The sequence below is a fragment of the Tachypleus tridentatus genome, chromosome 11 (assembly GCF_004210375.1).
Source record: "Tachypleus tridentatus isolate NWPU-2018 chromosome 11, ASM421037v1, whole genome shotgun sequence".
NCBI classification, from domain to species: domain Eukaryota; kingdom Metazoa; phylum Arthropoda; class Merostomata; order Xiphosura; family Limulidae; genus Tachypleus; species Tachypleus tridentatus.
In genome coordinates this window covers 86,258,999-86,403,177 of record NC_134835.1, presented here as the reverse complement: position 1 = coordinate 86,403,177, position 144,179 = coordinate 86,258,999, and the positions used below count along the sequence as shown (strand labels likewise).

General features: G+C 33.3%; 3 protein-coding genes and 2 long non-coding RNA genes across 11 annotated transcripts; 1 reads left to right on the top strand and 4 right to left on the bottom strand.

Moving 5' to 3' along the window:
* Positions 1-29,182: 29,182 nt before the first annotated feature.
* On the bottom strand, positions 29,183-68,088 carry LOC143232678 (phosphoserine aminotransferase). 3 transcript variants are annotated; one of them, XM_076468398.1, is made up of 10 exons: positions 67,903-68,087; positions 46,373-46,433; positions 41,882-41,951; positions 40,049-40,251; positions 36,892-36,969; positions 34,781-34,875; positions 33,962-34,131; positions 31,766-31,891; positions 31,271-31,408; positions 29,183-29,475 (listed from the first exon to the last, which is right to left on the bottom strand). In XM_076468398.1, the coding sequence occupies exons 1-10, from the start codon at positions 67,963-67,965 to the stop codon at positions 29,370-29,372; spliced, it is 1,110 nt and encodes a 369-aa protein (XP_076324513.1). In that variant the 5' UTR covers positions 67,966-68,087; the 3' UTR covers positions 29,183-29,369. The 3 variants fall into 3 exon arrangements, with proteins under 3 accessions (XP_076324513.1, XP_076324514.1, XP_076324515.1); XM_076468399.1 differs by lacking the exon at positions 36,892-36,969 and having other exon boundaries at positions 67,903-68,088; XM_076468400.1 differs by lacking the exons at positions 41,882-41,951; positions 46,373-46,433; positions 67,903-68,087 and adding an exon at positions 41,119-41,266.
* LOC143232679 (uncharacterized) lies at positions 64,576-67,884 on the bottom strand. The gene is made up of 2 exons (XR_013017658.1): positions 67,714-67,884; positions 64,576-66,616 (listed from the first exon to the last, which is right to left on the bottom strand). It is a non-coding gene; the product is annotated as an uncharacterized LOC143232679 (long non-coding RNA).
* Positions 68,089-83,325: 15,237 nt separating the features above from the next.
* LOC143232677 (uncharacterized) lies at positions 83,326-91,637 on the bottom strand. The gene is made up of 2 exons (XR_013017657.1): positions 91,365-91,637; positions 83,326-88,900 (listed from the first exon to the last, which is right to left on the bottom strand). It is a non-coding gene; the product is annotated as an uncharacterized LOC143232677 (long non-coding RNA).
* LOC143232675 (uncharacterized) lies at positions 91,546-143,864 on the top strand. Of its 5 annotated transcripts, none has more exons than XM_076468394.1 (11): positions 91,546-91,985; positions 93,580-93,617; positions 122,139-122,355; positions 126,072-126,347; positions 127,430-130,653; positions 131,303-131,488; positions 134,360-134,436; positions 135,080-135,203; positions 135,584-135,689; positions 136,274-137,802; positions 141,622-143,864. In XM_076468394.1, exons 2-10 carry the CDS (start codon positions 93,590-93,592, stop codon positions 137,793-137,795), a joined length of 5,760 nt encoding a protein of 1,919 aa, XP_076324509.1. In that variant the 5' UTR covers positions 91,546-91,985; positions 93,580-93,589; the 3' UTR covers positions 137,796-137,802; positions 141,622-143,864. The 5 variants fall into 5 exon arrangements, with proteins under 5 accessions (XP_076324509.1, XP_076324510.1, XP_076324505.1 ...); XM_076468395.1 differs by having other exon boundaries at positions 136,274-137,818; XM_076468390.1 differs by lacking the exon at positions 93,580-93,617.
* On the bottom strand, positions 137,972-139,601 carry LOC143231388 (E3 SUMO-protein ligase KIAA1586-like). Its single transcript, XM_076465934.1, has 3 exons — positions 139,283-139,601; positions 138,290-139,194; positions 137,972-138,040 (listed from the first exon to the last, which is right to left on the bottom strand). Exons 1-3 carry the CDS (start codon positions 139,599-139,601, stop codon positions 137,972-137,974), a joined length of 1,293 nt encoding a protein of 430 aa, XP_076322049.1.
* Positions 143,865-144,179: the final 315 nt, after the last annotated feature.

Below are 144,179 nucleotides of genomic sequence, written 5' to 3'. Positions count from 1 at the left end.
AATATTAGTGCAGGAATTTCAGAAAGCCATGTTGTTTCCTATCTTGATATTTTGGGTTGCGATAATACAATCTATTGGCTAAGCGGTGACCATGAAAATTTATACTGCTAAAAATGGCTTTCAATACCTATGGTAGGTACAACACAAATAGCCCATTGTATATATTTTTTCTTAATTAAAAACAAATAAACAAACCAAACTTAGACAACCTTAGGCTAGTTTTTTTCTTTTACTTCATTTTTTTCAGTAAAATTATTTTAACAAACGTGTAAATTATTTACAAGATAAATAATGAGTTGTTATAGCTTTTTCACTAATCATCTTATGCGTGTGAGTAAAAATCGAATGCATCTTACTAACTACTTCGGAAATCAGTTATTATTGTTTTTATTTGTAAAATTATCCAGCAAATAATTGTTCAGTTACTAGTGACACAAATAACATTTGATTCGAGATGTTAAACGCTGGGAGAAAAACCGATGTAAAAGCACCAAATTAAATTTTGAGATGAAATAAAAAAGTGTTCTGTTTTCAGATAATCTGTGTTAGGCGTTCCTAATTTGGAACTAACAGACCAGAAGGAAAGCAGCTAGTCAACAGCAGCTCGCCAATTCTTAGACTACCTAAGTCTGACCAATAGTGTGAGTTTACCATCACCCTGATAATACCCTCTAGACTCTATATTGCGGAATATGTTTTATCTTTTCTTTTTTATTTTAGCGATGATGGATAGGTAACGGTCTGGAACCCTAACCAAGCAGTAGCCACGCCGAAACTATCAAACGCGTGAACCGAATAAAAACTTATGGTTTATGAAAAATGTTTTTCTCTATATTCTCTTTCACCTAGCGTCGATGATTCTGACTTGATTTGATAAAATTAGTCGATTAATTGTCTTTTTTGTTTACCTTTTCCAATTTATTTTTCTTGTTGATGACATAGAATGTATCGGTGACTTAAGTGTTGCTGTTGTAATTAGAGCAGAATTGTTTCTCACAAAACATTATTCAAGATCTTGAATTAATATTTAGCTTTCAAATAAATGAATTCATGTTTCATACTCGTTTACCATCACACAAACTTTCGTGCATCGTTTCCTGTGTTTACATAAATTATTTCGACAACAAAAACGTGTTGATATTATTATAACATTCAACATATATTCTGTATTTGTTGCGATTTTACCCAATATGCGTTATACTTACCCAAGATACTTTACTAACTTGAAGAACATATGTGAATACAACTATAATCTCGTGACAAATTTTTCAAACGTCAGTTTACTGGAGTGCTTTAAAATGATTTTAATTAACTAATAATGAGTCAGTTGTCCTGTGTTTAAAACTTTTCATAATTGCGAGATAGGAAATATTCGCGCGTCCTTTTGGTAGTAATAACAATAAACTGTGAGTGTACGGTTATAACAAGCGTGTACTTCTATATGTATTTCACTTCAAAGCATGAAAAATGCTGTATTTAAAAACGAAGGACAGAGGCCAAATTTCCATTGAAAAGATAAAATCAAAACATTTAAAAATCTAACGTCAAGAAAGATAGAATAAAGCGCTTTCAAACCATATAAAGTTTGCTTGAGATATTCTACAATCATGAATTATTTAACACGTTAAAATAGTGATATTAAAAATTACACGTACAATACAACATAAGCAAACTATTGGATTTTAATAAGATGCATGTTTGTCACAAAAAGAAATTCTAATGAAATCACGATTTGTTTTATTATTTAACAGTATAACCGTGTTCAACATAAATATATCTTCACATCCTTGTATTATTTTCTGTGTTGTTTGATAACTGTGATTATTTATAATAAGTTAGGTACAATAATTTACCCATAGCCAAAATAATTTACACTGTCTGTAGAGTAATGAGACCAGATGAAGTCATCATATAGAGGGCCGTACAAGAACCGGTCTTGAATAAATACTTAACCTTAAAAGTTGAAACCTCCGTAGATAAATTCATTCTCATACATCATTACACACGCCTACACGGAAAAAATCAATAAGGTATTCTATACAATATCGATAAGAATATTAAGTTAATGTACTAACTAAGATTGGGCTAAACTACAGACCGGTTTCAAGGGGGGTAGTGATGATCACCACCCACTTTACTTAAGACGCACTAACAACAAATGGAGTGACAGGTACATACAAATGAAACTCATACCTACGAGCTTTCTTTTATATTTTCGTGTTTTTCTTCAATCAAGAAACTTGGAAAAAGTTCGTATAAAAGTACAATACACATACTATTGCAGAAATTATTAAAATAATTTTTATCTTCTGCACAACTAAGCTTTTTTTTTAAACAGAAAGTGTTGAGGAGTTAATGGCATTTTATAAGAGCGACTCGTGTGTAGCCCTTTAAAAATACGTGGGCAAATACTACAGTCCCCACCCCATAGTATACCCTAACCTCACGTTTTATAGCTAACTGAAATAAATACATTTTATGAAATCAAATTTGAACAACATAGAGGCAGAAACATGCAGTTGATACAGCCAAACATCAGTAAATTCCTTTGTGAGCCAATCACAATTAAAATCATTCATGAGATGAATTCGTGGAATATTCATAAAATAATTATTGGTAAAAATCAGTTAGATTAACAACTTATAATATATAGAAGAGCCAGGGGTTTTTGGTAAACCTACGTTCCAACAGCGTTTAGCAACAAAAGAATAATCTACTATAGTTTTTAATATATCTGCCGAAAGTACAAAATGAAATGTATAGACAATAAAAAGGAAAAATATGTGTTGATTTTTTAATTTAGAGTATCCGTTGATTAAAAAGATTGTTTTTATTTAAAACGATGGTGATATAGCAGAAAATCGTTTGATTCAAAAATGATTTAAGTTAAAACTGAATCCATATTTTTACTTTAATGATAAATTTTATGCACTTATCTCTAGGCTAGGTGATCCCACACTACGTATTCACTTTAGAGTTATTATATCAATACTCACTACACTTATAAGGTATCATGACATCCCACTCACGCCTCCTTGGTCCTTCATCATTAAAATCATAATGGACAAATAGTAATCAAACTATTATTTTTGGATAAATACATTTTGGATTTTACGACTTCTATTTCGATAAATCAAGCGTGGCATGGCGTGACGTGAAACACATTGGATTTTATATAGGTTAAATATTCCAGGTTCCACAATTCCATTGGAATTATTTCCTCCATCGTCGATCGCTTAGTTTGATGGCCATGATTTTATATAATATTGTTGGACATTGCAATTTCAATTGTAACAAGCTTGTTTAAAAGATGGCATTGCTAGTGTTGGTCATACATCTGTATAAACATTTCTTTCTCAGTTTATCATAAAATTTCATTAAGCCCTATAGTAACCTGTTAAATTCAAGTTAACAAGATATAATTAACCTTTGTATGCAACATGTTAAATTCAAGGTAATAAGATCCAATTAATCGCCGTATGTAACCTGTTAAATTCAATGTGCCCATTTCTAACATAACAAAGAGTGGGGCCTCGTTAAATGAATCTCTTTTGCTTAAAAAAGTGGCTAACTATGCAGAGAAGAATGTAAGTTTTATAAAGATGAATAAAAACTGATTTCTATAAAACCGTGCTATTAGGTGAAGTTATCTTGTTTCCTAACGCCAAATAACTGTTGTTATAAACTAAACTGTGTTACTCGTTATTTCCTTGAGAGCGAGAGGTGATACTCATATTATTAGGACCTCTTCAGTAAAAAAAAAAATGTAATGAATAATTTCAAGCAGGATACTATATCAAGATTAACTGTGAACCAACTAGTTGCATTCCTATATCCGTATACTAACTGGTTGCACTCGAGTGACTCAGAAATTTACCAACTGTATTTGCACTCGAGTGTATCGTACGTTAAATAGTCAGTCGAACACAAGTGATTCTGACATGAAATAATGAGATATACTCACTGGAATTTGACGGAAAATTCTGTTTGGTACTAGCATATTCGAAAGAGGTTGCAGTATTAATAGGTGGTCTGTGTATATAGATGACTCAACAAACTGTACGCGACGTGGCTCATTACCCTCAGATTCATTCATGTCAGAGTCTATGTATGGGTTCCAGACTAAACTCAATCCGTATGTTTAAATGGTTGTGGAACCTAAGGATCCTTCAGCAATTTTTAGGTCAGGGATGATCAAGCAACTTTGGAACGTAAGCGGAAGGTGAACTTTTCAAATCAATGATGAAGAAAGATTTCGAAATCTCGTTTTCAATTTCAAGCCTTTGAGATAGCAGTTTAGGATAAATGATTCGCACAAGGGTATCAAAGGTATGATCAGTGCAGTAGTGCTGTCTCTCAAATTAGCATCACAAGAACTAACGGTAAATGTCTTTGTTGAAAGTTGAAAAGAGGACCAAAGAGGACGTCGCTTTTTTTTTTATAATACCACAAACTTGAGTTGGTCTTATAACACAGGGAAAAACAAGTTGCAAGTAATATTCGTAAAAAAATATGTTTTTTTATTTAATTCTACTCTACAGTTTGTGTAGTTTGATTTAAGTTGTTTTAAAACTTAATAACACAAGTAACTAACCTAAGAAGATGGCAGGCCACATTTAAATTAAATTCCAGTAGGGTGAAATGTTCTCTTCTTTCCTATACAATTTGCCTCCCAGTGGCTCAGCGGTATGTCTGTGGATTTATAAGGCTAAAATCTGGATTTTGATACCCATGGTGGGCAGAAAACAGATAGCCCATTGTGTAGCTTTGTACTTAATTCAAAACAACAACAGCCTATACAATTTCCTTTCTGTGCACCAAACAAATCCATTTAATTTACAAAATGCTACTAAAACCTAAGGAGCACTATCCATCTGATAAAATAAATGCGTGTTTTTATGTCATTCAAACACGATATATGCATTAATTCATAAAAAATTAAACATGTGGTTAGACCTTCGTTTAGGTCAACTAATGCAGCTACATACTTATTCATGAAAAGACCACTGAAGAATATATATAAAATATCATGAAGGATGAAAGTAAACACTTCGTGACTGTAAAAAATTTACAGACATTAGCTTCACAAACAATGCTGAAAAGTACACATTAGACCTACGTGACGCTTACACGTAGAATGTTTTTGTTTGTTTTCCTCTCCTCTATGCTCATTGCTATGGTTTTTCCGCATGCCGTGGAATGTGTCAGAAAATAGGAGACACTCAGCTATCTGTGATCCCATCTTACCGCGTGTAATTCGAGATCAGTCATAATACAAGCACAAACATGCATTTCTTACGATTTAAAACAGCAGATATGTGAGTTCAACCTATGCGATACCATGGCCTGCAAATACACACAGTTCGTATTAAAGCTAATGTAACATAACTATTGTAAAACAGATCATAAAACACATGTTTCTATTTTCTTCGCAAAGCTACCCACAATGAACTATCTGCATACATTCTGTTCACCAAGGGACTGATAAAATCTTTATTTGTACATGTTTTAAAATAATTATAAATCAGTATGATAAGCAATAAACTAAAGGAAAAAAACTGAAACCAAACGTTCTTCCAAACATACTACAAACAAGCTGAATTTCAAAAAGCGCTGGAACCTTAAATTCCTAAAATAACACACACATTACTGAAATAACATTTTATTTTATAAGAAAATATCCTTAAAAATTAACATTGTTTTTTTCGTGTTAGAATATAAAATCAAATCATCCAACAGTAAATCTTACTGTATTAAAAATGAATGTCTATATCTAGTTAGATCTAAATATGCAATAAACAAAATGGTTTCCAACTGTATTTTAAATTATATATATATACACACACACACACACACACACACACATAAAAAACATACACAGAAAGCATTACTTAAATCAAGGATTCTCAGACTGTGGTATGTGTAGTTAATGTTGAGTGTACCTGACATAATTAGTGTAAAAATTACTAGCTTTGTAAGAAACTTAATTTGAACTTCCTGCATACGTAAACACATCACTCGTCTCTGCTTGAAAATTAAAACAATTACATCAGATACTCTGGTGTCAGAAAAAATAATCACTCCCTTCCCATTAATTGGTAAATAATGAAAGTATTAATTTTCGCTACGAGTTTTTTCTTTCTTTCTCATATTTTAAATAGGTCAGGACGATAATTGAAAACAAAATTAAACAAAAAAATGGAATGCGAACTTGAAAAAATTGAAAGACACTGATCTATATTGTTCTGGGCCCGTCGCCAGGTGGTTAGGGACTCTCGATTCGTAAGCTGGTGGTTGCGAGTTCGAATCCCCGTCGCACCAAACATGCTCGCCCTTTCAACCGTGGGGGCGTTATAAGTTTCGGTCAATCCCAATATTTGTTGGTAAAAGAGTAGCCCAGGAGTTGGTGGTGATGACTAGCTATCTTCCCCCTAGTCTTACACTGCTAAATTAGGGACGGCTAGCGCACATAACTTTCGTGTAACTTTGCGCGAAAGTTTAAAAACAAACACGCAGATTGTTCTGAGCATATGCTAAACTGTTAACACATAAACGCACATAATGTCCCTTTCTACTTTTCTAACGGATATATCGGTTTACTTTCAGAGACTCATTCATGAAAATTTCATAAGCCATTCTCAGATTAGCATCGTGATTTAAACGTTTAGGCGATTTTGTTCCCCAGTGTGTACGATTACTTGAATTCAGCGTCAGTGGCAACGTACTTAATCAAACTTACCGTAAGTTTTAACACTGCAGTATATTAAAAAAAATCCGTATTATTATTCGTACGTGGACCGATATACAATTTATATAAAACATTTTCATTTAACAACTGTGTCAAGTATTTTCATAATTAAATCGTTTTTACTTATTTGATTTGAATTTCACGCAAAACTACACAAAGGCTATCTGTACTCGCTAATTTAGCAATAAAAAACTAGAGGGAAGGCAGCTCTTCACCCACCGTTATTCGTTGATAAAAGGCTCGAATCCCTATCCCGCGACCCTCAAAATGCGAGTCAAGCTTCCTTACCAACCGCCCATGCCGGGACCGACGTATCATGGATCTGAGAAATAAGATAGTACGTACATTTACATCACCTTCGTAATTCGGCTCTAAACTTGAAATGAAAATAATTTGTCATTTAAATACATTTTGAACTGATAAAAGAAATATATCTTACTATCTTGGATGAAACGTCACGAATTCAGACTAACTGGTTACAAAAGATACACTTCCTCAAAATTTATGCATAGTTGTGCAAATATACAAACTATCTCTGATGAACTCCTACATAAGTCGCTAAATTATTTCGCGAACAATTGACGAAAAAAACCAATGAAGACCTACTATATGAATTAGATAACTACTGCATACACGAGACCCTCCCGGTAGCACAGCCGTAAGTCTTACGGATTAATATTACTAAAAATAATATTACTAAAAAACATTTTACTGTAAGCAAAAAGTACTTCATCGCTCCGTAAACTCAGTCAATAAATACAAAGTATTTCAGACTTCTTTGTTCAGTTACAACATTATCGTGAATCTGTATAACACATAAATGCTACGAGTGTTATACCTTTTATGCAGAAGTGTAATGATCGGAAAAGAGAACTAACCTGTATCTATGTGTCACATAATTATCAAATGGATCAACATTTATCTAATAATAGACTGAACTATTAGTAAAAACCTACCTATCTGTATATCTATGTTTTTGGTGATCAATCAGAAAATGGAAACACTTCAAATATTTCGAGCATGGAGAGGAGGGAAATATAATAGAACGCCTGACCTTAAAAAAAAACACCGAGAAAAATATATTGAGGAAAACTGGATCTTCACTTGTTTTCTGGAAGAAGAAATTAATCATCAGGTCCTCCTCCTCTTCTTGACGTTTACAACACGATTGTCGTGTAGTTCTTAACCGTCTGTCAGAAAGCGTTGTAGGTAACTCGGCTGCCCCAACTACTAATTATGATAATTAATAGTGCTAGAGATTAAAGTGAGCATGCTAAGCAAGAGTTTGTATTAGTATAGTCAATTTCACGTTGCTACATATACTATAAACATAGCTTTATACATCTGTTTGGTTGTATAGTCATACAAACATGACTGTTTGCGCCTGAACTTAAAAATCATGGATATGAAAAGTTACCCGGGAAAACATTTACTTTTAAACACTTACTCCAGTGGATACGTGTTACAGATCTGCCCAACCATGACCATATATAATAATAGTCAAATAAACAGAACAAATAAAATACAAGTAAGGGTTTATAAAAGAAATAGTAGAGAGATAAGGGTCGAGCCATACATGTTGTATTTTATTTTCATCTTCCATCTCAAAATGTTTAGGAACAAAGTCATCTTTGCTGTTAAATTTTGCAGAATTATTAAAACTTTCAAATATACTCTAATAACCTCGAATTCTTTCTTCGTTTTAATGCCGTCATGCCTTGAAAATAACTATATTTAAGGAAATTGTTGCTTCATCTAGTTGAAAACTATAGGCTTAACGCAGCAGTCAGAGGTTTTGAGCTTAACCATTAAAACTTGTTGTATAATATTAGCTGTGTGAACTTAGCATCAACTGCTCAGAAAAATGTCCAAAATAAAATAAAAAACACCTATAAGCAGGCATACACATACAGACATAAAAATTATTTCATATTTATGTAAGACATATCAACAATACAACAACAAACAATGAGAAAAAAATGTTAAGCAGGCATACACAAACAGACATAAAAATAAATTCATATTTATGTAATATATATTAACAATACAACAACAAATAATGAGAAAAAAATGTTAAGTTTTATTGTTTTAGTTTCCAGCTTCACAATTGATCTCAACTCGCTCTTTCAGATTTTGTAAACACTAGCAGCTCACAAGTGGCATTGTAATTTGGAATATATGTTTATACTTCTTATACATTCAGTGCCAACCATTGAAATAAAATACTCTATGTAATTATTGGTGGTCCCGTCCTTTCAGCCATAGGGGGTGCTTTATAATGCCACAGTCAATCCCACTATTCTTTAGTAAAAGAGTAGCCCAAGAGTTACCGATGATTGATAATGACTAGCAGTCTTCCTTCCAGTCTTTCACTGCTAAATTAAGGACGGCCTAAGCAGAAAGCCCTTATGTAGTTTTGCGCAATATTCAAACAAATGAACTAAATACGTGATCACTGCATATCGGGTTTTCATTTTCATTGAAAAAAGAAATCATATGTTGGCCGATATTCTTTCTACGTATACATTCACGGTTGATTTCTAAATCTTGCGATTATAATATTAACGCTTACTGAAGCTTTACTATGGTTATGCAGTCGAAGAGTGTATATATTTTTAACGTGGGGACTAATGGACATGTATGACTATTCTGTATACATATATATTTATATGAATATAAGTAATGAAACAGTTTTTCCTAGGTTACTCTAGATTGTTTATAAATGTGTGCCTCAACGTTAATATATATATATATATACATATGTATCGATTTAATTTATTCAAACTTATTTATCTGTAACAGAATCTGAAATAGTAATTAAAGCAATACTTTCATTAAACCATATATTCGTTCAGTAGAATTACTTTGTTGAGTTTTTAAGTGTGAAATACAATAGAACTTTCAAATAATCATAATTATACTAATAAATTCATCTTTTTATATTTATAACCAATTTAAGATCGTGTGCAAGATATGGTAAACAAAACATTATATATTTCTGTAGTTGTAAAGAGCCAATGATTATCAAAACATGTTTCTGATATACGTAATGAGGGTATCAGGAAACTGTTAATTCTATTAGAATTTGAAATTAGTAATAAACAAGCATATTTTTTGTGGTACTTCAAGATGGTTTAAATATTTTTTTTAATATTCAAATATTACTTTAACTGAGATTTCGGACTGCTGGTCATTAGACAGACATACACAAGTCATTAAACAGCGGTCTCATATTACAAGCAGAGAACAAAAGCTTGTACGACTTGGTTAACTACAGTATTACAAGTTTTGCTACAAGCTGATGGCAATTAAAGTGTTATAAACATAGGTACAAACGGGTATCATAATCTTGTACGACTTAGTTAACTACAGTGTTACAAGTTTAGCTAGAAGCAAGGATTAACTTGTTACAAGTTGAGTGTGAAGAAAGTAACAGTTTTTCTTGATTACATCATTAAATGAAAGAACTGTAAATGTTGTCACTGCTATGAATATGAAAATATTTACACGCAGTGTTTGAAACTTTACAAAAATAATTAGCTTTGAATTTTACTTAAAAATAGGGTTGATAGATATTATGGTGTAAACAGCAGGAAAAGGAACTGATTGGTTTTATCTACCAACTCATTTATTACAAACAACTAGTACAAGTTTCTACAAAACATTTTCCCCATCTTATCCAAATGAGGTGGGGAGCCGTGAGGCGGTTCCCTACACTTCGATGGCGGCGACTGAAGCTGATGTGGTTGTTGCTGACAACCGGCTTTTGAGGCAGTGATGGATTCGTTCGAGGAGTTCGAACAGCTCTTGTTAATTATAGGCCAACCATACACAATCCTTTTATATGACAGCCTCCCACCCTCTAGTGGGTATTCAGGATAAACACAAAAACCATGGTTTTCGTTTTCATTCATTCTCAGAATGGCGTTTGCTCTAATTCACTGCACATGTTTGTCTAGTAAAACGTTTCTTGTTTTATCAATATTTATTGAATGTGTGTAATATAATACATTTATATAATTTTGCAATTGTATATATTCATATATATATATATACATATATCAAAATAATGCAATATCCATTGCTATTCGAAGATTGTTTCCAGAATGAGTTAATATTTAAGGCTTTGACTAGCGTCAGGCTATGATGCTTTTGTTTTATTATGGGAATTAATAAAAGTAGCTTTAAAACACTCGCTCAATACCGTTTTAAACTGTTGTATATTACATACAGTCTCCTGATAAAAGTGTAAAAAATAATTTAACGTTACCCCAAAGAGATTAATGAAACTTGTTATTCCCGCTAAGATAAAGCCTACTTAAGACTATATGTAGCTTAATTAATAGCACACAAATAATACATCAACGGTTTTCTCACCAAGTGATGAATGTGTAAGATATTAGAAAGTTAATTTGAATAATGTGCTGTGTTTTATTTTCGTTCGAAAAACAAGAAAGAACTTTCGTGATGTCACGATTATTTTTCAACTCGCTTTTTAAATAGCGTTTACATAAAAACACATAATTATTTTATAGCTTTATCTAACAAAGCATGAAAAATGTGTTTCTTACTTTTAATGTGATCATAATTTTTATATGAATACGCATGACATGTAAAAATTTGGGCATGGTTCATGTGAAACTATCAACTCATACAACAGTTTAGAAATAGCTATTTTTGCAAGAAAAAAAAGGTTAAATATGGTCAAAGTATATAATATACTGATGTTGGGTAAGATAAATTTACAAAAGTTTTATCGCATGGTTATAATAAAAGATCAACAATCTAACGGAAAATGCAGTGTACAAAATACTCAATAAAATGTCAAAAGTATATTTAATCTATGAAGAGAAATGCAAGGTATCTGTATTTATTACAGTGAAATACTTATTTTCACTAACCAAATATGTCTCTAAAACAACTAAAAGATATTTCTGTATTGGTTACCGGAAGAAGATCCGTAACAATATCTTTCTAATAGTCCAGTAACATAAAGAACAAGACTATTAATTATGTTCTGAGGTTATTGTCTAAGCTGTAACGCAACACTAGTTTAAAAATACTAAACACAGGCTTTAAGCATGCGAACTATATGATAAATGTATAATAGAAGGATAGTGAAAATAAAACGCTATTTAATTAAACTTATAATTTGAAAAAAAGAGTTTTTTTCTGTTTCATGAAAATTTATAAAATCGTATAACATAAAAATAACATATTTTTTAAGGATAGACATCAGATTAGAATAAACTGTTGTGGCAAGAAACATTTATCCATTGATAAAATAACTATATTTTCCACAAATCTATCTTTACGTATAAACTCAAATTCATGAAAGTTTTAACTAGGTGTTGCAGAATACTAAAAATCGAGAAGGTTATGTGATGTTTTTCCATGTACCTTATCTTAGTTACGTGAGGAAGTTAATATATATATATCAGTATATCATTATTCTTTACTTATAATAAGCAAGACTTACGCCTAAAAATGAAAACCTGGTTTTGATGAAAAGTTTGTCGTCTCGAGAGAGAAAGAGGCTAAAAGGATGGAAAAGCGGAGATAGCTGAAGTGATATACGATACATAAAATCCATAACTTGATTTTCAAATAAAAACATCAACATGTGTCATATCCACTTTGTTCTATGTTCAATCCTTTGATGTTCTTTGTTTTTGCTCGGCTCTGACGTAGTTTTTCCTACAGAAAATTTCAACAAACCAATTATTGTCATTCTTAAGTATGTTACATTGAAAGTATACATAATTTGTTTGAGTAACGCCTAACAAACTTTTAGTATCATCTCTTCAATGCTAGTTTGTTTGCCAGCATTGGTATGTATTACTAAGCACTTTTTATTTCTTTGTTTATTTGGAAGGAGATGTGCTATAGAACATAGGTTCTATATATATGTATTTTTATGAGCACAACCAGTTGGTATATGGAACTAAATCAATGCGCTAATTTATTCAAACCAACTAGAAGGTCACACATCGCTATTATATTGGCCACAGACACACTAAATCAATCATGAGATACGTTTTTCAAATCACAACTTTGGCCTAGAAGATAACTGGACTTTGTTTTTTCACAATTTATTAAAGTAATTTATTGAATCTGTTTTCAACTTCCTTATTAGACATTCTGCAACCCAAAAATCAAGTGTGCTTCTCTCTTTTTATTTTCTTTATGCTTATGTTTATCTGTATTGAAATATGAATGTGTGTAATAGAAATTGAAGAGTAAATATGGAAAACAATAGTTTGGAAACTAAACATATCATTGTAAATATTGTACTTCAGTGTGCTTTAACTTTGTTTGTAAAATTAAAAATATAGATTTATAGGACGTTTGTTACTGATACAATCAATCTTCATAACACATATTAAAACAGTCAAATTTATAAAACTTATGAAAACAATGATCCTACAAATAATTGATTCTAAAATGATATATAGTTTTTCACTAGTTAGAACTAAAATAATGTCATATCTCAGCTTTCCTGTTGTACTCAACAGTATACATATTCATATATGTTACTGTTTACATTATCCACTAAAAACACTAACGTGTCTAAATAACATACTTTGGTTCAATCTTAATTTGCTATCTCTTATGCAAACACTTAAAAAAAAAGCGGTACTTGATTGGTTGTCAAGTCATATCGAGACTAACCAGTCAGAGCAAAGAGATCTCTGGAACGAAAGCGTTTCAATCTATTCATACGCGCGATAAGCAGTCAATACACCTAGTTGTATTTAGATATGTTCATCTGACGTCATCTCCCATTGGTTTGAAAACATGGTTAACAGCATTGTTAATCTATGGGCGGAACATTGAACTGTCACTCAATCAAAACTTAACTAGCTTAGGTAGACCTACATATAGATTATGCCGTGAGAGGGTGTTCCTTGGTTACCGCGTCCTACGTGTATAGCGTCGTTAGGTACCTAGCTATATAACACAGGTTTGCTACAAGTACTTCATACATTTAGCATTTGTTTTTAATCCAAAAAAATTATACGTAACTTCAATTAACGAAAAATCTGTGAAAGATCGTACTTTAAATCAACTATATAGGGCTCTTTATTTTCTTTGCAACATTTATTTAGTCACAGGGTCTTATTATTTAAGTAGTTATATTCAGTTAATACTGATTATGGTTGGTTTTATACAGCAACCCACGGTTATCTTCTTGTTTTTATTATTTATTCATTTATTTCAAAAGGAGAAAGAGTTAAAACTATCCTAGAATTTGGTATTTGAAAAATATAAGACGATCCCCTGAAAGTTGTGTTTTTATGCTGTATACTGCTAATTACATAATTGTTAAGTTTCGAAATTATGGATTATGTGGTACTAAATTACAAGTATGCATACGTATGTCTGTCCACTTAGGAGAATAGCAAGGTTTTCACGAGAGGTATCGTAATGTTCTTGTAAAAAAGGCAAACAAAAAGGTTTAATTCTACATCTCTAATATTTGTCTATATTATTATTACTTTGGCAGTTAGAAAATGTACACAAAAAACGAGTTTTAGTTACAAGATTTAAAGATGTTGCCCCTAGTTCCTCAGCGGTAGATCTTGAGGCTTATACCTTTAAAAATATGTTTCGTTTAATAACAAGCACGAAAGAGAGATGTCTTACGTATTTCAGTTTTCTTCAAGTAATAACTCATTGTGTTAATTGCTTTTGTGCAAAAAAAAAGCAATACCAAACTCAATAAAAAATATGAGAAAAACAAACGTTCCTATCATTTGGATCAACAACTCGCACTGACATTATTTCATTGTGAACTTTACAACTTGAAATGAGTAATAATTTGTTGACACACACACATACTAGAAATGTAACGAGCAATTGTTAATTAATAATGCAAACATATTTTCAAAACTCTTGCTTTGTGGCCTCAAGAATCAATGTAAAATTTGTAAGTTCCGTAGCATTATAGCTAATAGTTTAATGTTATTTGAGAACTCACTAACGAAAAATGCTTGCTTGACAGTCTAAAACGGATTGGTGTATCACTTCACTGGCTAATTAAAGCTTATTGTAAACATTAATTGGCAAAGAATAGTAATAGTACTGATAAACAGGAAGATTTTGCAGTTGAATGTAAGGTGTGTATCACATTTTCGAAAACGACTAATTAAAATATTATAAGAGTATTCCAAAAATCAACTTTCCTAAAAACTACAGCAGTAAAATATAAGTAAAACCATGGAAAATAAAATAGCTCCATATCTATACACGTATCTACTTAAGCACTTCAGTAAAACTTCCACGTTTATTTAGCGATAACTTCAAAAGTTTCGAATAAATTTAACACTCAATGGAACTTCAAACAACAACAACAAAATAACTGGTTTGGTTTCTTTTGAATTGACCCCCGCTAGTACAGTGGTATGTCTCCGAATTTACAACGCTAAAATCAGGGGTTCGATTCCCGTCGGTGGGCTGAGCAGAGAGCCCGATGTGGCTTTGCTATAAGAAAAATACAAACACATTGTTTTGAATTTCGCGCAAAGCTACATGAGGGCAATCTACGGTAGCCGTCTCTAATTTAGCAGTGTAAGACTAGAGGGAAGGCAGCTAGTCATCACTATCCACTGTCAACTCTTTGGCTACTCTTTTTCCAACGAATAGTGGGATTGGTCATATCATTATAACGCCCCCCATGTTTGGTATAACGGGGAAGTTTTAAATAACTGCTATTAAACGAGCCCCACATTGCAATTCAAGTCTACAGTATATATTACCAAGAATTATTGTACGAATCATAAAGTGAGTTAGATCTTTGAAAAATTATTATAAGTGCAACAAAGCGGTGTACCTCATAAAAATGAGCAGAACTAACAAAAGAAAGAATCAAAGACAAACCTTTCTTGCCCAATTTTGAGTGATGAAGTTCTTGATTCAAGTTCAAAATTGCTTTCGTTTACTTATTGAATAAGTGGTAGATTTCTGATTTTAGCTCCTTTCTTTTCCATACTTATCACATATAAACATTCTATAAATGTGTCAGATTTTAAAAAGAGACTGTATCACGAAAAGAGATGTTTTGTGGTGGAAAAGTAAAACTGAATTAGAATTTGTTTACACAATCTTGCATTTCACAACAGAAATGAAAAAAAATATTTTAAAGAACTGAGGCTATAATGGACTTTGTAGCACAGTACGTTAATCGAGGTTTACTATTTTTATTAAGAGTGTTTTGCTACACAGCTATGAAACAACTGGAAAGTTGTTAGACGGTCCCTATAAACATCTGTGTCGCTTATCTACAGAAGATAACCCTATAGTATCTAATGCATGCTAACAACTTAACATGATATATGATTCAAGGGGTGGGGTGAGCAGATTTAGGTTTCTCTGTATATCGTTTTCTTCGCGTGAGTAAAATAACAATCTGACAGGATTCTACGTGCATTTCTGTTTCGTCGCAAGTTAACAATACTTTTGGACAATTTAGTAGAAACGAAAGTGTAAATACCTTAATAAATATCACAAATATTTGTATTACTTGAAAGTTTTAGCAGTTTAGACACAGTTTTAGAAAGCATATGGCTAAAATAAAGTTAGATGCTCACACGAATTCTAGTAATATTTTATGTTTTTAATCTAAAGTTGCCTCGAAGGTTACTGAACACTTAACCTGATTCGTGTTATAACCTAAGAACAATTAACCCCAAAAGTTATAGCTTTATTACATTTAAGATAGCCCCCGGGTGACTGCAGTGCGTCTAAGTGTTTACAACACTAAAAATCAGGTTTCAATACCCGGGACTGACACAGCACAAATAGCCCATTGTTTAGCCTTGTGGATAAAAACAACAAGGTAAAATATTAAAAACAGAATAACTAAATATTTTTTCTTGAATCGTGATGAAAACAGATCTATATATTACCTAAAGAAACCCGTTTCCATTACAATTATTACTGTATATATGCCACGTTTATATAATATTCTTGTAAAAAAATAACAAATATAAAGAGAAAGTATTATAATTCAACGCCCAAACCACAACTTATTGTAGTTACGTGAAGGTTCAGTGTACCTTAAATATTTAAACTTGTCTACAGACATGGCAATAAATTACCCTTTTACTTGAATAACTACAGAGTGCGCCATAGTCTATTCATAAATCAGCTTTAGATATAAAATAGACTAGCAAAAGTTGAGAAAGCTAATTACTGTAATAACCGCGCATTTTGTTGTTCCAGCGATAAAGCAAATAAATTATAAAATTTTAGATAACGAAAACGAAGAAAACATAAATGATCCGTGCGAACACCTATTAGTAGCTTAATCAAAATGTATGGCGAATGTTGTGTTTTAAATTATGTTTTATACAAGTTAAAACAAAATACAAAATAATTCCTTGTGTGTCTCTCAACATGGTATATTTGTCTTTAGTATTTAAATCTGACACACGTTTACTCACTTTCGTGAACAGTAACAGCAAATTCCAATAGAATGTATAGTTGAATTTATTTATAGGTCAAAGCCTAGTATGGCCAGGTGGTTTGAGTGTTCGACTTGTAAGCTGAGGATCGTGGATTCAAATCCCCGTCATGTCAACATGTTCGCCATTTCAGCCATGAAGCCTTATAATGTGATGGTCAGTCCCGTTAATCGTTGATAAAAGAGTAGTCCAAGAAGTGGAGGTGATGACTAGCTGTCTTCTTTGTAGTCTTACATTGCTAAATTAGGGACGGCTAGCGCAGATAGCCATCGTGTAGCTTTGCACGAATTAAAAAAACAAACCGAACAAAGTAACAATCTAAAGCTTTCTTCCTGTAGCAAAAATTGAATTTTGAGCTAATTTTAATATAATTTATTGAAATTATCAATCATTTGTAAGCACTTCATATGTATAAGCAAATACAAACGTGTATACTTGCAGATTACACACGTAATTTATTATGCATTGCTATACTGATTCATACATACTACTATACGTCCACCTGTTTGCTTAAAAACATATTAAAGTTCAAAAGTTTTACAGTTACTTTGACAAAATTTTGATCCGGCTGCACCCCATTAAAATTATCTTATAAAAACAAACAAACAAAAACTGTTAATCAGCAATTATTATTAATTCAGGATAAAATGTGTTTTAAATTTCAGCGTTCATTTTTCCGCTCACATGCTGTAAGGAAAAGCGTCATCTAACGGTCTGAATGAAAAACGTTATATGTTTTTCTGTTTACTATGTGGATTGCTACCCAGGTGGATCAGCTGTAGGTTTATGGATTTACAACATAAAAATACACGATTCAGTTCTCATTGTGTAACAGAGTGCAAATAGCCCATTGCGTAGTTTTGCACTAAGAAAAAGAATTATGTGGATATTACGGATAATTCATGTTTAATATGGCAAATTAATTATTTGATACTTTTTTTAAAAAACCTATTGGTGTTTATCACACTACATTTTTTGCAATAAACATAAAATTTCATAAATTAAACTGAGACCTTGCTCTGACTTATTTTATTGATCATCTAATATTTGTTTATTACCTACTATTTTATCAATGATATTTTATTACGGATATATATATATATGAGAAAAAACTACAAATATGTTATTAATGTTGTTGTTTCTTTCTACTCTACCATATAAGAAGTTGTATTAATATTCAACCAAAATTAGTCTTGTGTAGCAGTAGTATATATACTCCGTGAGACACACGTTACGATGACAAAAAATACAAAAAAGCCACTTTATATCTTTATAATTTCAAGAGACCTGAAAATAAATATGTAAACATAATACATAAATATTAATATACTTGTATTTCACGAGTTACCATAAGTGTTTAATTCAGTAACTTTCTTTATTAACCCTTTTATCTCTTGAACAATTCCACATTTAAAATGCGCAATTCTATTTTGAGATATATAACAATTAAAGATATATCATTAATCTCAAAAGTCTATCATGTGAAGGCGAAATATAAAAGTGCATAATGGATCAAATTATAATTCCTCTTAATTCTACGAATTCGTGAATGAAAATTAAGAAAGATGTATAACAACAAGTCAACCACCCTATAACTACAATATCGAATAACGAAGACGTTCTTCGCCCGATACCATGGCTTATCACGATAGCTGGATAGAACAGCAAGTGTACTGTTTGAGATGTTAATTATAAAATAGCATGAACAGCAACCGCAAGGGTGTGAACTGTATTAAGTTGATGAAGCATAATTATTGTGAAATTTATATTAGTCGTTCACTAATCAGAATTATGGTTACGATTAGTATCACTATATTTTGTTTTAATACCAATTATTTATCATTAATATAGTTTTTATTTGACTTCACTTTATTCGTAATGAAGAAGAACTGAAGAACCATTAATATCTCATTGTTGTCAAAGCAAGTTATGCAACCATATTGTTAAAGGGAGAAAACATCATTAATAATTCTCAGTGTCTATGAGTGAAAGTATAGACGAATGTGTAACATGCCAGCCACACTATATATGCTATAACAATTGCCCACGATGTCTTTCATTTAATACCAGGATTCAAAAAGCTATTATGCACAAACACCCTGTGTAAATTTACTCTTGTAATTTCAATACAGGTGAAAGTATTAAATACGAGATTTTCCACTAGAAAAATACTACAACACAAAATACGTAATCTAGTGTCATATTCATAATTTTAACAATAAGCCTTCTTTACCATAATACATGAGTTTCATTGCTTGAAGTATCTGTTGAAAATTTAATTTTGAATGATAAATACACGTGTAATTGTAATTAAGCATATTAAAGTTAACTAACATTCAGTGTTACTCTTGTAGATCAGGAATGAGAAAGATAATTCATATGTAAAGTTAATTAACATTAAGTTTTTGCTTTTTAATTGGAGAGCTACACAATGTTACAAGTTTTACAGTCAACAAAAAAGTACAGTATAAATGACAATCTATAAATTCATTTAGACAAACGGGTTTCCTTTATTTTTAGGATTTTAATAGAAACTAACAGTTTGACATTACCAAGGTTAATGAAATTAATTAATGTCAGATTATTTCTATTACTTAAAAAATTTTGTATATCTAAGACTGATGTGTATATGCGATCATACTACTTAACAAATTACACTGGTCTTAGTACATCATGTAACGCCCAGAATGATGGAACTGTACCTCACAATGCAATCAAATTATTTTAAATGAAATATACTCCAAGTCGCTGTTTTTCTCCAACAAGTGGAAGTATTTCTGTCATTAATTCTGATGAAAATTTCTAATAGTTTGAAGGGCGTTAGTGTGAAATTATGAGTACTTTGAAGTCACAACTAATGTAAAGCTTAAAATCAGTTAAAATAATTCAACACAGAAATGTAGGCACTAAGGCAAAACAAAAAATAACTGAAATGGTAAATAAATCACAAGTCAAGCATGAAAATACATTTATACAGTTTAATAAATATGTGTTTTAATTGTATTTGCAATTACTATTATTTTACATTAAGTTATTTAATTTAACTTCATGTAGGATGGTGTTTCATATATAATGCATAGCAAGTAATCAGTGATGTCGAGAAACCCACTTGTTGAGAAATTTATATGCAAAAACGGCTCGTTTGGGTTGAGAAAATATTTTACATAGAAGAGCGAACAACGTTTCGACCTTCAGGTTGTGAACCTGACGATGACCGATGATAGCAAGGCTTAGAAAGTAAGGTAGTTTTAGTCATATCAGACTTTATCATTCATTTTAAACCTGAATAAGAATTCAATATGAAACTTGAAACAGTCTCAAAACCAGCAGAGGATACAGAAAAAGTCCATACATAATAATTTTTTTCCATATGCAAGTTAGATTAAACCTATATACTTAAATGTCACCTATTTACCTGAAGTATTGGAACTTTACAGTAATAAATAGTATTTAGAATTTAATCTTTAAAAAAACAATACCGAAATATTCCTCCTATCTTTTACTTTTCTAATACTTTTTCTAATAAATCTGGCATATTTTGGCCAGGTTATATTTATTAATGCATACCTAGTTTACAATTTTGAAATACTGCTATTTTTTGTTTGCATAATGTGTATATTTTTAACTATATCAACCTAATACTTGAAAGATCTGAATGATGTTTGTGTACATGTTCAGCATCAGAAATAATAAATGTTATAAGTTGTATAATATAAATGTATTCCTACATATTCCATGTAAAAAATGAGGGAGGACAGGCTGTAGGAACCTTCAGTCTGTTACTATCAATTCAACAGTCATAGGTATAAAACTTTACACTGATGTAAAATAACTTAAGACGCATGAATGTGAAATTTCTAATACTTAAGATTTGAGTAAATCTACTGGATTTACTTTTTTGAATAGCACTAACATTTTTGGTAGGTTTCAAAATGATAATATATTTTGTCAGTACTTCAAGCAAAAATGTTATTGTAACACAGTAACAATTTGCACAAACAATTTGAGCATATTAATATCAGAAATCTTATAAATAAGCAGAGGAAGTTGTAGATATCATTTTGATCGTTTAAAGCATATTTTAGTAATAGTAACCACAGAAATACAGTTAAAACTGCAATTCAAACCATACTTTGATATAATATATACACATATCATTTTGTAGTTTTATTTGTTCTGAAAAACATGTCTTGCAACTTACTTAAGAGCTCCTGATGAAAAGATTAGTTTTTGAGAATATCACAAGTTTCAATGAATTGTTTTTTAAAAGTTTGCTATACACTCTGATAAAATTTAATTGCATATTAAGATCTGAATATATTATCAAATATTACACAGATATCTTTATTTTCACTGACATAATAAATACATTAAAATTAATATAAAATTTTTCTTTAATCAAACTCATAACTTCAGTCATATGCAACTCTACTTGTTTTACTAAATCCCAAAATCATGTTTTTTTCTCTTCTTTAGGTCTTTCTTGAAGCTGTTTAAATATTTTAAATCTTATTAATCCATACACTAATTTTAAATTATTAATTTTTACTTAGTTCTGCAGTGCTAAGGTACATTACACACAAGTAGATAAGTTACACTAATTGATAGGCTTGGAGAAGTAAAGTGTTCATTGCTACCAAAGTCATAGAATTTCAACATTTTTTTTTTCAAAAAGTACTAAACATTTGAACACCTTATAATTTAAGATATAATATTTCTACAGGATGTTAAGATTTAAACGTTAGAAGCCTGAAACTTTGGCTGCTTGCTGGGTTTAATTGAAAAGAGTAGCAACAACAAAAATAGGAAAATGTAAGAGATGCATCAAACTAAATACTAAATACTAGGAATTTTAGATGTCTAGAATTCTGATAAAGTAATTAAAGAAAATCATAAGAAAACAGATCTGATTTGTTTTCTTATTGATGATTTTATAATTAATACTGTTAAACCCTCTCTATCCAGTCATTGTTAAAAATAGAAAATCATTATTTTTCTCAATGTGTTTCAGAGGCAAGTTAAAAAAACAACTGCTGATAAACATTTATATTAAGATCATTAAATAACCACAAAGTAGCATTACAAAATTTAAAAAAATGGTATAAAAGCACAATTTTTTTCAACATCATGACACTTGAGAAAAATGCTAAATAATCAAGAGTAAAAAAATGTACTGCTCTACATGTATATTAAATTATTTACCACATGCAAACAGTGAAAACTAAATTTATAACTCATTCAACAACAATCCATTTAAAAAAGTATAAAATATAACTTAAAAACTATTTTCTCATCATGCTAACAGATGCAAGTAAAACACCATTTGAATATTCTTACTAATTAATTAATTTTTTTACAGATTAATTTTTTGGCTCTTGTTAAGTGCAGATTACACAATGAACAATCTGTGTAGTGGCCATCATGGGTACGTAGACAAGGTTTTTATTATTATAGCCTTCAGACTTATTACAGAATTGAGGATAAACAAAACAATTGTACATTTCACAAATACACCATTTATACCTGACCATAATTTCACCAGTAAATAGTGGTCAGGAATAAATGATGTATTTAAGAAATGTACAACTGTCTTTTTTTTGTGTGCTTAATTCCATAATTATGAAGTTTCAACAACTACCAAGAGTTTCAAGTATCAGTTATATTTCAGACCTATTGTTCAACCACTGCGGGGCTTCTTAAATGAAAAAGATAAACATACAAATTACCTTATCAGGTGACTGCTACGAGTGATTAATGTCTAAACTTTCCCAAAATCTGGACTTTAAGTAATTTGCCAACCTGTATAAAACTTTAAACAAAAACAGAAAACATACAAACAAAGCTTTTTAGTGAATCAATTACTGTAGCTTAATTATTTTCTACCATTCAGTCCTTTGTTGCATTAATATCAGGAGATATGTTTTTAAAGTTTAAACAAAATTAAATGTAGTCTAACAGTATAATTGTACTGCATTAGTGAGTAAAGGTTTAATTACATACACAGTAACCTCTATTGATACATTTACACTGAATTGCATATGCAAGCATGTTTTCTTCTTACTAGAGATTACAGATTACTAGTTTTTGTGTGTTCAGTAAAACAAATTAAAACTTTAAAATTTATGTATTTTCACAATTTTATTTGCACAGTCAAATTTTTCTTTCAGAACTATTATACCATTGATAAATTAAAGCATAATGGTTGAAGACTCATCACATACCACCACACTGCCAATAAACCAATCCAGTATGTTCCATTGTTGTGACTGATTAGTCAATGATTTATTGATGAATGAGAGCAATCCATTATATATCATAAACAACAAACTGTTTTTTTTTGTTGGTTTTGAATTTCACACAAAGCTTCATGGGGGCTATTTGTGCTAGCCTTCTACAATTTAGTAGTGAAGGGCTAGAGAGAAGGCAGCTAGTCATCACCACCCATTACTTTTGGGCTATTCTTTTACCAACAAATATAACACTGGAAATAAATAAAAGTATGAAATTATAGGATAAACTAATTGCATTTCTATAATAATAATAATAAATATAATTAAATTCTGATTTTGAAAGTATATTGAATAATTTTATTTATTTTTGAATATGTGTAATGTGTTTAATTTATATATGTACCATATTATGTTTGTACACTTGAAAAGTATATGTATTTAACTTAAATTATTTATGTTTAGTTGAAAACAGTATTTGAATATTTTTTGTTACAGATAATCAGTAAAACCGGTTCCTGAAGAGTGACCTTTGAAGTAATGAAACTGTTAGAAGAAATTAATAAAAGAAAAGGGAAAAAAGTATGATATTCCAGTATTTTCTTATTCATATCAACAGGTAAATCTTATTGATGTCTTGGATACATATACACACACACACGTTGCTAATACAATTTGAATTAACAAATATTTACACAGGTATTTCTAGGAAGGAATAATTTGTAACACTGCATGAAAACTTACTTAGATTACCTTGCACAGCTTAAAAGGCAGTATGGTTTTAAAACTTTAATGTTTTCAAGACTTCTATTTCATCACAATCTTTATTCAAGTGAAGCATATATAACAGCAACTTCTAAAAGACATTTAAATGTTACTGTTTGAAAGTGTTTCATAATTCTGATAATTTTTAAGCTAGCAAGTACATATAAAACAGAATCAGTAAGTGACCATCCAAAGGAAATTAAATAGAAATCTAGTGCACTATATGACTCTGCAAGTAGTAAAAAAATGGGAACTATGATAAATAATTGGTTACATTTTGTGTGTCTTCCAGTGTATTAGCAATTAACAGATTTACAATGCTGAAATATATGGTTCAATTACCTACTGTTTACAGAATACAGATAGCGTATTATTTAGCTTTGCACTTAATAACAACCAATCAAACTTTCACACTAGCCAGCTTAATATCAAAGGTAAGCCCCAAGAACTTTGCCTCATGGATCACATGAAGAACATCATCACTGAAACATAGCTTAGGATAAGGGTGTATAACACGTTGCTGGCAAAAGTGCATGCAAACAGTTTTGGAGAAAGAAAGGTAAAGCCATTTGTTGTGATCAAATTCAACAAGTAACTGAGGGCAGTCTGAAGCTGCTGCTCAAGAAACTGCATGTACGACAACTGAAACTAGATGTGGAAGTTGCCAACATAGAGCTAGTTTCCAACAGTAGAAGGAAGTTGTTAGTGATATCATTTATTATGATACTGAAACGTGTAACACTCAAGACACGGCTTTGAGGAACTCAAAGTTCCTGTGGAAAAGAATAAAAAAGTGTTGAACCCACGCTGACTTGAAATCACTTGTCCAGTAAAAGTTCTGGATGGAAATGGGTAAATGGGCATGTAACCTATAGTAACTGAAGTCCCACAAAATGTCATATCACCACAAAGAGTTGTACGCCTTCTCAAAGTCAAAGACACAGAAACAAGATATTTCTTCTTGAGAAAGGCTTCACTGGGCAATGTTTCAAGTCAAATCAGATGGTCCATGATGGAGCATTGTCAATGGAATCTACACTGGGTGGGCAAGAGGAGGTTGTTTGTCCAGGGGATGGTGTCATCACATAACCACACTTCCTTCCTTATTAGTTGGCTTAGCTGTCAGCATCAATAAATATTGCAATCTGAAAGCAAAGGATATTTAAGGGCTAACCTGTTCCACCTGTATTTTACCTACAATAATAAAATATCCTTACTGGTAGAGGACATGTTCTCTGCTACAGAACAAAGAGTAAAGTGACCGGAAAATGTAACATTAGCAGCTCTGTACTTCGTTTTGCCATGATGACAATTTGGTAACTAAACAATGCAATAATATGGAATCTTCTATATTGTCATAGAAGGTAGGAAATCAATGATATGCCTACATATTACACATTCATATTAAGTCATTGTTAAATAGCTTGAATAAATCGTATGAAAAAAAAAAGTTACAGCTTTAGTAAGTCTTAAATTAGGTCTGTAATGAATGCCAGCCAAACAAACTTGACTTCATGGTTGTAAAATTAATGAGTGAAAGACAATGCCAAATAAAATTATGTTAATTGAGGTATTTGTTGCTGTCCTTGCTTCACATTTTCGTTTTTATACTTTGTATGAATTTCCCCAGAAAAAAATGACCATTCACTGTATTGATATCATAAGATAGTCATGATTGCAAATACAATACATGACAAAAATTGGCAAAAATAATCTGAATAAAAAAAGGAGGGTAGAGTAATAATCAACCCATTTGTGTACCTCAAATTAATTATAAGCATCCCTATTTTGTTACTTTCAGAAAAATATAAGTTCACAAACATGTTTTATCAAATAATTGTTTCTTGGGATTTTAAAATATTAGCTTTACTTTTTTTCATTACAGAAATCACTAAATATTTTGATATAATGTCAGAATATATTTTGAAACTGTATGAACACAAAAGAAATTTTTTTCATGGAACAGCTCTACCAGAATGTCATTAACAACATTGTTAAATTGAATTGCATAATTTTCTTGCATTTTCTTTTCCTACTGATAGAAGAGTTGTGTAACTAATTATGTACTTTAAATTTTCCATGGCTGGTAACTTCATTTTAAAGATTATCTTGTAATAAAAATCAGCTTCAGTAAGGTTGTAATTTCTTTCCCAGAAAACTGCCTTCTAATGAAACATTTCACAGTTAAAGTGATCATAACTCACTGCTAACAAGGGGATTATACTAGGTGATCATAACTCACTGCTAACAAGGGGATTATACTACGTGATCATAACTCACTGCTAACAAGGGGATTATACTACGTGATCATAACTCACTGCTAACAAGGGGATTATACTACTTAAGCTCAAAGTTTGTTTTTTCTTTTTTAATTTTACACACGCACACACATACATACATACATACATACATACAAGACCAATAAAATAACAAAATTAACTGGTTCTTTCCCCAACAAGAACATATTTTCTGGTACAAAATATATAAAAATATGGTGATGAAAATGTTCTCCAAAAGTGCTATTTTAAAACTTACTTTTAAATACACTTGTTTCACCTCATAACATTGTGAGTACTGTAAGTTTATAAAGGTAGGAGGTAGCTGTATTCTTTACTTATGCTTGATGTTTCAACAACATAATAATTTATGGAAATTAAATGAATGGTTTCTCAAACTTTTGAAAAGTTACGATAGAATTAGCATGCCATCACTACACTTCACATCAACCTGGATTGTATTTAAGGGGCCTAATGTGAGAGGGAGAAACTAGTACTGTCACCAGAAAAATAAGCCTCTTTGTATTCTAAAATTTGAGCTCTACTATCTCATAAATGTCAGAGAGCATATTTGTTGAGTATTTTTTGATTTTTTGAAATTAAAATTAAACATTTCTATCTTTGGTACAGTTTACAAAATATTCAAAGATCCATATATTGCTTTGTTTAGCAGTTTGAATATCACCATAGCATATTTTGCAAGTATCATACAATATCTATGATACCTCACTTTCTAACTGTATTATATGTTTATGAAAATGTGGAATACTAGTTTATGATTTTTATGAATAGAGGTGATGGAAATGTTAATACTAAATGATCAACAAACCCACTGGTTTTTTTTATACATTTAATGCTATCAAGTCATCTCATATAATTTGTATGACTTTGAGACTAACTTCATTTAGCCAAAAAATATGCATTTAAACTTATCCTATCTCAAAAAAATGACATTACTTATGGAATGACCTGATACCTACTTTTGCCTGAGGATTGTGGAAGACTTTCACCATTGACCTTTGTTATCATGGCTGGTGTACGAGTTGTTGCAGGTCTCTTTTTGGATGGTTCTGGTTACCCGAGTTGACCCATTACTTTGTTCTTCAATGCCAAGAAATACAAGTGATAACACCTTCTTGGAAATTCTAAGTACCTGATATGAAAACATCATTATGTTCTCAAAGTATTTATATTTTATGGCAAAAAAAGCTATTACATTTTCTTCCCAAAAGAAAACAGTCTTTTGTGGCATCACTACCTACAAAGTTCCAAGTAATATCAACATGTAGTTTTGATACAAAGAGTTCCCCCATGACTTTATACATTGGTTAGAGCTGTCACTTAACTTAATGATCTGCCTATTAAAAATCATTTTAACATAACACACTCAACTCTGTGCATGTATGTATATAAGTATAGTGAGTACACAAAATATTTATAGTACTTATTACACACTGAGTAACAGCATACAGCATATGTATACAATACATGAATGAAAACATTATATCATGAAATATTGAAAAACTACTTTTATTTATGATCACAAGCAAAATTACAACCACAACTAACATCTCAGTTAATCCACTTTGTTGTTTCTTATTCAGTTAATAACAAAGTCATTCAGATGCTGCTCTGCTATGGTACTATGGAGCTTACTCTTAACAAGTTGTAATTCAGGAGTGCTCTAAAGCAAAATGTGATTGGCAGAGTTAGAGTCAAGCAATTACAAACACAGAGAGCTCAGGTTTGGATACAATTTTTGTGAGCCACTTCTTTACCATATAAGTAAGTAAATGTGATTAATTCCTTCCAATATCAGAGGCTTGATGACTTCTGTGACTGACTGAGCAGACAGCTTGCATTCAGAAACCAAGAGTTCACAGATGATATCATCTGATTAGAAGATGGCCAAGGATTGAAGCATTGGTATTTTCTCTGTATTTGTACATATTAAGCAATAATAAGAAGAGAAAAGTAGTAACAATGCTTAGAGCACATAACATTAAGTCTAATACATCAGAAAAAAATGCAAGTTGGTAATATTCTTTGATAATTAATAAAATAGTAGAATGAAATAAAGTTAACATAAGTACAAATAATACACACTTAAGACAATAATGGATCACACATATACACGGATGTTTCATACATTTTATAATACGTTTTAAATGCTAATGAATTTGCTCTAACTTTTGATTTATCATAGAGATGAAGCCATGTTTTCAAAAAGGTTTCTGAAGTTACAAGAATCAAAAGAAAAAAGTTAAATACTGAGTAACTACAGCTTCATACATGAAAAAAAACAAGTGTAAAATGGTAAAATTTATCATTCAGTGTTATCAAATTACATAAAAGATACTAAAATGGCACTTTGTTTTGGCTGAATTCACAAATCACTAGATAGATTTTTGGTAGATAATTATTTTCAACTATCTTTACATTATCGAGACTGTTCTGATGATTCAGAGAAATTTCCTTCCACTTAAGAACAAATATTTAAACTAAATGCAGAAAATCAGTAGTAGTAGTGACAGATTTTGCAAATATATTATGTACTTAATTTGTTTACATAATTCACATAATATTGTGAAAACAAAACATCTCTTACTAACAAGTATTTGAAGATATTCATTTATATTTTAAAGAAAATAACAATTTAGAATATGGTAGTCACTAAGTTATTAAAAATCATGACTCATATTTTTTTATTAAACTTGCTTTATTTGTATTTTAGCTTGGTTACAAAAGAATTATCAAAATTATGCCAAACTTTACAATTTGGCCAATATATAGCTAAATTTTATATTAAAAAAATAAAAATAATTCACCCAAATTTAACAAAGAAGAAAGCTCTATAAGTGATTCTCTTAGCAATTACAGATCAAAACTACTGCCTGTGCTTGTCTCTGAATTCTTTCATGAAGTTGGACAGATGTTCTACTTCATCCACAGTAATGGCATTGAACAAGGAAGCTCGTATTCCACCAACACTCCTGCAAAAAAGCAAACAAAAAGACTGCAATATCCAGAAAAAGTGCTTCTAAAAATATTCCTATAAACTTAAAAACAAAATACAATTTTTTTTTATTAATCAGTTCATGATGAAAAGAAGGATGTTACACAGCTTATCATACAAAAAGTCCACTTTTCTGAGTTATTCTCCATAGGTACTAAAGTTTACATCAGATAATAAATATTCCTGCAGAAATTGTTATTATTTGGAAACAAATCTTTGTTGAGTGAAAAGACTGCCAACACTGACAAGAATAACTTTTACTAAAGTGAAAGAAGTAAAAAAAAATCTACATTTAGAGCTTTTGAATAGAATAGTAAAGAGAATATAATTACTTGAAACAATCCTTTTTACAATTCTGTTATAGTATGTTCACTTTTTGGGAAATAGAATATTTTGAGAACAAAACTTTCAAAGATACTGTAAAATTATCTTGTAAGAACAATCTTACACATCTGATGAAAGAAATCATTGAAGGATATTATCCCTAGTCTTGATTTCTTTCATAAGATAAGCAAGACCAGATGTGCAATCAGACTTCTTACAAGAAATCTAGCTCCTGAATGTTATCTTTAAAAATCTTCTATTAAACTAAAATTATCATTCAGTCATTGATAATAAAAATATATTATATAAACAAAGAGGCATTTAAACAACATTTGAATCCTTCAAAGTTTTGGTAAACAGAGTTACACATCAAAATTTTCATTTACTTCAATAATAAGTGCTTAGTAGTGAATCATGAAGCTATCAATTGTTATACAAAACACTGAAGGTTCTATAAAATGTGAAATAATCTAAACCAAATAACTACACAATTTTACAATTAAAGAAATACACATGAATTCATATGTCACCTTAACAAGTTCAGTTTATAAGGTATAATAACTAATTCAGTAAAGTATGATCCATTAGTTTGTTCATAATGTTATGCAAGAGAAAGCTTAATTTTAAAAACTCTGAATCAGCTTTTAGCAAAAGCCCAAGTTTTCCCCCAGCTTGTTTATAATACCCTGAGGTTTATTATTCTGCATAATATTAGACATAAGGCTTCCTCAATCTCTTCTGAGCGAGTTTCCATAGTTTTTATCTTTAAGTTGACAACAGGGCTAAGTTTCTAACTTATAAAGTCAAATTTTAAGTGTTAGAGCCGAGTCAAAAATGCATCTTAACTTAAGAGCACATGCTGATAACTAGTGAATAAACAGTGTTCATGTAAAGAAAACATTTTTAAAGTGATTTATTCATGTTATTCCCCCCATCATTTAAGACTGTTGCATTGTTCAGTATTTAAAACCCAAACACAGAGCATCTTTATTAATTTATTCACTAAACAAGATAAAAATTAACTTAATACAATAAATAAACTACATTAAGTTGGAGCATTTTAATTTTAATAAAGGTTTCTGAACAATAAAAAAAAGGTTTTTTTCTGTGTTTTTTTTTTTTAATGAACATGTACATTCCACAGTGATATTGACATGAATACCACACCACAAATCATATAATGGTATCCTAATGATAAGAAAATAAAGCTTCAAGTTAAGTGGAAGTTAATATATTTATTTTAGAGTTTCAAGCCTATGTATTACACAGTTTATTTATAGTCAAACTGACATTAAGGACTAAGATCACTACTGAAGATATAGTATAACAGTTTTAAATGTTCTTAGATAGTATAGTGAGAAATCTAGAGATGTAAAGAAATTTACCTCCAATTCAATTAAAAGGATACATACTGTTACGTGTCTACCTCAATACTGATAAACCCTTACCGATGCCCTTTTAATGAAACCATTCCTCTCTTGTGAGCTTCGTCCAGAAACTTCTTCTCAAGATATTCATTTCCTTTTGACCCACCAATTCTGAAGGGAATGTTGACTCTGCTCCGATCCTTTGGGAATATGCTGGAGCTGGAACAGAATATATTAATTTTCTGTATCACACAGACATACTATTAAAATCTAAACATGCAACATTAATAAAAATTTTTGAATTCAGCTTTATGAGATGTTAGAAGACAAAAAAAAAGAAAAAAAGCAACAAACTGAGATAACAATGGCTAAGTATTGTAGTCATACAAATCACACAATAAAAGTTATTATAAGTGTTATAAAAATCAAAAGATTCTTCCCATTTACAAAACAAAATGCTGAAGCTAATGCATAAGTTCCTTTGAAAATTGTACTTTATATTAATTTTAAAGAAATATAATGCAGTGCATACACAAATTACATAGTTGGCTTGTCTAATCTGTACATAGTACCTACTAGTAGAAATCAGAACTGTCAATAACATCATAAACAAGTTTGGACTTCACTTGTGACCTTTCTCCCATAGCTTCTGCACCTCCTTGTTTCTTTATCCACTTGAACACCAAGTTCATTATGTATATACTGATATGAAAAACAGCATTATCAAAAATTTTAAAAATTCTCAAATTTGGAATATAACTTATTTCTAAATAATTTTTAAGAGTTGAGGAACAACTTTGAAGAAATTTAATAACTTTTCTATACAAGAAAAAATGATGACATACACAAGTATGGAAATAAAACAACACATAGATTTAATAATGTTATATTGATTACTTACAGTAGTTTTATAATAGGGATATAGTTCCATAACTTGGATACCATACTTTCAAATTTGTTCATAATATGGATTAGGGTTTTATATGCTGTTTTGGGATTTAAACTTGAAATCTTACTTAGAAATGCAGTGTTATCTACTGTACTGAGCTATTAAGTGGTTCTTCAAACTGTATATATAAAATAAAAGTTTTATGATAATTGGATAATCTCATTGTTACAATATATTTTTTACAAAGTATTTCTCTTTTGATGAAATATATTGCATTATATTTCAGAAACACTAAGTCAGTCACTCTCTAATTTGCTATTACATAGTTTATAAACACTAAAAAAAGAGCTATTGTTAAATTACCTTTATATATAAGATTGAAACCAAAATGTATATGAAATGATTAAAATGTATATTGATATTGTCAGATATATTATTAACAATGTTGTGTTTGATAAAGTAGCAACGGCAAAGTTAAGTAATTACAACTGTATAAACTTGTGCAGTATACTTTCATTACGTTAATTGTTCCAGCTTTAAAAAAGCATATCATTTCTCAAAATCAGTCATGAATAACTTGGTAAATAGTCAATGATTTCTAGTGCTTAGCAAATGACCAACAAGGGTTTGTTTGTTTATTCTAAGTTTTGCATAAAGCTATATGATGACTATCTGCACTAGCCATCCCTAATTTAGCAGTGTAAGACTAGAGGAAAGGCAGCTAGTCATCACCAACCAATGCAAACTATTGGGCAACTCTTTTACCAACAAATAGTGGGATTGGCCAAATACTATATCTCCCATGGCTGAAAGGATGAGCATCTATGGTGCAACTTGGATTCGAATCTGTGACCTTCAGATTGCGAGTCAAGTCCCCTAATCACTTGGCCATGTTAGGCCATACCTTCAAGAGACAAATTTTGTTTTGTCAATTGTTATCAAGATATGCTTACAAATATTCAAGCTACTTGTAAATAATAGTTAAAGTAATTCAAAAGAGCATCTGCAATATTTATATTTAAAAAAAGTCAACATATTATGATAAGCTATTTTTGGAAGCTTGTTGTACAGCTTTCAATAGGTGTCCATTCAAAGTGGCAAGAAAATACAAAACACTTAACTATTGTTTCAGTTTCTTTTATAACATTAATTTTTCCATTTTCCATTAGGAAATGTAATTATTATCACAAATTTAATCTAAATTTTGGTAGCACATTAGATCAAATACACTGCCTTTGTTTTTAAAATTTTCTTCAAAGCTAATTAAGATGCATCTGTTCTAGATATCTCTAATTTTAAAATGATAGCCTAGAGGAAAAGCATTAAGTCAATGCCACCCACTACCAACTTTTGGACTATTTTAACTCTTATAATGCATCTACAGCTCTAAAGTATGGGTAACAGAATGTAAATCAGTACATCATGGCCATGTTCAGCCCAAGCAAAAAATGCAATACATTTGTTTTGATATTTGTCAGTTAACTGTCTTTATGGATCCTATGTAAATTTAGTAAAATTTAAACAGTTAAGAAAAAAAGTCTTTCTTTCACTATAATTGTCCTCATTAAAGTAATAAAGGCTTTAGGTTTTCACCCCATATTTTAATAAAGTACACTTTGAAAGAGCCTATGCTCTCTAAATGTGAAATTAACAATAAGTTCTAGCAAACATAATTTAATCTGTTTCTTCCTTAATATTATATGTTTATAGAGATACAAGTACAATCTTTTTATTATCTAATCCTTAAATTCAAGATTTGCAAAACAAGAATATTTAATTTTTTATACACAGAAGTACAAATGATATTTTAGTATTCCAAGCTGAAGTATAGAATGCATTAGACAAAGTATACATTATATACACATTTTTTGTTCTTGAATTACCTGAATGTTGATGGTGTGTTATAAACAGAATTATTTTGCAGATTTAGCTTATAGTCCAAAATAGAAGGGCAGAAAGGCATTGCATGACCCACTAAATCATCACGAATAATGACTACTGTTGCTCCTGCTATGCCTATGTTTTTCTGTGCTCCAGCAAAGATAATTCCATACTTGAAAAAAAGAAAATAATCATGTAATTGAATCTTATAAAAGGAAAAGATAAAAGTTAACAGTTAATAATAGTTAAAAACATCTCCTATAAGGATAAAATAAATTTGCTTTACATCAAAAATAAATTAAACCTTATTAAAAAAATTAGTTTTATTTCAATATGAAATTAATATTAACACTATTAAGTGTCAGACCATTGATAACTTTTGTGCAAGTACTTTGCAAAGAACTGGGAGCTATGAAAACTGCTTGGTATAAATTTTCTCATTACCTCTCATGTAGATGCTCAGAAATGGATTCTTTATTATACCTTAGCATCTTAATTTAAGATGCTAACAGGTTACATTTTTTTTATTTATTATTACATTATTTTAAAGATCCCTACAATCAGAGTTGATCTCATATGAAAACAATTTAAATTTAGAAAAAGTATAAAATTTATTAAACAATCTAATTTGCAGTTTATTTACTTACAGTTGTGATTAACTTGACTTTTTAAGACTTTTAAGTTTATCATTAAGCTAATTTCATGCATTGATAAATGCAGATAAAAAAATGCCTAATTTACTTAGTTATGTTATAGTTTCTTCTTGTTCTACTGTAGAATAATACATGCTTTTTTGTCTTTAACAAGAAAATATATTTTACCTTAGAAACATCCACTGGCCTTGTCAATATGTTAGAAGACATATCAGTAATTAAAGGGATATCTCCAGTTTCAGGGATAAAATTAAATTCAACACCTGTATAATAAAATGATTAAACCTTATTAAAACACTAACACTGGTTCTTCTCTGTATAGAAACAACAATGACAATTTACATAATTATTTGTTAATTCCTTTTCTTGATCAAAATGTTATTTACAGTGAATAAAATATTTTCAGTTATTAATTTTGAGTAAATTATTATATATCTATATTATTGGTTTATATATACAGCCATGTGAAAAAGTTAGGACACCCTATGAAAGCCTGTGTATTTTTGTAACATTTTTTGGATATACAGATATTTAATTTCAATTTTAACAATATAACAGTAATATAACTAAACAATTAAAACTGAAGAAAAGACTTTTCAAGATCTTCTGTAAATGTAATTCTGCACAAATACATATTCTAACCGAAGAAAAAGTTAGGACACCCTACCTGTTAATAGCTAGTGTTATCCCCTTTGGCTGAAATAACTGCAGTGAGGTGCTTCTTGTAGCCATCTACCAGTTTCTGACATCGGTCTGAAGAAAGTTTGCCCCACTCCTCAATGCAGAATTCTTTCAGCTGTGAGATGTTTGAGGGGTTTCTTGCATGTACAGTCAACCCACAGCATCTCAATGGGATTAAGATCTGAGCTTTGACTCAGCCATCCAGGACTCTCCATTTCTTAGTTTTCAGCCAGTCCTTGGTGGATTTACTGGTATGTTTTGGGTCATTGTCGTGTTGCAGGGTCCAGTTTTGCTTCAGCTTTAATTTTCTTACAGATGGACTCAGATGTTCCTCAAGCACCCTCTGATACACAATAGAATGCATGGTAGATTCTATGATTGCGAGCTGTCCAGATCCTGGCTGCAGCAAAGCAGCCCCAAACCATGACACTTCAACCTCCATTCTTCACAGTTAGTATGAGGTTCTTTTCCTGGAATGCTGCATTTGTTTTACGCCAAACGTGTCCTCTGTTCTGGTGTCCAAATAATTCAATTTTGAACTCATCTGTCCAAAGAACATTATTCCATAAGTCCTTGTCTTTGTCTACATTCTCTCTGGCAAACTTCAGTCTGGCCTTGATGTTTCTCTTAGAGAGCAAAGGTTTCCTCCTTGCACACCTCCCATGCAAGTTAAACTTTTACAGTCTCTTTCTGATTGTAGAGGCATGCACTTTCACATCAACAGTAGCCAGAGCCTGCTGTAAGTCCCGTGATGACATGTTAGGGTGTTTGGAGACCTCTTTTAGCATATTGCAGTCTGCTCTCAGGGTGAACTTGCTTGGACAACCAGACCTAGGCATGTTGGCAGTTGTTTTGAAAGCCCTCCACTTGTTGCCTGTTTTCTGGACTGTGGTATGGCTGATTTCAGAATCTTTTGGGATCTTTTAAAATCCCTTACCAGACTCGTAAGCTGCTACAATTTTTTTCTGAAGGCCTCAGACAGCTCTTTTGCTCTCACCATGGTGCTCACTCTCACTTCAATAGTCAGAAGCACACCAAACTAAATGTCTGAGGTTTAAATAGGGCAAGCCTCATTCACAATGCTGAGTAATGATCTTCTAATCATGTGCATCTGGTGTAATACACTTGTGTGTGAGTTGAGCCATTTTAAGTTGGAATGTGGGAGTGTCCTAACTTTTTCCTCAGGTAGAATATGCATTTTTGTAGAATTACATTTACAGAAGATCTTGGAAAGTCTTTTCTTCAGGTTTAATTGTTTAGTTATATTCCTATAATCTCTCAGTATAGTTAAAATTGAGATTAAATACCTATATATCCACAAATGTTACAAAAATACACAGGCTTTCATAGGGTGTCCTAACTTTTTCACATGACTGTATATATAGTGGCACAACAGATTTGAAAACACTTTGTTTTTGAATGGGAAGTTGGTAAATGTTCTATAGTTTTAGAAACTATTTAATGGCAATAAGTATCCAAGATAATAAATTAACAAATTTAAGTTATGTTATATAAAATATGTATATGGCATTTCTGATAGATCCTTTAAAAGACACAAACACTCACTATAATATTTAAACGTTGTTACTACTACGTACCATGAATAGTTTCATTTGCACAAAAGTAAACATATTTAGCATTAGGGTTGAGATTCCAGGTACTCTGATCAGGAATTCCTGGGAATATGACAATCCAAATAACAAAAAAGTGATTTAGTATACATAATTAGGTGATGATTTATGAAAATTATATGATGTAAATTATATACTTTAATGTAAACAATCTTTGTGGTATATGTTGTAAAAATTCATTAATAAATTATATGAACACCTTTAAAAATGAAAAAAATATAACAAACATCTAACATATGCATACATTCTATATTACAAATATTTTTACCTACCTTGATTAAACAAAGAATTCAAATATACATCAATGGAAATAGGTATGGAAAAGAGAGAATAAAGTGGGTATATAATGCAAATTATATTAAATATGCATAAACATAAGTACAATGCAAGGAAATATACAATTATAAGTGAATACATTGTCTATAACACTATTTTGGGGTAAGTGAGAACATTGCTTTACACAGAGTTTCACTCTGTGCTTTTATGCTTGAATCCAGTTTATCATGGAAGAACCATGCAATGTTGTTAAGTATCCTGTAACATTTTTCACAATTCATCCTGGTTGTTTGGTTACTGTTCAATTTTCTCAGCATCTAAGTAAACCAACATGACCTTGATGGTGTTAATACCAGGACTTTGTAAGGCCATGACATCTTGATGAGAATTCCCCCAGTCTCTGTATGTTCCAGATATGTTTTCTCTAGTTTAATTGTATGTTTTGCATCAATGTCATGTTTAAAGATGAAACCTTACCAACAGAGACAGGTTCCTGAAAGAATGGCTTGGTTGATAAGAAGCTGCCAGAATCTCTTGGCTGAGGTACAGCTCTACAATGGTAGTTATCCATACTTTACTGTAGTTGTGCACTGACTGCTGTACATCACTCTCCACTCCACCTTCAAATAAACTACAGTTGATTATTGCCAAACTTCAACTAATCTGTAAAGAACACTTTTCCCTGATTATCTCACTATTTAACTTCTATCACCCATTGATTCTTTTTGTTTTACTGCCTCTCCTCAGAAAAAAACTTTCAAACAGCTACATGATCAATCTCAATGAAACCATTTTGGGTTAATGAGTATCTTATTGTTCTCAAACAATCTTTAAAACACTATAACAGCCATTCACAAGATCTCTAATGGATTATTACCTATTATCCAGAAAATTCATTCTGAGCAATTTTCATCAGTTTTGAATAGTTTGGGTTTTCCTCCTCAGTGACTTCTGTTGTCAACAGTACCAATTCTATGAACCCCCTTCAGGATCTTGTACATGTCACTGAGTGACATGTGAATTTGGGCCAAGATCTGTTGATAGGAGTAGCTTTCTTCAGCAGAAGCTTTGATTTATACACACTTGTTATTTGGAATTTCCTTCCCAGGTACTATTGTGTTCACCCTAAGTTTTAAACTCTAATATAATATCATTGCCTATACTTATATAGGACCTGCACTGGATTGAAACTTTCATATTTGTTGCATAACACCCAATCAAATTTTACATCAAAACAAAACTGCATTAGGAACCATTTTATGTTTACACAAAATGTATGTTTATATCACACATAATTTGCATTACATACCTACATCGTCTTCTATTTCTATAATTATTTCTATTACTGTATATACACACTTACAGAGCATGTCTGAGTAATTAAGTATTAAAAATTTACATTAGGTAGATCAAATAACTGTTTGATTGTGATATACATGAACAAATACTAATCACAAAGTTACAATCTAACTATTACATGCTACTTCCTTCTAAAATATAAACTAAAATATATTTACAATATCACTAAAAAAGGGTGTAAAAACAAATGACATGTGCAGTTGTAAAGGCAAAATGGGATTTTTTTTTTTTCAATTATTTACTTTTGCTAAATATTGGAAACTTAAAAGAGTATGAAATAGTGTGGATAAGAAATTTTATAGACATACATAAGAAACTAAGAAGATACATGCAAGTATGTGTGTGTATATATAACTAAACAACAGGTCAAATTCCATATGTAAAATAAGTTCCCCCTTTCACCACAGTGCCATTGAAAATCACAATAAAAAATATGGCATTCTAATTATTATGTTCACCCATGTCTACACAAGTTCAGTGATAGAACTGGGCTCAAATTCTGTGATGGTGATGAAAATGTAGCCCTGACCATTTTCCGGAAGGGCAAAAAAAGTCTTTCGTGTTGTTTTTTCTTTATCCCCCTATACCTCTCCTATATTCTGGTAGAAATATCTTGGTCATTTCCTTATGTATGCCAACAATAGAAGATCCACCCCCCCCTACAAATTTTCATGTACTTGGTGTTAAAACCTCCATCTTGGGTTCTCTAAGTAATTTCTTTCTAATTCCACTACAGCATGAGACTATATCCCAGTTGTTGTTGTGTAATTGAAATGTAGTGCAAAATGGACTAACACATGAGAATATGCTAAGTTATTTTTACTTATATATTTTTATGATTTAACTTTATGGACATGCACACAGAAATGGTAATAACACCAAAATATTGGACAAAAAAACAACACAAAATATTGATCCAATTTAGTATCAGAACATTTATACATAAACTGTAATGAAAATATGATTTTAATAATAAAAGTTTTTATAAATAATCATTTTTCAGTGTTAAGTGCACATACCACCTGTTATGAACATAAGTGGAAATAGAAAAGTTTTAAATAGTTTTAAAAAATGTACAAAGAAACGTGACATAGTTGTTTTTTCTATGCAAATATTAAATATACGAGTCACTGACTTATTCATTAACTGTTCATCAATAAAATATCAAACGGTTCATCAACTGTCAATGGATTACATCAAATATAGATATTCCTCTGAGAAAAGAGAAACTTAATAAACTTAATTTCTGGCTTTAAATTTTTCGTTTCATATTCAAGTTACTTTCCAAAACTATCTTTAACATTAAACTTATTTAATTCATACATGACTATCAAAGTTTTTATGAATGTAACCAGAACAGATGTATAAGCACTTCCGAAACAGAAGAACAGCAAACTCTAGAAGTAGAGTTAGGTAAATTCTAATGGTAAAGAACAGTGAAGATCTGTGCAGTTTTCTGTTAAAAATCAAAGTAAAAAATATATATTACCATTGTAAGCATCTAAAGATGGCAATACTTTGTTCACTCGACAGTATTTCTCCCCTTCTTTAGTGGCTTTCAAGGACCAACTGCCTGTTATCAAATAATCAGCTACAGAATCAGTTGTTGCACACAGATTCATAGGTACAGCACTAAACTGCCCTGTACCTCCACCTTGAAGGAACAAAATATCGTAATTTTCAGGAATGTTTCTGTAAATTGGAGAGAAAAAAGGTATTAATGAATTCTGTATTGGGGAAAAATTTCATACACATGCACACACATACACACAAAATTTACAAATATAGTTTCAAGGAAATTTATTGTTATTACAAAAACATGTACAGACGAAAAAACAATTAAAATTTTTTATTTACAAGTATCTTAAAAAATTACAATTAGCTTAGAACGTGTAATGGCAACAGAACTAGTATGTGTGTTCATAGAATTACTCATACTTTAGTGATAGCTTGGGACGCTCTTTTCACACAATACACAAAACAAAATGTTGACTACTGACACCAATAAAGAATTGACAAAATATAAAAAAAAAACTTCACCTAGTTAACAGAGGAAAACTTGAAACTATCATAAATTGCACAAATAAAAATTTTCAATTCTCAAGGTTTGAGATATTTATTGAAACACCAGTTTAGCAATATCAACTATGTGACACTTTTATAGTTCATTTTGAAGTAAGACTGATATTTAGCATAAATTATTCGACTACATGTCAAATAACAATCTTCAAATGGTTCTCATGAAATAAAACCAAACCTGAAAATATAACATTTTTGCAGTCATTCAACAATATATTTAATAAATAGAAATGTTACAAAATAGCATAAGAAGCCTTTTCATTTAAGTGTAATCAAAACAACTTAATAATCTTACTTAGTGTAAGTTTAAACAGTAGTAACAGGAAAACATTAAATAATGTAGGTTGTATTAACCATGAAGCCATTTATTAATACACAAATACTATTTGCTGCATATCGTTTTCTCAACAAAAAACATCTATATGTTGATGCAAGTTAAAATACGATAAACACTAATTATTTCAAAAACAGACCACTAACGCATTTACTTCATTGTTCATAATTAAAAACTATTCGCTAGGTATAAGCAATTATTCATTGTATTATTTTAACTTTAATGTTTGTTTTAGTGAACATTAAAATTTGTTTACAAATAGCATTGTTACGAAATTATGTTAAGATATTAACACTCCTACGAAAAGACGTTTCTAGTCCTGATTTCTCCAAGCCCGTTCCCCTGGCTGTGGTTTCGCTAGATAGTAGATAGGGACAGTGGGAATCTCGTTAATCCATTTATTAATGGATTTAAATGGCAATTTCATTTAAATACAAAATTATTAGCCTAATATTAATAACCTTTCAAGTTGCTCTGGGGCCTATTAGGCCCCACTTTTCGTAGGAGTGTTAATAAAGTCCATTACGTTTAGTCGTATACGCGTAACGCGTTTAGAGTCATCAAGATGAGTTTGAACTCATACCGGTAACCTCAAATTCAGTTTTCTAAACTCTGTAAATGCTACTCTGTATCTGATGCACTTGAAGCGCCACCTACTACCAATGACAGAACAATTACTTTCACAGAAGTACGCTACAAAACTTACCGTAAAATCCGTTACAAACAAAATATCGTACTAAAACATCAAATTCTTAAACAAGTTCGAAAGCAACAAAAAAATCTGTTAAAAGCTCAGTAAATTCATATAACAAAGTTGTCTGTCTTCTAGAGAGCATAATAAAAAATAATGTGTCGTGTATTTTTTTCACATTCTATAAAAGTTTGCCATTAAAAAATATAGAAACTTACAGCAAATCTCTTAAATCTTTCTTGGCCTCTTGCATGATAGTAGAGAACTGAGTTGACCGATGACTAAGTTCTGCGAAAAAAATTAGTCAATTAAATTATTTTGTTTGTCCTACTTATTCAGAGTTTGTTATTATATCACGATATATTTACAAGTTCAACATGTAACTATAAAAATATAAGATCAGTAGTTATTTTACAAATAACGCATTTAAGTTTCTTTAATGTTTATACTTAGTGTGACCACATTTGGGTTCTCTAATAAGTGGGCGTTTACTTGGCATTGTATTTGCATATTTTCTTAGTCTTTGGTATAATATGATTATATTTTTCTTTTAGCTGTGTCAAGTCTTTCTTTATTACAGTTGTAACTTTCTTTAAGTGGTTCGTTCCTTTGTGTTTAGGTTTGAACTTTGTACCGGACATTCCATTCTAAGCTCTTTTGAGCTTTGTTAATCTGCCAAAGCAGCTCAGAATTAATTCTGAAATGTATGTGTGTTTGTAGTCACTTTCTTCTTCAAATGAGAATTTATACCCAATGATTTATGGTTTACGCAGATCCACGAATCTACTAGTTTTGTAAAGATAGCTAAAACCATTCGTAGATAAAAATTGAAGATGGCTCAAATAGACAATGAAGAAAACTGTTACATGTTTAGCACAAGTAACAAATGCAAAATGGTTAAAAATGTTTTGTCAAACTTGTAATAATTTTTTCTTTACTAATTGTGGGAAAAGTCTTGAAATGTCTATTAAAAGATGTTTTGGAAAGTCATTTAACACATTTTAAAATTTTTCAGATAGTCAACATAGTTTCAATAAAAGAAAATTTTGCCTTACAAATCTTTTGACGTTTTTTAAAAAGGTTAGTGCTATGTTGATGAGGATAAGAGTGTAGATTTGTTGTATCTGTATTTTCAGAAAGCATTCGAGAAAGTACAACTTAAAATCTTGTACAAAAAATTATCTATAGGTGTGGGGGATAAAATAGAAGAGTGGCTGGATGGAAGAAAGCAGAAGGTTGTAAACAAATGGAGTTAAATCAAATTGGATTAATTTCACAAGTGGGGGACCTAAGGGATCAGTCTTTGGGCCTTTTATTTTTTCTGATTTACATCAATGAATAGATGAATATATAGTCAATCAATTACTTACATTTACAGACAATATTAAGGTCTTAAGCATTGCTAGCTGTGAAAAGGATGCTGCTGCTTTACAAAATGATTTAGATCATTTAGGGAGTTGTGAAAATAAATGGCAAATAGGTTTCAGTTATAATAATTGCAAGATAATACATGTGGATTATTATAATTTAAGTTAAAAATATAATTTGGATTGAAATAACCTTAGTAATGAAATAAAGTGATCTTGGTGTACAACAAATCTTTAAAGACATCCAAGTAGTGTGCTGTTACTAGTGGTACGACAAATAGGATTTTAGATTGCATCTACAGAAAGAGATTAGAATTTTATTGTATAGACCAATGGCTAGGCCACATTTTAAATATTGTTTGCAGCCTTGAACTCCTTACCTCAGGAAAGACACTGAATTGTTAAAAGAGGTTCAGAGAAGAGTTACTAAAATGATGCTTGGGATAGAGGGGTTGTTATAAGATGAGAGGTTGCATCTCTTAAATTCTGTTTTTCCTGAAAAGGGAAGGGTTAGGGAGCATCTAAAGTGTTTAAGATTGTAAAAGGAACTGATACTGTTGAGGCATCACTTTTTTTTATATATTTAACAGTAATAATAGTAGGATTAGGAGAAAAGTACAAATTCTAGCAGGGGAGGAGTCATCTTCAATTAAGACAGTTTTGTTTCTAACAGGGCGATATCCTTCGGAATGGGTTGCTTTCAGATGTTGTAGAAGCAGTAAATTGAAATAAGCCTTGATAAGTATATGAATGATAAGGGCTGGCTTTAAGTTTTATTGGTTTTATAAAGTTAATTTAGTTTAGAGTGTGGAAGAGCATAAACGGACAAACAGGTCCAATGTTGTTCCAAAACGTTGTTATATTCAAGTTTTGTTAGTCTCAAGCCATTCGCTTATATCACAGTTCAAACAATGAGAGTCTGCTGCATGCTAGTGTTGTCATAAAGAATCCATTCTGCAACAATAAATAACTCTCTGGCAAATATATACATGTTGGTTGGAACCAAATAGCTCAAATCTAAATTCACATATCGAAAACACTTTGTGTTACTTTTCCACATATAAGATAGTTATGTATGTATGTATGTATATGTTTCCTTACAGCAAAGCAACATCTGAATGTCTGCTGTGTCCATCGAGAAGAACTGAGGCCTTGATTGTAGCGTTGTAACTCTGAAGACTTACCGCTGTCACACCAGGGTATGAAGGATAGTTAGTACCTTTTCTACATTCACTTTACACAGCAATGGATTTCTTTTGCTACTCTTCTCCAAAGGCTATTTTCCTGTTCTTGGAACAGTAAATCTTGAAACTATGTGTGCATGATTGTTAATTCCATCGGCAAGATTTTTTTTTTCAGTTTTCTTGGGAACTTTTTTCAGATACCTAATGTCTCTTTCAAGGCAATTTTTCTCCATCTCCTGTCTTGTCAAATATCGCAGGATTGGACTTTCTTGTCCTTGTTCCAATGTGCACTTTACAGTATTTAGTAAACAGGTAAGGAATTTTTCGTAGTTTTTCTTAAATTTCAAGCATTATCATGTAAAGATTAGACCATAACTCTGCCAAAGGATGTTAATTATCTCTGTTTGGGCATTTTATTGTCAAGATAACACAAAACTTACTGTAACTGACGATGTTTTGGAACAAATCGGCCATCTCCATGACGGCATATACAAATAGTCTCAACGTATAAATACATATATATTTTGATGAAGACCAGAACATATAAACGTTGTGCCACGAACGAAAGAATACATGGAATGAATTGCATTTTCACGAAATTGCATAGTTGGATGATGAAAGGTCGGTCAGAGAAATCACAAGCATGTCAATTCATAACAAGCACAGCAATTCAGACCCAGTCATGTCCGAGTACGACAGATTCTGCATGGCAAAACGGATCAAAATCAACAGGATGAATTTTTAATATTGTTAGAAAAGGTATGTGAATGGGCTCAAGGAAACCATCATTTACTACATGTACCTCAATAATATCATAATTTATGTTCATAGCATGCGATAGAATGGCAGTATAGCTGGATGAAAGCCACTATTCATTCAAAAAATATCGTAAGTTGACAACAGTAGGTTTAAGAATAGTACATTGTCCCTGTGCCTTTTCTGACACTATGATTCCAATGAGTTTAAATTTATATAATTATCAGATAATGGACTACGCAAAAGCAGGGAATAATGTTAAGTGATGTTTGATGTTTAGTTACCGTTGGGGTTATATGGTGTTAATGGTATCAATATTTTTTAGTTTTATACAGGCATTGTGAATTACATAGCTTTTGTTTGTTATTAAGCACAGTTACAAAATGAGCTATCTATGATGTATCCACTGCGGGTATAGAATTCCGATTTTTAGCGTTATAAACTTTCAGATTTACCATTAAGTAATAGTTAATAATAGATATCTAAGCTGTTTTGTTTTTGTTTTCCTTTTGATTTTTATGGTCAAATGGATTTGTCATAATCCAACTCACTTATTCAGTGAACGTGCTATTGAAATGTTATGTAAAGAAATCTATATTTCTCTATACGTTGTTTGTGGCGTAGAAATCGAAACTGAAATTTTAAGCTTAAATGTTTCTTATACGGCTAATAAGAGACTACAGAGTTCATCTTTGTGAACCTGACGATGACCGAAGAAGGTCGAAACGTTGTTCGCTCTTCTATGTAAAAGTGTTTTCTCAGCCCAAACGAGCCGTTTTTGCATATAAACTACAGAGTTCAGATGTAGTCCTCCCTAATACTGAACTAATGACCAAAGGAAGACAGACAAATAGTAGCATCCCCCTACACAAGGGCTTTGTCCAGCTCTCTGAGCTGAATAAAGAGATAGATTCTCACTTTTATACTTAAGCCACAGCTAAAAAAAGGAAACTATATTCAGCGTCACTACGTCTCTAATCCTGGATTCTTCAATCCGCAACTCGACACGCTAACCACAAGAAGCCACGTCATGCCTATTATGACGTAAAAGATACTATTAAAAATGTCAACAAATACTGTTAAATAATTCCATATAGGCTGCAGTAAAATTAAAGAATCGTAAACTGAGCAACACTGATTTGTAAATTCTTCATTGAAGAAACAAAAATTGTAAATAACAAACAATCCGTGACACTGTAAACTCTTCACGCTTCAATAAGGCATTAAAGAAAAGACATTATCAGACATATATACATCAAGGGGGCGATTCAAAAACACTGTGAACAACCATTTGTTAAAATAACAATAAGATATCAAACTTTTTTAATACCTGTTAAATAACCGCCGTGAATGTCGTAAAATGATCGAAGCTAATGAATGTTTGATCTGGAGTCATACTTACCCATGACACTGACACCATGATCTCGATAATGAATAAGTTCATCTTGCGCAGTCTCCAGCACCTATATGAAAATTCCAATTATTTTTGGAAGTTACTGATGCAAAAAATATACTATAACAGAAAAAGAAATGGATACGAAAAATTGGAAATTTCTTGCACATTTCAATCGAAGAGTACAGAATACAAATTTATGAAAAGTACACACGCACATAAAGAAAACGGGGCCATACAGTCAGAAGGACCAATAAGAATGTTTTAAACTTAAAAGAACAAATTATACACGATGAAAGCAACTCAGTTTTTATTTATGAAAGTTGTGCTTGATGACAGCTAGTGAATCGAAAATGTTGAAAACAAGCATACTGTTGTCAGTAGTTATAAAAGCGAGATAAATTAATACATACTATGTTCGTATATACCTTTTTTAAAATCTGATTTTACATTAACAACTATGATTCTGCTCTGAAGGAAGAATAAAACTATCTTATATACAATTAAACGGTTATGTGTACATTGTTAACATCAAGTATATGAGTTTTTTATATGCAAAAACGGCTCGTTTGGGCTGAGAAAACACTTTACATAAAAGAGCGAACAACGTTTCGACCTTCTTCGGTCATCGTCAGGTTCACAAAGAAAGAGGTAACTGACCGGAAGCTGACCACATGTTTGAAAGGGGTTGTGTAACTGTGTGTCGAAATGTAGAGGGCGGTATTAGATGTTTGAATATATAATTTTATTTATTATATTAATATAGGTATAAAGGCGTTCCTTTATATTGGTTTATTTTGGGTTTAAGTTGTTGTATAAGTAAGGCTTCTTTAATTTTACGTTTGTTCATGTTTGTTTCTTTATTTAGTATTTGAGTGTTTTCTATGGTTATGTTGTGTTTATTTGACTTGCAGTGTTCGAAAACATGTGAAGGTGACTTTTTATGTTCTTTGAATCTGGTTTCCATTTTTCTACTTGTTTCTCCAATATAAAAGTCGTGGCAGTTATCACATTGTATTTTATAAATAATGTTGGTGTGGTGTTTGTCAGTGTAGTTTTTTACATAGTATAGACCTCAGTTTTGTGCCGGGTTTTGAATAAATTTGGTATTAGTTGAATGTCATATTTTGTTACTAATTTTTTTGCCAAATGTTGGTTATTTGTTTGCTGATGTCAGGGAATATATGGTATACAGCAGTATATGGTTTCGTGGTTTTTTGATTCGTGAGCTGTATTTACTTTAGTTGGTTGATTTTGCTTTCTGTCTAGGTGTGTGCGTATAATGTTTTCTACGGTTTGTGGAGGAAACTTATTGATGTTGGTGAAGTATTGTTTTATTTTTTGTCTAATTCATCGTTAATTTTATCTGGTGAGCATAGTTTTATGGCTGTGTTTATTTGGTTTCTTAGTATTTCTCAACATACTAAGAAACCAAATAAACACAGCCATAAAACTATGCTCACCAGATAAAATTAACGATGAATTAGACAAAATAAAACAATACTTCACCAACATCAATAAGTTTCTCCACAAACCGTAGAAAACATTATACGCACACACCTAGACAGAAAGCAAAATCAACCAACTAAAGTAAATACAGCTCACGAATCAAAAAAACCACGAAACCATATACTGCTGTATACCATATATTCCCGACATCAGCAAACAAATAACCAACATTTGGCAAAAATTAGTAACAAAATATGACATTCCAATTAATACCAAATTTATTCAAAAACCCGGCACAAAACTGAGGTCTATACTATGTAAAAACTACACTGACAAACACCACACCAACATTATTTATAAAATACAATGTGATAACTGCCACGACTTCTATATTGAGAAACAAGTAGAAAATGGAAACCAGATTCAAAGAACATAAAAGTCACCTTCACACGTTTTCGAACACTGCAAGTCAAATAAACACAACATAACCATAGAAAACACTCAAATACTAAATAAAGAAACAAACATAAACAAACGTAAAATTAAAGAAGCCTTACTTATACAACAACTTAAACCCAAAATAAACCAATATAAAGGAACGCCTTTATACCTATATTAATATAATAAATAAAATTATATATTCAAACATCTAATACCGCCCTCTACATTTCGACACACAGTTACACAACCCCTTTCAAACATGTGGTCAGCTTCCGGTCAGTTACCTCTTTCTTTGTGAACCTGACGATGACCGAAGAAGGTCGAAACGTTGTTCGCTCTTTTATGTAAAGTGTTTTCTCAGCCCAAACGAGCCGTTTTTGCATATAAATTTCTCAACAAGTGGGTTTCTCGTCATCACTGAAGTATATGAGTTGTTTATATATGACAAACTGATCACATGCAAGATTGTATGCAAGATTGTAAAGCTTGTATGTGTGTGGATTTTCAAAGATTATGCCTGCATATAGACAGTCATCACACGTGCAGGAAAGACAGTAAAAATAATATCAATAGGCTTAATAAACTGTCCCTCCCAAGTGGCATAGCGGTATATATATATGTATATATATATATGCGCACTTTCAACGCTAGAAACCAAGTTTCGATATCCATGGTAGGCAGAGCACTGATGACTCGTTGTGTGGCTTTGCGCTTAAATTGAAAGAAAAACAATAAAATGTGATTTTCTATTAAAAAAACAACGGTCAAGTAGCGACAGTATTTTCTATTTATATCCCTTAAAACATTTCTAGTGTGCTGAAATGTGTAAATTCATTGTGTTAGTAGTATTAGGAAAGTATACCTATAGATAACAAAACAGTATATGGTGAATGGTTAGAATTTCAAATCTAGCACTGAAGCACTTAACATTACAACTGTTCTTTCACTATGTTTAAATCCCCCATAAACACCACCAAACGCCAAATCACGTCAAGTCGAATAGTGGAATTTAAGCATGGTTCTCATAAGCACACCCTTGTCCTCAAAGTGGAGAACATAATTTGTCATATTATAACCTTAATTTTAATTTCATATTATATTGTGATGATGTTTGGTAAAAAGTAACAGGGTCTTGTGTGCATGTAATCATTCAATATGTTGCCACGCTTGTGCCTCTAGGCTGTTCTGTAAACTTTATATCTAGTCTAGGCAATGATTGCAAGTTTCAAGCATTTTCACCGAATCATGTTGTAAATTTTCAGTTGTATTGAAGTTAACTTAATCAATTTGAGGAGAACTACTTATGAAAGTAATTTCGTACCGGTCTTTGCACCACTCTCTGCAACATTTTATACAAATAAACAGTTTATTAAAACGAAATTTTCAACATTTGGATATACCTAATTAACAGCTACTCTTAAAAGAAATGCATCAATCCATTTAAGATCGACTTGAAAATATGTTTTAGGTTGAATTTGCCAAGTTCACTCATTAACCCCAAAACAGTTACATGACGATCACCAGCTTTATCATCCTAAATCACATAAATATATCCAACCTGGTTGGAAGTAACTGTAGTTATTTTTTTTTTTTACAACAGTGGTTCTTGTTCTTTAGAGCAAAGCCACATTATGCTATCTGATATGTCCACAGAGAAGAATCGAACCTCGGATCTTGACGATGCGAGTACAAAATACGTCACAAGTCGAAATATAAAACTACCTTCGAGACGCAATTTGCTTCTACGGCGTACCGACTTACTTTTATCTCTATAACATACATTTCATAACTAAAAACTTATGTTTTGCTAACTTCCGATTTCGCTAAATCCAGTTGAGATCAAATTTTAAGACTGTCTCTCCATAAGGAACTTAATGCATTGTTTAATGGTTTCATCTTACAATTACATTGTATTTCATGTCACGGAAATACTTCCGCATTTTGATTGTTCAGCTACACAATAAGTGTGTATTTTGAAAGCCGTTTTGATGTTTGCACGTTAAATTCGTTCAAACGTTCCAGTAATATGGCTCATGTCGTGTTTGAAAGTCCTAATGCAGTTTTATCCTTGTTCTGCAAATTGCTAGTCGTTAACAGAGACAGACTGGACTCTAAAAATCCGACAAACTTTGTCATAAAAATAACAAAAATGCGTAGTTAAGAAGTCTTTGTAACTTAAAGTTAAACGAATCAGTAACTTTGAAAACACAGAATCCTTTCACAAGACATGAAATAACGTCTTCAACAGAAATATTGCCAAACAGATCCTTTTCGAGGCACATTGTCATTGGTAGAATTAATACGCGTGTTAAATTAAATTCAAATGTAAAGCAAATAGAGAAATAATTACGCCTCTACTGTGGTAAGAGAGCACTTAATCTATTTTCATACTTTCCAAAGGGGATCCAGCCGAACCAGAATTTTCCCTAGTGTCCCGGTGGGAAAGTCCGCGTCTGGTCGTGTACACTTTATCTTCATTTTCCTAAAGTTTTCTTTAATCTACTTCAATTCTAGATAAAGTTCATCTCGTTTCTTTAATTTTCCTTACTTTACAAAGCAATACTCCTACTACTGCTACAGACGATCAGAACTTTATTCAGACATTACGTTGGTTGGTTGGTTGATTTGGTGTTTTATGGCACAAAACAGCTAGGCTATCTGTGCCAAACATCCAGTAAAACGTTAAGATTAAAGTAAAAGTAGGAAATTTATAAAAGGAAATCAAGGTAAAATAAAACAAGGTTTTATGCCTTTTTTAACTTATGTTTACATCTAGTCCACAGCATTAAGAGAAAACTACAGTAATACAAGTTGTAGAGGACTTTCTGTAGCATAACTGCAATTATCATAACTCACCAGGAAGACTATCAGGTAAGTACAAAAACCACCGCCAGTCACCTGAAGTTGGCCTTTACAGTCCTGGTTCCGAGTTGTTTGACGTTACGGTTATTTTCAAAAAGTAAAGTAATAAAAGTTTTCAAAGACTTGTAGCAAAATTTAATAATAACTCGCCAGGATGACTAATAGGTAGTTCGAACAGCAGCATTAGTCACCGGAAGTTGGCCTTTCCAGTTTTGGTTTCGAGTTATGTGACTTTACGGCCATTTTCTAATTTCAAATCGAACTAGATGGACTGTAATTCTTAAAAGAGAATCTCATTAAAAAGGTCTAATGTATAAATTAAAAAAAATGAAATGGCATTAAAAAGATTATTGGCCTATATAAAATAAAAAAACATTTCCAAGGTACACAGTGTCACCATCACCAATAACACTGCCTAACGTTATGGACAAACCTAGAGACAGAATATGGTGAAAATGGCGCCGTCGTTGAGTCATAACGACGGCAAGAAAGAAAAGTGTGGCTTACTGTGACCTGAGTGTTACACAGACTACACAATGGTGTATCAGTTCCAGAAAAAAAAAAACGATGAGTTAAAAACTGAGACCAATGCGTAGTCTATTTAGAACAACTTCCTTTTTCTGATCCTTACGGAAGCAAGATGGCCAAAGTCCAATATAGAGTTTTATTTGGAATAGCTTGTTGTCACATTGCTTATTCCAAGTCTACTACCAACTGGCACAGATCCGAGCCTTGAATACAGGACCATAGTCCATGTACGGAACAGGCACAGCGATGACACTGCCAGAGCAGATAGATTTTGCTGTGACGTCGCCGAGCTCGTTGCCACGAACACCAACATGGCCCTGTATCCAGAAATGCTGGATAGAAGTAAATGTTAAAGATAATTGGGACAGTCAGTTTTGAATATCGGCGAGAACAGGGTGTGAACTAACGTGAAGCAATTCTGGGGCCAGTAAAGAACTAAGCTAGTCATTATAAATCATGCAGTTTGAATACGGCTTAGCTTCTTTGTGATTCAGGGCAAGAAAAATGGTATACAGTTCAGCAGTGAACACAGAAGCTGTAGAGGGGATTCTATGTGCAACCACTGAACCACAACAAACCATGGTAGAGCCCACACAGTCACCTGATTTTGAATCATCTGTATAAATGGGAGTGGAAGGATGGTTCGAAAGACGTTCAGCAAATAACAGACAGTATTTCCAATTAGGAGTGTCTGCTTTTCTCAGATGAATATACAACATTTGGGGACCGTAAGAAATCATGGTGGGATGGGCTGACCAGTGGATACAGCAATGTTATCCAAGGACAGACCCAATTCATCCAACTGTGCCTGAATACAAAGGCTAAAAGGAACAGTGGCAGACCATCTATTCAGAAAAGGTATGGCCCACCAAGGAAGAAAAACACAATCCCAGGTGGGATGCTTTGGTAAGGAATGAAGTTTCAAAGCATATAGAAAAGACAGTTGCAAACGGCAGATGTACAAAGAAGGTTCATGAGACTCTATGTATAAGCTCTGAACTGGGGAAGTGCAGAAGGCCCCAGTTCAGAGCCAAAGTCCTTGATGATGAATGGGGCCCAGCATCTTTAAGGCCAAAGTCCTGGCAGAGCCATATACCAGTGATCCATAGTCGAGTTTCAAAGGAATAAGAGCGCGATATATCTTTAGCACAGAACATCGATTTGCTCCCCAGGTGATGGAAGAAGGGACACAGAGGATGTTCAGTGCACTTTTACATTTGACCCATAGCTGCTTGATGTGTGGTATAAAGGTCAGTTTACAATCAAAGATAAGCCCCAAAAACTTTGTCTCAGGGACCACAGGCAACATAACTTTGCCAATACAGAGTTCAGGATCAGGGTGAATACCCCGTCGGCGGCAAAAATGCATGCAAACGGTTTTAGAGAGAGAGAAGCTAAAGCCATTTGCCATGGTCCACTTCAGTAAACGATTGAGGGCAGTCTATAGCTACCACTCAATATACCTCATGCTCTATGATTGACAAGAGATGTGAAAGTCATCGACATAGAGCCTATTTGCAACAGAAAGAGGGAGTTGGTTAGTGATGGCATTAATCTTTATACTGAAAAGTGTGACAATCAAAACATAGCCCTGAAGGACTCCAAGTTCCTGTAGAAAAGAAAGGAAAAGTGTTGAACTTACACAAACTTGGAATCTCTTGTTCATTAAATTTTTTAACTAAAAATGGGCAAATGGCCATGTAACCCACATATATGGAAGTCTCGCAAAATGCCATACCTCCAAGTTGTATCATAAGCCTTCTCAATGTCAAAAAATACTGATAGAAGATGTTGTCATTTGAGAAAGGCTTCTCTGATGGACATTTCAAGTCGAATCAGGAGGTCCAAGGTGGAGCGCTTTTGCCAAAAAGCATTCTGGGTGGATGAGAGGAGGTTGTTTGATTTCAGGAACCAAATGAGACGAGCATTAACCATCCTCTCTAAGGTCTTACAAAGACAGCTTGTCAAAGCAATTGGACGATAGTTTGAAGGAATCTTGGGATCCTTGCCAGACTTAGAGAAAGGTAGGATAGTAGCCTGGCGCCAGGCATCAGGCTAGATACCCAGCAAAAGCTTTTACCTAGAGTATCAGTGATGCTCTGGGTATCAGCTACTTCCTGGCCGTCAGAGAGCAATATCAAGAGGGGGACAGAATTATATTGCCCACTGACCTTTTGAATCTTGTTCCATATGACTTTGGAACTGGTGGTAGAAGATATACTGGTTGTGAACGTAATCCAAGATTCCTTCTGGCTTTGACATCTTACCCACCGAGCATGTGCACGGGCCTACTGGAAAGCAATGTGGTGCGAGAGTGTGAGATACGTACGAAAAGTATCCCAGGCCCGTTTTTGAGCATTCCGTGCCACGTGGCAAGCAGGATTCCACCGTGGAGAAGATATCGTGGAAAACGTGTCGAGGTTTTAGAAATACACTGAGCAGCTGCTTGTATAATACAGTCAGTTACTGCTGCCACACAATCGTCTATTGATGACTTACAGACAATGGCAGGATCAAGTTCCGTGAGAGCAGTGAAAGAGGGCCAGTTTGCTTGATCCAGCTTCCTCCAGGACACGCGAGTCGAGTGGCATCGACCACGGCCAGTCACTCTCAAAATTATAGGAAAATGATCACTGCCTCGTGGATTATTGTTAACCCTCCAAGAAAAATGGAAGAATAGTAAAGGGGAGCCAATTGAGAGGTCAATAGCAGTAAATGTGCATGAAAATAAGTAGAAGAACCAGTATTGAAAAGAGAAAGGTTGTGATCAGAGAGCATATGCTCTATGGAGTGACCCCCCATATCAGCATTAGCACTTCCCAAGAGGGGATGATGTCCATTAAAGCTCCCAGATTGAAAAGAGACACAACAATTGTTCAATGAGAGCATCAAGGTCTAATCGATCACAGGTGTCTTCAAACAACAGGTAGAGAGAACAAATAGTAATGGTATGACCCAAAGAAACACGGATGGCTATGGCCTCCAAGGGTGTGTCGAGTAGCAAAAACAGGGTGGGCACATACTGATCAAACAACAGTGCCATCCCACCATGCACTCGTCCATCACATAGCCTGTCATTTCTGTGCAAAGAAAACTGCTGGAAGTTGACTGTAACGGAAGGTTTCAGAAACGTTTCCTGCAAGGAGACACATACAGGATGGTAGGAAGCAATCAGTGTTTTGATGTCCAGATTAGAATATAAACCTCAACAGTTCCATTGTATCAAGGTGGCCATTTTCACTTACGTGTAGGTGAATTGGGTGGAGAACATTTCTGTTTACGACCACGTCTTTTTACTTTAACTGTCTTTATTCGAGGGAGGTCTATCAACCTCCATGGATCCTACCCTAGGTCAGTTGGGCAGGTCTTTGCTGGTGGAAGAGGATTACAGTGACTGAGGACGTAAAGGAATGATCATTTTGCATTGTGGGGTGGGAGAAGAAGATGTATTCAAGGAAATGCCTGTGCCCAAAACCAAAGGAAGGGGATCTTAGGATTTGTTGGAATGTATGGAAGGGACAGAGATGGGTGTTGAAGTTGATTCATAAACCTTTTAATCATGGAGTCAAAAGACTTTTCATTTATTTTGAGAACGATTCTTTTGGAGGCACAAGAGATCCGTCTGCACTCCCACTGTAGTATTGGAACGAAGTGCAGCATCATATGTCCAAGATGAAGTGGTGGAGAGCAACTTGCGAGTCTCAGGATAAGTAATGTTATGAATCGTTTTAAAACGTTGCACATCTTTCTCTTCTAACCATTTAGGGCAAGAAAGAAAGTAGGACAGGTGAGAGCCATTGCAATAGACGCAATGAGGGTCTGTTTCACACTCATAGGCATTATGGTCCTTGCCACCGCAAAGAGCACACATCAAGAAGCTACGACATGACGTGTTCGAGTGGCTGAACCACTGACACTGGAAACATCAGAAAGGGTTTGGAATGTATGGCTGTACACTGCAATTAAGATAACCTGACTTGATGGTGGCAGGCGGACGTGGTGGCGTAAATGTGAGAATGAAGGCGTTGGTTGGCATCATAATTCAATCTTTGCAAATGGAGGTACGCCTCACTGCAGAAACTCCTTGAATCAAGAAACTAGCAGGAATCTCTGACTCTGGGACGTTCTTCAAATCCCTCTCACCAATAACTCCTCGTGACGAGTTCAAAGTAGCATGAGCAAGTGCAACCTCAATAGGTATATCCTCAATTGCCTTTGAATGTAAGAGGAATTCATTGTTTTGAGATGTGGATGTTTCCACCAATATGTCACCAGATCTAAGCATTTTTACTGACTTTAGAGAGCCAGCAAGTCCCTCTAGTCCCTTCTAAATGAAAAAGGGAGACATTTGCCCTGAAGGTTTGTCTGAAAGTGAATGCAATTTTAGAAAATGAGGTACAATAGGCGGCACATATGGTGAGGACTGCTGCTCCGAATCTTCAAGACGTGGTCATTTATAGACTGTTTTTCACTATTTTATTAAGATTTTTAATTGAAGTATCCATAATGAAAAAAGGAAGATTTTGGTGCCCACTGACCCCACCCACCATGGAGCCCTACAAGGGGACGCACTACAATGTCAAACAAGGACACTGCAGCAACACCAAGGTTTCGTGAGCACTATACCCAAACACCAGCATCGGATACAATGTCCACAACACCTGTTGAGAACATCCCACACTGGTACTTGGTTGACCCTAGCCCAAGTGGACCAGCCGATTGACCCCAAGGCTGCCCGTCTACAGGTCAGACATTATGTTTTCAGTTTATATAAAATAAATTTTATTCAAATATCAACACTGCTTTTTGTTTGTTTCTTTTTTCGTTTGCAAAAATTCGCTCCAAACACCTTTTTACCGTTTAAACCCACGAAATCCTAGTTTTTAAAGAGAACGAGTGGCTAAGTTTATTCTAGATTTAAAACAACAACAGAACATTTTATTGATTTGACACCATTGCCAACAGATAAAGACGTGATCAAACTGATAAAGTATGTTTGCGCATATTTACAGGAATATTAATGCCATACCTGAACTGGTTTACTGGACAGAAAAGGAAGATACTTTTTCCCAATAGGGGTCGTAACACCGTTTTAAATTCCCAACATAAATATTTGTTTTTTCAACTGGTAACTAGTACCTTCTCACAAGGGTTCCCAAACATTTTAGACCTGTGGAGCTTCACATCAGACAGAAAAAACATTCCGGAACCTTAATAAAAAATATAACTAAAAATAGAAACAATCGGTCACTTGCACCAGATAAAGTTTACTTCAAGCTTTTATCATATATATATACATATATATTTATTAAAAATATCAATATTTAAAAGAAAAATTTGTACTTCTACTTACTTGTTTAAAATTTTCTGCTTGCAAAATTTACATCAATGAAAGTACAGTGTACTTATTTATTTATTGGTGGCTCAGATGGGCTTGCTTTTGTTCACAAAGTAATTCAATATTTGGAGTTATGGTCGTTATCTGTAAGCGTAAATCATCTTCAATATTTAGCCTGTTCCTAAATTTGGTCTTTGTAGCTGTATACATTGAAAATATTCGCTCACAAAGATATGCTGTTGGAAAACGCATCAAAATTTTCAAAGCTCTGTTACTTATTTCAGGGTATTCCGTAGCCATTTGAATCCAAAATTGTGTAATTTCTTCCTGCTGAAATTTCGTTTATAGGATGTAATCAGTTGAAATTTCTATAAGCTGTTCTTTCTCTTTCAAAAGCAAATCGTTGGTACTTGCAGAGTCAACAAAGGGATTTTGAATTCACAGTAAGTTTTCTAAATGAGGAAGGAAGTACTCCCCAATAGATGGACACACATCAGATATGTGCTGCAAGTCTGAAACTTTTACATCTTCACTTATGGAAATTTCATTTATAAGTAAAAAAACACATTGAGATTTTCAAAGCAATCAAGTTCTTCCATAATTATACATTTACCTCCAAGTTTTAGTTCACGTTGAAGCGCTTCCATTTTATTCTGAGATTTGAAGAACATTACCCTGGTACCCTGTATTGTAGCATTCACTTCATTTAGATAGGCAAATACGTCCGAAAGCTATGCCACTTTCTTTATCTAGCATTTGTCCCTTAATTTGTATGCAAGTTCAAAATCGCATTCAGATTAAAAGAAACCTATCTCCTCATGCAGTTTGTAAAACCGAGCAAGCACTTTTCCCTGAGAAAGCCATCGGACTTCAGTATGAAGCAACATAATTTTATACAAACTTCCCATATCCTCACAGAGTAAATTGGATATCCTCGCATTAAGTGGTCTTGATTTTATAAAACTTACTATTTTTATGACATCACCCAATACTTCCCTTTAAGTCTTCTTATATTCGTTTAATTGCAAGTGCATGACGATGAAGACAGCAGTGGATACTCTCGATGTCCGGGTTTTTCTTTTTCATGTGTGCCACTGCGCCTGAAAATTTTCCATTCATAGCTGCAGCCCTATCATTGCAAATACTTAAGGAATGCTGCACTGGATCTCATGTTCTTCCATAAATAAAGCGATCAGTTTAAGTACTCATTCGACTGTTGTTTGAGTAGGCAAAGGTTTGCAAATTAGCATGTCTTCTTCGAAACTAGCTTCGTGAATACAGAGAACAAACAAAGCAACATCGAATAACTAACGACATACGTTGATTGATCATTTTGAAGCGAAAAAGTTGGACTCGCTTTTACTCACTCGCCTTATTACATCCGTTAAGCAATTTGCTGATATGGATGCAAACTACTGTTACTCTACACTGTTCCATATTCAACACACAATCCATTCGGTCCATCTTCCTTACCTATCCATGTAAAACCATATTCAATAAAACTTTCATCATACTTTCTTGTTTCGGTACTTCTTGCATCATTCTGCGTTAAAGTGATTGCACATGACGATAACTTCGATGAATTCGTATTAGGCCTAGGAAGATTTTTTTTATTTGTATCACATTTATTACTGATATTCAGTCACTTATCCATTATAAGGGTGAAAACTAATTATTAATTTGTCTAAAAACGTACTTTTATATATCTTTGACATTTCAAAAGTAGTTTCACGGATACAAAATAGCTACTTAATCTAACTTAACCTAAAAATTACAAATTACAATTGTCATAAATATAATTATATTTCATATAAATATACTTTGAAATTGAAACAATTGATACTGCATCTAATTGCATCACAGTGTTTCAAATTTTGTTCGGTATTTAGCCGATAATCCAGATCTGGCTTTCAAAATATAGTTAACATCACTACCCACGGTTGGCAGATGTTTCATACGAAAATTACTAGGCTATCTTGCATCTCCAATGACGCATGCGATCTTGAGATGGCGTCATATCTACTAGCAACCAGTGGTGCCACTGTCGAAGTTAACTGAGATTGTATTAACACTTTCACCGCGAGAACTTCTCCTAAGCTACACGAGGGCTATATGCGCTAGCCGTCACAACCTATCGCCAACTCTTGGGCTACTCTTTTACCAACGAAGAGTGGGTTGATCGTCATTATAACGCCCACACGGCTAAAAGGGTGGGCATATTTGGTGTGACGGGGATTCGAACCCGCAACCCTCGGATTACGAGTCGAGTGTCTTAACCACCTGGCCACGCCGGGCCTAAAATTGTTTGACGTTAGGCAGAATAAAATATTAAAAGGCCCAATAAGCGATAAACGTATTATATGAAATATATATTTTACTTTTTTGTACAGCATATTTTGATTCAATTTTATAGTTTGAGGAAAACATATTAACATTCTAAAATTTGAAAAACCATACCTTATCACACAAGATAAGTAACTTTACTCCAAAATAATAGGCATGGCATGGCCAGGTGATTAAGGTTCTCGACTCGTAATCCGAGGGTCGTGGGTTCGAATCCCCGTCACACCAAACATGTTCGCCCTTTCAGCCGTGGAGGCGTTATAATGTAACGGTCAATCCCACTATTTGTTGGTAAAAGAGTAGCCCAAAAGTTGGCGGTAGGTAGTGATGACTAACTGCCTTCCCTCTAGTCTTACGCTGCTAAATTATGAATGGCTAGCGCAGATAGCTCTTATGTAGCTTTGCGCGAAATTTAAAACAAGCCAAATAATAAATACTGATTAAAACATAATCAATTTTTAAAGCTTTAGAAGACTAAAGTAAAAGAATATATTACAATTATAATAAAAACAACTTTAAATTTTATAATGACTATTAGAAATAGATATATATAAACCTTAACTAGCTACAGTAATATAGGAAGTTCTAATAGTACAAAAATAAATTGAAAATGTCAAAATTACAAAAACTGAGTTACTTAAAATATAAAAATACTTATCCCACCTGTGGCTCAGATCAACATAATTACAGTGATTTTCCAAAGTAGGGTTAAGTTTTAACTTACATTTGTGTAGTTTTGATCTTCTTATTCCAATATTAGTATTAAAACTTTCTATATTACCATAGCTAGCTAGGGTAGTAAATATAAATCCTCGTCTTTATAAAATTTAAAGTTTTTATTATGCTTGTTTGTTCCTTCTTATTAGCTATATTTTTCTGCATCAGCAATATCAAGCATAGGTGGCGTTTATACCTGATTCAATTTTATTATTCATCAGGATCTATCAAACTATCCTCAAATCTAAAAATATGCTGCTGTTGTTTTGAATTAAGCACAAAGCTACACAATGGGTTATCTGTGCTCTGCCCACCACGGGTATCGAAACCTGGTTTTAGCGTTGTAAGTCCACAGACATACCGCTGAGCCACTGGGGAGCCTAAAAAATGCATGTACATGTGTGTTTGCGTACTAAAATCTTTCTCGTTACAAGAAACGAAGAGTTCTGTAAAAGAATTAAAGCGATAAGGTTCGTCTTTTGTTTTCTGTATGCTTGTTTGGAAAAGTCATTTAGTTACTTAGATCAAAATTTGGTGAAATAGAAAAACATTTTATTCATTTCATAAAAATGTATAATGCGATTTGAGTGGCTTTATATGAACAATAAACTTTAGTTTTCCTCAGCCAATACTGTGAAACAGTCATTGTTAATATTCAGACCTTTTTAAGATGGTTTTACACCAACCATCTTTATGGTCGCCATTTTGTTTCATCGCGATCACTACCATTAAATACCACCGCAATTAATAATTACTCTAAATACCGATGTGAGGAGGCGAGAAAAATAATTAAATTTGTTTAAGTATTATATAACTTTGCACTGCTATTGTCAAACCTAGAGAAAAATAATGTGCTTACTGTTTATCTGCTTTATTGCCAGTGAAGCAACACTACTACAGCAAAGACTGTGTACTACTCATAATTGAAATTATGGTGCCAGAAACCTGGAATTATATGGCTTTGTACTGGAAAATGACCTGGTGAACTGCAAATTTTACATAATAAAGATCGACTAGTGTAACCATGCTCGGACCTCTATAACTTTCAGCTTCATTCACTTCTACTTTACCGCTAAGGCAGTAGAAGACTCGTCCATCAACAATTCTTGAAACTCTACAAATGTGTGTTTTTTGTTCTCATTATTTGTGTATTGGTACTAAAGGAAGTGAATTCATATTTTTGTCAGATTTGTAATTTAAAGCTAGAATAAAGATGAAATATTCATACAAACTAGCTAAATGTTGGAGTAATTCCATTCAGGTTCACAGAACATTACTTCCCTACATATACGTAAAAAAGTGTATTAGCTAATCTTTTGTTGTTGACAAGTTCAGAATTTTTTTTAACTTTCTAGATTTGGGTTTATTTCAAAATTATTCATATTTTTAAGCCAAATACGTATCAGTTCCAATAATACTATTCATTGTTAGAAAGTTCCGGCTCAAGAATGGTTACACTTAAATAAAAATAAAATAAAAAAATGTACGTATTATATGTAGAATTTACTGTAAACCTATACGTATTACACAGTAATGACTGTTATCCATCTTAAAAACAACGTGGAATTTCTCCTTTCCTAGAATTTCCTGTACGATACAGCAACGCATCTAGACGGTTATAAAATACGTTTTCACATTCCGTCTTTTATAAGTCTTCAGTATATCGAGATGCATTATTAATTAAGTATTGAAGTTGGGTAACTGATTCACCTGACACTTATCTAGGGTTAAAAAACAAACAAACAAGTGTTTGTCGTAGTTACAGATAAGTATCCTAGTAAGTTTCAATTAAACAATATAACCAATTTATCAATATTTCATATAGATGTTTTAATGGGTGAAGTAGGGCAAATATTTTTACTTGTAACAACAGGCGACTTATGTTTAAGTAGCGCTAATTACCCTGGGAAGGTATGATGCTATATTTGAAAATATATATAATGGGATACTTCCTCAGACAAAATTCTCAATACAACTATATTATATATAGATTGAGATTCAAAGCTTGGTAGGGAAAAAGGGCATTTGCCAATCAAGTTTATATTCCTTGTGGTAGCACACAAACTGTTGTGTTGTTAAATAAAAATTGTTTTCACTATTTGCTAAGAATTGTTTGCAACCTCTTCCTTTGCAAATGCTCAGTTTTAGAATAAATTCAGGAATACTTGGCAATGTTTAGTGACTGAACATTCCCTTACCTTGTAGACCTATCTTACAAATTACAGGGGAGATGGAATCTGTTGCTCTGGAAAATACTCCCCGATAAAGTGGATGAAATCTCTTTATAAACTGTCTTTTGCAACTGGCGCCATCTCGTGACTTTGAAAGACCTCACTTTGTATATGCTTGAACTGTTTTAAATATTTTCATAGAACTATTCATCTTTTTATGATTGTCATGTTTACGACATGTGTTTATAGTTCTGGAATTCTCCATTGCATCATGCAAAGGTCAGCAACTGGTTACGCACGTGCAATTTCCTTTTTTGTTTTGAAGCTGGTAATACGAGCTTCTGCCAAGTGTCATACAGATTGTTAGGAGTTCTAATTAATAAACTATATAGTGAGAAAAATTTGGATAATTTTTCCATGCAGCAACAACAAAGTTTTACACAGCCACTATCACTTCAACAATATTTATTTGCATTTACAGTACAATAAACTTATATCCTCAAAAAGAGAGAGAAAAACATTGTGATAGTGCAACATATAAATGATTGTCAAACAGTGCAATTTTCTGGCACACTCAGCTTGCTATACAAAAAATAAAAAAATAAAAAACACGTATATTTCTAATTAGCATTAAGCTTCACGTTTGAAGTTGTCTCTAGAAAAAGAGATACAAAATAAATCACCAAAATTACATTCAAAACTACAGCATTTTTAGTCTTTCTATAAAGTTGTGCATGTCATGTGTAGAGAAAAATGACATTTTTTACTTCAGCTTTTGCATCCCAATGGCTCAGCGATAAGTCTGAGGGCTTGTAATGCACAGTATATTGTGTAGCTTTAAGCTTCGTAACAAACAAAACATTTTTTAAAATAAAAAAGCAAAGAAAGTGACCCTTCAGTATAGCACTATCCGTCTGCTTAAATTTTGTCACGAAGAGAACTTGCATATTTTTCGGTCCATCATATTACGATTTTTTAGTACAACCTCAACAGTACACGCGTTATTTTAAAGTTATTATTTTATCTGTCTACGAATAAAACAATACTTTTTGAAAGACATGTCAGGTACAATGACGTGTTGCAAGTTAATAATGACCCTGGTGGTCTCACATATGATGTGTATTGTGATTGTTTGTTAATATGAAGAGTTTGTTATAAATATGCATCGTAAGCCGGTCACTAACAGGGGTAAGTGTATTCAGTACACTTATTACGAATTTTCTTTACAAGTGGAAGAATAAAAATTAAACAAACACAAAAGATCGAAGGCACAAACCGTTTGTCCAACTTAAAAACTACCAAAAGCTATCAGCTTTCACTGGTACAAGAGACATTATATTGTCTCAGTTAAAATTACTGATAACTTGTTTATACTATATCTATGGTAAGGTACATTTCAAGTTTATTTCTTGTTTTTTCTTCTAAAATTCCATTCAGGCGATTTGGGTGTACATACATTCACGTATACTAGGCGTCAAAAGGTGGTGATAATGTAACAATAATTTTGTTTACTAAATATTGTATGGTGCACGGCCTATCTCAGAAGTTTGAACCAGTTTGGTCCTGTTTCGAATTTTATGCTACGTGGCTATGCAAGCTCATTTCAAGGGGGTGACACGTACTTGTACAAGTTTGCATGATTTGAAGGTTCTCTGCTTTGTATACCTCGTTTGAAACAGTCATGGACAGGGAAACCATATATATGGATTAATTATGGCAGAACCCTAAAAATTGCGTGTGACTTGAAACAGCCCCATTACATTAATGATTATTCCTGCTGTCTGCTCTTTGCAGGCGTTTAGGAAATACTCATCTAGTGCAAACAACCAGTAAAGTCATAAAAGAAAGAATAAACTTGCCAACTTAGTTTTGAACATGTACGTTATTGCGTATAAACATTTTGTTTACCCACGTATTTTGCTTGGTTTTTCTACTGGCCGGAGTTAGTCTGTTTTCTACATAACATTTATCGAACTAGCATGCATACAGAACATTTGGTTACCTATAGAATACCGCACTTTCTGGTAAAAATTATATTGGTTTTCTTAATATAGCCTTACTTGTACAAAACAAAGGTGGGATTTCCTAAACAACCTCACAGAGTGAATCAGTGAAATAAGATTGATCTTAAGTCACAGTAACTGAAAAACATTGACTATGTTTTACTAGTAGTACATTCTTGACAGCTTTGCCACAGTCAGTTAAATCTTCATACCATAAATAACAAACTAATAACACGAACAGGTGATTTATATATTGAATTTCAAGCTATGAAGAACCTCATTTCTTTGCCTTATTCTATGATTGAATCAAAATACAACAATTTTAATTCATATGACAAGTGCAGAACGAAATAACACAAATTCATAAAAAAAGAGAAGTTTTATTATAGAAAATAACGACTGGCATACAATTTGTAGTTTAAATATTATTTTATGCAGGGAAAAAAATTCTGCCGGTACTCAGTGAGTACCGTGACTTATTTTTTAAGGCAGTACTAATACCGGGACTTGTTTGAGCTGCTTTGTCATTTTATGTTTACACATAAATCTTTCTTTTCAAAAACAGGTCCACTTCACCCAGCTGAGTACCTTTACTTTTTTCATTATTATTGAGAATTTCACCCCTGATTAAATGCATCTATTTACAGTTCTTCTAATAAGATTAATAAATTATCATTATTTACCGCAGGTTTAAAAAGACCTTATCTATTTATCTAATTACTTAACTTGGAATAATGTTTCTTGTTAAAATTTAAACAGTACAAAACCGGTTAGAATTCGTATTGAATAAAGTAAGTTGTACATTTTTATCACAATTAAACTTAGCCATCAAATATTCAGATGCCACACAAAATTACAAATACAAAACAATCAACAGTTACTTTCCATTAAAATGTGCAAAAGTGGGAACTTTAATGGTTTGTACTGAGTAATGCAAAGTAGTATGAAGTACTTTAAAAATTAATGAAGAAATACGTAACATAGTGTAGAGTCATTACATTATCTAACAAAATTTTTACTTTTTCTTGTTCAAGCTGAAAGTGTTATTTACCAGTTGCTTATGCCAAAAGTAAATGGAAAAGACCTATTTTTCTCTTCAAACTTTGCCTTTGTGATCTGGGTAATGAAATTTTCAAATTTATCAATTTTTCCAAAACATTCCAGGTAGATTCAGTGCTCAGGAGCTGATAGAGAATTTTCTCGAACTTCCTAGAACGTTGTAGAGGTTACAAGAATTTTCTAGAATGTTGTAGAACTTACGAGAATTTTCTAGAACTTTCCATAGTAATATGTATATAGGGGCTCACCACTCACCACTTCAGTTTAGTCCTAGCTGCCTAAGTGAACACACAGAACTATCTTATTTTATCAGAGATGGCATCAAGAAGCTGCAAGCATTCTTCAGACGCATTTTGCTATGTATGTAGCCAATTTATCAAATCAAGAGCAAAAACGTACTCTGTGACAAATGTGAAGCCTACAAAACATATTTCGGCATGCCTGTCGGGGATCAAGACAAATCCTGGGCACCTCATTTTACCTGCGAGCACTGCAAAAACCTCTAGAAGGTAAGACGGACAATTTTTGCTTGCTTGAATAGTAAGATTTTATATTATACAAATTTTAGACCTTTTAAAATTTAAATATCTTTCAGTGCACCTCAAAGAGGAATACAACAGCGTCAAGACCTTGCTAGAAGCCTTGAAGTATGATGAGTATGGCTGGGAGGTTATTGGAGACTTCAAAATGGTGGCATTTCTGATGGGTCTCCAAGGAGGCTTTACCTAGTTTCCCTGTTATCTTTGCCTTTGGGACAACAGGGATACTGCAGCGCACTACAACAGGAAGCACTGGCCACAACGGACCGAGTTCACTGTGGGGAGGTACAATGTCAAGTGTGAGGCACCAGTGGACCTCTAGAAGGTGTTGTTCTCACCATTGCACATACAATTGGGTCTTATGAAACAATTTATCACAGCTCTTGATAAGGAGTCTGCAGTCTAAGTACTTTCGAGACGACTTCTCTGAGCTGTCTGAGGGAAAGGTAAAAGCTGGTGTTTTCGTTGGACCACAAATAAAGATGATCCTGGAGTGTACAGAGATTCCCAAAGAAGCTCAGTAAGATGGAAAAAAAGCTTGGTGCAGCTTTGTCGCAGTGGTTTGAAGATTCTTGGGCAATCACAAGGCCGAAAATTATGTGGAACTGGTTGAGGCTCAGGTAAAGAACTATGGCACAATGGGCTGCAGGATGTCCCTAAAAGTCCATATCCTTGACACTCATCTTGATAAATTCAAGAACATGGGAGCATACTCAGAGAAGCAAGACGAGCGCTTCCACCAAGATGTACTGGTTGGTTAGTTGGTTGATTTGATGTTTTGTGGCACAAAGCAGCTAGGCTATCTGCGCCAAACATCCGATAAAAAGTTAAAATTAAAGTAAATTTAGCAAAATTCATAAAAGGAGAGTGAGGTAAAACAAAACAAAGTTTAAAAAAAAACGAATAGCATAAAACCAATGTTTACATCTAGTCTACAACGTTAAGAGAAAAACTACAGTAATACAAGTCGTAAAGAACTTTCTGTAGCATAATTGTAATTATCATAACTCGCTAGGAAGACTGACAGGTAAAGATATACTGGATTTTGAACGCTGCGATGGGAAACTGTATTTGGGGACTGATACGTGAAAGGGATTTACATTACAGTCGCCAATCTCGAAAAACTACTCACTTCTAAGCATTTTTGTACAACTTTAGTATAAATACATGTAAATCTTGATTCATATATTGTTTTATTCAGACCTTATGTTAATGAAAATGTGCAAATTTGCCCGTTTTTACATTGAAAATAGGTTAATTTCTAAATTTCATTATCCAGGTCATTTTCTGTACTTTTACAACACAAGCAATTAAGAAAAATATCACATACTATCCAGGATCAAAATTTGTGTTACATAGTGTTATTAGTTGCAAACAACACTGTTTTTGAGGCAGCTGAGAAGACACTACGATGTCAAAAACGATATACCAATGTGGCTAGCATAATTACCAAATAACCGACTATACAATTAGATGAATAGAGCACTACTATTAAAATAACGAGTGTCATTTAAAAATAAATTACTTTTTTATTTTATGTGTTGCTGTATGTAAATTTTTCTCTTTGTAAATGTTGCTTTTTCTAAATCTACTCTTTATTTTTTCCTGTATCGTCGTTTTAAGTTCATTAATGAATAATTTACCCCGCAATTTACTTTCCAAGGGTAAAGTCAGCAATTTCTTTCAATTTTCACTGCTCTTTTTACAACAACCGAAAAGTAAAGACGTAATAACTGACAGTTAAAGATGGACCTTTTCAACAAAACAAATTAATACCGTTAATAATATTATTAGTCTATGTTACACTTACAAAATACGTTCTTACAATCAGTATCTGAATTATGCAATATGTATGCTAAAAACGTACTACATACAGATATAGTAATGTATTAATATTTACCTCGAAGTGCATTAATTTCATTTCAAATTATACCATATGGTTTTCATACGTTTCCAATTCACTGCAAATCACGCATTAGCACAAGCCTACAATATTATGTACAAATTCAATAAACATTCAACATAATTACGTACATACGTTGGAGCTAGCATTTCTTGAAATACCACACATCATTCGACACACACTCACCTCCATGGGCAACTTAGCTGGCCCTGCAGAAAAATTTATAACTCTGTTTTTCGTTTGTGACATCTTCAAATTGAAAATATACAAACTATGAAATAATCCACGTTATTACATAAACATGCTTCTCACCACGACTACATCAGTTCCCAAGTCAATAAACTTACATTAACCGGTTCGTAACAAAATTGGATATTATACAGCGCCATCTGTAAACGTACCTATCGAATCGGTTAATAATAAAATTAACAAGGTTGTTTCAAATAGTATAGACGAGTACAACGATGATTTAGGCGAACTAAAATTTTCATTATTAGTCTCAGTAATTTGGACCATGAACACAAGAACAAGATATAAAAAATAAAAATAATACTACTCAAAATAAATAGTAAATTCACGTTCAGTAAGAGCATGTTCATGGAGTTTTTTTTTACCTATTTTTATTAATGAAGTTTTGACGTAGGTTTTCGTGACTTTCAGTATGATACTTCTGCGGTAGTCTTTTTCTTGTAGTACTGTAAGTCTGGACAATTGGTGCAATAACGCCATAAACCATAATACAAAACTAAAAAATTGTATGTGTACGAAATATAAATTATGTAAGTAAACAGTATCATTTAAAAACGAAATTTGATATTTCAAATTATTGATTTATTTCTGATTAATTAATATTAAATAACTATACTTTTGTATATTATTGAAAAGTAAAAATTATAAAATAACTATTGTTTGAGATAATCTTGTAAAATTATTGATAATACCGTCCTACATAGTTTCGCTCACTTAAAAGTAATAGTTGTTTATATAGGAAAAAGTACACTGAATCTGAAAACGGCTTTAGTTTTTTAGTGTCAGGTCAGGTTTTCCCACAAAAGTCGGAAAACAAAATTATAAATTTCATTTATTTTTACCATTCATTATACCATGTTCATATTTTCAATATATCAATTATATTTTTTAATATTAATTATACTTTCAGTATTAACTAGTCTCGTTTGTTTTGTTTGTTTTCAGATTGAATTTTGAAATTTAACTGCAATAAGAGCAGGGGTATAAAAGATCGTAAAAAGTGCAGGTATAGTCAAAATATATTTTGCTGTATTTGTGGCAGTTTTGCAACTGAAAAGCGAATAATTAATGACTGTGAAAAGCGCCTACTTTTTATCATATATTCTAACCGCTTTGTAGCATTCAGGTACGATGGAAATTTATTATACTAGTGAAATTTTTAAAAGTAATTTGTGAAATAATCAGGCCATTTCCGAATTCAGGACCATCAAATTAACTATGATCAGGTCTTAAAACTAAATCAGCAGGAAAAAATTTTCCAGTTGCAGGCCAGTGTAATAGTTGATTCGGAGTAAGTTAAAACGAAAAATGAGGGGTGTATGGGACGTTACTTCTGGATGTTGAATTTAAGTCTGCACTAAAGTTTCTTTTAAAAAAGGCAACAGAAGGCGTTGATGATCATTTTATTGTAGAAATACGTTTGTTTTTAAAAGTTTACGAAGCAGCAACTTACAGAATGTTAAATTTCAAAGAGTAATTCATAAGTCTATACATAACTAATTTATGAAACTATCACTGCATGTGTCTTCTCAATAAACGTATGAGAAAATGAAAATTTTATCCACACAACTATTATTCAAAAATCTAGCTATGAATATATCTAAATTTACAACTCCATGGTAAGCAGTCTACAAAATTTGAATACTCTGTATTATAACAATTTTGAGTATTTACCACGCTGTTACGGTCTACGTCGCAATGTCCGATTGTATTGTATCCAATGACCATTATATTTTTCTAGTTGCTCGAGGGAGAATGATTCAACAAAACCTTGATAATCAGACATAATCAAAACTCGTTGGCACTGATATATATAAATGATATAAATTGAATTAAGGTTTCAATTTTAATTTAGAACGAATTTTGCCTCTGATTCAGATCCTGGACGCGCTATCAGTTTATTATGTTACGTATTATAATTTGTTTTGGAAGATTGTTTTTGGTTTGTTTAGAATTTCGCGCAAAGCTACACGAGGGCTATCTACGCTAGCCGTCCCTAATTCTGCAGTGTAAGATTAGAGGAAGGGCAGTTAGTCATCACCACCCACTGCCAACTCTTGGGCTACTCTTTTACAACGAATAGTTGTATTGACCGTTACATTATAACGCCCCACGACAGATAGTCCTCGTGTAACTTTACGCGAAATTCAAACTAAACCAAGCATTTATTTTTTTTCTCCCATTTGAAAAGCTGCACTCAAGGCAAAGCTGAACATTCACTTTGAAGTGACAGAACATAATGTTTAATTCAAATTTTATTTTGCAAGCAGAATATTCTAACACTAAATAGTTAAGAACTAATGACACTATCATTCACACTTAAAAATGTAGCTTAAAGAATAAAAATGTACATTTAGCGTAACTAATTGTTGAGTGGCTATTAGCATGATTGAAGTGCTCAACAATTACTTTTCGTGGTGAGCAGTATAAATAGCTCAGAGTTTTGTCTCTGAGTGAAACCAATAGTGGAACACAATCAACCATTTTAAAGTCTGTGATGGATTTAATATTGTATTCTATTGTAATATCGATGTCTGTTTAAGTTAAATTTATATTTAGAAATGTACGTAAGTTGTACTTTTAAATCAATACTGTGAAATTTCTGCCTATTCATTAAAGTTGTAGTAGATTCTCGAGTGTAAGAATCAACAATAAACAGGAGGTCGACAAAACAAAATGTCCCCCTTGCAAATGTTATTAATTTGTTATAATTTTTAAAATGCAATCATCATATTTTCAAATATGAGCTTAAATCCTAATTTTAACACTGGCTTTCTTAAATACCTGAACTTTTCATGATTTTAGTTATATTTTCTTTTCAAAAGTGTTGTGCACCTGCAGTAGTTTCTTAGATCTTCTTATTGTATTTAAACTATAAAATGATCAAACCAGTTTCTATGCAATTGTGAAATGTTAAAAGTATCATAGAAATAAAAGAATTGATGTTATGGAATGGTCAGGTCAATCATTTGATATCAATCCGATTGAAAATGTATGGGCTGGGTTACACCAGTTAATGACAGATCACAAGCCAAACACAGAATAAGTACTTTTTGAAGTACTTGAAAAAGGATGGCAGTCGATCACTCATGAATATTTGCACAATCTCATTGAAAGTATGCAACATTTTGTGTTATTTTAAGTTTCATTTTTATATTTGAGTATGCTCACCATTCATTGTGTTGTGCACTGTCATAAGAATTTATTTCCACAGAGTTCAGGAGGGCATTTGGCAGTGAGACTGTGAAGAGAATCATGTGTCATGGGTTAGTATAAGTAGTACAGCACATTTTTTTGCACTTATAGCTACTTATAAAGATGCCACAGGTTACAAGAGTTTCTGCTGTGCTTCTATACTAGTGTTGATTAACTTAACTTTTATACATGGCAAGAAACACTCAAGCTAGAGTGTGGGGTATTTCATTACTTATCCAGAACTCTTGAAGCATCAGCTTTGGCATTCATCAGCTGGTGAAGTCTTTTAGTTCATAGCTAACATTTGTTATAGTGAAAATGTCCATGGTTTTAACTTCTACACAGAGTTCAGGTACAGGACATTTGCTGAATGAATACAGACACATTATGCAGCAAGACAGTCTGACTGTATTGCAGTGTTGCAAGCTTATGTAAAGAACTGTTACAAAGTTATATTCTTGCAATTTTGTTGTCTATAGCGCTATGATGCTTTTGCATTTTTCAAGTTTACTAACATCCCAAATGACAAACTTCTTCTAATAGAAATTGTGATCACAGTGTTTTATGAAGACAATTGCACAAACATATTATTCTTTATAAAACAGTATCCACATTTAGGGCCTTCAAACCACAATTAGTGTATGCAATCACATGTTCTACTCCATTGTGCAGCTATTATACTATTGCTGTGACTCCATTATCATTTACATTAATGTCCAATAGAAACTCATAATCTAAACATGGATAAGTTAACTGCAATATTCACTAAAGCAGGTTTTAGGGACTGAAATACCTGATCACATTTCTTGCTCCATCCAAATTGTGCTTTCACTTTTGTGAGAGATGAAGATTATTCTGCTTTCTCAGATATGTTGGCCATAAATCTTCAATAATACAATGTAACACTGAAGAAACTATGAAATTTTCACTTCATCATGGTTCAAGGCAAATTTTGAGCAGTTGCAATCTTAGCTAGATTCTCTGTTTGCATGAGGGAACACTTTCAAGATTTTAGATGCATGCCTAATTTTTGCATGAACTGGTTCTGTTATGTGCTATGAGCATCCTTATCCATGTTTTCATCAGCCAGTTTAACCTGCCAGCATACAAATGTCACATACAGTGAAATGAACCAAATGTTACAAAACTTTCATCTGTTCATGGTGAAGGAAAGAAATCAGTGTGAATTACCCTGTTTACCCATCTAAAATTGATACAGAACCTTACTTCTTCCTGAAAATCACTACTTAAAACAACCAAACACAAAAAAGTATGGTTCCACTCTGCAGTTTTTACAGTATATCAAGTACTTGCACAGGAGCCAATGAAGTGGTGTTTTAGATGTGTGTCATCTCTGTCTATATGGTCCTGACTTGCTATTGAAGCATTTAGGTATCTGGTCCTATAAACACATCAACATTTTCACCAAAGAAGTCAATGAGTTACTTCTGCTGAATTGGGTGCAGATTTGTCAGCACAGCCCTTAACTAATGACTTCAGATGTGTCAGCAACCTCATGTTTGCTTTGGGTGATGGTACAATGAACACAACCCTAAGTTACTTTCACTTCACTCACTGTGTCTGCATTCATTCTAGTATGTAGCTGGAACTTCACCCATTGTCTCACTGATAAGTGTTATGTGAATATTACCTGTTTTCTGGGGAAGAAACATATTATCTCGTGCATGCATTTTAAAACTTTGTTGCACAGCACTAACACATTAGACTTTATCCAGATTCAACCACAGAACACAACTTATTTAAATGAAGGTACTACTATTACTTCTTGTACATGCAATAATGAAGTCAACTGTTCCTGAGCTTGATATGGTTGGTACTGGGTGACTTTCCCATGAAACAATAGCTTATCCACTGTACAGACAAAACTGATAGACAAGCTTCACAATAAGTACATTCAGAGATGTTAATTCCAGATCCAAGAATGGAAATTACTATTTTAATTCGGTGGGAAATGTCTCCTGAACTAAGCTGAATATCTATTTCTCCTCTCACGTCTAGTCTACTGCCATTCATCAGAAAAACAGGTAGTATCAACTAGTTGTAGTGGTAGTCTTACTCAGAAAACCTGAAAGATTAGGAGGTTCACTAGGGTTCTTGCTGCTCCTGTGTCTACCAGGAACTCTTCCTATTGCACTTGTACACTTGTCAGTATACACCAAGTTTGACTCAGCCTCAACAAATTTGGGGTGACTCTTAAGCTCTTTAGTGCAAGTAGTTCAACAAGCTTCCCCAACTAGTGCCTAAGCCAACTTGGCTCCTTAATTTTCCACAGTGTCTGCTATAGTGTTCATTACTTGTTGCTGGTCATTCCAGATTTTCTGACCCAATGACTAGCATTAATAATTTCATTAACTTACCCACTCCATGAAGTGTTACTTGCTGATCCATCAACTGAAACTGATATACTTATTATTTATACTGCATGGCAAAGTCAGGGTAGTTCCTCTGCTAATACCTTATAAAGTGAAACAGAAACTTTATTCTATTCATAATGAATGTCATCCAAGCACAGGTATCCCTTATTGTTGTGCATATTACATGGATGAACTTTGCTGCAGCATGTACTCTGTAAGTGGACCTGTATAGCCCTGCCTATTTATTAGAGATGTGTGGATACATAACAGTGTCAAGATTTTTGGATTGATAGCCCTTTGGTTCAGTATAGGTCAAAATAGCAGAGTAGTACAATCTGCCAGTGGAATTCTCCTGCAGGTTTCTTCCTCTACAACAGTTGGTTTGAAGTGAACACTTTAAAACATGTTGCAATTGGTACTGCTTTTACATGGGAGGATGTTCATCATCATGTTAAGTTGATTTGAAAGTCTGTTAATGAATTCATTGATAAAAATGTCCTCATGATTTGAAAAGACCACTGCTGGGTATGCCTTCTTGTGCCATCAGTAGGAATCATCCATGTAGGTGGCCTGTCCCTTAGTGCTAATCTTCTGTGATGAACTTTGAATTCAGCTCAGTAGATGAACTGATTATATGTTGGGTTAAATTAGCAATGTAATTTATGTATCACTGTCTCCTAGTTCTATTGCCATTTCTTTTTCAAATGTTCACTAACATCAAGAGTTAGACTGTTCAAGTTCATGACCATGTGTTTAGTAGCAAACTCCTGAATTCATCTATTCCAAATAGAAACCTTCCTGAAATGATTTAGAAACTGAGCTAGGTCCTCTTTTGCAATTCCCTTGAAGATAAGAGGCATTATCTGTCTGGCCTCGCTCACATGGACCTATGCAGTTTGCCAAAGCTTCATGCTTACAGGATCCCTACTAATGAGAAGTGAAGATACCACTGATGTAATTAACTTTGGGTGGAAGTTACTAACAGGGACTCCAACACCCAGAAGGGTGTTTGATTTCTAGTCCAAGGCAATTAGGTAGTTGAGATGGTTCATCATACAGATCTACATTACCTCATGTATCACAAGATATTGTCAACTTTGTGGAGAACCATCATTAATGGTTCTGTCTTTTCCTGTGCTTTAACAGGTCACAACCTAGAAGCTGTAGTATTCACTCCATAGGTGATACACCACTTCAACAATCCTCAGTTGTCCATGTTTCCTTTTTGTTGAAGATATTATTATAATATATTTCTCAGGTTAAGATTTGCTCTAGAAAAGAGTAAATCCACTTAAATTCATAGTGTCAGGCTGACCAATGTCATGGACCTTTGCATCATGAAGTCCTATATCCCCTGGTTTCTCTCAGCATTAACACAATTTATGGAGTTGTCTGTATTTCAGAATTTGACTGTGTTTTCTAAGGTGTGAAGTAATAAGACAAACTTTAAATAAAACAAGCACAATCTTTATTGTAAAACAAAAACAAAATGTAGTATACTTAATTGCACAGACAAGACTAGAGTCGATTATCTCTCATGTGTTGATTGGTTCCACAGCTTTCACTCTCTTAGGATTGTCCAGGCATAAAACATGGTGATCTCAATTATGGTCTTTCTTCATCCTAAGATGTCTAAGTAAACCTAAGCTAAGTAAAAAAGCAATTGAATTCAACAGGTAAATGCAGTACAGTTGACAGCATCACTTCATGATCCATTTTCTATCACATCATTTCCTAACTGTAACATACAGACAATATTTATTCTATCAACAAAAGATATTACAGTATGTAACCCTTCCAATATAGATGTACTATGTTACTAAAATATCTCAGATAGTAAAAAAAGACTATCTATTACAGGAAACAACACAGCTAGAAAAGGTACCTTAAATTGTTTAATAGATTATGTTTTAATGTTCAAGCTACACAGGAACTTCACACAAACATACAAAAAATAAATTCCTAAGTAACTAAAAGCACATACCACATACATATCTGCACATTACAAAAACAAGGAATAAAAACATGTAATATAAGGCTCCCTAAATTATAAAGTGTTAAATCTTTTGACAATTGAATTTGATGAGGAGTCAGCTCAAAGATATTTTTCCCCTGAATTTTATAAACTTATCTTTGTTTTTATGCTGATAAAGCACCATGGTAAATTGATTAGCACTACTGAACCAACAAATCCTCAAAACAATGATATAGGTGTGTGTGAGTGTATGGTCTATTAATTCAATGAGTTTGGACCCCTATATTTTTAATTTGCCCTCAGCCTCCTGTAGTGTTGTGATGACTCTAAACTTAACAGTCCTGAAGAATCGCTCTTTTATGAAAACTGACTTCAAACCTAACAAATTAACTACTGGCTGTTAAGTCCTACCACTCACCCACCCACTTCTTAATCAGTCAAGCTAGGGGCCAAAACTAAAGCCATCTAGTGTTTCAGAATCAATCAACATACTCAAGTTATAGCTCCATAGCCACCACCAAAGCAAGAGCATTCAGAACCAGTAACTCTACAGTAGCTTATTAGTTAACTTCTTCAAATAGATATAAAAAAAAACTATGTCAACAACTACTTAATAATAACAATGTTGACCATTTGTGAATTAGCTATTAACATCTCATTTATTCTTAAGTAAGAAAACACTTAACTGTCTTTACTGATAACTAATGCAAGTACCTATATCATACAACTATAAAAACCCCAATGATTAGATATGGTTGTTATTTAACATTAGTATTATGTGTACTATATTTTAACACTATTTTCTTTATTCACTGTCTTCAGGTTTTCAAGATAAAATGCACAGTAATATTTTATTCACATTGCTGATCAAGTAATTGGCTCAGTACAGAGCTTACCAGAATTTGCTCAGTTGAGAGTTAATCAGATTGGCTGAGATGCAACAAATGTAGTTGTGGTTGTAGTATTATTTATATAAGTCATTGATATAAAACATATAACTTATTAGCATATGTTATACCTTTTCTGCACTGGTGAATTATCATTATAATAAATCGTACTTGTTGTAAAACATTACTATTGGGCTAATGAACTTGTCAACACTATATTCTTCATGAAGTACTTTCGTGTTTTTCAAGTTTCTCAACAGTGAACAAACAAAACAGTCTATTGACGATGATGCATTTTGTTAAAAACACACTCAATGCCCTTTGTATGAAATATGTGTCTCCTTAGACTAATCTGTTATATATTTAATTTTAAATACAAGAATCATACTAAGTATAATGAGCAGCCATAATGACAAAGTTTATGACTTTCCAAGTTTTTCATTATAAATACTCTTTGCTTTAAAAGATCTCATTTGGTAAAAGTAAACAAGTGGTTTTGCTGGTTGTGAGTGAGTTGCTGCTGAGTATTGTATTGTGTGTACCACCCAGAGAAGGAATTGTATGCTGAAACTGAGTAAACTACTATAGAGAATTGTAGGGTTTCCTCTGCAGATGACAGCCCTGGATATTACTAGCTCACTACCAGAGACTGTGAAAAATCACCAATACATACATTATCAGTCACTTCCCAAAAGGTATTGAAACTTATATTTTAATTAATAAATTAGCAAAGACAGTTGCTGCTGATGTGTCAACTAAAACTGGATTGCAAAAAATTAGAGCACCAGTAGAAATCAACATAAATTAGGGAACTAATTTCAATAGCAAACTGTTTGCTGAGTTGTTTAAAGTTTTAGATGTGGTTAAGACTCATAGTTTACTCTATAAACAGGCTTGGCAGAGTGGTTAATGTAGAATATTATATGAAGTTTTGATAATCTAACAATTTGATGTTTGAACTTTAATTTAAAGCAGACACAAAGCATGCAAAAGTGTATGGGACATGTCAGTAAGCTGTATTTATATGTCACAAATGATTCTTTGGTGCACTGGCTTGACCAAGAAATTGGATAAGGAACAAAGAGACAGTCTCAAACATTGCAACATACCTGATGAAAAAAAAGAAACTGCAGAGACTTCCATAAGGGTTTATGATGAACTACATGAGGAATTGCTGGAGATGGAAGCAACTATCAACTCTGACTGGCAATTAAGACATCAACCTCCCAGTCAGTATGGTATAAAATACCCAATCAGTAGCACTAAATCCATATAATTAAGGCAACATAATCTCTCTAATAAAGGTATTACAATGAAAAAATAATAATAATAATAAAACTAAATATGTTAAACATTCTAACCAGTACTGTTGATTAAAGTAACATTTATAGAAAGAATTAAAATATGCCTAACTCATAAACACTAGTTTAAACTTCAAGTGTTGTCATTAGTTTAATGTTCTTTGAACAACTTAATATCAATATAACTATATATAAGTAAAAAGTTTACACATTCTGTAACAATATTTTGCACCAATAAAAACACATTAAATGGCTTAAATAAAGTAACATTACAGGTGTTTGACATCACAGATAAATTACTGCCTTTCATTATTATTTTGGTGTGAAGTTCAATCATGAGAAAGTAGAAATGGTGCAGCCAAAACTGATATTTATGAAAATGCAAAATAACAATAAATGGCAAGAATACTGGTACTCAACTTGAAATATAACAATTGTATTCGTAATAATAAGAAAAATAATATGTTAAAAAAATAAAGGTTACCAATTCTTAATTTTTACCTTTTTATATGTAGGCATGTACAAAAGTTTTTCATCTATTCTGCATTTATACAGTATTATCTTTACTATTTATTTATATATTTATTGTTATAAATTTTAAAATATAAAATCCAAAATATTAAATGCTTAATAATTTAAACATTTAATATTTTTTATTTATGTCATAATATTAGAAAACAATTAAATGAACGTGTAAAGTTTCTATAACAAATTGGCTTTAAATTGTAACTGTAATAATCTCATACATAATCTGTTTTTGAGTTTTAAACTGTAACTTTTATAATTTTGTACATAATCAGCTGTTCAGTTTAAGTAGATCTAAGTATTTTATTTATCCAGGTATTTGATATTTCAGGTTACTTTTCAGATGAAAGCTCAAATACGAAACTTTAAAAATTTGTGACCAAAAAGCATATAAAAAATGTAGAAATATAGTAAGTTCTATATTTTGGATAGTATGTTGAAAGGTGGTATGCTATTAGTATTAATCAGGGTATTTCTTAGGTCAATCTGTTATACTTTCCATAAAACTTCCAATACTTTAACCTGTCCAGTCTCTTTTAAAACAAAAATTAATGAATAAATGCTATAAAATAAAATAATGCAGAGAACTGAAAATGAAGAAAACTACAGAGAACTGAGAAGTTTTCAGCAGTAATCTTATTTATTTCCATCCAGGCTAAAAAATTAAACTATTTTTAATGTGAAGAGTACACTTTTTTATTCTTACTATATTTTAATCACACATGTAAATATTAATAATTATAGTAAACATCTTCAACTTTAAATGCTTTGTATGTACATCGGATTAGGACTTTTACTTTATAAAGTTCTTTCATGTATGTTATTAAAATATTGTTTTCCTACTGCACACAAGATATTTTAGCCCAGACATACTTCTTTAATAAAAAGGCCTTAATTTTTGTTTTTTTACTGAAGATGTTACTTAAAAAAATGTCCAAGAATACAAGGACATCAACTCCAAGCACCCAATGAGGACAATAAGTTTGAACACTTCATCACACAGGTCAAAGATTCTCATCCAGCTTTTGCTCAATTGAGTAGCATAATTTGTATAATTGGTAAGTGATTTATGTTGACTGAAGCAATGTATTAAGATTTACTGCGTATATTTATTTCTAAGATGCTGACTCATGAAACTTGTGTTCTTTCATATAACTCTCAATGTTCTTTTGTATAATTTAAATGCAAAAATATTCTAAGGTGAATGTATAAACCACATATATATTATAAACAAATGTGAACAAGTTTAAACTGTCTTTAAAAAATGGAGGTGTTAACTATTTTGCATTATGAGATGAAAGAAGTTTTTCACACTCAAAATAATATTCTTTTTTTGTTGCAGGAAACGTTTATATTCAGTTGATAAAATTATTTCCATATTTGTTATTCATTAAGGCATACTCTAGTACAGAAGATTAAAAAGTCAGCTTTATCTAGGAATCCAGGAGAACTAAGCCTATAAAAATGGCAGTTTAAAACAGATATATCTATAGAAGCTAAAAAGGTTTATTTCACTTTAAATGATATATACACATGGGAAAATAATACTTACAAAAACACTGAATTAAATGTTGTAGCTGTTTTAATTATGTTTAAATGATTATACATAAACAAGTACTTAGAAACTTTACAATTTTTTTTTCCCATTAGGAAAGGATTTAAAATCATGATGTTAAATATTAGAGACCCAAGACCAGTTCAAACAAGTAATTATTAAGTGAATACAGCCATGAATATTGTACACTGTTTGTATAAATAATTTTTGGAAAGTTCAGAATTGTGTAAAAAGAGATGTAGTCTTTAAGATAAAAAATTATAATTTTTTATTATGGCTTTGTCTATGACTCATTCAGTTTTTTCTGTTGTTCAGCTTAGCTAGAAATATACTCTTCAAAACAAGAAACGCAAAAGGGATATTTTTTCTTATTTTAAAGAGAAATATATGTAATAACGTTACAAGCTCAGAGTATGTGATGTTACACGTGTTAAGGCACTGATTGTCACACCAAAATGACAATAAAAGTTGTGCACTTTGAAAACGGAGGAAAACATCGGATTTTTTGCCAAAACGCATTCGTGTCCAATAAATTTGTTTGAGAGATCTGCATGTGCAACATGTGTAAAATCCCTATAAAAGTGACGGGTTCTCGGTTTTCATAGCTCAGTGTTAAGCCACCGACACGCAATACAGTTACGCCAAGACTGACTGAAGCACAACGCAACAACGCCATTGGTCGCTTGGAAGCAGGCGAATTTCGATCAGATGTTGCCAGAGCTGTGAATGTCCACCCAAGCATCATCACAAGGCTATGGAATCGTCACCAACAACATGGATCAACTCGTGACCGTCCACGATCTGGCAGACATCGTGTGACCACGCCCGCACAAGATCGCTCCATCCGGTTACGTCACCTTCGGGATAGGACCACCACTGCGACGTCTACTGCTTCAACCATGCCAGGGCTGCGTAGGATTTCCGATCAGACCGTACGCAACCGTCTACGAAATGCAGGAATCCGACCTCGATGTCCAGTCAGAGGCGTCATCCTCACCCAGCAACATCGTCAAGCACGGCTGCAGTGAACTCGGGCACATCGGGTTGGCCTCATCGACGATGGAGGCATGTTTGGTTCAGCAATGAATCACGTTTTATGCTTCGTAGGCAGGACGGAAGGACCCGTGTTTACCGTCGCCGAGGTGAACGATTTGCAGCAAACTGTGTGCAGGATGTTGACAGATATGGTGGTGGCAGCGTCATGATGTGGGCTGCCATCGCCTACAATGCCAAAACAGACCTTTTGCATCGAGGGAATCTTACGGCTCAACTATACGTCGACGAGATTCTTAGGCCCCATGTGCAACCCATCATGGTGAACGTCAACGACGTTTTTCAACATGACAACGCCCGTCCTCACACAGCCCGACTCACCACTGTCTTCTTGAGACACTACAACATCAACGTTCTTCCGTGACCCTCCAGATCACCAGATTTAAACCCCATCGAACATCTTTGGGACGAGTTGGACCGACGTCTGCGACGGCGACAACCTCAAGCACAGACTCTACCTCAGCTTGCAGCAGCTTTGCAGGCTGAGTGGACAGCCATTCCACAGGATGTGATTTATCATCTCATCGCTTCCATGGGCAGGAGCTGCCAAGCAGTTATTGATGCTCACGGGGGGGCATACCCGTTATTGATGTTGAGTGACGTTAAATTTCACCTAGTGAGCGTGGACTTCGCCTTTGCAGACTTTGGATGTTCAGCAGTGAATGTGCAAAGTTTCACACATGGCATACAGAACTACCCGGAATAAACTTGTTAACAATTTGTCTCATATTTTGCCTTTTGCGTTTCTTTTTTTGAAGAGTATATTTAGTTATATTAAAGTGCTAACTCACTTTTTAGCTAGAGAATGTTGATTTTTGAATTTATGTATTATGAAATTGACACAAGATTTCCTGAGTGGTGACATACAGATATTAATGCGAAAACATTTGTAGATTTATGGTAATAGTTAATCACGTAAGATGTAATTGCATGGTCTAACCACAAAATAACCCCTCTGAAATCTTAAGTGAACTGGTTCACAAGATATGGTTGTAAATAATTATTACTAATTATTGCTCAGTATTGTTTTTTAATGTTAAAAAAGGTTTTAATTCTGAAACCTTTTTTTTTATTATTAGAATTAGGTACTTGCTCGTTCTGGTCATTTTTACTTATTGAAATGAGTAATACTGAAATTTGTGTTTTATTGCTTATTAACGTTTGTACCTAGTCCTGTCCATGTATGGGTTTACTAACAGTTTTTGGCAAGTAATAAAATTTATATTCTAGTTGTTTGGAAATTTTATTTTGAATTTCTGTTATTATCGTTATCAAAGTTGTTTGACCCTGATTATAGCAGAATTTTGTTTTAGCTCATTACAGTCATGTAGGAACTGGTAAAAGGTATTTGAATATGATCTGTGGTGTGTGTATAGTATAATAGTACACTGTTTAGACATTGCAACACTATGTATGGAAAAATATATATGTATATTGAAGTGGCTTGTAAGTTGCATGGCTAGGTTGTGTTATATTTATAATGGACATAAACAAAATGTCATTATCACATAGAACCAAGGTCAAACAAAAACATTTCATTGAAATATAACAGAAATTCAAAATAACACTTGAAACAGCTCCAGATTTTATCACTAACAAAAATCAGTTTGTAAACCCATGCCTGGCCAAGACTAAATACAAATGTTAATAATATTTCACAATTCAAAACTTCTTGTTTATTACTCTCCTGATACTTGTATTGTTTTGTAACTTTTAGCACATCACCAACAGCTGTAACAAAGTGACATTCCAAGTATTCTTATAAAGAAAAGTGTAGTCATTATATTATACATTTCACAATTTCTCTCTTTATGTAGTTTTAAGATCCATAATTTACAACGTTTTACAGTGTTTCAAATAAATATCTTACCTGACTTCTTTGCATTAGAGTACCACTCTGGTACTTCCTATTAGAGTTTCTTAGCAAATTCTATGTTATTTAACACTGCTGGGTATAATTTAGTCAAAGTTTTTTAAGTTCTTTTCAATCCTTGAAAGCCATTTCTGATTCAAAAACCTTCCTTGATCTTTAAAACAGGTTATTTCTTGAGATACGATTACAATTATTGCTTAATATCTTTCTTCATCGTGAGGCGTAGTTTAATTTTAAAACATTGTAATGATTAAATAACAAAACATATAGATCAACTAAAACCTTTGGATCAGTGTGTATATACAATATGATTGTCTAGTGTGCCATTAACAACTGTATTATTTCATTCCATATGTTATTTCAAGAATAAAATATTATATTGCATTTGTTTTAAAGGAGACTGCATATCTGCATTGTTGACACAGTTATTTGGTATTTCATGCAATAGGTGCATCTACCATAATAAAGTGCTCAGCTTTACTTAGTAGCTGCCAGAAGTTTTTATGCTGGATGCCACAATTCCTTGTCATTTTACTGACTGCAAGAAAATTTTAAGATCGCTACCAAAATAAGTGCTTTTGAACAGTTGTTATTTCAATAAGAGTCAAAGGGGAGCTATTCAGTTTAATTCAAATCAATTTATTCAACATTGTATAATAAAATAACATACGTAAGTACTAACAACATAAAAAATAAATAAATATAAACCAAACAGAAAGAAATATATACTCAAATAGTTCCTCTCTTTGTGTTTTTTCCATTCATGCTCTATTTTCTAAATATTTCTTTCAATCAGTCAACAAAGGAAGCCTAACTTTTTGTGTACTTTCCTCATAAAGACAAACACTTTTCCTTTTAATAATTTTTTTTTCCCCACAGGTTGACCATTCCATTTGTGTGAAGACTGACAAATCAATGTTGATGTCAGTATGAAATTTTAGGAATTGCAAGAAATGAATAATTTTCCATAATGTACTCATGAAAATAAGTATTTCAATATGTAATTTTTTTTTCTATAATTAATCATTCATGTGATACAGAGTACAACAGACAGACATAAATTTGACTCTTATATATATAGAAGGTTAAGTAATATCATGGACATTCATGTCAAAAATAGAAATTAAAATCTGAAGGGAACAATATCTCTTGGGATTGTTTCCTTGAATATGAATCCTTTATTTTTATTATAGTTCATATGACACTGAAGGTATTATACAAAATATTATTCATCATTCTAACTGTAACAATATTTACTGCAAAAGCAGACAATGCTTAATTGACTGACTAATCTATTTCTATTGGATCAAAGAAGCTTGTACTTCACACTGTATATTGATCATAGTGTTTTAAAGATATTTCATTTTATTGCCAAGGCGTATTATAACAAGATCAAGTCATGTATTACAGCAGTCTTTTTCCTCTAGTCATAAATTACTACCTTGAATTTTTACAAAAATATCAAATATTTAGTCATTTCAAAATCTTGCATCAATACAATATGCTATTTATTGTGGTAAGAGATAAATAGCTTTGCCTTCAGCCTGTTGATCTTATAATTGTTTGGACTGACTGGCAAAACTATTAGGGTTGTATATATCGATTAACCTAATCAAAGTTTTTAATTTGACTTCAGAGTAAATGTATCTATTCAAGCCACAACTTACATAGTAATATGAAAGCTTTTCATACAAGTCAGGGATAAAGGGGTAGTGAAGCACAGAGCAAGAGAAGGTTACAATAAAATTTCAAATTCACTGATTATTCCTCTGAGTATGGTGAATTATATCATTAAAAAAGCAGAATATGCTTCATACTACACAAGTCAGGCTGTCCTTCTACACTAAGCAGTCAGACAAGCAAGAAACTGATTGGAGATGCCACTGTGAAACCAACACTGAATTTAAAAGATCAAAGTTCCATGTTTGAGATGGCAGTCAATGTTGTAATGGATTTATTATTATATAAACAAATATTGATATTAATATAGAAGTTAAATGTATATTTAGAAGTGTCCATAAATTATACTGTTAAATCTGTATTGCAAAATCTTGCCTATACACTAAAGTTGTAGAAGATTTTCAAATGTAAGAATCAACAATATACATGTTAACATAAACACAACATATCATCAGTACTTTTGTGCAGGCTGAAATTTCTAGAAATTCTCCTCATGCCTATAAATGTAACCAGTGTAAAGCACCAGATGATAAAAAAATGTTATTGATTTGCTGTAGTTGGCGTACTATAAACCTTAGAAGCTATGACTGTGATTAGCACTAATTAATGAGGAAGTTCAGATATTTGACCAGAAACGTTTATAAATTTTGAGCATTACAAACTATTTAACTTCATTGGATTCACATCAGACATTAATTTTTTTATAAAAACATTACATAACTTCATTGGTGGAAAAGCTCAACATATCACCAGCAAATTGGTCAAGTGAATTGTGTATACATTAACTTAAAATTAATTTCCTCATTGTGAACCCTTGATATCAAGGAAGTTCCAGATCAGATAGAAGACTCAATATTGATTGTAAAACTTTTGAATATAGATCATTATCTGCAATAATTACTTTTGTAAATTGTGTCTTGTTTATATATTAAATTATATTTGTATTAGAGAAAGAAAGAAAATGTATTTATCAATCTTGTTGGCAAGAGTCATAAAGTGGATGCATAACATTTATTTAACTAAGAAATCAGTGTTCATACATCAACAATATCTTGCTCCCTTTATAAATCTGGCCTGTATGGATGAGCAGCAAGAAAGATGCCATTATTGAAAAAGAATAATCATAAATTTCATATGGAGTTTGAGACAAAGTATGTAAATGATACTGCAGACATGTGGCAGAAAATTTTGAGGTCAGACAAGACAAAACTAAGCTCTATGGTCTAAATTTAAAGCATTACATCTGGGGTAAGCCCAAAACAGCACATCATCCAGTCATTACCATCTCAGCAGTCAAGCATATTAGTGGATGCATCATGTTCTGGAGATTCTCATCATCATCAGGGACTGGGAAGTTTGTTAAGATTGATGAGAAGATGAATGGTGCAAAGTGGAGGCAAATCATAGAGAAAAACCTACTCGAGTCAGCCAAAAATCTAAAACTAGTTAAAAACTCATGTTTCAGAGGACAATGGCCTAAAGTTCTAGGTCAAAGCCACACTGGAATGGTTTCAAAAAGAAGTTGAATGTCTTGAAGTAGCCCAGTCAGAGTCATGACTTGAAGCCAATAGAAAATGTATGGCAAGACTTGAGACTGCAGTCCATCAATAATCCCCAACATATTTTATAGAATTTAAGCAATTTTGCAAGAAATAATGAGCAAAAATTACACCATCTCATTGCTTAAAGTTGGTAGAGACTTAATTAAAAAAGACTTACAGCAGTAATTGCTCCCAATAATGCTTCTACCATCTACTAACTTAGTGAACCGAATACTTATGCAATCAGGAAATTTCAACTTGTATATCTTCTTTGCAGGTTTTGCAAACGTTCAACCTCCTTCACACACAACAGTATTAAGTTTGATCATTAGAGTTTTGAATACAAACAAGTGCATTGAGAATTGTTTACATTATTTGTATTTCATCAAGATGTGACATACTGGTTAGAGCTGAATACTTCTGCAAGGCACTATATATTTTAAATAACTCAATGAAAGCTGTGCTTTTGTGAAAATCACTTGGAATTCAAATGAAATTTATTTTTCATGTTAGGACTAATTTGAAAAGAAATTTACTTTCTCTGCCTTATCAAAAAGTTAAAGTTACAATTTTATTGTATGTTTACACCAAGAACTACCTAATTAACCTTGAAGAAGTGGGATGTTTCATTGTTTACTTTGCCTGTATATTCTTACTCTTAGATACACAAATAATAGAAATAACCCTCTCTGTGTGTGAATATTCATTTTATCAATGACCTTCTGCTTCACTAAAACACTTTAAAAATAACTGCTTTTATAACACTATAAATTTTTTGTATGGCTTGAAACTAGAGGGCTTCCTAATTTGAGAACCTACATACAGTTCAGTTAGCATTTTTATTTGATCTTTATGTGTGTTTAGCTATTGATCATAATCTGTTCCTATTAACAGAAAATGGTTGGAATTGCAAAAAAAAGAAAAAGTTTTTCATCCTATACAGAATAAGTGTTTTCTTATAGTAAAGCCACACCTAACTATCTGCTATGTCCATCGAGGGGAATTGAACCCCTGATTTTAGCACTGTAAATCTGAAGACTTACTGCTGTTTTAGTGGGGGGACTATATAGGATGAAGGAACATATTCTTTCTCAAGTGATTTAATTAAACTATTACAGGATACTTATGTATAAAATCTTTTACCAAAGAAATCTGAAAATAAATGATCCTTATAAAAGCACAATAGCACCACATATTGACACATGTTGACATGCTGCTATATTATGACAAGCTTTAAATGGTAAAATATTTCATTATGTAAATAGAAAGGATTTCTCTCAAACTCATATTACTGGGGCTTTCAGTTTTTATTATCTTTGTAAAATGGCCGAGTTTTAAGGAAATTAATGGACTTGTTTCAAGATGCTTGTTTATTAAAATGATTTGTGACTGAAGTATTTGTTGTTTAGAATACTGTTTAGTTGTTTTAAAAGTGATAAGATAACATGTAAGACATAAGAACAAGAGTTATATTAAAGATGTTCTAAACTGAATTCTAATTTTTAGCTAAATATACATTTTTTGTATGTTATTTGAGAAAAAACTGAACACAAATCTGTTATTAACTGATGGCGTTGATGTAACTAGCAAATATCAATATAACTCAAAAGAAACACATTTATAGTACTGTGAAAAATCAAAGAGCAATCTTACAAAAACTATTTAGTAATAATAAATATAATATCAAATTAATGCAAGATCGTTCTTTGATCAGTGTGCTATGACGATTCTTGGACAAAAAGGTTGAAAGAAGCTAAAAATTCCCAATTTTACATTTATATATATACACACAATGAGGTGTTTAATAAAAATACACAGCCTACCCTTGAATAAATATAAACCTTCAATAATGCAAATCGGCCTTCTCCATCAAGATATGGGGAAATACCCCAATGTATAAATACAGCCATATCTTCTATTATTAATAGTACAAAGTACAATAAGCCCAGCCCATGTCACAACAGAAAGGATTCAGACAATTAATAACATTTTTAAGTGGGACTATAGGAGGTAGGTCAAAGCTACGGAGAAATTGTTGCAGACAATCACTGCTACTTGACGTCACTATTTGTGATTAAAAACTTCATCCGGGTGCGTCGGTGATCAACTTGAAGGAGTAATTTCATAAGTATAGAGCTCTCGCTTCATTTAACCCGAGTCGGAATATTCCCATCACGTGTGTGTGGTCAATACATAAGCAACCCTAACAACCAACATCTAGGAACACACTTATCCCAGACTTCACCAGGAGTGGGATACAATCTCAGATATTCAACTTTCAGATATTGTAAATGCGATAAATAACCACGCCTTCAGTGATGTAAAGGGTGAACCCAGTAAATTAACAGTAATCTTGTATTATTTTAATAGAATCAAATAGAATTTAATTTCTCTTCTTTTTTATTTCAGTTATGACATTTTTCCAAAAATAGACATTAAAAAAAAAAAGAATTAGAAGGAAAAAATCCAAAAACGTGAAGGTTAAATTAATGCTTAATGAAAAACGACTGCGTATTCTGTCATTTAAAATATTCTTTACCTAAACTGGGTAAGTTTAAAAAATTAAAACAAGTATTTAAACAAATCACACGATAATTAAATTAAAGTTGACTTAATACCTTATAATCAAAGTATAAATAACATAATAATGGCACTAAATTGGTTAACTTTGCTTACTATACTATAAGGCAAGTGTTTGAGTAAATCCAAGAATAGTGATGAAATAGGAAAAATTTAGCTTCTGTTTTAATAGGCCACGTAGGTTAAGGCGTTCTACTCGTAATCTGTGGGTCAAGGGCTCGAATCCCAATCTCATCAAACCTGCTCGCTCTGTCAGCCGTAAGGGCATTAAAAAATGACAGTCACTCCCTGTATTCGTCGGTAAAGGAGCAGCCCAAGAGTTGGCGGTGGGTAGTGATGACTAGCTGCCTACTCTCGTCTTACACTGGAAAATTAGGGACGGCTAGCACAGATTTCTTTGCGCGAAATTCAAAAACAAAACAAACTGTTTTAATAAATAAAGTTCAACAAATTATACCATGTTATTACAATATCAGTAAAGCTACCATGAATTTTATCTTATGTTGGGATATGGGTATTATGGCATAAGGTTACTAAGCCTATTTGGACCAACATTAGGTGGACGAAACGAAAGTTTGTTTCTTAGGAGTTAAGCACAAAACAAACCAATGGGCTATCTGTGCTCCACCCATCACGGGTGTCGAAACCCGGATTCTAGCATTTTATGGCCGCATGCATAACATTATGCCAATCGTGACACAAATAAAAGTTCAAAGGCTTTATAAAAGTAGAAGTGTAACAAACAAGAATATGAAATGATAAAAGTAAAAGATAAAATTTAAAACAATAATAAGACCGATGTCAAGGAGTCAAATATTTCCTAGTATATATTGCACGAATTTTAAAAGTTTGCATCTTAGAGGGAGGTACCTAGCCTATCAAGTCCTTCCCTTTGTTGAGCACATAAAAGAACGTATTTTTTTTATTTGATATCAAAGTTTTGGATATTTAACAGTGATAGCCATTAAACTGCACGGATATACTAGCCCGATTTTAAGTTTTATTTGATTAATCTAATGAAGAAAGAGGAGAACAACAATAAATGTTTACACTGTTTTTACTCAGTGGTTTTCAAAGGTTAAATACCAGTGTAAGTTACAAAATCATTGTAAAAACGGGCTGAACTGCCAATATTTTGTATTATTTTAAGGGTCCTTTGCATAAAAATTGTTAGTAGCTTCTCATTTCAGTCAGTAACTTTTCAACAAGAATACCCACCACTGTCTTACAATGCTAGAATTCTGGTTTCAGTATAATAGTCGTTGTGAAGAGAACACAGATAGCCCACTGTATTGCTTTGGACATAACTCCAAACAAATTAGAAAAAAAATGATAATCACTTTACAACAAACGTATATAATAATGCATATTTGGGGAAGATATTAGAGTGATAATTACAAAATGTTTGCAAGTTCTGTTTAGTGGAATTTCAAATATGCCGTTATTATTCCCTATTACATATTTCTGGTGATTTCACAACTTATACAGTGCCCCACTTTGGGAAATCAGATAACTCATGCATTACAAGTAACTGAGCACGTAACTACGCAAAACAAAATTTTACCAGCTTTGGCCTCGTGGTCTCAGCATGAAAACGCATTTTAAATGAAACATAATTCAAGTCACAAATTAAAATATCTATTACTAAACGAGAACACATAAAATTTACATTTAATTAAAAAAACTGAAATTTGCCATTTAAAATCGACTGAAATATTTACTTCATTCCAACTTGACATGAAAATCCATAGACTTATGTTATCTTTGAAAATACAACAAAAACAAAAATAAATTAATAGTAAAAAAAAAAGCAAGGAAAATGCTAATTAAGTCATCAGAGTGTATAACTGTGGTAAAACTTCTGATAGTCATCGCACAAAACCTAAGAACTTGAAAATCCCTTTAAATGCTGGCATTACTCCACTTTCACCTGTCTAATATCACGATATTAAAACAATTACACGTATTAATTCCATACCTATAGAGAAATTTTACACTGAACACCCAAACAATTGAATTTTTAAATTATTACTAACCATAGCTGGAAAAATGTAAATTCTGGAAAGGGCAGTCACTTTTGCACTGAAAGAAAATAAAGGTTTTAAGTTATATTATTTAAAATGTATATTTTCTTAGGTAATCTGCTCGAAAAGTTTGTTTGTTTGTTTTTGAATTTCTCGCAAAGCTACACGAGGGCTACCTGCGCTAGCCGTCCCTAGTTTAGCAGTGTAAGACTAGAGGGAAGGCAGCTAGTCATCACCACCCACCGCCAACTCTTGGGTTACACTTTTACCAATGAATAGTGGAATTGACCGTCACCTTATAACGCCCCCACGGCTGAAAGGACAAGTATGTTTGGTGCGATGGGGATTAAAACCCGCGACCATCATATTAAGAGCCGAGCGCCTTAATCACCTGGCGATGATCAGTTACTGTTGGTTATGTAGTGTTAAGACAAAAAAATGAGATATTTAAACTCTTCATAAAAACATTAAATACAGTGAAAGTGTCACTTGAAACCTTGATACCTTTTATACTCTCTCCCTGAAAGTTTAAATTTAAACATTTGATCTGAAAAAGTTAAGTTTAATAAAAAACTTAATTCTGGGGAAGACACTGAATACTTCATGCATAATTTAAACGTTTCTTTCAAAATGTACCTAGAAAGTTGTACAAGTCCATGTTTGAGTGTAGAAACTACAAAATTAAAACAGTTTACACTACATTTGAGATTGGTGTTGAATTTGCTATTAACGGAATACTTCATAAACGGTTTACATACGAATATTTTATAATTTGGCACTGAGTATTCCGAAATATGGCAAAATATAAATCTAAATTTCTCGAAACATTATTTACCTTTCCAGGAATATTTTATAATTTCTCTCGTCTATTTCTCACTATGAAATTAGTTCACTCTCTTCGAAACATAGAACAGGCAGCTGGTGCCTTACAGATTACACAGATAGATTTGCCACTGATTGGTTGTTATTAATTTCCTGGGAAGTAAAGGCTTGCCAAGACCAACACCAGTCACAGCACAGAGATCGTTCAGTTGTGTTACTCCAGTGACATCTAGATGCGGTACGTTAGGTCGCGTAGCCGTATGTGGATAGTCGTGTATAAATAAGGGTGTGTCGAAAAGAATCAGTTAAAGCAGAGGAGGATATCAACTTAAAATAGAACGTAATTACATTAAATACGAGATGTTCTCTTACGTAAGGAAGTAACTCAGTGTTTGTGCAGTGTCAGTTGTTTCTAGATTTGTAGGTTAATACCTGCTTTGATCGACTATATTTAACTTGGGTTCAGACAAACCTGCTAAAGTTATGAATTCAAATGACTTTCATACTTTAGTTTATAACCCTGGTGTCCCTCATAATAGTGCATCAATTCAGTCTGAGAATTCAACCACCGATTTTAATCAAAATACAGGAGCCCATAAGCAGAAGAACACCATCTTTTATTCGTCAGACAATGGTTAGTAGATAGATACATATTCACCGTCATCATTAAGTGTTGTTATTGTTAGCATCCATGTTTATGATACATACATTATCATGTATCAAGATTTTTTACATTACTTTTGAGACATAAAATTTTTGTATACATTAACAAAATATGTTTGAAGGCGTACTAGTGAATATAGAGGGTGGACCAAAAGTGACTATACAATTATTTTATTTAGAACACTATTTGCAAACTAGTGAAATAACTGCAGTTCAAAGAAATAATTTAGTATATATAGAAAGGTCTCCATTTGTTTATTTCCACCTCACACACACACACTCCAATGGCTCAATAGCAAATCTTAGGGTTACGCTTACAATCGGGTTTCAGTACTCGTGGGGAGCACAGTGCAGGTAGCCTACTGTGTAACTTTGTGCTTAATAACAAGTAAAAAAAAGTTCAGGGTTGGATGTTTGCAAAGTTTCAAGGTGTAATTTAAATTGTTGTCAAAACATTATTAAATATTATGAGGGTAGTCTTTTAAATCTTATCTCTACAATGTTTAGTTTTTTTTGTTTCTAGGAAGATTTTTGAAACGCAAAATGACCAACATGTAGTTTAAATTCCTAGATGATATAATTTATTATTCTTATATAAGTATTTAGTTCTAGCAGAATGTCATTATTTTGATCCATTTAAAGTTCAATAACAATTACTCATAAACGATGTTCAATTGGCTTGGTTTGGTTTGTTTTGAATTTCGCGCAAAGCTACACAAGGGCTATCTGTGCTAGCCGTACCTAATTTAACAGTGTAAGACTAGAGGGAAGGCAGCTGGTCATAACCAGCAAAATAGGTTGAATAATTTATGAAATAACAATTTTGGTAATAATTAATATTTAGTACTTAACTATTAAAACTCTGTTATATGACTCGTAAATATTTGGTATTTGGTTATTTTTAGTAACTAAAGCAAGTGCCTAGGAAGTGGTATATTAATGGTATGTGTTCGGGTATATATGTGTTATGTTTACTTTAAAATGTGTCATATGGCTAATAATTTTTGGTTTGTGTTGTTTTGAATTTCTCGCAAAGCTACACAAGGGCTATCTATGCTAGCCGTCCCTCATTTGGCAGTATAAGATTAGAGGGAAGGCAGCTAGTCATCACCACCCACCGCCAAATCTTGGCCTACTCTTTTACCAACGAATAGTAGGATTGACCGTCACATTATAACGCCTCCATGGCTGAAAGGGCAAGCATATTTGGTGTGACTGGGATTCAAGCCCTAGACCCTCGGATTACGGGTCGAGTGTTTTAACCACCTGGCCATGCCGGGCCACGACGTTTAACAAAAATTTAGACGATGTTTCGTAAGAAAGTTTTGAATAAAGTGTATATTTTAAATATGATTTCTCATGAACCTCACTGAATACTGGTTAAAAGTGTATTTTATTCCTTTAGAAGCCAAACCTTTTACGTTTACAAGATTTTTTCTTGAAATTTTATTTCAGAATAAGTGAAATAGTTTTGGAATTAAAATAATTTTTATCTTGTTTGTCATTTCTTCATAAATCATTTGAACAGAAATTGAAGAAAGTTTCTGCCATATTTAATTTTACAGATTTCACAGAATGAATACAGACTGTTTCAAGACTTTGGGTAAGTCAATTGGAATCTGTTATAACGTACGACCTTTAGATACATATTTATGATTTGCTTCTTGTGTTGTTCCCCCAAAGCTACAGAATGGGCTATTTGCTCTTTATCTATCGCAGGAAATCAAACTCAGGATTTTAACAGAGAAGTACGTACACTTACAACTGGCCCACCGTGGGGCCATACATATTGTGTACCTTGTTTACATGAACATGATGCAGTCATCCACTCAAGTTATTCCAAGACCTTAGCAAAGGCCAATAAACATCAGACCCTCTGTATAAAAGAGACCTAAGCTTCCTCACTCCCGGAAAGAAACCGGACATTAATCAAGTTGCGTCAGTAAATACGTCAGTTTGAGTTTAGCACTAGCCAAATTACAGGCTCCAGTTTTGGAGTCATGTAGTATCAGTCTAGTTAGTGTTGTGCTGCCCCAAGTTTCGAACTACCGACCTCAAGGAGGCAGCTGGTCAATAGCAACAACTTTTACATTATTATTATTAATTATTGTGTATGATTTTTATTACGTTGTTAATTATTTTTCTTTGTTAACGTAGAATTATCTTGTATACATTGGGTACATAATACTTTTTCTAACATGTAGTCTATTATCATTAATGAAGGTAGTGCTTAAATTGTAGCAATCGTGATGAAACAAAATGGCGACCATAAAGATGACCGATCTAAAACCGTCTTTAAAATTCCTGAAAATTAACAATGACTATTTCACAGTATTGGCTGAGCAAAGATAAAGTTCATTATACTTATAATGCTACCCAAATCGCTAAAAATCATAATTATGAGGTGAACAAAAATTTAATTATTTCATCAAATGTTCATCCAAATAAGTAAGTGACATTCCCGGACAAACGTACAGAAAAAAATTACGAGACTTATCGCTCTAATTTTTTTTAGAGAACTTTTCCGTCTGGGGTGCCATTGATTCCGTTCTTGTAAATATATATATTTATAGTAGAGTGACTTTCTTGTTTCATGATTTCTGTGTAATTAAAACTTTCTATATAACTATCGCTAGTAGGTTACATATATATATATATCGATCCCTATTTGTCCTTATAATTTAATTTTTTTTTATTGTACATGTATGCTTTGGAAGCTTTGCACTGGCCTTAGCATAAATATTCCCTTTCACTAGTCTATTCAAGATAATTCTAGTAACCATATCTAGTCTAGTCCGATTTAAGAAACACCTGCCCTTTCTATACACTTTCGTCCTTGTTCTACTTTCATATATCTGCAGTTTTTCTTCAGGTCTTCCAACTGACTAAGGTTATCTCTGTTCTATCTTTTCTTGTTTGCTTATTATAAATGCTATTTCACTGATGTCGTCATTTGAAGATCTAACCACGTTGTTCAAAGATTACATCTTACGAGCTAGGTAGTTCACTTTCTTATTTCACGATACGCCACCATGGCACGGAATAGGGGTCATTATTATATTATCTTTTAAGTCTCTATAGGATTTTTACCTAGATTCTGTGGATAAAACCTGATTCCAGTCTTGTATTGAGGTTTAGGTAATGTGCTAGAAGTATGATTTTCACTGTTTCTGTTCAGTTAGATGAGTTAGTATCCATATGATTCACTTTCTGCTTTAAATAAACTGAATTGCCTAGTTGTTGATGTTGGCAATTAACTTACAAAATGTCCATTTCTCTTTACGGCTACTGACCACGCAATCAAATCATTTACCACTGGAATAGCTTGTCCATCATTGTGGCAGTCATCGAATATCTGCGTAGTCATAATAATATTTAGTACAGTACAACTACCTACGCTATATAGAATAACATTTATAACCAAACAAGAACACAGCTTAGACAAGGTTTATTATTTATTTATTGGTTCTATCTTTTTTTAATAAACATAAGCAAATAAAGAAGAGTTGATTTTATTGCCCTTTTCTGGACTAGAATCGTGTTTCACAGTACTTTCATAATCTGAAACGTCAATCTACACATTCTCTACTTTCTAATGTAGTTATTGCTTTAAATGATATTTATTGATATATACTCTTCAAAAAAAGAAACTCAAAAGGCAAAATTTGAGACATATTGTTTATTCCGGGTAGTTCTGTATGCCATGTGTGAAACTTTGCACATTCACTGCTGAACATCCAAAGTCTGCAAAGGCGAAGTCCACGCTCACTAGGTGAAGTTTAACGTCACTCAACGTCAATAACGAGTATGCCCCCCTGTGAGCATCAATAACTACTTGACATCTCCTGCCCATGGAAACGATGAGATGACGAATTACATCCTGTGGAATGGCTGTCCACTCAGCCTGCAAAGCTGCTGCAAGCTGAGGTAGAGTCTGTGCTTGAGGTTGTCGCCGTCGCAGACGTCGGTCCAACTCGTCCCAAAGTTGTTCGATGGGGTTTAAATCTGGTGATCTGGAGGGTCAGGGAAGAACGTTGATGTTGTAGTGTCTCAAGAAGACAGTGGTGAGTCGGGCTGTGTGAGGACGGGCGTTGTCATGTTGAAAAACGTCGTTGACGTTAACCATGATGGGTTGCACATGGGGCCTAAGAATCTCGTCGACGGTTGCGTAGGTCTGATCGGAAATCCTACGCAGCCCTGGTATGGTTGAGGCAGTAGACGTCGCAGTGGTGGTCCTATACCAAAGGTGACGTAACCGGATGTAGCGATCTTGTGCGAGCGTGGTCACACGAGGTCTGCCAGATCGTGGACGGTCACGAGTTGATCCATGTTGTTGGTGACGATTCCATAGCCTTGTGATGGTGCTTGGGTGGACATTCACAGCTCTGGCATCATCTGATCGAGATTCGCCTGCTTCCATTCGGCCAATGGCGTTGTTGCGTTGTGCTTCAGTCAGTCTTGGCGTAACTGTATTGCGTGTCGGTGGCTTAACACTGAGCTATGGAAACCGAGAACCCGTCACTTTTATAGGGATTTTGCACATGTTGCACTTGCAGAACATGCAAATCTCTCAAACAAATTTATTGGACACGAATGCGTTTTGGCGAAAAATCCGATGTTTTCCTCCGTTTTCAAAGTGCACAACTTTTATTGTCATTTTGGTCTGACAATCAGTGCCTTAACACGGGTAACATCACATACTCTGAGCTTGTAACGTTATTACATATATTTCTCTTTAAAATAACAAAAATATCCCTTTTGAGTTTCTTTTTTTGAAGAGTATATTTTTCCAGTTTGTTAGTGTGTTTTATATGCTTTGCTTTTCAGTTCTATGAGACTATTACATTTTCTGATTCGATGGGTTGAATTGATACAGCCCTAGGTGAGATTCACTGTATTATCATATACCCTCTTTTCTGTGTCTTAGCCACCATTTGTATTTGTTATGTAAATTTATGGTATAATATGGTAAGCAACAGCAATAGAGATGACACTAGACGTCAGCTTACTCTCATATTTCGCAGTTTTAAGTAATATCAAACAGTACTAGTACTTGTAACAAAATAAAATTTATGGATAAAAAATACTGATCTATGTTAACTTTATAAGTATTTAAATATGAGCAGTACCTTAAGATTAATACTTTGACTTTATCGTTATCTTATGTGTCTTTTTTTTTTTCTAAAATAGTCCCAGACTGCCATAATCGTGTATTTACCAGTAGTGCTATATCGTGTCATTATTGATGCTTCCTGTCAAATATTTCCTAGTATTGACAGTTCCATCTCTGAGGCCCCACACAGTGCCGTGTTTCCATCATCATATAGATCTGTATGGGAATACAATAATAAAAATTGACATCCCAAATTGGATGTAGTTAAGCAAAATTTCTCGTGTTTTCTTATCATCTAAAGTTTTGAGAATATTTGGGAACAATAGCTGCCATTACAACATGTAGAACTCTATCCTTATGTGTGTCAAAATGGCAGAAAAGCACTTTCTCCTGTATGTTTCCTTCATGCATTCAACGATCTGTAAAAGTTATGTTTTAGCTAGATCTGAATATCTTAACTGGTTCATAAGCTACCACGCTATCATATTTGATATCCTTGTATGATTTATTGTTATGGCTAATATTTTATTTTGCTTTCATGGAAACATTATGTTTTGAATTTCAACTCTCTACAAATGACAAGCTATCACCTATGAGACAATCTGTCCGCAATATCGTGTTACTGGTTCGGCCAGATTTTTAAAATAGATAAATCATTTGAGTGATGCATAAACTATTCTCATAGCAAAATCACAACTATATAAAGAGTGTTTGAAAAATACTGTGATTACAAGCAGTTCTTTTTTGTTGTTGTGTAGTTATAGCATTCAGTAGGAGTTAGAATTTGACTCACACTTGCCATGATAACCTGTATTCTCTCTAATACGTCCTTTGTATGAGTTTGTTTGTCTTACGCGCTGTAATAATGTGGTCAAGTATTTAGTTATAGTCTTAGATGTTAAACTAAACTCTACATCTTTATTTAACTAATGCTATAGATTATTATCATTGCAAACCAAGTAATGCGAGTTCTGTCAGCACCGAAGCGTCTGGTGTATTATGCAGGTCAAATGGGATGATGCGAAACTTGTACAAGCTTTCTCGAGAACTGAAAGCAATGCAATTTTGCATTCCTCATTTATTTCAACTTTCCAGTAGGAAGATGCAAAATTTAGTGGATTAAACCGGTGGAATTCTTCCCACGCATCTAAACATTAAAGTGCAACAAAAATGTGTAGTCCATCTTATCACATTCACCAGCTTAAATGTCCATGCAGGACCTTAGTACACTTCCTTCCTTTCTTACTATCTTTCTATCCTTCAACATATGATTTCTCTGCAACTGTAGCTATATATATAAGTTGTTTCATGAGCTGTGGATCATTGGCATCCATGTAATTTTGTATGATGTTTATTCTTCCTAGCCAACAAGCCTTATCCAACATGTACTTCAGTGAGTTCTTTCAGTAACGTTTTTGGTTCTCTTTGCTGGTCTATAATTAGGCTGCTTGCAAAGTCGTTAACCAGGGACCTTACAGAATATTACGTTATTACATGTTGATGCACTGCTGTTGAAGTAAGACCAGATACACTAACAGTTTCAGTTTTTCTTTGCACACTATATTAAAAATCATTCCGGCTGATGACTTAATTGCATGGTTCATAGTTCGAACCGTAACCAGAATATATCTTGATTTTTAGCGACAGTTGTTTAAGCAAAAGCGGTTTGTTTTTACAATAGAAAACGGCAGATTTCAGGCATTTATTCTACCACAGTGTTACTTAGTAGTTAATGCAACACGAGACTATGAAACAGTACACAAACTTGTGAAGTCATTGTCGAGATGCACGTGTGTAGTCCACTGTTTTTATGCATATTTTGAGTATCATTTTATAATTCCACCAAACAAATGCATTTCGTCTTATGCACGGTATTTATTAGTAGATACCTTCTGTTAAGCTTCTAAATCTCAAATGTCCATGCCCAAATATGTCACGATAGTTTTCACACACGCATTGGTAGTACCTACAGTTATATAGATTTGATTCTCTCCATTGCTGTAAGTCCATAAGTGACAAGGGAAAAGCCTATTTTTACTGATCACAGTGGTGATTTATACGGTATTGACTAACACACCACATAGAGTTCTGTTGGGTCCTGTAAGAACTGAAAAAAAATATTTCATGCTCAAGTATTTATACATTTGTATATCAGTAGCGTGACTCGACTCAGACCTTACCAGTTTGAAACTTACATCATTTATGACCTGTTGTCTTTCATCAACCTATTGTGTAATATTTAGTAAATTTATTTGTTAGGCCTGGCATGGCCAGGTGGTTATAGCGTTCGACTCGTAATCTGAGGGTTGCAGGTTCAAATCCCGGTCACACCAAGTATAATTGCCCCTTCAGCACTAGGGCGTTATAATGTGACGTTCAATCCCAATATTCGTTGGTAAGAGAGTAGCCCAAGAGTTGGCGGTGGGTGGTGATGGCTAGCTGACTTCCCTCTACTCTTACATTGCTCAATTAGGGACGGCTAGCGCAGATAACCCTCGTGTAGCTTTGCGCAAAATTAAAAAACAAACAGAAAAAAAGAAAAAAATGTTTGCTAACTGGGTTACTGTTTATGCAAAAGGAAAAAAAACAAACAACAGAAACGTACACCTTGATCCTGAAAAGTATCTGTTGCTTTCTTTTTTATTCTTCTCCATGTGATTTTGTATATTTTCTTATCCGCATCATCGATATAGCTGCAGAATCTGGTTCAAAATATATTTGTCACTTAGCTGGCAGCCATTCAAGCTACTCTACATTGTCTGCGAATGTCGTGCCAACTGTTGATGCTTTACATAACACAATATTGACGTGACACTTGTGCAGGGTTTCTCAATTCTGGCAACTTAGCTAAAGCTTCCAAATTAAGCCTTGTTGACACAAACATTGCTTCAGTACTCACTATATCTGTTCAGAGTCGAATTAGTGAAAATCATACATTCAGTACAGCTAGTCTGTTTGTGCTGTTAAAATATCCATCCACTATAGGACCTTATGGGTACTGTAGTGGTTATCGAGATACATGACACCTGTATAGACACTCCCAAAAGGTTTCAGTCCAGAATGTTTATGTTTAATAACTGTTTTTCATCAATATCTTTGAGCTTTGCACGATGATCACGAAACGGCTGGCACCATAAATATTCTAGAAATAAAAGAAACAACAGATATAAACATATCAAATTAAACATTGAATTCTAAAAATTAATAAAATGTTTAACTTTGATATGTGTTGAAATGAACTAGATGAAAACCATACTTTTATTCAAGATAAAAGAAAAAGCATCCGGTAGACGGTAAGTTTACACCAATAAGAAATGAAAAAGAAAACGATGAGACAGCACTTTAAGGGCCTGTTTTTGCTCTTTCGAAGGCGGAAACGAATCTGTCTAAAAGTGCCAAAACTGTTTGCACAGTCCACATTATTTCTATAGGTGAGCAGTCAAAATCTGGACCACAGGAATCCGGAAATTCCTTTGTTTGTTTTTTTCAATTTCGCGCAAAACTATACGAGGACTATCTGCACTAACCGTCTCTAATTTAGCAATGTAAGACTAGAGGGAAGACAGCTAGTTATCAACACCCACTGCCAACTCTTTGGCCATTATTTTACCAACGATTAGTGGGATTGATTGAAATGTCATAACACCCCACGGCTCGTTTGATGTGACTAGGATTCGTACCCGCGACCCTCAGAATACGTGTCGGGTGCCCTAATTACGTGGCCATACAGGGTCGATTTTTTGTTCTGTGTGACAGTCAGTAAATAATCTCACAATCACATTGATATTAGTTTCAGTTCAACTATTTCACGAAACAGCGTATTATTATACTCGATGAATTCATTTTATAGAAAACGTAGCACGTTCTAAATTAGTACAAGATTTAGAAATGATCTGTTATGATGTGAACTAGACCACTACTAAAACTGCTCATGTTAACATTGAATGCTGTAAGAAAGTTGCATATGTGACATTTACATACCACATTTGTCACAACATAACACAGTATACACCACATTTGTCACAACATAACACAGTATACAATTATAATATTTAACGGTGCTTATTTTACGAAAATTCATTCTTAGTATTTTCCTGCTTTTACTTTGGTTTCAGCAGCTGTACCATCGATCCCAGTGAGACGTTTGTCAAGTGTTTTGTTGGAACTTTTTGTGGAACTTGCACAGGTTCAATCGTTGTTGTTGTGGGTAACACAATGATTATGTTAATCCATCTTCTAAACGTATACATCCATCAGTTTTATCTATTAGATATATATTTTAACACCCTTTGCTATGTAGTAATGGTTGTTTATCCACGTAAAATACTTCCAAGACGTTTCTTTTGTAACAGACAATATATGGCATATCTTTTCTAAACCCTTCGCATCTGAGCATTATCTTTCTCACCTTAAATAAAGTATTTTATAGTATGTGAAAGACAGTAAGTAAGTTCTGTTACAATTCAACTGATTTCGTGGTGTTCGTGTCCGGTATTTGGGGAGGTAATGTGGCGTAGACAGATTTGTGAACTTGGGTACGTAGCTTTTTTATGAAACTTCACATAGTGGACAATTATCTTATTTAGAGTAATAAGAAACATTTCAAGAAATGTCAAAAAGCTTGTTTACATTTCCGAATTTTCTGCACTGTTCACAATGTTTTATCAATACATTTTCGTACATAACGCTTTCTTTCACGCCTCCACATATTGTAACTACTATTGCTTACTTACATATAAGGGTATAGTGATGACGCCATGGGGCAACCAGGAACGATGGAAAGGTCTGTTTGGCGTGACACATCGCCCATAATGTGATTCGTGAGACTGAAACAACCTTTTAAATTTCAAGTGACCCTAAATGTTGATACTGGTGACTCAGACCGGACTGATTCATAGCTTAAAATCAGATGAAGGTTGTCGATAAAAACTAACCAAATTATGTCTTAGATATAAATAGTTAATACAACAGTACTTGTATAGTAACTAACTCACAGCGCTGAAATATTGTAATGCAAGAAAGGGTATGGAACCTTGTTAAAAAAGAAAATATATATGATAGGCTATTGAAACTTAAAATTTGCCAAAAATATATCGAATTATCTAACTTAAACTGACTTCGTGGAAGAAAGACGATGATGGTTTAAACACGGAGAAGCCTAGTAAAACAATAGCGATGATTTAAATACAAGTTATGTGAAATGCAGCTTAAAGACATAATATCGAGTCTGTTATAATTAGGCTTAGTGTTACGTATCAGAACTACTCAGAAAGTTATATGACACGACCTTGCAACCATTTAAATTCGCTCGGAATAAGTGGTCTTCGTTTGGTTGCCAAGTTCTTGAAATAAGTGTTAATGCTAAAAATTTGGCTTCTGTCTATGTCCTATAACGAAAAAAAAATTGTTTAATATTGCGATCAATTAGACCTTTCATACTTGCAACAAAGGTTTTTAACCTCAAATGCTTGTAATACTAAATAAAACTAAGCCTCTGAGACAATAGTCTGAAAATATACGTGTATTTCCCGGAGGCTTAAAAATAGTTTTCTGCTGCTTCCTTTTGTTTTTACGACGTCGTGAAAACAAAAATAAAACTTTTTTTTTTTGCTTTAGTTTAGCCCAGAGTTACAAAAATGTAAGAAGTTAGTTATATTTAGTGAAGAAGTATAATGTGTGTAGTTTTTATTTCATTACTAGTTTGTTTCTTGTTCAGCACAAAGCTAAACAATGAGCTATATGTGCTGTGCCCACCACGGATATCAAAACTCGGGTTTTAGAATTATAAGAATTTGGATTTACTTTGTATTGTTTATAAGAAGGATCGCGTGAAAATGTCGCGAAGAATAATTAACAGAATTATTAGTTGTCTATGAAATTTTAATTGTAAAGACAGGTTTGCGATGTAAATATATTCATTTCGAAATGTAGAATAATAATCAAACCTTCAAATTAAAATTTTCGATAGGCTGTCCACTGGTAGTATTTTAATTTTTGCTTGTGAATTAGTATGGTTAAAAAGGGTTGTTAATGAGGTTATGGATGCGTGGTGAAATGATAATAAATTTTGGATTACGAATTATGAAACATTTACTTAATTTTCGTTATATGGTGGGCTATATGTTTAAATTAAATAATATATTATGTAGTTTATTCCACGACCTTGCATTTCAAAATATCCGTTATCAGCATGTATCTGTTCATATAGAAATAAGAGGATATGATACCCTAGAACATGTCTAAACATACAAAAAAATTAGCAATTATACTGGCAACTTTCTTAACAGCAAAATTATAATTCAACACGCCAAAGATTTAACTCATGTGACACTTAAAAAATAAAACTCAGTTTGTGAAATACTACGTCTTCCGTGCACTTGTGTATTACACGTCACCTTGGTAACCACCCTATTGTTCGAAGAACTTTCATAATCATGTAAAACCAAACCTTATACATACAGATCTGCGTCGCGACAGATGTAAATCCTTACAGATACATATCACAATCTTGCTGTGGTTACATATAAAGTGAAATTGTAAATAAACTCCCATATTTGAAATCATTGCCTTAGACGAATGATTTTTTTACCAGTGGCATATTGATAATCATAAGGTTTATTCAGGAAAGTTTAAGTGTTTTTGAACAGCTGCCACATAAAGTATTTAACGTACTTTCCATCATTCTCAATCAGTATATTAAGCGTATTTTAAAATGAAGCTATTATAAGCATAAAATGTTGTGGACACTGTTACTTGATCGTTGGAGTAACTTGTACACTGATACCATTTTCTGTACTCTCAGACAAGCACTGTTCTTTTCCTACAGTGCTTATACGAGTGAACAAAAAACGGGGTAATCCTTAGATGATTTAATAGCATTTTATCACAGTTTTTAAGTATCTGAACATGATATTAATCTAGATTTTCAAAAACATTGTTGATATAAATTAACTAGATGTACGATATATAAAATATTGAGTTTCTGAACATCAGTGTCATTTTAGCTATATGTATATGTATAATCGTAGATAAAAAAGAACGTTATACATAAATAACATTTGTTAAGCTAAAAAAACTAAAATTTGTAATATGAATATGAACACGTTATATGATTAAATATGCTATTATGCGTTATACAATGGAATGTTCAATAAAGAAATGTTCGATCTCGACAAGGTGTTGATGAAACTGTGCTGCTTAGCCTCAGGATTTACGGACTACATCTATTAGCCAAATTACGAGTGTAAATAAAATCTAAAATAACAAAATAAATTTTACAAAGCACAGGCTGCTTATTTTAAAACTACTGGTATTGGTGATTCTTCATATATCGACCTGGAAATTCCCTTACTAGGGATGTTAGCCATCTGGTGAGAGTTAATCAGACCAGAGAGTCTGATTCTTGAACTCGGTTTATTTGATACAGAAACGGATAAAATGTGGTTATAAAAAACAAACAAACTGACAACTTAAACGTTTAGTAGTCTAAATAGTGTTTGTAGTCAATGGCCCTTTGAATCTATAAATATTTATTAGATGAAATATTTTTGTAAATATTAGTACAGTTTTATTTTAGTTTAATTAGGTCTTCCGTTTACACACTAATTTTTATCCTGTATTTTAAGTTGAAGTAAACTCTTCAACCAAATTCAGTAAGTCTGTCTGTCCACTTTTACAGGTAATATAGTATATATATTTTTTTCAACTAACGTATTCTGTTAGCGAAAACTGTGGAGTTGATTTTGGCTCACATAAGACTTTTGATTTAGAGAGAGGAATGGCATTACAGTTACGTCTGCCATGGAATGTTTATATATAACCGCATGCCGTAAGGTGGGCATACAGGAATAGGAATTGTTAGAGGAACATGACGTCAGTTGTGAACATTCCCTAAATCTAAACATGCTAGAAAAGGAAGTGAATCTTTTTTATCTCTATAAAATCAAAATTCAGCCAGTTCAGAAGACATGTTTTCAATATTGACTTTATTTTTATCAAAATAAAAGAGAAGTCATTAAAATTAATATATATAGATATATAATTTCAGCTAGTAAAACCCGTGTCTTTTGTAAGCAAAGTGGTTTTAAGTAACGATCACGTATAGTAGTTTTACAACAATTCTGTGGGCGTTGTAGAACCTTCAGCTTCCATTCTGCGTTTTGTAAATACAATATGCAGAGAGTACTGCACACGATACTGAGCCGCTATTGACGTAACAACCGCGAACATGACGCAGGCGCACTATGAACACCCATCTTTTGCTGCAGCATCTTCCACGGTAAAACCAGTGCTGGTTACGTCGCTCCAACGGTCAACCATTACTGAATTAATATATCTATTATCAGGGTTTAAGCCTAAAAGTGTAATTATATGCAACTTGAGTTGATTCACAAAGACACTGAACTTATACTAAGGCCAAGTGGTGACAACTGAGATATGTTATGAAGACTACGCCTTGTAGCTGTAAACCTGAAGCTAACGGAAACGTCTCCTGCCTTCATCCTTTCAGTTGTCATGGAGACAGAATACCAGCATCCCTACATTCTTGTGAGTTATTTAAGTTCCAACAGTGTATACAAATATATCGTGTAGCAACCCCAAGTTAACAACATAATTATTGAGGTTGATTTATTAAGATTAAATTGAGTTACTTGGAATGGAGTGTTTAGCTAATGTTTATATTCTGAATGCGTAATATGCAAGTACAATCTATATATTTATATCTAAACACATACGTGTATTTTAATTAGCTGAACAAGTCTTACAACTACAACAGAAACACTGTATATGATATAAAAAAATATCACCAGGGCACAAGCTTTTATGCAACATTTTTGTTGCAGTTGTTAAGACTTGTTTAGATGATTAAAATGTTTTGTTTTTCATCACAGGTTTCGTCTTGTTTTTAACGCAGTCCTTCCATACGATGTTAAAATCTACTTATCTGTTGAAATAATGATTTTAGACGTACACATATGCACATATATATATACATACAAGATAAAAACACCAAGGAATATTATGAAGCTGGCTCTCTAATTATAAATATATAAGCTATTGCGTCTTATAAACAGCCTTTAGTTCTGACAATTAAGAATTAAAGTACATGCTTTACCATTTAGTAAGCCTCCTTTATAAATGGCGCAAGTTTAAGTTCACGTTGTTAAAGAATAAATTTTGGCGTTAAATACGTAATAGTTACTTATCAATTAATATCTTTCGTATGTCGACAGATTAGTTTCATACCTTGTTTTTTCAAAACTGGCATGCTTATACGTAAATAACGTGTTTAAAAATATATTGTTATTGCCATCAAATATAGTTACGTTCATTTATTCACTGTCAAATGTAAATGATTCTTTTTTTTTTATTATAATTAATGTATCGAGTGTTGCGCTTAATTATTTCCTGACTTGAAAATTAAAACAAACACCAAATTTGAACAGCTGTTTCGAAGTTGTTTAAAGTGATTTTTATTTTCTGAGCTGTATTGTATATTTCAAGATATGTTGTGCATAAGAGGCTGAGTGGTTTGAAACTGTACAGTTTTACACATTCGCCATTAAAATAGTTTAATTGTGCTCATAATTTTGTTGTTAATTTCTAATGAAAAGTTTCACAATCTACAAGGATAAAAGCAGTAGATCGTCTAATAAACGGTAGGTTACGATAACGTTGTCCTAAAGTGACATGTCTTCTACATAGCACACAGTGGACCAGACATTGATCGATAAATACAAATCAATACATGAAAACAATTTCGTTAAACTCTATAATTTTTCTATTCTTATAGTTCCGCGCTGATACAACGGTAAGTCTACGGATTTAGAACGCTAAAATCAGGTGTTCGATTCTCCTCGGTGGACTCGGCAGATAGCCCAGTGTGGCTTTGCTATAAGAAAAACACACATTATTTTACTATTTCAGAGAGAGAAGAACTGAAATCCACTCTGTTTATGCACGGCCCGGCATGGCCAAGCGTGTTAAGGCGTGCGACTCGTAATCTGAGGGTCGCGGGTTCGCATCCCCGTCGCGCCAAACATGCTCGCCCTTTCAGCCATGGGTGCGTTATAATGTGACGGTCAATCCCACTATTCGTTGGTAAAAGAGTAGCCCAAGAGTTGGCGGTGGGTGGTGATGACTAGCTGCTAAATGAGGGATGGCTAGCACAGATAGCCTTCGAGTAGCTTTGTGCGAAATTCAAAAACAAACTGTTTATGCACTTAAAAAGTGCTGAAACATTCTTCATGAGTTAATTGTAATTTCTATTTTATTAAACAATATAAAACGCTTGACTGCACACTTGCCATAGCTCATGCGAATATACCTCAACAAAATGTTTTCCCCTTGTCGCACGTGTATCCCTGCCCCTTGGCTGCTTGTGTCGTCAGTTGCTCAGAGAAGTGACTAATCGATCGCAGGCGTACTGTACAGAACGTGAACTTTCCTTATGCGTAGAATAACAGTACATGGAGGAATAAAATTTAGCAGCTCAACTGCACATAAGGCCAGTTGTAATTAGTTTAAATTTATGTGTAACTTTATTAGCGACTTTTCTATTTGTAATTTAGTTTGCGAGAAAACGTTTAAAGACATAAATGAAGTTATTAAGTTAACTTAATAAATAGCTGGTTAGCCTGTGTAACGATTTGAAAGGAAAACGTTAATTTTCGTCCGCCATTATTAGTTGGTTTGCTTAAAATATTGTATTTAATTCATTACAAATTATAATTTTTTTTCTTGTGGTATTACCTTTAACCCTTTTACTTTAAAACCCCTAAATTTTCTATATAACAAATTTAAAATTGACAATAAAAAGGACGGCCTATTTTTACCTTAAACCTTATTCAAACATTTTAACTGGTAAAGATAACCAAAGTTTCATTGTGCAATTCTTCGAAAACAGTTAAACCTCAGTTTTTAGTAATTATTGTTTTAAACAAGAAACATCATCGAGTATTGGTGTGATTTTTGGTGCATTCATTCATTGAAAAACAAACATTGTATTAACTGGCTCTTTAACTTTGTTTTTCTGCATTCTAGTGGCTAAGGAAGGGTTTTTGTCTTTATATGTAAAATGTCTGAAAAAACTAATAATAAAACTCATGTAACATTCACAGTACGTATCTTAGAATATATTTAAGCAGTATAAAAGTGAGTTGGAAGAAGGAGATTAGTTTTCACTTATTTAAAAAGTTTTGTTTTTCTAAGAGTATTAGTTTTTATCTTTTCTGCCTTGATATCTGTTAATGGCATTCAGCAGTATATGTGTACACATTTCTCGAAAAACATTCAATAATACGAGAAACTTTTTTTCTCAGTATTATCGACCATGATACATGTTTATTTGACGGTATCAGGAAAAGTATTAAAGCCCTCATAAATCAAGCATTACAGCATTTGTGTTAGGAAATATCAAGTCGCTCTGAGCTGTAACTGTTAAGACATGGATAACAGTTTGAGTTGTAATGTGCATGATTATTAAACTTAGGATGTGAATCTATCTAAACCTAAACCTCTGGTTACTGTTTGTGTTTCTGAGCCCTTTCTAAAAGGGACATTTTTCACACACGCGACATGTTTGTTTACAGAGTCTTCTATGACGTCACAAGATTCATACTTTCAATGGCTATATCAGGAATCTCCAGAAATAATAATAATAAAAACAAAAATAGGTTGGGAAAAGGAAGTATATTCATTATATCGGTATATATGTTCTATGTTAAAACTATTTGAGGAAATTACTCAGTTCAAGCCTACACAAGTATGCACGTGTATCAGGATAGGAATTAATAGGGAAAAAAATAAATCTGCAGCCAAAAACCCACGTAAACACGTTTGATGATAATCATATGTACGACTGGTGATTTTAGAAGAGAACTGGTACCTTCATTGATTGCTTCTGTATGTGACCTGCGTAGCGTAAAGTACAGGCGTAATTTGAGAAATGGAAAACGATACAGCCAATATACATTTTACACTTATTTACAAATCAAATGGAACAAAAAAAAACAAAAAACAACTAAATAAGCTGAAGATCTGCCAAAAGATCTATAAATAGACATTTTAGTTGTTGTTTCATCACCAGTGGGTTTGTAGACGACAGAGTTGCTTGATTGTGCCTGTTGTTTGTGTTTGGAGGTCAATCAATCAAACATTGGTATTCTCCTCAGTTCTAAAGAATGAAGATTATGCTTCTCGATTGGTTTCTGTTACAGGCAGCCTGCACCAACTTTTCTGATTCAAAATTCCCGTTTTAAAACTGGGTTTAGTGCCATCACTCAACTAACTCTGTGTCTGCGTGTTGTTTTCCTGGTCCGGCATGACCAAGCGTGTTAAGGCGTGCGACTCGTAATTTGAGGGTCGCGGGTTCGCATCCTGGTCGCGCCAAACATGCTCGCCCTCCCAGCTGTGGGGGCGTTATAATGTGACGGTCAATCCCACTATTCGTTGGTAAAAGAGAAGCCCATGAGTTGGCGGTGGGTGGTGATGACTAGCTGCCTTCCCTCTTGTCTTACACTGCTAAATTAGGGACGGCTAGCACAGATAACCCTCGAGTAGCTTTGTGCGAAATTCGAAAAACAAACTTGTTCTTCTTCCGTCGATTTTACGCATCACAATTTCTGTTAACATTCTCCTCCCCTAAAGTCTAATTATGTGCTCAAAATAGTACATTATTTGATTTTCTCTCTGGCCAGCAATTGTATTTTTCCTTTAAAGGTTCCAATTGTCCCTCATTAAAATGAACTAAATAATTAAAATACAATGTTTTAATTGTGCACAGAAAAAAAAACGTAATTTTTATGTGATTTTAAAGGTAACACAAGTATCATCCATTTAAACGTCTTCACTAGATTTTTTATGTAGTTGATCTTCATAACTTGTCTGTAATAGCATATTTAAAGTTAAATACTTATATAAAAGTCGTACGTCTCGAAGGCTTTGGCAAAAGATGTTAGCATGTTTATGTTCTAAAAGATATCAGATACTGATTATTTGTGTGTTAATCTCTATACACCAGTGTCATTACATTTACGAATCTTCCCTGAATGTGTTCCAACGCCTGAAGCTGTTCAAGTAAAGACATAAGATATATCTCTTTCAGGATAAGAAAAAGAAAGTTAAATATCTCAGAAATATTGACATATTTTATTTTGCTTTGATTCCAGAAGTACTCTAAACACTACTTAAACCTACACTAAGAGAATGTGTTGACGATGCTCATAGAAATTCGTGTAAACGACTTGCTCTATCATAGTTATTTCAAAGAGACTTTTGTTAGAATAGTAACAACTGTATTTGATAATCTTCAGCCTTTAAATGGCATCTCTATTATGATTTATGTGTGTGGCATCTATTTTTATTCTGGCAATAAAATTGACAATATTACAACTCACTTTTTCAAACAAAGTCTACTAATTATGCCCGGACCATTCTTGTAATTACACAATTGTTTTCATGTGTGGTACTCACGTGACAATCCGGAAATTTTTGCACATTACAATAAAGAAACGAAGAAGTGTACAAGTCTATTCTACAGCTATGAATAAAAGTTTTGTATTGCATTAGTATTATCCAATGTTGCATTATAACATTAAATGACACCTGCTGAGTAATGTTGCGCTTAAAAATTGCGTGAAGGAATCCAAAGCATTACTGGATCCATTAGGTTGAGAGGATTAAGAAATTCGAAGTCTTGAAAAACCATGGAGTGAGCTACAAATAATAAGTACTACTATTGTGGATTCCAGCAAACTTTTGTGACATCATTTTGTAGTTTTTATGATTAAATAGCTAAATTATATTCATTTATATACATATCTTTTAATTATGTCCTTGAGTGATGCAAAATCTTTGGCCATAGCTGTAGAATTATTTGATGAGAAATAAAATATATATTGTATTTTAATTATTTAAATATTTTACAAAGATCTCGATCAACCAGTAGACAGATGCATTAATTTATCTAAAATAATAAGTTCGTGTTTGTAAGGCCACTGATGGAAAGTCTGTTAAATTTATGTCATTCTTGTGGTGTCTTTTAGGATCTATATTTTTGAACAGATTGTAGATAATAACAGATATTAACAGCAGCAATAATAAAAATAAAACAAAGGATCTCGGGAATTTATTAAAATACATAGTTTATTTTTCTGTCAGATTTTAGCAATTTAGATAACGTTTTATTTAATTTAATAGGTTTTATCTTTTTTCTTTAACAAAAGCTTTTGGAATGCTTAGTTTAGCCGTTCATGTGATGCGGGTTTACTGTCTGAAGACATTCACATTTTAAGGCATGTTCTTGTCGCATTTTAGAAAACTTTTGATTTAAAAATATTCGGTCTGAGTGATGGTCATCCTATTTATATGAAAATAACTGAGTTGCTTAGAAAAAATCATTAAACAAGAATGAATAAACATTCCGATGAAATGATAAATATTAAGTACATTAAATGTAATTACGTATCAAATTTTCATCAATCATTCAAGGAGTACAAATTATTTTAATGGTGATGCTCTCTTGTGTTTCGTAGATACGAAACTTTGTATATTATTAAAGTAGTTGTTATCTGCAAAATATTTGCGATAATTTTCATGCTCTTTGCTTAAAATTTCATTATCTTATCATTTTCAAGCAAGCAATTTAAGTTACGTTTTCTTCCAGACATTATGCGTTAGATCAATACATCCTGGTCTTTTTCAAATAAATTCATGTAGACGTAATTTTATTTAAATAAACTACACAATAAAGTATAGTAATGGTATTTATTTAAAATAGTGCACAAGTATGAAACAGTTACGAGAATTTAGTGTATGATAAAAAAGAAATGCACAAAAATGAATAATAAAACCGGTAATAAAGATACAAAACGTAGCTGAAAGGTGTCGATAACAGCCAGTGAAACAAACCGAGGCTAGATTATTGCAAAGTTAAACAAATGTAAAGTTATAATAACGGCAAACTTAGCTAATTATGAACATACGTCTGAATGAATGTTCATAAAGGGATAATATGTACAGTTTTGAACGAATTACGCATGTATATTTTAGGCCTAAATAAGTCGATAAAGCCCATAGAAAATGTTCAGTGTTGTTTGTATGAAATACTTTGCAAAGAAAAAACTAAAGTTGAAATTGCAGCCAGTCGTCACGTGATAACAACAACATTGTGTCATCGTCTAGCACTTTTATTGTATTAAAAAACTGATTAAGCGAAAACCAGGTAAGGTGATTCTGAATGGAAAAACCAGTATGCAATCCTTTATCCTAGGACATAGACCTTTCTAACGATGAGAGATTTGTGGAGTGTGGTTGAGAAATTTGCAAGAAAAGTTCCAAAAATACAAACGCAATCGTTTTTTGTTTGGAATAGATTCAATGTTTAGGTATCGTAAATTTCAAAGATTTTTTATTCTTGTACAATCTGTTTTTTGTGTTTAAAACTAGGCAAGCAGATATACAATTTAAATGTATTATTTATTATTTATTATTTATTATTTTCGCGACTCTCTTGTCGATAAATAGTGGAATCTACAAAACAAAACCCACCAATAATAAAATTCTTGACTTAGTTAATCACTCATACATGCACTGGTGTAACTACAGTTTAGTATGTGGAGGAAAGTTACCAACGGAATCTAAAAAAGGCTCAGCATGGCCAAGTAGTTAAGGCGCTCGGCTCTTAATCTGAAGGTTGCGGGTTCCAATCCCCATCGCACAAAACATGCTCACCCTTTTAGCCGTGAGGGCGTTATAAGTTTCAGTCAATCCCATTATTCGTTGGTTAAAGAGTAGCCCAAGAGTTGTTGGTGGGTGGTGATGATTAGCTACCTTCTCTCTAGTCTTACACTGCTAAATTAGGGATAGCTAGCGTAGATAACCTTCTTGTAGCTTTGCGCGAAATTCAAAAACAAATACACAAACATTCTCACAATAATTAGTTCAGAGTTTAGTGTTAGGCAGATGCGCGTAAATATTGTTCTCGGGTACCAAGGAATAACATAAAAGTTTTTATAATTTCATTAAAATAATTATTTCCCTTTTTAATCTATTGAATTTTACGTTTCATTAGAACAATTGACAGTTTGTAGTGCCAGCTTCCAAAGAACGTATATATACCACATAATAAAATTAGTCCAGTTGTGTTATGGAAAAGATAACAAACATTAGTATCCGCTACAAAAGGTTTTCAGTCACAATGTGGTTTTATTTCTGTACTCTTGAATTATTTACATTAATAAGTGATTTTATTATAAAATACTCGATATATGTTTATATACTTCAATTTTGGAATGAAAATATATTTACTAAGCTGTTAATTGTAGGAATGGTGGAACATCTTAGTTAAACTCTCATTATAGACTGGTGTCGACTTGACACTATTGAAATTTGTTTTCTCTTCAATAAGTGTTCAAGCTTTATTTTATCAATCACGTTTAATATGTAATTCATTAACTTTATTTTTAGAGCCCCAGATCTGCGCCCTGCCAACTAATGCATGAGTCATATCTTCGAAGCTGTTCTAGTTCCAGTTGGTGATATTCTGATTAATGCATCGGTCTTGAAATTAATGTTTTGCAGCCAAAAATATTATTCATTTTAGAACTTGCTGACATAATCTGTATAATGTGGGGGACGATATGGAGTATTTCATAGAAAAAGTGCAATTTTGATGGCTAACACTTAGTCAAAGGAACATTGAAAACGTTATTGGAAAGTGTAATGGTAACTATAATAATTAGATAAATATAAAACACATTTTAATACTTACCGATCAATAAACCGAAAAATACACAATGTATCGTATTTGAAAAAAAATACCAAATTAAAATGAACCATTGTTTTGTTTTGAGGTATTAATGTGGGAAAATAGATATATATTCTTTCTCGGGAACATGATATTTTTTATGTTTTTGTTATACCAACATTCATGATTGCAGATCGGCGTATAATTCACCAACTTACCGCTCATAACGTTAATGTAAAACCTGGCTTAAACTTGATGGAAAATATCGAAAATTAGAAATGTATTAAATTCAACACAAATGCATGTATTGGAAATACTCTAAGGTTGAAAGAGCCACTTTCAAGTAATAGAAAATCATCGACTTAAGAATTATTGTTATTACAGAGCTCTCTAATGGCGAACGAACGTCTATAAACTTACCTTGCTATGTGTAGACTGAGCAAAGTCTGTATATAATAAAAGCTTTTTGTATCGAGAAAACAATATTGAAAAATTTGTAAATATAACAGGCCACAGGTTAGTGTATGGAAATCAGATATTGTAGCCAATAGAGAATTACCAGTCACCCACGAATACAAAATAATTAGTTGTTTACTTGTAAGAGTAGTCCAATCTTTTGTATAGGTGAGTTATCAGCTATGCAATGTAGAAACAATGCCAAGGAGTGATAAAGTACGAGTGACAAATTGTATAAATGTCACAACGTGGTTCAACTACATCAATATTTTGCATTCGGATGAACAGTAGCTACCTTATTAAAGAACACGAACGTTTACGGAACAAAACTTACTTAAAAAACGAAAAAACAATTAGTTTCAAGGTTGTGTGTTTTTTTACCTCTGAGAAATATAGAAATGGGAAATTAGAACACCAGATTATATAACCATGTTACTTGTCACTAAATCACCAAGTATACTGTTTTGTGAAAAAATGCATGTTCTAACAGTGTAGAATAATACGTAGGTCTAGTAACTCTTGACAAATCGAGTCTTTGCAATTATTATATATTTAGGCCTTTATTAATCTTCATATTTAGTACAACAGAAACCCAGTGGAAGTACTTGAGTTCAGTAAACAGTTAATATTTTGTGTGCCCTCGTTTGCTTTAATAATTGTAGACAGTCTTTCAGGCATTGTTGCAACATATTTAATTAAAATGCCCTTTGGGATTTTATTCCGTATGTCTCTAATACACTCCAATAAAGTTTCTTTGAAAGTAACTTTTGGTTTATCACGTGTTTGATCTGTTAAATCCCAGATCTGCAGAACTGAATTTTAAGGAGGCCATTGTATTGTTTGAGTAATTCCAGTAGCTTCTTTCTTAGCTAAGTAATTTCTACATGGACTAGATGCTTGTTTGGGGTCATTATCTTCTTGGTAGTAGAATACTTAACTGATAATACGCAAATCACTGGGTATACTGTGACGGGTCAATATCTGATGGAACATGTACTGATCCATTATTCCATCTAGTATGCAAATATCTCCTCTCGCCTCAGCAGAAAAACTCCTCCAAGCCATCACATTGCCCTTCCCATGCTTCAAAGTAGTTGCAATGTCTTGAGGCAAGTAACTATCACCCTTCTTCCTCTGGACGTATAACCTACGCTTTGAACCAAATGTTTCAAACTTGGATACATCTAGTCAACAATAATTCAGTTTTTGTACATTTTAGCAAAAAAAAAATCAGTCATTAAAAATATTTGGAAATCGAAATAAAGTCTTCTTGATACTATCTGGACACTTTTCTGTCATTTGTTGCATGGTCATTTATCTCATGTCTGAGATCAGAGACAGTCTTTTCTGTCCCGAAAGCTGCATAAACTAGATACTTCGCACCAGTATCATTGAGATTAGGTATTTTGCTTCTTCCTTTCCTGTTTTCAGATTCACCTGACTTGGTCTCACGATCTTGAGTGTACTTGACAGGGTTTGGGAAGCAAGTCTTCAACAGTTTGTTGGAGAGTTCAACCAGCATCACCTAAAGCTTTTAAGTGAATTCTCTGCTCTATTGATAATTCTATACGCTTTTTTGGGCCGTGACATAACAACAAAGCATAATATATGTATACAGATAAATAGTGTTAAATATTGTTTTTATCGAGATTTATTTGTCGAGTGCTAATAAACTGATTTTGTTTGGCATATAAAAGTATCACATTCTAGCTCCTTGCTAGCTTTTTCTATATAGTTAAAACACTACACGGGGTATCATGACACTTATATCAGAACCTAAATTTGGTCAGTATGTTCATTCAAGTAGAACCTTTATAACATGCTCTTGGTATAAGCATAGGGGAATTCTAAATAAAGATAAGTATCCTCTCTTTGGATTATTCGTTTGTCAATAGGAGTCACTAAACATTACCACAGCGTAATAATGACAAAATACTCTTTTATCCTAACATTTTTGCACAGTACTGTATATATATATATATATATTTGTGTGTATTTGACTTTGCTCTTTTTTCCGACTATGTCAGTTCAGTATAATGATACTTCCAAAAATGGAATAGGAGCATAAAAATTTGGAATTTCTTCAACACCTTCATTTTTCATTTTAGTTTTTCTTACCAGAAATGTACACGAAAACATGAAGTAAAGTCACGTTTTTCCTTAAGAGATGTGCGAGTTCTCCCCTTATTCTAATTTTCTCATCAAAAATCCTTTATCTGCACAATATTTTAATGATGAAACTAAAAATGTTTTCTTACCAGCTTTAATTAAAATATCAGATGCACTGTATTTTCTCATGATGCTTCACAGACTAGCAATCACAGTTTTACTTCATATCTCAACATCAGATCAAATCCTTTATTTACATTAATTTGTTACTTGCTGGCTGTGTTTGTATAAATAATTCATTGGTGTCACACAAAACTCAAGCACGACTATATGTAAAGCTAATATACGTATGGAATATCACACACACATTGATACTGTTACATATATATTACTCGCTAATCATTCCTCAGTACCTGTAAAATCATAACGTGCCATTTAGGAGCCAATAAACATCATCTCATTCCAATTAATCTTGCAATAAATAAGCCATCCTAACAGCGTAATGAATAAATGTCGATCATACAATGTCATTCATACACTTAATCACAGAATACCACTTCATATGTCAGATAGTAAGAACACCAATTAGTTCCAGTCATTGTTCTGATAATAAATAAACTTAATGTTCCGAAAATTGTTTATCTCGAAGTTTAAATTCAAATGAAGTTCAGTTTAGTGATCAACGAGTGTTGTTGGGTTATACTGTTTCTGATGAGAAGTGGAATTCTCTGAAACTAGTATAACCCAGTAACACATCTTGATCAAAGTGTAGGTCGAACTGGACCTCCCTTGAAATTTCAGAATACTAAGTTTATTTATTATATCTGCTATTTTGCGGCTATATTATGTGAAGAACTGAGTAGTGGCCATTGATGGTTTTTCTTGGCCCGGCATGGCCAAGCGCGTAAGGCGCGCGACTCGTAATCTGAGGGTCGCGGGTTCGCGCCCGCGTCGCGCTAAACATGCTCGCCCTCCCAGCCGTGGGGGCGTTATAATGTTACGGTCAATCTCACTTTTCGTTGGTAAAAGAGTAGCCCAAGAGTTGGCGGTGGGTGGTGATGACTAGCTGCCTTCCCTCTAGTCTTACACTGCTAAATTAGGGACGGCTAACACAGATAGCTCTCGAGTAGCTTTGTGCGAAATTCCAAAACAAACAAACAAGACGGTTTTTCTTCACTTCACCTATTCAATATATAGGTTTTTCATACAGTAACAGTGACTGTAAAGCAACACCTACATTATATTTGATTCATTGTTCTGATAATCAAATAACGTTCAGAAGTCGAGAGTGCATGTGCTGCCATCTAGGAGTCAATAAACTCGAATCGCTTTCTCGCCTTCACAAAATAAATAACTGTTAGCAGAATTTATTCAAACTAAAGTCTTCCAGCTAAACTTTCTTCAATAATGATTTATATTCGTGTGTTCCACTACAATACTTATTAACACACACTCAGAATAACACAGACTAAATACGACATTCCATAGCGAGATACTTTTACTGTCAGGAAAATGGATTTATAATGAACGATTTAAAGAAAGGTAGTTTCCAACAACAAAAATAGATCAGCAGGTATAAAACGAGTATCCTGCATTATTTTATGTAGAAATTCTACTATTTCTAGTTAATACGAAATGTTCTTTGAAAAAATGAATAAAACCCATATAACCCGAACGCTTCCGAAAGGTGTACCTTTCTTCTTCAGGATACTGTGGCTAAGATATATACTAACTGTCAAGAATCAACTCGGTTCCAGCTGAACCAGTAATTATCTTGTTCTCCGATAACTTGGTCTGAACAAATTACCAAGCTAATATAAAGCCATGACATCCACTGTTTCACCAACAGATGTATGGACTGTGTTAATGTGTCGACTGATGGACAAACTGACTCATTTAATGAAGTAATTGATAAGGATCAGCAGGGAAATGGTTACCTTATTTAATCCAGAAGAAAATTATAGTTCTCTGCAATGGAGAACTCTCTGTTGGAGTTTTCCCTATCAGGTAGTTTTTATGTAAGCAGTACACACTATACAATGTTTAGACCACCATTCAACTTCTCAATTTGAATATGACCAGTAGAATCACTGTCGCATAAGTAGTATAGGTATGTGTAACATTTTGTTGGCATCCAGTTTTTGTATTTTGTAAGTATTATTGCAAAATATTAGTAGCTATGCTGAGAGAGCTATTATATAATAAATGAAGAAACATGTTCAAATTTTCAAAAGAAGACTCAAATGTGCAACTAAACCTCAAGACATAATGGGAACATCAAGCATCTCTCTAACTGTAGTCCTTGCAGTGTAAGCTCCATTAGTCTCTTAACACTGACCCCTTAGCCCATAACCAAAATATACTTTTCAATCCCTTTTTCTATAAGAACATGTAGTTGGAGGCATCATGAACATCTGCTACAGAACAATCATCATGTGAAAGTCTGTGAAGCTCTATTCTCTTACTGGCATCAAGAAGGCTGTATTAGTAAATTAATTAATTTTAGCACAATGGAGACACCTTGATGGAGCACTTTGGGCAAGGAGTAGCAACTGCGGGTACTGTTGGATTTATCCTGCTCTTGCAACCTGTTTGATGTTGTTATTTTGAACGCAGTAGCCGCAGTAACTGCTTCCATCAGGATGAAAGCGTTTCTCAGAAGCAGATGATGTTGTAGGAATTTAACTTTGTATTTTCTTGATAAACTTGGCAATGAGTATATCCTCACTATTTACCAATGTTATAGTAGAGTATAACTTCCTGTGTAGATAGATGCACATGTCACCCATATAAACAAACACTTCTCAGTGAGACTCCCTTTTAAGCCTTAAACTTAGTTTAATGTTTAGTAAAGTTATCCGCTGTGTCAAACATTCATCGAAATTTCGTCATATTGCTCCTTACTTAAGTGGTTAATTGCGTCTTCTACAGGGCGATCAGAACTCTACATCAGGTATGCTACTACCTGTCTTCAAACCCAACTATTCCAATCAGTTATCTGTTTGTAAAAACTTTTAAAAATATCCCATTTTGCCATTGGACACACCATTGAATGCTAAGAGGGAAATACGCTTAACCTCCCTCACACGGACGTGTGGTGGTGATAGTAACCTGTCTATAAAAAAGTCTCAGCTGAGACCAGGCTGGAACATCATAAATGTCGATATTAACATTTTAGGTGTGCTTATAGAATCATATGTTTGAACACATGTTACTTGGGCAACAGAAGGACAAGTTCCTGAAGACAGCTCGTCCATGGGATCTGCTTGATTTTATATTTCTTATTGACTCATGGTTGGATAGCCAGCATGTCTTCTGTCACAAAGAGGCTCAACTTATACTACGGATTACTATTTTCACAGAATGACGCCTGTTATCATATTTACTGATGGAACAACTTGGATTGATGGTATGTATAATCCACCAATGGCACCTACATCTCTTTTTGCTGGTTTGGAGTGGTACAGTTGTGTTACTCAATAAGTGCCTGGGAATTTTGTACACATCACCTTATTCAGCCTCACACTGATTAGACTACGAGTCATCACAACAACTTTCAGTCAGCCATGCTTCCTATGCACTAAGATCGATTCTTATAGGTAGAAACCATTGAGCATCTCTGAAAGTCACAAGTTCAATTAGCTTCCTTTCCTGAACTTTTGGATGCAATCATGGATTTTTACAGGGATGGCAAAGGCTTAACATCTACGAGAGACACTTCTTCAAAACCTAACTACTGTCCTAGAAATATATATGTCCTCGGTAATGAATTCTTCATTATAGTCAAAACTCCTTCTACTTTTCGAAAATGCAATTTTATTATTCAAGTATATTTAAACTTAAGACTCACAAAAGTTAAAATTAACTGTAAAATGAAACTGTTAAGAAAAGAAAAACTGTGCATTGACAAATCCTTTGGTCACGGCATCAAAGATTCTAATATAACCTTACTCTGTGTTCTAATTTCTCATGAACATTGATAATCTTACAGATACGTATTGCAACAAGAATATTGTGAGGAAAGTCAGTAAATGTACCACAGAGTTAAATCTGAATTCTCTGACTTTGACTCTATGACTGAAGAAAAAGAGCAGATACTTCAATGGAGACTGGCTCTATACTATTTCACGTTAATATGATCTAAACGAAAATATACCAGTAGTACAAGGGCTGTTCAAAAAATACGCGGACTGTTTGAATTGCGCGGCTCCAGTTGGTTTCAGGGGAAGCCGCTTGGTGTCGCTAGGTTCGCACAGATCAGCTGATTACGACGCCATTTCCCGATTGCAGATATCTTCATTTGTGTATTAGCTACGCGGTTTTAAGTGAAGTGCGATTTTTTCGTTTGGCGGATTTCAGAATGAATGACCTGAAGGAGCAACGACTTGCTGTAAAATTTTGTGTTAAACTTGGAAAATCTGCGACTGAAACTTTTTGCTATGCTTAACACGGCTTACGGTTTAGTTGCTATGAAGCGTACGGCATGTTTCAAGTGGCATGAACGTTTTAAGGATGGTTGACAGTCCATTGAAGATGATGAGCGTCCTGGACGTCCTTCCACGTCAACTGACGACCCACACGTCGACAAAATCAACACCCTGGTGCGGGCAAATCGACGTCTGACTGTCAGGGAGCTTGCTGAAGAGTGTGGGATATCAGTTGGATCTTGTTACGAGATTTTGACCGAAAAAGTGAAGATGCACCGCGTTGCTGCGAAATTCAGCCCTCTGAACTCGTGAGTTTTTGGCCAAACACTTGATCACTGTTCTTCCCCACCCCCCTACTCACCTGACCTTGCTCCTTGCGATTTTTTCTTGTTCCCCAAACTCAAAAGACCCTTGAAAGGAAGAAGATTTGAGACGATTCCCGAGATTAAGGCAAATACGACGAAGGAGCTGGAGGACATTACAAAAGAAGCGTACCAGGACTGTTTCAACAAGTGGAAACACCGTTGGGATAAGTGTGTGCGTTGGGGAGGAGAGTACTTTGAAGGGGTCCCAGACTTGTAACTTCTAAATAAAGTACATTTTGTTTTATGACGTCAGTCCGCGTATTTTTTTTGAACAGACCTCGTATATACAAAATTCTGTACTGCTATCTCTGTCAACGTGCTTGTTTTATCTATGTCCCTTGTAGTTAGCCATTGCAACAGAAAAATAATGGAATATCCTACTTTAGAGCATTACCTAAATTTCTAGTGGAATAACACTGTCCACCTTTTCATTGTCTGTTCTGTTTTACAGCAGTAATTCACACGAAACAAAAAAACACATAATATCAGTGTGGAATGACCCAAAATAATAGTTGGAGCAAAAATAATTTAGACACAATCCTTGATCCACGTTATTCTCTGTGCTTTTAAAATTACAAACACATGTTGAAGAGTGTACGTGCGAAAAACCCTAGATGAGCATGAAACGCATACTTTATTATAAAAAAAAAGGTAGGAAACAATAAATATGATTAGCATACCACAAAGCTTTTTCATAATTATGTGCAACAGGTTATATTAATTATGCAATTATTTTTAAGTCATAAATGCCCCTAAAAAGTACTGAAACTTCAGACCCAAAGAAGTATAAAAATTTATCGTATGTCTTTTATTGATGGTTTAGTTGAAAAGAAAATAGTTAATATATGTACGACGATGATCTGACAAGTGATCATTCACAAAACCATTGCCCTTTTCAATGTGTTAGCCGACGTCTTGCCTGTCGCACAGACCATGGGTGTTCCTGAAACAACATCGTCTATGTCGTTGGAGCAGATATCAAATAACAGTCAATCTTTAGACCAAACCAACGACGACAGTGATGACGTAACCAGAGACAAATATGATGATGTTAGTCGGAGCGGTGAATCTTGTTTTCAAGATAGTGGAGACTACCAGTGGTGTGTGGACGACGAATGTAACAGGTGTGTTTAACATTTATTGTTTTATTATTTTTGCAGACTTTTGATGCAATTCAATTTATTCTATAAAAGATGCATTCACGTAATGGAACAGTATGGTAAGACAAAACATATATATGAAACAAAATTAACAAAGTAAAACCTGCAAGTTGTTCAATATAGCTATTACTATTTTACATTGCTGCAATTTAATCGGCTCGTCATGGCCAGGTGGTTAGGGCGCTCGACTTCCAATCCGTAGATCGCGGGTTCGAATCACCGCCACACCAAACATGCTCGCCTTTTAAGCTGTGAGGGCATTACAATGTGACAGTCAATCCTACTATTCGTTGGTAAGAGAGAAGCCCAAGAGTTAGCGGTCGGAATCTTCCCTCTAGTCTTACACTACCAAATTAAGGACGGCTAGCGCAAATAGTTCTCGTGTAGCTGGGCGCAAAATTCGAAAACAAACAAAGCAATTTAGTTAGGCTGAATGTTTTCTCCATCATTACAATAGATGTTAGATAACGTGACACAACATGAAGTTTTATTATTTTCAAAATAAAATTAATACTGTTCTTCCCCATTTCTTTACAATAATGAACATTCAAATATACTTTTTTATCTTGGCCCGGCATGGCCAAGCGTGTTAAGGCGTGCGACTCGTAATCTGAGGGTCGCGGGTTCGCATCCCGGTCGCGCCAAACATGCTCGCCCTTTCAGCCGTGGGGGCGTTATAATGTGACGGTCAATCCCACTATTCGTTGGTAAAAGAGTAGCCCAAGAGTTGGCGGTGGGTGGTGATGACTAGCTGCCTTCCCTCTAGTCTTACACTGCTAAATTAGGGACGGCTAGCATAGATAGCCCTCGAGTAGCTTTGTGCGAAATTCCAAAACAAACAAACAAACAAACTTTTTATCTTATTTTCAAAATATTATCTGATTTGTAAGTTTATAAACATACGATATTTATTGGATAACATTAATGATTGTAGTCACAAAGATTCAGTTAAATTTTGTTGAGTGGAACACGATGATGGACTCAGCAGATAGCCCAATGTGGCTTTGCTGTAAAAACACACACACAGAACACAATGATGAATAATAACGAGGTATCTGGAGTCCATGAAGTTTTTAACACCTGGTAGAGGTCAGTTGGTTGGTATAATGTGGTTATTGTTTCTCAAAAGGACAACTAAGTAAGAGATAGAGATTAAGTAACGAAAAATAAAATGTAAATAAGTAGTCATTCATTTATACGTTCGTTCAAAAAACTGATTGCACTATCAAAATTGTGAATATACAAAATATGTAAATTAGAACGAGTAATTGATATACTGTATTTCCCGGCGTCGAAGATCCACCTCCATTTTGATCAGCTAAATTTTGGAAAAAACAACAAAAGGATAAACATAAGAATAAGGTCGCAGCACTTCCACGAATCAAGATGTTTCGTGAATTGTTTAGTGACTTACGGGACATAAATCCTCTTGCCAATTTATCGTTTTTTGTGAGCTATATGCTTATCATATCTACCTTTGAAAGTGTATACCTTATATTACCACTGTAATATATGTATTATTACCAGTAATAGCGTTATTCTAAGCTTGAGTTAAAAAGAGTGTCGGTATTACAGCACTATGTGTACGGTGACCTGTTCTTCTTTATTTATTTGTTATTTAATACTAAGTGATTTATACATTTCATTCTGGGTCATATAGAGGGGCTTGGATTACTGTCTATTGGTGAAACGCTTCCTCTAGGCTCAGGTTTAGGCCTATGAGCAACGTAACCTTCGGCCTGGGGAAAAAATAGCGTCTTCGACGTCGAGAAGTACGGTAATTTTCTGATATATTTCGAATATTTCTGCCTCGGTGCAAACAACTTTTTTAGATGTCTTTACATTTTTGCATGTTAAAATTAAGGTTCTACTATGTATTTCATGGTGGTACAGAAACACGATTATACATTCTAATGGGTATTAGATCATATATAGTAGTTTCACTAAAAGGGTTATGTTTGATTTAATGTAAACGAAATTACTGTGCAGTTACATGATGCTTTCAGTATGTTGCTTCCAGTTGCCATGAGATTGGATGGAATCACCACGTAACATCTTGATATTCGACTGGATGATACTTTGTGACACAAACCATTTAAAGTATTTTAAGTTTTATAATAAATTGTTTACTGTAGATATCATAATGAAGGAGAAACTTCTGGACGTGTGAAAAGATTTCTATCAAACATAATACTATGTTTTCCTTCTACTTTGTTCCCCGATAGGATAGCGGTAAGTCTCCGGACTTACAAATCTAATATCAGAGGTTCGATTCCCATAGGTGGACACAACAGATAGCCCATATGGCTTTGCTATAAGAAAAACAAAAACATACACACTCCTTCTTTTTTCTCAAAATCTCACAAAACGATATTTAAGGACAAAATTACTACGATGTTTCTATATCGTTTATTGTATTTAATGTGTATATTTCTATAAAGATACTAGTTATAGTCAATGATAATTTCAAATAGGGAACACGCAGCAATGAAAACATTGTATGCACCAGTGTATGGTTTCGTGATTTTTTAAATTGTGGGATATATTTACTTTTGTTAGTTGATTTTGCTTTTTGTCTAGGTGTGTGCGTTTAATGTTTTCTACGGTTTGTGGAGGAAACTTATTGACGAAAACATTCAATAACAAACGCTGACGATTTAGCTTTAAAAGCTTAGAAGCCAGTGTGATCAAATGTTTCTGTATCGTGTGAAACGAGTACTAGAAAAAAACATTTTGAAAAATATTTAACCGAAAACTAAGTTAAACATACACTAATTTAATGAAGTACAGTCGTTCACATTGCATAAGAAATACTAAACCACCACCATTGGATAACTGTTGGAATTATACCAGTTCTTGAGTAAAGCATATGACTTAACTGAGCGGTTTTTAACATTTTCTCTCCTGATCTACCCTTCATAATAACTATTTTTCTCGCATTCTTTTTTCCCCTTCATCCCAATATGAATGACATTTTTTCATCATTTTCTAACAATGTCCATAACAGAGAATTATTTATTTAAATAAACAACAAAAGAAGTAAAGAAGTATAAGGTTGCTCGTGAAGCTATTCTGAGCTTGTCAATTTCACTTAGAAGGTTGAGCATGCTTTTTTGGACAGGAGTTATAAAACTTTTTTCACTATATTTTGCTTGTTTGTATTACGTACTCTTTTTCCTAAAGCTCCAAACTGACTGTTTGCAACTTAAAGAGAGCCTTGCTTCCAGTGGCTATGATGAAAGAAAGTAAAATTCTGCTGAAAGATTGTCTGTTTAATTCTTCTGTTTTAAAAAAGCAATAAGAACGACCATTTACAAATTGAAAGCATTCATAGCAACCTACAAACACAGTATATCAAGACATATATTATTTTAGTTCGAAATTCGTATACAGAAAAATTGTAACAGTAATGCTGTCCGTTATTACTTTATGTGATATCTAAAAACTAGTGTTATATGAAATGTAAAAACGATAATAAATACACCGTGCTTCTTAAAAGACGCTTATTTCATAGGCTATTTACTTAACTTTTCGTTTAAATATAATTACTACACTTCATTTTAGAATTGAATTCGTTACTTTACGGTCAGATTAATATTACACTAATAAATATCTTAATCTGATAATATACAATAGACATGAAAGAATTAATTTTACTCAACTGTTTTGTACTATAACAGGGAACTAAATATAAGCCTAACTATCGATCCGCACAATATCAACTCTCTCTCACCTGACCAAGACAGTTTACATTATGACGATATTTCTAAAACCCTGGATGCTAGTTTGGCAGAAATTGACATGGAGACGTTTCGGTCGGAAGATATCAACTCCCTTTTGACGCTTCCAGGAGTATACAGCATTGGCAGCGAAATTGAGGGCTGTTCTCAGGGAGAAAATTGCGCGTCGTTGTCAGCCTCGCTTCTAAAAGACTTTGAACTGGAACGTTCAGTCAGGTGAGCGGGAATAGGGAAAGCAAATTTAAAACTATTTTAAAATTTTAGGCCTCACTAACTTAACACGGCCATATTTCAGCTTGAAATTAGAAAGGATTTGCAGATTTAAAATTATATTATATAATTTCGAAGCGTTCAACTTTAGGAAGACATATGCTTAACATGTTTATTATTAGTGGTAATGTTTATCATCTAATAAGCAGAGGAAAATGTTGCTCATAAATTAAAAATTAGATCGAACTGCTCCCTAACAGTAATAGTGGATTGATTTTATGCAGGTTTAATGGTTAAACTTTTTTGTTGGCAAATGAGACCGAGAAATATATGTTTTGTTAGCTAAATCAAAATAGAAGGTTTTAAAATGATACGCTTTTAATTTTTAATTTATAAGAATTTTGGATGTAGTGCTGTAGTTTCGTTTTTTGTTAGTGATTAAGATTTATACGAAAATCATCTTAGGTGACATCATTTTCATGAATAGTCAATTTAAACTCAAATCTAAGTGCAATTTTATTTTAGATTTTAACTAATATTGATAGAATAGACATCTGAAATACGGCACGTGATTAGAAATTCTATAGAACAACTAATTGTTTGTTGGAAGATAATTATTTAAAATAATAACTATGTTACATTTTTAGTGTACGTTTTGTGATAGAAAAATAGGGATAGAAATGTTGTACAAATATCAATGTTTTCAGAAAAAAAAAAACAATCTACTGAAAGGCCGTGACTATTCAGATGATATTTCGTTATGTTTATAAATTATTTTAGTTATTAAAACACAAAAGAGAATCGGGTCGTTTTGCTTGTTTTGTAAATGTTACATAGTCCACAGTTGTTTTTGTTTTGTTTTTTGTACTAAGCAATTTAAGTAAGGCGGCTGCTAAGTACGGTTTTGTGTTTCTAAATAAATATTTAATATTTATTTTTGGGATGGTGTCATCTTTCCAACCTTCGGTTAATTTTAGAAGTAGATGTATATGCATATAATTTTATATCATACTGTGGGACAAAAATTAAAGTTCCAAATATGTCAGTGTTAAAAATCTCGTAACATATTTAACACCTTGTCTTTTCAGCTCCCATAATTTATCAGAAGATGAGTCTGTTGAAGGATCAATTTGTAAAGACGAGCCACTTTTTTCACCCACTAAAGAGCCTTTGAACGTGAATAGCATTTCGGTGGATAGTTTAGATTGTACTTCATTTGATGAGCATAATATTGCTGTTACATGCTTAGCCAAGAAAAGTAATTACACAATTGCATTTGAAGGAAGTGGAACACATTTGTCAGAAAACGTAGACTCTATAGATGCAAAACAAAATAAGGAAAATATTCCAAGACCGGCAATGATACCCGAGTATCCCCAGAATCAGAAAGTGTATAACAACTCTCTGGTACAATCTGATGTATCGTACACAAGCTGGAGAAACTTGAAAAATAATAAGTCAGCTATTCGGTCAGCATTATCTACCAAATACCAACATTTCAGAAGCAAAAGTCTTCCCAATCTGCTTAAGAAACCTTTAGAACTGGCAGAGAAGCATTCTGGTGGACGTGAATTAAAGATAAATCCAGGGAAATATGTCCATATATACGAACTTCACAACAGTTATGCTGGTTCTCATCAAGGTATTAAAGTGAAAGAAAACAAAAATTCTGTTCCTTTGTTTAAACTTTTTATTAAAAACAAATCTTCGTTAGCAACCGAAAAGTTCTCTCTCTCTGAATCAAGCAGTCGGTCTGGATCTTTAGAAAACATAGTACCATATCATATCATTTACTCCAATGATACTATTCTTAAGACAGAAACAAATGAACACAAAGATAAAACAGACCTTTCTTTTAAAACACTTAAACTTGAACGTAATTGCGATAATAATAAAGATAATTTTATTAGCTCGTCAAATAACGAAAAGGCACCCCAAACCACACTCTTCAAGCAAAGACAGGCAGCAAAACTAGGAAAACATATTATGAATACAAATGCAGTTGAACTGAATAATAATTTGATTCATACGAACGCTATCCACAAGAATCCTATGATTAATGTGAACAACACTGTAGATGTTATTAATCGTAAAGAAACCTCGACAGGAAGTAATGAGAGCAGCTCTCAGGGTTTTGAGGACAGTCTGGTAGAAGGGCCTTTAACCCAACCCACTCATACCCATTCCTCTACCATCAGAGAAGATGAGGAACTCTTAGACACCGATTCATCCAGCGGAGATGAAAGAATGAGAGATAGCAAGGATCCTTTTGGCAGCGATGGCAGTATGTCAGAGGAGGCTTCTGTACCCCAAAATAATGTCATTGAAAATAAATATGTTATAATAAGACCCGTGGACGAGAGTAAGACAGTTCAGAGAATTAAAAATATTCTTCATGTTGAGAATGCAGAAAAAACATCTGTAAACAATACCTGTGTCACAAATGATGGTAACAGACTATCAGAAAAGAGCACTGAGATGAATCTCGAAAGCACTTCCCAGGGAACTCAGACAAAGGCCGTAAATGGCAAGACAAACATCTCTGCATATTTGTGTAGAGATAAGAATTCAACTGAGCCTCTTTCAGGTTTAGAGGAGGTACTAAACAACAATAGACAAAGTCATAAATCAAGAGAAACTAGCCCTGCTTCCAGTGGCTATGGTGGAAGCAGACAAAATTCTATGGAAAGATTGCGTCACAGTTCTCAAACTTTTATCAATAACAGCAACTATTCTTCTTCCTCTATTTTGAAAAACAGCAAAAATGTGACCATTGCTAAAACTAGAAGCATTGCTACACAAATTCCAATACACATAAGAGATCAAGCCATACAGACTTCATTAGCATATAATAATAGCCATTTTGGAAGCTTTAGTGTTTATGAAGGTTACACGGACTCTTCAGAGTTTAAAACTAGTGCATATATCTCTCCATCTATGTCTTCTGATAATTCAAAATTTTCGGGCTCTTCAAGTGGCACAAACACGCAGAAGAGATCTGCGTTTGTTTGTTACCCAAGTTATTCATTGCCAGATCTAAGTTTTCTGCAGACCCTTGGTAAGAGACAAAAAGAAAATGATTTGGAGAATGCTAAACGAACTGATAACTTTTCAACGTGTACCAGTGTTATTATGGATCCAATGAACACTGAAGATAAAACCATTTCTAATCTTGGAAACAGTGAAATACTTTCAGAGAGCGATTTTAGTCATATTAAAGATTGGGATTCATTAAGTATTTTGCTTCCCAATGGATTAAAATCTGTTCTTCCAAACTATAACCAGAAAACTGATAATAATCTAGATCACAGATGTCTAGACGAAAATGGACTTCATTGCAGCTGTTCTGGTATAATTAATAGATGTTGCACAGAATACGTAGGAAATCAAACTCACAAGAATAGAGAGTTTACCTGTTCTGTTGCAAGCTCCACTACAACATCTAGCTCACGAGGTAGTGAACATCTGCATTCTGATATCTTAGGCATGCAAAACAAAGCTGCAAGGATTCTTCGACATTTACCTAAACGCTCTCTTTCCTTAATGTTCGAAAAAGGTCAGTATGAAAGTAATACTTCTCCACGAGGCATTTTGAGAAAATCGTCATCAGCAGGTCATTGTAACAAACAAAGAAGTCATGACAGACGTGATGTGACATGTCGTGGAGTATCTTGCCAATTAAATTTAAAAAGATGTAATCAAATAGACCAATACACACAATCCTTAGAAAATATCCCAGAAAAACTCCCCCAACCTGAAAATAAAACTACGTATGCTAAAATGACCAAATCACCATTACAAAACATTGATAACAAGTCCTTGATTGAAACTTTACCAAGCCAAACTAATTACAATTCTGGAGTTATTAATAGTCCGAGAGAAACATGCACACCAGAAAATTATCGAATTTTGATTAATCCTGTCAATAAAACCCTCTCTGATGGACATTGTCCAAGAGACCAAGTTTTTGGAACCAACTTTCCACAACTGTCTCAACACAACACTCAATCTGCTTCCTACATTTGTAAAAACAGCACAAACACTGAACACAATAACAAATGGGGAAGTCAGTGTTGCTCTTGCAGCCTTAACTCCCTAACATCTCCAATACACCAGCTCTGTGACCAACTTCAACAACTACTTAACTCCAGCACAAGTCTGAACCTGATGGCAGCAGCTTTGCTATCTACAAAAGGCTCACCAGACGCAGTGAACTGCTGCAGTATTTCTTCTCAATCCAGCTGTTTTCGAGAAAAAAAGTCCGTCACTTTTCATGACGAAAGTATCACGAAGGAAAACAACATTACTTCTAGTAAGTTTCTCATCTTTTTTGTCGTTTGTAATGAAGTATTTAATTTCAGAGAGTAATTCAGTTAATTCAACACAGACGTTTAATGTGTTTGAGTTAGAGTCTTCACTAAGGAATTAATTAACAAAAGTAATAATCATTGCTAAACTTTCAGAAACTAATTCTCTTTAGTTACATAAGTCTAGTCCTGGCACGGCTAGGTGGGGGCGCTCGACTCGTAATCTGAGGGTCACGTGTTTGGATTCCCGTCACATCAAACATACTCGTCCTTTCAACCGTGGGGGCGTTATTATGTCATGGTCAATCCCACTATTCGCTGGTAAAAGAGAAGCTCAAAAGTTGGCGGTGGGTGGTGATGACTAGCTGCCTTCCCTCTGTTGTTACACTGCTAAATTATCGGTGGCTGGCGCAGACAGCCTTCATGTAGCTTTGAGCGAAATTCAAAACAAAACAGATCGTTAGATTAATTAAGAACTGAGTGGTATTCCTAGCTAGTCAGAAGTAATTTTTTCACATAAATATTGTCTCTGCATCAATAAAACTGTTTTCTCTTTCAATTACAAGTGAAGATATATTATCAATTAAATGTTTACGTTGTTATTTTCTCATAGTTTCAACTTTTTTACTTTTTTATTTCCATTTTCTTACTTAGCTTCCCAGGAGAGTCCGAGAGGTGAAGTGAACAGCGAGGATGATTCTGACAGTCCACCTCAAGAGTTTGCTGTATCACCCCAACAAGGGTCGCCGTCAATGTTCGCACAACCTATAATTTCCTCTGACATGAATAATTCTCCAAAGCCCACTGACATTCTTGATTTATATATGAATCATAAAACGGGTAAGTCCGTTTATTGTAATATAAAGTATACCTTTATAATTTTTTACAGAACCTATGAAAAAAGCTTCAAATTCCCTAGAATTTAGAATCTGTTCGTTTCCAGTCTTTATTTATTTTTCTCACGGGGAAGATATAGGGCAGCTCGGCATGACCAGGTGGGTAAGACAGGAGTGCAGGTAATCCGAGGGTCGCGAGTTCGAACATGCTCGCCCTTTCAGCCGTGGGGACGTTATAATGCTATTGATCAATCCCACTATTCGTTGGTAAAAGAGTAGCCTAAGAGTTGGCGGTGGGTTATGATGAATAGCTGCCTTCCCTCTAGTCTTACACTGCTAAATTAGAGACGGCTAGCACAGATAGCTCTCTTGTAGCTTTGCGCGAAATTCAAAAACAAAATAAAGATATAGAGCTCTCGGTGGTGGGGCAACAATGAATAAGTACCCCCATGCTGCTTTCAGGAGACCCGTAAGAGTACATGTCAGGTTTTGTAACAATTGGTCCAGTTGACACCCAGTTAGAAATCCACGCACACACACAGTCTTTTGTTAAGTAATAGTTTTGGGCCTGGCATGGCCAAGCGCGTAAGGCGTGTGACTCGTAATCCGAGGGGCGCGGGTTCGCGCCCGCGTCGCGCTAAACATGCTCGCCCTCCCAGCCGTGGGGGTGTATAATGTGACGGTCAATCCCACTATTCGTTGGTAAAAGAGTAGCCCAAGAGTTGTCGGTGGGTGGTGATGACTAGCTGCCTTCCCTTTCGTCTTACACTGCTAAATTAGGGACGGCTAGGACAGATAGCCCTCGAGTAGCTTTGTGCGAAATTCAAAAACAAACAAACAAACAAGTAATAGTTTCGATAAACAAAATTTTAGAGATTTTGGATCTTGCGCTGACTGATAAAACCTCTTTGGTTAAGTGCATAACAATTTTGTATTTTTTACGTATTAAAAACGTAGGTTACAAGTGTTTTTATTGCAATATTCTTAGTATTCACAATAATAACATATTTATAAACAATATGTTTTTATTTAAGTAGGAAATAGCATTATGCTATGTATTTGTTAATAAATGGGACATGACGTTGTTAAATATTGGGTATACGTTGAAACATAAAATGCATCAATATTTCAAGATATGTTCGTGTGTGATTGCTATTAAGCACAAAGCTACACAATTTTATGTTCTAATGGACAGACGGCTTCACCTTCCCTCTCTTATTGTTCAGAAGAAAATGTTTGACAGTATTTGTCTTTAGACGCTTAAGTTTCTATATTTTTATTTTGGGGGCATAAGAGGGGCAAAGAGTTAATTTTGGAGCAGACAAATTAACATTTTCATGTAAGTGAGAGCCAAAGCGTAGAGAATTTAAAAATCTTAAAATACTATATCTTTGATGGGGCTGCTGGGGGGGAGCTCTCTAATGGGAGAGGATCTGTTTCCCTCTTTACCAATTCAGTGAACACAATCTTGGTCTTAGAACAAAAAAGAAAGACGATTGGATTGCGTATTTGGGTATTTTAAGTCCAAAATAACAACAAAGAAAAACATATGCTGATTTTAATAAACTGAATTTTATTTAATTTTACATCATTTTAACATTTTAAACATTTTTAATGGAAAGATAAACAGGGAATTTCGGAGTTAAATGCTCCATTTTATAACTCAATGAATAGAATTAGCCTCTACGAAAATCTTGGTATTATAAAGATAAACCTAGCACATAAATGTCTGGTCTTTGCAATTATTGGAGATTTGTGGATCTAGTTCAAGGAATAGATGTAGTGATTCGTTGTACATGGTAACAGACAAGACATAATAATTCCATAAAGAATCACCCTGTGTCTAGAAAGTGATAAAAGCTGAGAAAACTACACTCAGATATAGAAGATTAAAATTATAAAAAAATAAAATGTGTCGTTGAAAATTATTTTCGTAGGAATAATTGAAAATCTTATATGTCAATAAACCGTTAACTAAACGATAGGTTTGTTTTAAATTTCGCTCAAAGCTGCACGAGGGCTATCTGCGCTAGCCGTCCCTAATTTTGCAGTGTAAGACTAGAGGGAAGGCAGCTAATCATCACCACCCACCGCCAACTCTTGGGCTGCTCTTTTACTAACGAAAAGTGGGATTGATTGTCATATTATAACGCCCCCATGGCTGAAAGAACGAGCATTTTTGGTGTGAGGGGGAGTCGAACCCGCGACCCTTAGATTATGAGTTAAGTGCCTTAACCACCTGGCCATGCTGGGCTAAACGATAAGTAATAGTAGCAAACAGTGATATGAAATATATCTAGAAATTAACAAACGTACATATTTTTCTCCATCTGTTATTATGTTTACTGCTATTACGAATTTTTATTTTCTTATATATATCTATATCTAGTCATAACTAAATTATCTTTTCATATTTTAAACATTTATTATATTTATCACAATATCTAATTTTCATTTTACTTAGCATTAGCATTAGTACTTATTATATGCACTTCCATCATGAACACTTACCATGTTTACTTTTGCTTTTTGATTTTTATGTATATTTAATATGATGTATACTTTGTCTTTAACACTTACATGTATTGTATCATGGATACTCTTGTACATATTATATTTTGAATAATTATTACAATTATCCCATAACAAAGGCCATTACATGTTCATCATAAACGCATATTAGGTTTAGTTGAAAATTCAGTCTGAAAAAAAAAAGTTTCTCTCAACGCATTTTGTGTAGTGTTTCCTTGAATATGCTTGGGCAAAATTACAAACATTTTGAGGCACAAACATACAATTCTGTAAAAACTAAAACTAAACGTTTTACCAGCTCTGTTTACAATTTGACTTCAAGGAATTTTGTTTGTTATCAAAGGTTTATTGAAGAATATAACTGTGGCTGTAGAACAAATCCTGAACAATCAGAAGGAAGATGAGAGTCAAAGGGAAAAGGTACGTATTATACTGTGGTTTATTTAGTTTGTGATCATCTTGACTAAAGTTAAACACAATGTCAAGAAATACTTTCTTCAGATAAAGTTTCGGTAAATATTTTATTGGAAAGTCCAGTAAAAGTTATTGTTTTAATTTTTATATCAGAAGGAAAAAATAAATTAAAACATACAACCATTGAAAGGGGAAATAAGTTTACAGCACTAATAATAAATATATGTGTGGAAAACTGTTTTTGAATTTCGCACAAAGCTGCTCGAGGGCTATTTGTGCTAGCCGTCCCTAATTTAGCAGTGTAAGACTAGAGGGAAGGCAGCTAGTCACTAGTCATCACCACCCACCGCCAACTCTTGGGCTACTCTTTTACCAACGAATAGTGGGATTGACCGTAACATTATAATGCCCCCACCGCTGAAAGGGCGAGCATGTTTGATGCAACGGGGATGCGAACCCGCGACCCTCAGATTACGAATCGAACGCCTTAACCAACCTGGCCATGCTGGGCCTGTGTGGAAAACTAGATAATTCTAGACATGCAGTTTTCTACACTGAGTATATATTAGGCCTTAAAGGAATCCTAGAGAAACACATTTCTTAATTTTTGTTTCCATTTTATTCCTTAGTTTTTGTTTCTCATCTTAAGGTTCTGAAGTACCTGTGTCCAGCTATCTACAATGTTTTAGCCAACGGACTACTTCATTCTGATGATGGTTCAGAATCTCCACCCTACTCACCATGGAAAGTGGCAGAAACATCTTCACGCTTTGGTATTTAAAGCAATTACACTTATGAAAATAGTGACACGTTTATACTTTGTTGAACGTTTTTTGTCTTGATTTCTTGTTCTTTATTGAAGTATAATTCATGCATCTTTATTATGTGTATTAAGTTTATTAAATGACCATAATAATTTCAAATTGTATTTAAATCGTTTTCTACATGTCGTTGTGGAAATATATACACATGTTTATACTAAGGGAAATTAAAATTGAGTTGGCTGTAACGAAAAAAACTTTTATAAGAAGCAGCATGTGTGTACATAATATTTTATTATGCATATAAGGAATATTTCATATTTTATTTAGCTATATGAGTGATTTATTTCTATGTTCAACTGTTTTACATTCACACTTGGTTATATTATTAGGACATTCAACTAAAGAGCTTGAAGATCTAGTTGTTTACGTTGCTGGAAAGGAGTGCTTAACTGGACATACTTGTAGATTCTATATCTTCATTCTCGGTCTATTGAAGTAGGTCTTTGGTGAATCATTTTTATCTATTTCAGTTAAGAATCAAAATATCAAGTTTATTGTCGTTTGAAAATGTTCTTTGATATACAGTTTATCGTCTGAACCCATATAACATTTTGATATTTACTTGTTTCAAAAATGTCTTAATTTAACAAAATTTGTTTTTAAATCAGTATGTGCACCTTTCTGATTTCTCACATAAACACCGCTTAACAAAAAGAGAAACAATTTTCAACTGAGTGAACTTTATCTTTATGGGTCTTTTTTCTTTATGCCATTTCTAGGCATTAAATTGTGAGGTGTCTAAAAGAAATTATATGGAAATTATTCATATGAACAATCTTTTTATACTTTTATCTTAATTTCATTTCCTTCATTTTTCCGGATTTGAATGTTTAATATAAAACAATAAATTAATTATTTTTAATTATTTGTAATCATTAGTAGAACAATGTTTCATTTTTAAGTTGGATTTAAAGACTGTAATGCAATAACTCATTAATAATAAAATTTCTACTGGCGCCTTTCAAATATCTAAAAAAAATTATTAACACTTTATATAAATTGTTTGTGGCAACTTACAGCCTTGGAATCATTGACTGGTGGTTTCTTCATCTGACATCATGTGAGCCCTTGATTCGCCAGCATTACCAATCAGATGCGTTACTTAGTTTACTGGCTTCTCCGTTAGCTACCAAACTGTGTGAAGGTCTTTTGATTAAACTTAGATCTCTTTCCGACTTAAAATTTGCTTTAGACATGACTGTTACAAGCAGCGAAATGGAAAAAATTGCTAAAGATCTTTTAATATCAACGCCACTTACGGAGCAGGAACCTTTATTACTAGCCAAGAGACCAAATCTAATTCAAAATCTTCAATGTGAACCTACAGCTCATGAATTTAGTTTGGACGAAGAAGTAATAGCTTCACCTTTGAGAAGATCTAAGAAAACCAATCAGCTTTTAAACTTTATTATGGATGAACCTTCAAGAACTTACTTTGATGATAAACTTTTAAATTCGTCACCTTTGAAGAAAAATAGCTTGAACTGCAATGTTGTTAAAAAAGAGAATAAAAATTATAATAAAAGTGCACTAGAAGCGGTAGTAGGCATAACACCACTCCAAAAGAGGAAACCAAACACTGATAAAGATCATGAAATAAAACCACCAAAAGCACTAGATGTGGATTCTGCGAAAGATATACTTCAAAGAGCAGTTGATTTAGCTTTTCCAACGACTCCAATACGTGAAAAGGAAGCTGATGAATTGCGTTCTTTAGCAGCGGGTAATCTTTCCAACAACAAAATTCAAGATACTGACATATGTTTTAGGAAAGCAAGTACAGAGAGTTTGTTGGAAAAACAGATAGAGCGCTGTAAAACTGAATCGCAAAATGAACAGGATGATCATTTGGGAAACTGTTTTGAGGAACTGAAACGGAAATGGGAGCAGTTGACATCTTTACCTAGCAACGATGGCAAACAACAGACTACAACTGTAACAACAACAGTATCTAAGCGGCCTCCTCTACCCTTGAAGTCAAGATCTGACTCAGATAAATTAGGGTGTCGTGAAAGTACACGAGTGTCACGACAAGCAACAGCTACTACAAGAGTGAAAAAATCTCTTCCGGCTTCTTCGAATTTTCAAGAAATTTCCTCTAATCAACAACCATCACAAAACAACACAAATTTTTCCAAGCATATTGCTTCTAGAGGAAACAAGGAACCTGTTGTAGGATCAGCCATAAGGAAAACACTCACCAGAACAACAAGTGGGCCACCAAATCCTACAGTTAAGCAAGTGACTACATTAAATCAATTCTCAAATAACTCTGTCAAACAAAAAGGAGTTTCTTCTGCACCCAGTTCCCCAATTAGAAAACGTAATCCCAGAAGAACTTCTGATAATTTAAATTCGGGCATTTCCAACTCACCTACTTCCACCAAGCACTCTACTGTTAAAGGAGGATCAGAACCCAGAAGGCCCAGAAGTTATCCATCTCAAAAATCACTCATTCCAACACAAAAAGGCAATCGAATGTCTTCTGGACAACAGAAAATAGCAACACAACATTTTCCAGTTAGTTCTTCCCGATCTTAAAACGAAGGTGCGTAGTAAAGCAGGTTTGTATTTACTACAGTGTATTTATGTTTTACCGATACAGATTAGGTTTAAAGAAAATTATGGTTATTCTACAGTAACTTGGCTTTCACTAGAAAAATAACTCTTAGCCACTGTGGCTAAACAAAGTAATTTTCTTTTAGCCACAGTGACAGTTATTTAGCCACAATTTTAGGTCGCCAGAAACTGTGTGGTGCATGACCTTTAATATGCAACAATTCCATCTAGTAAAAAATAGTTGTAATTATGTGAAAATCTACAAGACATTAAGTTTTGTACTATATTTTTACTCCCCATCAATCTTCCCAGCCAAAAAAACAAAGCAAACAAAATAAACATAATAAAGAGGAAAATAAAGAGATACATTTCTCAAATTAACACATAAACAAAAAAAGACTTAAAACTAGAATACGGTAGCATGACTAGTAAGTAGATAAATCCTATGGCAGCTCTTCAGCCAAATCATTCTCAACAGAAGATGTAGTAGAAGTTGACACCTGAAGTTCCGAAGCACATTTCTTCAACAGGGAACGGTACCCACGTCTGTCTTTGTGAGTGACCCTGTATCGGAATGCAGAGTCGAAGTTAAATTGATCTAAATGTTTGGACTTCATGGATAAGTTCAGTAACATTTCTGTCTTGGCTACAGACAGATTGCTCCTGGCATCTGTTTTGATGCTGTTGTAGCTGCTAATTCCGCGCCCACAGTCAACACATGTAACTAGAATTATTAATCTAATTGCTGCAAGCTGAGACAGATTTGGAAAAGTTTGCTGGGTCTGGTGGATGTATTCCTCGTAGAAGCACTTCATGTTTCTGATTTTGTGAGCATCCTGTTCCATTATGTTCCTTAGTATCAGCCATTGAGTCAGTGCCTCATCCTCATTGACGAAAGGAGAGAAGTGCTGGATGAGTTTCTTCAGATCATCCTTATGAGATACTGCTCTGCTGTGACATGGGCTAAATATTGAAAAAAATGACATGATGTTAGTGTCTGGGAATGCTACGTGTAGTCTTGTGACCACCTCTTCAACAAATGACTCAGCAGCTGATCTGTACGTTTCACGTTGTTTATCAATATCTTTGATGTCATGGCCTCTGTAAGAAGTGTGACCACTGGCATCAGGAGCTTGTGAGAGTTCCTTCAGTGCAGTTTGTGTGTAAGAACCAGGGATATGTACCAGCGACTGAATTAACAGCATTGACCCATCAATAATTGCTTTAGCCTGATCATAAGACAATTCAGCTCTTTGTAGAGATCTTGACAAAAGTCCAAGAATGCCAACAGCGTGAGCCAAAAAATGTGTCATCATGACATTTGCTGGACTAAACCATGCAGCAAGCCTCGGCCTGGAGTACCACGTTCCATTGCTACGACCTGCAGGCGGCTTATTACAGATGCAATACAGTTGACTAGTGCTTAGACAGAATCATTAAAAGAGAGCCGTCGTGTAAAGAACACTTGCTTGATTTTGTTGCTTTTCCTCCATGCAATGATTTGCTCTCTTCTAGAACCCGACACAACTTGGGAGAATATTTCAGACTTTTTGCAAACTGGTTCAAAATTGAAATGTACTTCACAAGGTATGGCACCTGGTTTGCTGCTTTTTCAACTGCCAACTGTAATCTGTGTGCCAAACAATGACTTGTTATTATACAGGGACATTCCTCCTTAAATTTTGTAGCAACATCTGTTTTTATTCCCACCATGACATTTGCACCATTAGTTGCATGTCCAACCAAGTTAACATCAAATAATCCTCGATCTGCTATGACTGAACGCATTGTGTTGTAGACAGAATCAGCCCCAGTGTTGGTCAGCTCACGCACAGCAAGGAGTCAATTTGTAACCTCACCTAATGATGAAAGATACCTGATATAAATTATCAGTATAGAGGTGTCTCCTGCATCAGTTGCTTCATCGGCTTCAAGAGCAAAAAATGGGAAAGGCGATGTCCTAATGTCTGCCTGCATTTCATCCTAAACTACATAATTTAGGGCACTGTACATATTATCCAGAGACTGGCTGTGGGTGTATATGAAGCTCTCTGTTCCACTTTGTGACTGAGTCTGTAGTTTCTTTAAAGAGGTTACTCCCTGTTAAAAATATATATAAGAACTTGTGTTTTGAAATAAGACCACCAATTAAAGTAATAAACAAAGATATTTGGAAGAGTTGGCTAGCTACTTAATTTTTGATAGATATTTTCAAAATGTTTCACTTTTAGAAAATTGTCAAATTGCCTTTTGTTTTAAGAAAATACTGTAGAAAACAAACTATTTTATTAATACTAGAATGAAGAATATTTTTACATTGAATACTTGTAGTGAAAGGAGGCAATGAAACTTCACAGTTGAGATGGCTTCCTTTGCTTGTACAAATAATGTGGCCATCTGTGCCTGAATGCCACCTTTACGCCCCACATACACATTCACAGCAGCAGTTGACATGTCCTTCTTCAAAACTTGTGATGCTACTGCACTGCGATAATCTTCTGACCGTGCATGCTTCACCAAGTCGTCTTTTTTAGGCTTAGTAGCAGTTTTCCCAGTGGTAGCATAAATATTTGTCTTCTTGTTGTCCCTGCATAATTTGCAATAAATTGTATTTTGTTGGGAAACATGTTCCAGCCAAGGAAACTGTGAAAACCAAGCTCCTTTAACAACTCTGTGAAAATCGCGGGTGTATTTGTTTTTTCACACCGACAGTCTGATTGATCACTGTTGCAAGCTTCAGTTTCTTCAGAGCCATCTTTTCTTTTGGAAGTGGATTTCCCACCATCAGTTGATGTTGTTGCTTCGACCTTCTTTTGAAAGAAACTTGATATATTTGTTCAGACGTCATTTTTATCTGATCTAGGAGTTGTCATGATCTCAATTCAAACACATGTCAAACGAAACTTGGGATTTCCACTTGGTTATAGACCATATGTTGATTTGACGAAAGTCAGGTTTTCTCTGACTGCTGTTTGTGCACCACGGGCACGATCAAACATGTAGCATAAGAAATGAAAATAAAAGAAATCATTAGCACAGCTGAGTAATAATTTATTAATTTATTAATTTGTTAGTTGTCATATCCCTGAAATCATAAAAATACATATATAAAGAAAATATAGATTACAGTCACTGGTAGTTTTTAAAGACATTTCTCGCTTCTTCAACTCGCTGGGGGGCGCCTCTGGTTATTTGTCATCATTAATGGCGTGGATGACGATAAAAACAACGAAAGCTGTTCAAGACCGAAAAGTTATTATCTTTCGCCACTGTGGCGAAACCAACACTAGATTTTTTAGCAACAGGCTTTTTTTTTTTTTTTTGCCAATGGCGATGTGGCTAATGGCTAGTGGAAGCCTGGAGTAAGGTGTATTAATTATATTATAGTTTTCAATCTTCAATTGATTCTATATTAGCAGATTGAAAAATATCAATAAGACTAAATAGATTTTCTGAGCTATTGTAGGAAACGTTCATCTACATAACATACCAGTGTTATATCTCCATATGTTTTCAATATATGATATGTATGCCAAAATTGTATTTTACCGCCAAACATGGTCTTCGAATCCAATAAAATGTTGAGGATATATCTGTTTGTAGCTATTCGTATATTACTGTACTTTTAAAGTTATGGAATTCCATTTTAGCTCGAGTAAAATTACTTTATTTTAATTCTTGGTTGAAATTTCAAAGTGGAATGTTACTACTTTTGTTACAGTAAAATTTTATTTGAAATTGCCTAGTTTTATGAGCATATTCATATTTATGTATTCTAAATTAGTCCAATCTATTTTAATACCAACAGATATATGATATGATCTGGAAATATGACTCAAGAAAAGAACCTACAAACTACCAAAGGACATCACTGCTATAAAATATTTAAAAGTAACCATAAAAGCCTACCTGGTACACTAGAGATAAGAAAATGAGTTAGATATTTACAATGCTTCTGTGTGTGTATAACTGACAAATCTAATTAATATGTGTAATTATTGTTTGTATTAATGACATTAATATCACTTAAACTTGTCTAAAATGTATGTGAGATATATAAGCATGATTGGTATCATTATCAAATGTGTGACCTTTCTAATTCACGTGTCATATAGGTGTACTAAGCGTACTAGTGAAATTAGTAAGTTCTTTAGAATAGATTTAGATAGAATAAAATCCATAATCAATGGAATGATTTGTCTATGCAGCTTGAAAAAATATATGTGCTAAAACAGGGCACTGTAAAATTTTGAAATCACTTGAGTCAAGTAGTTGACAGGTTGATGCAGTGCTGTTTTCTAAATCTTACTCAAAAGCTTAATTTCACATCTACAAATATATACACGTATGTATACACTTCCTTCTATGAATTACTGTCAAGATTTAATATTCACTCCAGTCTTACTTCAGCTAAACATTTAAAATATGTGTATTTGATGAGGAATCAAGATACTTGTGTTATTGTGAAAACTGCATAGGTGATGTGATATTATTTTACTCTATAGATATTTCACAGTTTTTTTTTCATTAATATTGTAAATCTTCAATCTTACAATAAAATAAAAAATTCCTTTTGTTTTTAAGCTTTTGTATTTTAAAGAACCATTGGTAGATGTGAATTTAATAACAGTTAGTATATCTAACGGGGACAACTCTAGATTTTTAAATCTTGTTATACTTTATTAAATTATAAAACATATAAAAATAGTTAACTTATAAAATATAAAATAATATTTTACAAAATGACAGTGTATCACCACGTTACGTTTAGTGTCTGAATTTTTCTTATTTTGAGAAATCTTGAAACGGTAATTTTACATATTATTATTACTTTTTAATTTTAAAACTTATCATTTATACATGATTTCGTTATATTTACTCTTTACTTTCAAGTGAACAAATATTTTGTTATAATGAAGAAACCTCCATTACAGATCAGTTTTACACTCAGTTATCTTACACATTGGTATATGTTCTGTGCCTTTACCTGTTTCGAAAGTTAGCATTTGTTTTCAAATATGAAACGTATGCTTATAAACAAGAGAATAAATTAAAAATATTCAAGAACGAACGAAGAATTACAATAAGCTCTTAAGATGAAATTTCAACAAAACTGTCTTTGTTAATTAGTTAAGTCATCAAATATGTTTAAAACCTATTCTAATTAACCTGATAGGGAACAATAGACATAATTCTTAGAAAGGAGGTTAATTAATGTGTTATTAACAACTATTAGGAAGTGTACTAAATTCTCTAATTGTTATTTATATTATTGAACAAAATTGTGGGCTATTAGCTACCACTGTTGGCAATCTTGTTAATTATAAATTATTATATTTTTTGAAATTATTTTTCCTTCAAAGTTTGTGTTTTGAAATAATTTGTATTGGAACCTTCTCAAATAGAACAGTTATAATATGCTTAATGAGTAACCAGTTTCCTAAAACTTTACTTTTCTACATTTTTATATATTACCCAATATAACCTAAAGGTTTTGGTTTGTTTTTTAATTGTGAAATTGTTAAATCATTTTGAAAGGAAAGTTTATAATATATTCAGTTTTAAAATTTTATCTGAAATATAAATAAGATAATGTTTTAGCTCTAAAAATAAAAAAAAAACTGTTGAGCAACATGCTCTGTAATATGCATCTACAGAATTTGGGTGATGAGTCATATTAAAAATGTATGCCATAGCAGTTTTTGACCAAAATAAATTTTGTACTGTCTGGTAATAAACAAATTTTAATGTTTGGAAATATCTACCATACAATGAACAACACGAGATGTCTTTGTTAAAGGTTAATGGAGGTAAGTAAAAAGACAAAATTAAATAAGCAAGTATACTGTTCAACCTTTAGTATGAAACGTATTCTTCAGGTGCCTCAAAATGTGTAGTTACATTACATTTTTGATATACAGTTATTTATGTTATATAATAATGTAGATGAAGTTAAATAAGCAAATTGAATGTCGGATCTTTCTTAGCATGAAGCATAATTTTCAGGTTCCTCGAAACATGTAATGATATTAAATTTTTGAGATCCAGTTGCCTATGTTGTACTGCCTATTACGTATAAAACTGCTTCATTTTTCAAAACAACATCGCTTTCATTTGACAATGAAAATGGGTTTCTCCAACACAGGATATCACAGACTGCACGCTTTATTAGATATCCAACTTACTTGCTATCAGTACTCTTATATTAAACAAACAAAAAGGTGTTTATTTATGTTTAATCAGTAGAGTGTAAGGACCAGTTTTAATGAAGTATTTTTTTCAATTAAAAATCAATTTATTGCAAATTATCAGAACTTGGTTAATTACTCGTGGTTCTTTGAAATGTGGAATTAACCCTGTTCACTA

Excerpts from the sequence above, each read along its gene's own strand:
- LOC143232675 (XM_076468390.1), top strand. The coding sequence starts at position 91,835 with ATGAATTCAAATGACTTTCATACTTTAGTTTATAACCCTGGTGTCCCT. Across the intron at positions 91,986-122,138 it reads CTTTTATTCGTCAGACAATG|CCGACGTCTTGCCTGTCGCA; the intron begins GTTAGTAGATAG and ends TCAATGTGTTAG. Across the intron at positions 135,690-136,273 it reads TTCATTCTCGGTCTATTGAA|CCTTGGAATCATTGACTGGT; the intron begins GTAGGTCTTTGG and ends GGCAACTTACAG.
- LOC143231388 (XM_076465934.1), bottom strand. The coding sequence starts at position 139,601 with ATGCGTTCAGTCATAGCAGATCGAGGATTATTTGATGTTAACTTGGTT. Across the intron at positions 139,195-139,282 it reads AGGAAAAGCAACAAAATCAA|GTCGTAGCAATGGAACGTGG; the intron begins GCAAGTGTTCTT and ends AGCCGCCTGCAG. Across the intron at positions 138,041-138,289 it reads CAACTTCTACTACATCTTCT|ATGGAATTGTTGCATATTAA; the intron begins GTTGAGAATGAT and ends ATTTTTTACTAG.
- LOC143232678 (XM_076468398.1), bottom strand. The coding sequence starts at position 67,965 with ATGTCACAAACGAAAAACAGAGTTATAAATTTTTCTGCAGGGCCAGCT. Across the intron at positions 31,892-33,961 it reads AACACACCATCAACATTCAG|TATATACATAATGAACTTGG; the intron begins GTAATTCAAGAA and ends TTTTCATATCAG. Across the intron at positions 29,476-31,270 it reads GTTTCATTAAAAGGGCATCG|GAGTGTTGGTGGAATACGAG; the intron begins GTAAGGGTTTAT and ends GCTTTTTTGCAG.